The 111897-nt window shown below is 35.8% G+C and overlaps 2 protein-coding genes across 2 annotated transcripts; both read right to left on the minus strand.

The window, feature by feature from the left end:
- Nucleotides 1-7810: 7810 nt before the first annotated feature.
- On the minus strand, nucleotides 7811-56172 carry LOC131851482 (calcium-transporting ATPase type 2C member 1). Its single transcript, XM_059201987.1, has 19 exons — nucleotides 55996-56172; nucleotides 44901-45014; nucleotides 31876-32041; nucleotides 28225-28381; nucleotides 25351-25609; nucleotides 24586-24823; nucleotides 22590-22721; nucleotides 21854-22020; nucleotides 20831-20976; nucleotides 20007-20212; nucleotides 18810-18989; nucleotides 13484-13581; nucleotides 13146-13233; nucleotides 12320-12449; nucleotides 11591-11760; nucleotides 10563-10726; nucleotides 9626-9759; nucleotides 8921-9024; nucleotides 7811-8620 (listed from the first exon to the last, which is right to left on the minus strand). Exons 1-19 carry the CDS (start codon nucleotides 56095-56097, stop codon nucleotides 8484-8486), a joined length of 2892 nt encoding a protein of 963 aa, XP_059057970.1. The 5' UTR covers nucleotides 56098-56172; the 3' UTR covers nucleotides 7811-8483.
- A 2119-nt stretch (nucleotides 56173-58291) lies between these two features.
- LOC131851490 (NADH dehydrogenase [ubiquinone] flavoprotein 2, mitochondrial) lies at nucleotides 58292-62722 on the minus strand. The gene is made up of 7 exons (XM_059201996.1): nucleotides 62571-62722; nucleotides 62321-62446; nucleotides 61288-61478; nucleotides 60478-60625; nucleotides 59606-59665; nucleotides 59178-59254; nucleotides 58292-58458 (listed from the first exon to the last, which is right to left on the minus strand). Exons 1-7 carry the CDS (start codon nucleotides 62604-62606, stop codon nucleotides 58359-58361), a joined length of 738 nt encoding a protein of 245 aa, XP_059057979.1. The 5' UTR covers nucleotides 62607-62722; the 3' UTR covers nucleotides 58292-58358.
- Between the last annotated feature and the right edge of the window lie 49175 nt (nucleotides 62723-111897).

Consider the following 111897-nt stretch of genomic DNA (forward strand, 5'->3'; position numbering starts at 1 on the left):
ATATTAAAAAAAAAACGATTCAAAATCCGATGCGTAGTTTTAAAGATTTAAGCATACATAGGGACGTACAGACAGCGATATCTACTTTATTTTATACTATGTAATAATGATGATAGTATAAAACAAAAAAAAAGATAGAGAATGCCAACAAATTCAAAGATTTGTAGTGGGTCCGTGCGAAGTAGGGACGGGTCGTAAGTAATGGGTAAAAACAAAGGCGTTGGTGATTGTGCATTTAAATAATTAAAAAATTAAATTCGGTCTATTTATTTGAACAGTGTTTCTAATACAATAATAATGTACGTTACAATTTTTGACAATACAGAGTTGAAAGGTCGACATTTTTTTCACAATCTGAGCATGTCATTTATTTATGGTTAAATTATTACAAATTTATTTGATGAGACATTTTTGTGTTGAATAATAACATAATACCTGAAATATTGTGATAGTATTTATGCATATAAGTACTGTGATAATATTTCGGATATTATATAAGTATATATAATTTGAATAACAAAAAAAAACAAATATATACCGCAATAAAGTACATAAACCGTTTGCGTATTTAAGTGATATTAAAATCTATAATAAATACTACAAACAATATTACAGTAAAACTTAGTAAAAAAAATATGTATATATATATCCCTTTCTAATCTTATAGGATAGAAAAGGATAACTTTAGATTTTACTTCGATAAATACTCAGATTGTATAATTTTAAGATGATCAAATACGACACTTGTATTAATGTAACTTTTTTATACGTTTGCAAATATTTTTTGTGCAGATATTGTACTTTTTTTGGTCATGAGCAAACAAACTAATATGTATCCACTTTAGTACTCTGTCACTGTAACATTATTGACAACACAAAACATTTTACCCAATTATCAATAAATAATTACTGTGACAAGGTATTAAAGCTGTTGCAATCTGTTATTCGTACATTTATGTCTATTACAGGACTAAAGTAAATTATCTACTTATTAATCAACTCTTTAAGGTTCAGAATTGCTTCACATGTGTGCGTCAGCTAGAATTTGTATTTTATTACTAACATGGTGTTGTGGCTGTTAAGCAGAGCTGTGTAGAGTACGAAGAATCTCGTACAAGTACGATATTTTGGATCTTTGGTATTACGAACTATGAATACATCATCCTCACAATTTTGTACGAACTTTTTCTATCGGTCCTAGTTAGGATCAGTACTGAGCTTGTATTTTGGGTCCTATTATTATATTACAAGATTTTCATTAGACTCTAACTAGACATGGAAAATATTGAGAAACTATGTAGAATACAAAATATTGGATTGGTGTGAAATTGTATGCAATAATACTAAAACACAACATCATTTCCCTGATATATACCATCTTATATGTAAACAACGACAAGTGAATACAATTTCACCACAAACCAACTTTATAAAACACTACAAATACTTGATTTTATTTAATTTTACATATACATCCAATTCAATAAATTTCTACTATTTAAATTAACATATAGTTTAGTATTAGATGTGATACTTATATATCTATAGAGAATCACCTCCTACTCTCTACGTGTAACATCAAGACATGTTGTAAAAGATGATACATCTAGCTAATTTGAGTCAGTTAAATAAAGCACGATAGACAAAGTTGTGTATTTTTTTCAACAGAAATGGATAACAGACTCTTAGCACATCTTTTAGTATATCCGTTAGTACGTCAAGAAGTATAGTTTTAGAAAAATCACACTACTCAAAATAATAATAATATCTGAGAACTATTCACACAACGCCATCTAGTCCCCAGCTAAGCAGAGCTTGTGGTATAAGTACTATAGACAACTTATTAATTACATACTTTTTTTTGTAAATACAGACATAATATACAAAAATAACTCCCATATAGATACAAACAATCATTCTCATAAATACAAATATTTGTACCGAGCAAGGAATCGACAACCCGACCATACAAAGTCTAAGTAACGTCCCTTGTTTGTATATGAAATTAAATAAGAGAAATGAAGCCCTGGTATTGCATATTTACAAAACAACATTAACTAGATGTGTCCTCTTTTTAAACATAACAGCTAGAAATATAATATATTCAATGCCAAGTATATGATTATAATTTGGACTTAATTAATATCAAATTCATTCAAGATATGATTCAGAATCACATATATGGGTAACACTACTTATTAACACTCTTTTTTTTTAATACTGCGTATTTTTAACATACGTAGATGACCCAATAAGAAACAATAGTTGCATAGAGCATAAAGCATAAATATTATTAACGATACTGGTTTTAAACAACCTACAAAGTCAAACAATTACATAGAGAATACAGATTAAATTAGTGCTTATATAATCTGTGACAGCGTGGACGCCATTTTGAAAGCATAACACTGGCCGCCATTTCAAGCTCATAACGTGATAGTATATTATTTAAAAACACAGTGAAAACAGTTTATAGCGAATAAATAACCTACAATCATCTTGCATTATTTGAAGCACCAATCTTAGACCAAACTCCGAAGTTACGAGGTATTTTATACTTCTTTATGGCCGATTTTTTCTCTCACAATCCCTTATATTTTTATATATGTATAAAGAGTTAGTCGTAAAGGGTACATGGTATATAATAGTATCATTAATACTGTAGGCTTTTGTTACAGTATTAACGAAACTTATCTCAAAGAAGCAAAGTGAAAAATCTATATTATTATTACAAAGTAAACTTTCCGAGGTTATGGGTGTTAGTGGGTAATCTCTGGATCTACTGAGCCGATTTTGATAATTTTTTAAGCCTATTTAAACGAGGAATGTTATATAATATCATGCTACGACCTACAGGAACCGAGCTGCGATGAAAAATCTTACTAAAACGGGGAAAATAGTGCAAACGAATTAGCGCGAATCTCCACTTTGTTTCTTGATTAAAGTTATTCAGTTTAATAAGTATTCTAACTGCTTTATAACTAACAATTTATACATAAATTATAATTATACAATTTATATTTGAATACATTTTTTATTTAAAGCATATTTATAAGTGTAAATTATAATAGTTTTTTTTTTAATATACGAAATCAAAGTAGATGAATTTTAAAGAGGTTAAAAACTTGGTGTCCTGTATTTTTAATGTTTAATTTGCCAATAACTTAATCATCTTTTATCACAGCCGTCACTCTACCAATTGAAGTTTTGGGCTAACCAATAAAAAAAATATCTATAGGTACTAAAAAATACCAGGACAGAAGAGCCACGTAAAAGGTTTTGAAAATACAAAATTAGAACTTGTCAAAGTAGTTAATAATTTCATTAAAGACAATACCATAAAGTACAAGGAGATCAGAACCATGCAGGAGGTTTGTGCCAAAGAACATATGTAAATAACTGTATCAAATATTATTGAATCAAAAATAAAGTACCAGAAAATCAGAACCAGACAGGAAGTTATATCGTACGATGTTTCCAACACACTTGGTTTTAAATAAACTCAAGTATAACACTGTTGCTTTCTCGCAGTTTTATTTTTTTAAATCAGCGTGCACTGACCATAGCCGCACTGCGGTAAGTTCGAAATTTGATTTTAAATAATAGCTAATATTACGGTTATGGAATATAACTTCATTACTAGCGTTTATAACGCACGCGTTTTATTAGCTTATATATCGAAAATTGTTGAAATTAGACCCACATTACGAGCAAGTGTTGAAAAATTTATTTTCGACTTTACTCAGCTTTCTTTAGCCTATATCTATGTTCACCCATACTTAACATTTGTCATTAAAACTTATTAACAATTCCCTCCTTTTTACGTGAAACTTACACGAACATAGATTTCACGTGACTTTTTCATTGTATGTAAAGTTAATTATATCTAAGTTATTACCAACTTTTAGAAGAAATACAAACCTATTCGACGACCTCGGTGGTATAGCGGTCTAGCACACCGCTTTACATCCGATGGTCGCGGGTTCGATTCTTCGCACGGCACAAACATTATGTTTATTGTATCGGTCTGGGTATTTTTATGTATAATATGTATTTACCTAGCAGTTATCTAGTATCCATAGCACAAGCTTCAGTTAGCTTAATTTGGGTCAAACAGCGCTGTGTGAATTGTCCAATTTAAATTGATATCTATTACCAACCCGAGGCATTAGACATTGCTACCACCGTGTGGTGAGAAGTACGGTTGCTGATGTACTTATTTCTCGAGATACCGTAATAAATCCACTACTATGGTTACTACATGCACCGATGCATAGTGCTAGTCTATATTTATAATCGATAGTCAATTATTTAGAGAAAATCGCATTATCGCTCTTTTAAAATTCATCCTAGATTTTTTAAAGTATAAAAACATAACGATTTTTGTGACCTATTTATAAAATTAAACTGTATGGTCCTTTTCTTTCTAGCTGTTTTCGATTGAAAGACAGTATTTACACAACAATATATTCCAAGTATGATTTTTTTTATTTATTTTTATATTTTCAAAATAGGATTGAATAATTGGATTCAATTCAGTTAAATGTTCGAAGAGAGCTACAAACCTCCCGACTTACTGATGGTTTAGTTTCACAACCAGATATAACAGTTTCGCTATACTATTAGTTGCCAAGGATTTTCTAAGAAGCGAGTTCTCTGTTAACTAAGAATTCATAATAAATTGAATAAAAATTACTTCTATTTTATTATACTTATACTATAATATATAAGAATATAATAAAAACGACTAAAGGAAATATTTCTTTCTCTACTCTCTAGCTATAAAGGATTTATTACAACAGGAAATCTTTTCAGTTACAAAAGAGAAACGCCTTGGTTTATTTTTTGTGTCTAAATACAATATAATATTGGATTCTAGTCTAAAATATTTCATGGCATTTTAAACCGTAAGCCTTACAAAATATAGTTGTTAAAATGATGTAATTCAGTTTTCTTCATGTGATAAAAACAAACAAAAAAAAATACACATTCATATGTAATTTCCAGACTAGTTAACATATAGTGATATTTACATTTTTTTATTATAATAAATACTGGTTCCAAATTATTATTAAAATACAAATTACATAGAAATAAATACACATATTTCATATAAGTAAACAATATTCCATATAATTTCATATTTAAATAAAATTACTTCATTTTACATTAGCCATTTATACAGCTTGTCTTACTGGCACATACAAAATTATAAGAATAGAAAAAAAACACTGATGTTCTAAATTTAAAATGAATTTTCTATATTTTTTTATAGTTTATTCGCAACGCTATTCTTACAATTATATTTTGCAATTTAATAGAAAATTTATATTAATTAGAGTAAATAAAATTCAATTTCCTATAACAAACCATTCCAAACACAAATAGACAAAGACAGACATACTAATTGTTCAGATCGTATTAATCCAACATATAATTAACATTTATCTCAACATGCAAAAAACACCATGCAAGTGGAAATTCCATTACTTAAAAATGCATATACGTGTATAGAAATAGATAAAAAATTAAATGCGTCACTAGATCTGCTTAGAAAACAGTGGTGCACTATTTGCGCTATTATTTTGCTAAATATTTGATCAATATTATTAATTGTACTCACTAGTAAACGGCATAGTTACCGTGAAAATATATATTATACATATATATATATATATGTAGAATATATAATTATAAACAACCATTATAACATTATATACTAGCGACCCGCCGTGGCTTCGCACGGATGCAATATCGCGGCATCACATTCCTAATCTTTGAATTTTTCGACTTTTCTGTACCCTAATATGTATAAATACATACATACATATGAACCTACCTCATACATCACTATCTATTACTGAAATCTTTATTAAAATCCGTGAGTAGATTAAAAGAAATAAGTGAACAAACAGCGGAAGCGACTTCATTTTATACTATGTAAAGATGTATATATATGTATATATCATCTCTCAACTCGCTCATCACAACTTTACAGCAGTCACCGCAGGTCCATCGACTACTTACGAAATAATTACATTTTAGTAATTATTACACGGCCAAATTAAAAATGTACTCGGACTACTTATGAAATAATTATATTTGTAACTATTACACGGCTATATAGAGAAAGGTATAGTAATGTATGTAAAGCCGATTCTATTTAACAGCGATTTGATATTTCATCACATTAATGATAATTTTGGTGATACAATGATGATCATTAAATATTTGTATGATAAAAATGGAATTGTGTTAATTTTATGACTGCCGCCTACACTTACTTCAATATCTATAATAAATAAAACTAATATAAAACATTTTACTATAACAATAAATAATTACTAATAATAACACAGGACAATTCACAGGTTAGTCCTAAACTAAACAGACTTTAAATGCAATTTATTTTAAAACAACTCGTGTTTGTATCGAGAATCGTACCCGCGACTATCGGTAGAAAGCAGCGTGCTAAACACTAAGGTAGTTACATTATTCCTCTTTCAAAAATTAAATATGAATGTCGTATAATAACGATTCATAGTTCTTTAATTCATTGTGACAATTTATCGATACTTATCGATTTTGACATGAATGAAAATATCGATGTTTCGATAAATAATATTCAGCACCAAAATTAATTTTGTGACTATTACAACCAAAAACATTGCTAAAAAAAAATCTAAAATATCGCACTATATATAAATAATTTGCTACCACAAAAATTCGAACACAATCTGAAAGAAGAAGATACGTAATTTTTTTTTTTTTATATTTCATTATCATCATCATCACTAATTTCCATCTGATGATTACAATTATATACTTAGAAAGTAAATTTAATGGACGCCAGACGACAATCAGAAAATTAACACATCATTAGTGCGATTAAATACATTAAATATGATTAATTATTTTACATTTATTCACATGTATTGCATACATATATTACTGACTACAAGAGGATCATATTCGATTTTTTTTTTAAATCTTCAATCACTCTGCGACTTAGTCATAACAATTTTTCTATTTCTCACAGTGCACTCTATATTTATACAACACGAATAACCGTAGCAGTATTAGGGGCTTATGTAAAGCCATGCTGCCATGGGGTCTTTATTTAAATTAAGTTGTTTTTTTATGTAATTCGAATTAGATACAAGGTGATGTGCCACCTAATGGTAATAACTCTTTATTGCGCACAGACAATAAATAAAGAACTGTAGCGTTCAAAACAACATAAATTCATTTAAACTTTAATGCATAAGTATATTATTACATGTGCATATGGTGAACTTAACACCAAAAGGCGTTCTCTGTCAGTCAACCATAAGGCAAACAGAAATTAGTAAGCGGCGCATTAATAAGGTATCATTGCTGCAATCTCTTACAGTTTCTTACAGCCTGGTAAGTGATAACCGTCTCTCTGGATGCTGCTACGGTTATTAGTGGTGGAAACATTTTCACAGATCACTATAATAGATTGTCCCTACATTAAAAGGTACATCATCATGCACTATATTCACTCGGGGTAAGAGATGCATTTCTAATAATACAATGATAAATATCTACGCAAACGAGGTACAGTCCACTGACTTTAGCTTGGACTTCTTGGAGTGAGATTTCTTTATGATAGATGTACAAATCTCAAAGATATTAGATAGAAAATAGAAATTATTGAGAATCAGTATATTCCTATTTACTCACGAGTTACTGCATACAACGTTATGTTATTACATGTGCAACAACAATACAGTAGTACAGAATTAATATGTTATAAAGTATTTTTCACATTAATTTTATTAAATATTTTTGTACATTTTTAACTTTGACAAAATATAAGCGGAATGAACTAAATCATCCGCACCCCCTTAAGAGGATGCAGGTTGGAGCCTCGGGGCGAACCCCTTTGCCTCAGCATCAACTCCGGGGAAAAGCCCCCAAAATGACAGCTGTCAAAATACTCTACTCCCCGCCTCGTCTGCATAGTCCTTAAACTAATGTCATGACATACTTCAAACTACATATACGAACTAGACCCGAAAAATTCACAACTAAACATAAATTCACTAAACCACTGCAAATCACTATTCCACTTAATAATATCATGTAAATCATAAGAAAAATAAATAAATACCCATTAAAAAAATAAACGCAAAAATACTGCGGCATTCGTAACGGAAACAAACATTACAAACGAATAGGAATATCGATTCTGCCATCGTATATTGAGAACGGTCCCTGCGATTGGTCCACACGACGGCAGTTGTCACAGAAATCACACGCCTCTGTCACACGATCATCGTTCGCGCGTTCCGTTACGTCACGCTTGTGACGTGACGATTCCGAAACGCAACACAGTCGTACCGGGGCACGGGGAGCGCTCTTACTGTGACAGGGGCCGCTGTCACCGTGACAGTCATCGCTGTCACAGTTACAGGAGCTCCGCGACTCGCTTAATGCTCCTTCTTCTCGGTCTCGTGTCATACGAAATCCATCGCGTCGTGGGCCTTCGTCGAGAACTTGCCGAACGAGCGCTTTTTTAGCGTCCGCTCGATCACTTTCTTAACTTCGCTCACAATGAATACACTAGATGTGAGGCAGACTAGGAATATGAGATCTGGAAGAGATGATGTATAAGATGTATAAGTTAGATGCTGAAAGAAAGAAAGAAATATCTCAAGAAAAGGTTTCGGAACACCCCGTATATATATCCCTGCTAGGAGTCTATTCCTCCTAGACAATTGCAGGTTGGGGCCTCGGGAAACCACCTTGCACCGGCATCTTCTCCGGGGAAAAGTAACACCCTGGGTTACCCTTAAAAGTTGCTTGCTTTTTAGGCATGGGCAATGACCCCGACTAGCCGATAGGAGTATCAGTCATGCCAGATTGTTGCGTTCATGATTAAAATATAACATACCATGTCCAGTTAGGGCTTCGGTCTGGAACACCCGTTGCAATGGTGGGAAATATACCACTAGCATCTGACCGATCAGACTCAGCGTCACAGCCACCAAGAACATTCTACATAAAAAGAAATATAAATAATAATTCGTTATATAGTTATCTAGATACATCAATATAATAATTGCAATTAATTATAGCTAGTAACACAAACTCTATATTGTCTACTAAGCACTGTCATGTTTAAACTGTGTCACTCCACCTTACATTTTCCTATTATCATTTAGTATATAATAATATTTTTAGGTACATTTATCAGTTCATTATCATATACACCTCCTCAACGGACAATATTATATATTTATTCGCCACAGAGACTACTAATTTTTCAGCATGGATATTTGTTATCACATTATTATTGACAGTTGCTAGGTTTGTAAATTCGTTCGTAAGTTCGCTGATAGGTTCAATTTAACCCTTGTACAGAATTATCGAAGTTTATTTCAGAGAGAGAAAAATAGCCACATAAATGCTATATTTATGTTGTATATGAGTATAAATAGACCACATACTTTTAATAATTTAATATCTTCAAAATATGGAACTATTATAAGTATATTACGAAAGAAACCCTATGTGACTGGTAACACTTATTATCTCTAAACTATATAACGTCATCTAGTATCTAGTCACTTTATTATTTTAAGAATTTAATACTTACTTGTTAGAAAACAGTCCCACTTGGAATACTGATTTGGTCTGCGAGCGGCAAGAGAGGGCATTGAACATGTCGAACAGGACGAAACAAGTGAACGTCATAGTCGTGTCACGAGGTGTTATCTTATTATCGGACATCTGAAACAAACGACATATGCTTTTTTATGGCTGTTGTGGTGACAGGATCGGTGGTGAGAGTAAACATACAGTAGGGTTGGAAGTTGTGTATTTAATTGTTACATCTTCAATACTCTAAGGTACTAGTTATTAAGACTATATATATTAAACGCTACATGATTTACGTGACGTTATATAAAGTGATTTATCTAACGCACAATGAATATATTATCATACGTGCTGAAATTCAATTACTATATCACACTGTAAGTCCAGATATTGGCAACCTGAAATGAAAGAAGAATTACATAAAAATAATCAATTTTATGCAATTATGCTTAATCTTTGTACATTCTTCAAGGCTGAGGGTCGTGACCAGAGAATGCAGAAGGAATGTTTCGAATACCGAATGAATCCAATACTCTCTTTCCTGTGCCAATTGGACCGCCGAATGGAATCAGTCCATCGTGCAGGTGCCCTACTTCTGCCCCTTCTTCCGTCCACATGGCATTCCATTATGAATTTATGTAATTGTAATAGTAAACAAACTGACGGTAACTGATGGTAAGTGGTCATCGTCGCCTCAATACATGATACGTACTGCAGACATCACGTTATCACGTGACGCCTGAGGCGTTGCTATTTTGAAGGTCATGCCTCTTATAACTTCACTACCTTACCTTACCTTTCAACAAAAACACATCTAAAACAAGCTGCTTGGTGGCTGAAATATGTGATACTCAATTACCTACGCCGATGATTATTTTTAGTCTACCAAGGCTTATACCATTCTTTATCTAATGCTCAAACAACGATGACCATACCTCTCTGTTGAAGACCCAGAGGGTGCCAGCGATGATGATGGCAGCGGAGAGGAGTACGTTGAGGAGAAGAGAGCGCGAGATGATGCGCCGCGTGGTGTCCCGCGGCCTGCGAGCCACCACCTCGTGGTCCACCGGCTCCACGCCCAGCGACTGCGCCGGGGGACCTGGGGGACCCGAAAATTCACTTTACACCATTTATAATAACACTGGATTTTATAAGTATATACTTAAGAAAATATATTATATATAAGTATTTGTTGTACTTGGCTTTTGTCGCAAAAGTCGACGACAAACCGAAAGCAGCTGATGGAACAAGTCATCACAGCTAACAGATAAATAAAAACCTCTTTACCATGGTTAAAAAAAAAGCTAAATAACCAATACTCTGTGAATATCATTTCAACCTTGTTTCTAATAATTGTAACTATTGGTAGAAGAGTTAAGAGTTAGCAATGTGGACTAATAATCCTATTGCTAGCAATGTACCATGTCAGATTGACCTCCACGTGATTCTGCCTGGTAACATGATAAATTACTGGCGAATCCACTTACGCGAACATCCTTTATGTTAACGGTTACTGACGGGGTACCCCGCCAGTAACCGTTCATCATTCCACTATCATCCATAAAAAAAACTATTTTGAACGCCTAAGGCAACAAGTTGCGCGGAGCAACACTGCTTGTATCAACTCTCGCGCTCGCATCGTCGTATTTGTCAAAAGTTGAGCTGATGGGTAAGAGAAATAAAATAATCTTTCATTGTCACAAATAACATCATTGATTCTTCATTTATCTTTATGCATTCACTCTTCAGAATCAAATTTGTGTCTCTGTTATTGAGGATCCAGGAGTGACCCAAGGGCCTTACGCTACGCTAAATTAATGTCACTAAATAATATAATGCAAAAATTACTTTCAAGTTTGATTATGAAAAAACTTGTATCTCTGTTATTGAGGACCCAGGAGAGATCCCCCTTGGATATACGCTACGCTAAATTAATGTCACAAAACAATACAATGTTACAAACCGTCCATAATAATGTTGATCCACAGTATCTGCATAGCGTTGAGAGGATTCGGTATACCCATGAGTGTTGCCAGCGCTATGAGAGACAACGCCGCGATGGACGTCGACAGTTGGAAGCGCACGAAGTTCCGGATGTTGTAGAATATACATTTACCCTCCTCAATCGCGGCTCTGTACATAAATAATACACATATAGCAATAATGTACCTGGACAATTGACACGTCTTTTAATACCAAGCTGCTTAGCTGATAGATATACTTAGATGACTTTAGTAAATACATAGAAAACACCAAGACTAATGTATAATCAATCAAACAATAGTATAAATATATCTAACAATTATACAAAAGTTATATATCTTACTATATAAAATTCTCGTGTCATAGTTTTCGTTCCCATACTCCTCCGAAACGGCTTGACCGATTCTCATGAAATTTTGTGAGCGTATTGAGTAGGTCTGAGAATCGGCTAACATCTATTTTTCATCCCCCTAAATGTTAGGGGTAGTCCACCCCTAATTTTTTTTTATTTTAAGGCCAAACAACGTTTGTCGGGATAGCTAGTATCATATATAGTTTATTTGAATAAAGATGATTTAGAAATCATATATATTCTATTCTAATATAATATAAATCAAATGTACCTAATTGAATGGCAGTATATGTTATTTTCATGGGAATATACTGGTTATATTAATTACATATTATTATTAATAATAATAATACTTACATAATAGTGGCGAAGTCATCATCAACGAGAATCATATCAGCTGCCTCCTTGCATACGTCAGTACCATTGCGACCCATCGCAATTCCGATATCGGCTCGCTTCAGTGCCACACCGTCATTCACACCGTCACCTGTGACGTCATATTTCATTACAAACCTTAACTAATATCCTATAAAATCACATAAATAATCTATATATTAATACTAAACCAAAACATTGTAGGCCTTTTTACGAAAATTGCGAGAACGGATTACTGCCACGTATTTTACACACACACAGATATATACGCATTTGTATATCGTTAGTCTGTGATCAAATTGGGAATAGATTAATATTGTTTGTATTTAATATTATTTGTCTAATCTCACTGAATGTTAAATTAATTATGGACCAATTGCAACCACTAGTCGATCACTATTCTAAACTAATAACACCTTATATAATTTAATTAATTAATGAAGTCCCTATCTTTATATAAACCTGCCTAACAAGCGGCTTTTAATCCGATATTAATCCAATCAGATACCTGAAAGTTGTTTCTTCCGCAGCAGATGCCGAGGCAAAAGGCTGTCCTAAGCTTCACCCCCTAGGGGGGTGCGGATGTCCTGTGTTATGTCATGTCCATACAAAGGGGTCATCCATAAATTACGATTAAATATCAAAACACGATGTTTAAGAAATTATGAAAGGGTCATAAAGTTATGAAATCCGAGTGGTGTAATACACACAGGTCCGCACCCCCTTAGGGGGGCTTTATATAATAAAATGAATAAAAGCTCTCGTAAAATAAAACATACACTTTGTTAAAAATGCCAATTACACTGACCTGTCATTCCTACAATATTGCCGAGCCGCTGTAATGATTTCACAATCGAAAGCTTATGTTTCGGGGTCACCCTGTAGAATACACTCACCTGCAAACAAATACGTCACCATTATTGGTCGTAGAAAGCTATCTAGTCCCACGTTACGTAAATTGAAATATATTTCACTAAAACAAAGACTAACTGCCCCTTTTTTATAAAACATACAGCTATTTAAAATATTTAGCTATAGACAAAAAATGGCGGATTTCAAATAGCTTATGTAATTCGAAAAGAAAGAAATGTAATTACTACAATGATCTTTGAATGCGGAGATGTGCTAAATTATGAATAAACTCACTGTATCTATAATCCTGTCGAGTTCCTCATCCGTCATAGAATCCAACTGTTCCCCACTGAGTGACTGAGAGTGCTTTACATCCAGGCCAACCATTTGAGCTGTAAACAAAAGCGAGCTTAGTTGTAGTTTTTAAACATATTAAAATATACAAACAAAAGCTTCAGGATCAAAATTCAAATTCAATTTGTAAGTCATAGTCTTTGACCCCGTTTCGTAGGACAAAATCTGTGTTGTGCAGTGTGTACTGTAAAGTGTGTATTATAGAGTCTTGAACACACCGTACTGTAGAGTGTGACGCACATGTGACGAGTGTGAGTGTGAGTGTGCAGTGAGTACGCACCGACTGCGAGCGCGGTGGGGCGCGCGTCCCCGGTGACCATCTTGACGACGACGGCGGCGCGGCGCAGCGTGGCGAGTGTGAGTGTGAGTGTGAGTGTGCAGTGAGTACGCACCGACTGCGAGCGCGGTGGGGCGCGCGTCGCCGGTGACCATCTTGACGACGACGGCGGCGCGGCGCAGCGTGGCGAGTGTGAGTGTGAGTGTGAGTGTGCAGTGAGTACGCACCGACTGCGAGCGCGGTGGGGCGCGCGTCCCCGGTGACCATCTTGACGACGACGGCGGCGCGGCGCAGCGTGGCGAGTGTGAGTGTGCAGTGAGTACGCACCGACTGCGAGCGCGGTGGGGCGCGCGTCCCCGGTGACCATCTTGACGACGACGGCGGCGCGGCGCAGCGTGGCGAGTGTGAGTGTGAGTGTGAGTGTGCAGTGAGTACGCACCGACTGCGAGCGCGGTGGGGCGCGCGTCCCCGGTGACCATCTTGACGACGACGGCGGCGCGGCGCAGCGTGGCGAGTGTGAGTGTGAGTGTGAGTGTGCAGTGAGTACGCACCGACTGCGAGCGCGGTGGGGCGCGCGTCCCCGGTGACCATCTTGACGACGACGGCGGCGCGGCGCAGCGTGGCGAGTGTGAGTGTGAGTGTGAGTGTGCAGTGAGTACGCACCGACTGCGAGCGCGGTGGGGCGCGCGTCGCCGGTGACCATCTTGACGACGACGGCGGCGCGGCGCAGCGTGGCGAGTGTGAGTGTGAGTGTGAGTGTGCAGTGAGTACGCACCGACTGCGAGCGCGGTGGGGCGCGCGTCGCCGGTGACCATCTTGACGACGACGGCGGCGCGGCGCAGCGTGGCGAGTGTGAGTGTGAGTGTGAGTGTGCAGTGAGTACGCACCGACTGCGAGCGCGGTGGGGCGCGCGTCGCCGGTGACCATCTTGACGACGACGGCGGCGCGGCGCAGCGTGGCGAGTGTGAGTGTGAGTGTGAGTGTGCAGTGAGTACGCACCGACTGCGAGCGCGGTGGGGCGCGCGTCGCCGGTGACCATCTTGACGACGACGGCGGCGCGGCGCAGCGTGGCGAGTGTGAGTGTGAGTGTGCAGTGAGTACGCACCGACTGCGAGCGCGGTGGGGCGCGCGTCCCCGGTGACCATCTTGACGACGACGGCGGCGCGGCGCAGCGTGGCGAGTGTGAGTGTGAGTGTGAGTGTGCAGTGAGTACGCACCGACTGCGAGCGCGGTGGGCCGCGCGTCCCCGGTGACCATCTTGACGACGACGGCGGCGCGGCGCAGCGTGGCGAGTGTGAGTGTGAGTGTGAGTGTGCAGTGAGTACGCACCGACTGCGAGCGCGGTGGGCCGCGCGTCCCCGGTGACCATCTTGACGACGACGGCGGCGCGGCGCAGCGTGGCGAGTGTGAGTGTGAGTGTGAGTGTGCAGTGAGTACGCACCGACTGCGAGCGCGGTGGGCCGCGCGTCCCCGGTGACCATCTTGACGACGACGGCGGCGCGGCGCAGCGTGGCGAGTGTGAGTGTGAGTGTGAGTGTGCAGTGAGTACGCACCGACTGCGAGCGCGGTGGGCCGCGCGTCCCCGGTGACCATCTTGACGACGACGGCGGCGCGGCGCAGCGTGGCGAGTGTGAGTGTGAGTGTGAGTGTGCAGTGAGTACGCACCGACTGCGAGCGCGGTGGGCCGCGCGTCCCCGGTGACCATCTTGACGACGACGGCGGCGCGGCGCAGCGTGGCGAGTGTGAGTGTGAGTGTGAGTGTGCAGTGAGTACGCACCGACTGCGAGCGCGGTGGGCCGCGCGTCCCCGGTGACCATCTTGACGACGACGGCGGCGCGGCGCAGCGTGGCGAGTGTGAGTGTGAGTGTGAGTGTGCAGTGAGTACGCACCGACTGCGAGCGCGGTGGGGCGCGCGTCCCCGGTGACCATCTTGACGACGACGGCGGCGCGGCGCAGCGTGGCGAGTGTGAGTGTGAGTGTGAGTGTGCAGTGAGTACGCACCGACTGCGAGCGCGGTGGGCCGCGCGTCCCCGGTGACCATCTTGACGACGACGGCGGCGCGGCGCAGCGTGGCGAGTGTGAGTGTGAGTGTGAGTGTGCAGTGAGTACGCACCGACTGCGAGCGCGGTGGGGCGCGCGTCCCCGGTGACCATCTTGACGACGACGGCGGCGCGGCGCAGCGTGGCGAGTGTGAGTGTGAGTGTGAGTGTGCAGTGAGTACGCACCGACTGCGAGCGCGGTGGGGCGCGCGTCCCCGGTGACCATCTTGACGACGACGGCGGCGCGGCGCAGCGTGGCGAGTGTGAGTGTGAGTGTGAGTGTGCAGTGAGTACGCACCGACTGCGAGCGCGGTGGGGCGCGCGTCCCCGGTGACCATCTTGACGACGACGGCGGCGCGGCGCAGCGTGGCGAGTGTGAGTGTGAGTGTGCAGTGAGTACGCACCGACTGCGAGCGCGGTGGGGCGCGCGTCCCCGGTGACCATCTTGACGACGACGGCGGCGCGGCGCAGCGTGGCGAGTGTGAGTGTGAGTGTGAGTGTGCAGTGAGTACGCACCGACTGCGAGCGCGGTGGGGCGCGCGTCGCCGGTGACCATCTTGACGACGACGGCGGCGCGGCGCAGCGTGGCGAGTGTGAGTGTGAGTGTGCAGTGAGTACGCACCGACTGCGAGCGCGGTGGGGCGCGCGTCCCCGGTGACCATCTTGACGACGACGGCGGCGCGGCGCAGCGTGGCGAGTGTGAGTGTGCAGTGAGTACGCACCGACTGCGAGCGCGGTGGGGCGCGCGTCCCCGGTGACCATCTTGACGACGACGGCGGCGCGGCGCAGCGTGGCGAGTGTGAGTGTGAGTGTGAGTGTGCAGTGAGTACGCACCGACTGCGAGCGCGGTGGGGCGCGCGTCCCCGGTGACCATCTTGACGACGACGGCGGCGCGGCGCAGCGTGGCGAGTGTGAGTGTGAGTGTGAGTGTGCAGTGAGTACGCACCGACTGCGAGCGCGGTGGGGCGCGCGTCCCCGGTGACCATCTTGACGACGACGGCGGCGCGGCGCAGCGTGGCGAGTGTGAGTGTGAGTGTGAGTGTGCAGTGAGTACGCACCGACTGCGAGCGCGGTGGGGCGCGCGTCGCCGGTGACCATCTTGACGACGACGGCGGCGCGGCGCAGCGTGGCGAGTGTGAGTGTGAGTGTGAGTGTGCAGTGAGTACGCACCGACTGCGAGCGCGGTGGGGCGCGCGTCGCCGGTGACCATCTTGACGACGACGGCGGCGCGGCGCAGCGTGGCGAGTGTGAGTGTGAGTGTGAGTGTGCAGTGAGTACGCACCGACTGCGAGCGCGGTGGGGCGCGCGTCGCCGGTGACCATCTTGACGACGACGGCGGCGCGGCGCAGCGTGGCGAGTGTGAGTGTGAGTGTGAGTGTGCAGTGAGTACGCACCGACTGCGAGCGCGGTGGGGCGCGCGTCGCCGGTGACCATCTTGACGACGACGGCGGCGCGGCGCAGCGTGGCGAGTGTGAGTGTGAGTGTGCAGTGAGTACGCACCGACTGCGAGCGCGGTGGGGCGCGCGTCCCCGGTGACCATCTTGACGACGACGGCGGCGCGGCGCAGCGTGGCGAGTGTGAGTGTGAGTGTGAGTGTGCAGTGAGTACGCACCGACTGCGAGCGCGGTGGGCCGCGCGTCCCCGGTGACCATCTTGACGACGACGGCGGCGCGGCGCAGCGTGGCGAGTGTGAGTGTGAGTGTGAGTGTGCAGTGAGTACGCACCGACTGCGAGCGCGGTGGGCCGCGCGTCCCCGGTGACCATCTTGACGACGACGGCGGCGCGGCGCAGCGTGGCGAGTGTGAGTGTGAGTGTGAGTGTGCAGTGAGTACGCACCGACTGCGAGCGCGGTGGGCCGCGCGTCCCCGGTGACCATCTTGACGACGACGGCGGCGCGGCGCAGCGTGGCGAGTGTGAGTGTGAGTGTGAGTGTGCAGTGAGTACGCACCGACTGCGAGCGCGGTGGGCCGCGCGTCCCCGGTGACCATCTTGACGACGACGGCGGCGCGGCGCAGCGTGGCGAGTGTGAGTGTGAGTGTGAGTGTGCAGTGAGTACGCACCGACTGCGAGCGCGGTGGGCCGCGCGTCCCCGGTGACCATCTTGACGACGACGGCGGCGCGGCGCAGCGTGGCGAGTGTGAGTGTGAGTGTGAGTGTGCAGTGAGTACGCACCGACTGCGAGCGCGGTGGGCCGCGCGTCCCCGGTGACCATCTTGACGACGACGGCGGCGCGGCGCAGCGTGGCGAGTGTGAGTGTGAGTGTGAGTGTGCAGTGAGTACGCACCGACTGCGAGCGCGGTGGGGCGCGCGTCCCCGGTGACCATCTTGACGACGACGGCGGCGCGGCGCAGCGTGGCGAGTGTGAGTGTGAGTGTGAGTGTGCAGTGAGTACGCACCGACTGCGAGCGCGGTGGGCCGCGCGTCCCCGGTGACCATCTTGACGACGACGGCGGCGCGGCGCAGCGTGGCGAGTGTGAGTGTGAGTGTGAGTGTGCAGTGAGTACGCACCGACTGCGAGCGCGGTGGGGCGCGCGTCCCCGGTGACCATCTTGACGACGACGGCGGCGCGGCGCAGCGTGGCGAGTGTGAGTGTGAGTGTGAGTGTGCAGTGAGTACGCACCGACTGCGAGCGCGGTGGGGCGCGCGTCCCCGGTGACCATCTTGACGACGACGGCGGCGCGGCGCAGCGTGGCGAGTGTGAGTGTGAGTGTGAGTGTGCAGTGAGTACGCACCGACTGCGAGCGCGGTGGGGCGCGCGTCCCCGGTGACCATCTTGACGACGACGGCGGCGCGGCGCAGCGTGGCGAGTGTGAGTGTGAGTGTGCAGTGAGTACGCACCGACTGCGAGCGCGGTGGGGCGCGCGTCCCCGGTGACCATCTTGACGACGACGGCGGCGCGGCGCAGCGTGGCGAGTGTGAGTGTGAGTGTGAGTGTGCAGTGAGTACGCACCGACTGCGAGCGCGGTGGGGCGCGCGTCCCCGGTGACCATCTTGACGACGACGGCGGCGCGGCGCAGCGTGGCGACGGCGGCGCGCACGGTGGGCCGCGGGGGGTCGCACACGCCGCACACGCCGGTGTACGTCAGCACCTCCAGGCTCTCCCCGCGGCACATCGCGATCGTGCGCAGACCTGACGGTCATAGTCGAATGTACTGTCTCACTATATCACAGTTCGCAACTAACACAGTCTTAAACTAAATCATACATAAATGTACCATCTCACTATGACATAATCGTAAACTAAACTAGCTACTCGCCCCGGCTTCGCCCGGGTATTAAATATATAAACCTTACTGTGAATTACTCTATCTGTTAAAAAAATCGCTTGATCCCGATGACACAGTCCTAAACTAAATCATACATAAATGCACCATCACACTAAGCCACATTCCTAAACCAAATCATACACAAATGTACCATCACACTATGACACAGTCCTAAACTGAGTCATACACAAATGTACCATCACACTATGACACAGTCCTAAACTAAGTCATACACAAATGTACCATCACACTATGACACAGTCCTAAACTAAGTCATACACAAATGTACCATCACACTATGACACAATCCTAAACTAAGTCATACACAAATGTACCATCACACTATGACACAATCCTAAACTGAGTCATACACAAATGCACCATCTCACTATGACAGTCCTAAACTAAATCATACACAAATGCACCATCTCACTATGACACAATCGTAAACTAAATCATACACAAATGCACCATCTCGTTATGACAGTCCTAAACTAAATCATACACAAATGCACCATCTTACTATAACACAGTCCTATACTAAATCATACATAAATGCACCATCTCACTATGACACAATCGTAAACTAAATCATACACAAATGCACCATCTCATTATAGCCAACAGACGGTGGCGGCGCCTTAATTTTATAATATGTAAAGATGTTTGATACTACATTTGTGCCGTCAAACATATACAGCTATGTATCGGTTGGAGGGTGAAATGAGAAATTTAGTACGCCGACATAACAAATTCGTCATAATGAATGGCAATACATAACTAGTAACAAAGACATCATGACTTGATAGTCATGTTTTGTATTTGCAATTTGAATAAGGAGGCCCACCAATCCAATTACATATATAAAAAAGTAAACTTACCCATTCTCCCAATGTTGTAAGCTTCACTAAGGAAGTCGTTCTGCTTGTCCTTGCTCATGGGCGCGTAGTTGCCGGCGCTATCGATGTATCTTGTGCACAGAGGCAGCACTTTCTCTATGGCACCCTTCACAAATACTTCCTCCTTCGGCTTGCCATCGGTGGAGAATTTCGGTGCACATTTAACTACCATCATTTTCGTTTCCGAACTATGGAGGAGAATTGATAACATTAATTTTAAAAATCACAGTCTCGTTTCTGCTTTTAAAAATAATTTAAAACATTCCATTTTTTTGTAAATACATATATTATACAATGAAAATTATAGTCACGAATACAAATGTTTTTATCATGCAAGAATCGAAGCCACATCGGAAGTAAGTCTCTACACTAAACGACCAGATAACTAGGCCATCAAATGAAAATTTTTAGTAACTGGACTATTTGAGTTGGTTTTTGATGGCGGGGCACTAGTGAAGAATGATAATATGAACATGAAGTAATGTCAGTTAGCCAGTATCGTGGTAAATTGCTTTTGGCAAGTTGGTTTACAGAGGTACCATCGTGGTAAATTGTTACATGGAGGTCAAACTGACATCATCCTTTACGGGAGGCCGAGTGGCCGGCCTGCATGTGGACTGGTAACCCAATTTCCACCTCCACATTACTAACAATCCATACCCCGACCATTGAAGTTGTCTAGTTTCTAATTTGTCACGATGGTCTAACTGACCCATTCATCATCCTCTACCAGCAGGCCGGGTGGTCCGCAAGCGCAAACAGTTAGCGCATTTGTTATTCCATTATCATTCATAAAAAAACTATACCTGAACGGTATCTCATGCAGTCTGGTGTACTGGTCCCGCACGTCCTCCATTCCATTTTTCATGGCGCATGCTACTAGCGCGCCCTCCGTGGGCTGTCCATACAAGGTGTCATTGCGGATGACCGCGTTGTTACACAACACTGCCACCTGGCGGCGGAAAGACGGCACGTGAGAAGACGTTACATAATAATAAATTACGATACATCAATGTAACACTTTTATTTAATAATGGCTAGTAAGACAAATTAAATATTGTCTACTAAGCACTGTCGTGTCTAAACTGTATCACCCCACCTTACATTTTCCTATTGTTATTTAGTATATAAGATCAAGATTAATATGTACAATTTATCAGTCTATTAGCATCTATAATATACATCGTCACAAGCGACAACACAGTATAATTACCCCGCAACAATGGTTGTAACACGAGGTGAAATTTCAGCCCAAGTCGAAGGCCTTCGACTTGACCTGAAACTCCGTTTATAACACACTTATATCGTAATATACTTTGACATTTTCGCCTTAAAACAATAGTTTTTTTTTCTTTAAGAATACCAATTTTTTCTTGTACTGGAAACAAAAAATATAGTATATAATAAGTATCTTTATTACCAATTAAATTTATTTATTATTTATTTTTGTGGTACATTTATACCTGTCTCAGAGAACCATGTATATTGTACCGTCAGCAAAATATCCATTGTAAATGCCGACTAACCTACCTATGTAGTAGGCATAGGAAGTGTTCGAGTAGAATGTATATATAGAGGAATACAAAATTTACATAATTAATTATTTATTAAAAAAATATATTTTAAAAGTCAACTCGTGACCACAGCTAGTGCTATATGAAACGTCGAGATAGGTAAATACCTTTATTTACCATAAAATTATTCGTTAAAACCCTTTTAACTATAATAACAATGTGTACTAAATGCGAAAGTTAAAAAATAACAATTGTACCACTTTTTAGACTTAACAAACACGTTAACGTGCAAATAGAAATATAGTATATACATACCTCTAACATGCTGTGCACACCCATCCTGGCCACGTCGAGGTCCCGTCCCTTATAAGCACGCAACTGTACGTCTCCACACGCGTTGTAACCGGTTCCCGTAACTTCCGCGATATGTCCGCCAGATGTGGATATTGTCGTCACTGTCATCTCATTTTTCGTCAGAGTTCCTATAAAAATTATGTAATTAATTATAATGTAGGTGCGGGGAGTCGAATTTATATTTAAATTTATAGTGTACATTTTTATTGATACTTCAACATGTTGTCAATCGTCCATACAAATCTTCGTATTCCTAATATTTTTCTTTTTTTCTATTTACGTTTATGGACGTGTGTGTACACGCTCCTTGAGGGTTAGAATTTGGGAGCTTCAATGATAGACTCGACGGACAGAATAGAAGTGTGTTTTTATTGTAAAAATATTCGGGCAAAATGGTGTATAAGCATTTTACACGTGCCGCTTTTAAGCGCAGCTGCAGGTAACGACGGCTTGAAAGTCGCGCAGCTGCGTTACACGTGCCGTGCGATAAGGATTCTAGGAAGTGGATGGTGGCACGTGTAGAAACTGTGTTGCTACATAACCCCCCCTCAAGCGAAGCGTACATTGGGCTTGCTTGTTCGATCAAATCTTGTGACATGTGGGCTGCGTGGTAGAGTCGGAGTAGCGGTAGCGGCACGTGTAGAAACTGTGTTGCTACATACGTATATATATAAAAAAAACTATAACAGATACTGACCGGTTTTATCGCTGCATATAACATTAACGCAGCCCAGGGTCTCCACCGTGGGCAATTTCTTGACAATTGCGTTCCGTTTGGCCATGCGCATCACACCCAGAGCTAAGGTCACTGTCACCACTATAGGTAGACCTGGAATAGGAATTAGGCGTCACTATTTATGTTTTTACTACCTGACCCTGAATTAAAATTGCTATTAAAAATACGGGTTAATGGTAGAAGGAAGAAAATTTTGAGTTGTATATATTTTATTATTTTTTTTATATAAACCTCCATCACTGTACAGTTTGATGCAGTCGTGACTCCCAAACTAGTTAGTTTGGGAGTCAGGACTAGTTAGTTTAAAACTAGTTTAGAATCATTTAGTTTGAGCTGTATATCAGGAGTAAGTTCCTTCCCAAAACAAGGATAACAGTTTTAATTTTAATAAATTTTATGTATTTTTTAATGCCACATTATTGAAAAGTGTAAAAAAATGTTAAAGGTAGACAACTCTTATCACTTAGAGGTATGAAAAATTGATAGTAGCCCATTCTCATACCTACTGAATATGCATATATAATTATATAAAACTGGGTCAAGCCATTTCGGAGGAGTATGGTAACTAACTTTGTGACACCAGAGTTTTATACATAACTAGCTGTCCCGGCAAACGTTGTTTTGCCATATAAATTAATAACGCTATAAAAAATAGGAGTTGATGATAGAAGGGTGAAAATTTAGGATTGTAATTTTGTATGTTGTATCATAAAAAAATAGAAACTAAAACTTTTTTTTTTTCTAAAAAAAAAATTTAGGGGTGGACTACCCCTAACATTTAGGGGAATTAAAAATAGGTGTTGGCCCATTCTCAGACCTACTCAATATGCTCACAAAATTTCATGAGAATCGGTCAAGCCGTTTCAGAGGAGTATGGGAACGAAAACTGTGACACGAGAATTTTATATATAAGACTAGCCGTCCCGGCAAAATTTGTTTTGCCTTAAAATAAAAAAAAATTAGGGGTGGAATACCCCTAACATTTAGGGGGATGAAAAATAGATGTTGGCCGATTCTCAGACCTACTCAATACGCTCACAAAATTTCATAAGAATCGGTCAAGCCGTTTCGGAGGAGTATGGGAACGAAAGGTGTGACACGAGAATTTTATATATAAGATATAAGACACTCTCTCCGTCTGTGTGTCCTCTTATCGGTTGTTATTTCAGATGGAGAAGTCATGGTCAGTATAACTATATTTTTTATGGATACTAAAAATATATTTAGTAATAAAAAATCAATAACAGGAATAGTGAAACTAATGTTATAACAATATCTTCATTGTTATTGTTATGAGACAGCGGGCCATGTCTAATGGAAACAAATGGAGCTATTTAGTAGCATCTCTGAAGTCATACCTAAAATTGTGTATGGAATGAAAACAACTTATACAACTATCGTTATTGTAGATTTATTTGTTGATTTCGTACAAGAAATAGTTTAAAAACTTGTATTTACGTGTTGTAAATATCTAGTTCTTGAACTCAAATCGACTTAAAAAATCATTTATTCCCATAGGACATTTTAGCCACTTACAAATGCAAAATTGTTAGTATTATTTTTATTTCCTTAGACCAGTTTAGTACATACATTCAATTGAGAAGAACTGACAAGAAACTCAACTGAATTTCTTTTATTTTAAAATCTAGTTCATTTACACTGTGTACTTATATAGATGTTTATGTCTCACATTAAATAAAAATCCCATGTAAGAATCCCGCATGAACAACTATTGCCATGCCAACTATAACTAACGGAATATAAAGAAGTTTCGTGCCCTTATGAGTTTAGTTAGAAGAGACAAAATGGCAGGGCGTAATATGTATGAAGGTCATTTCTTTATTTCTTTTTATTGAGAAGCAACTGGTCATCAGAATCTGTTCCAAGCTCTCGGCCTTAATATAGCCACAATAAACGTGAATGTTTGAGAACCACTGGCATAAATAAAATCACTCACCTTCCGGTATTGCTGCAACCGCAAGACTGACACCAATCGTGAACATATCCTGCAGAGCCTTCCCTTGCAACCAGCCGGTGACCATGATGAAGCCGATGATGCAGAACGAGTACATAGACAGCTGGGCCCCGAGGGTGTCCATCGACTTCTGGAGTGGAGTCTTGGGGGCCTCTTCGGCTTGCATCATGCGGAATATGTCCCCAAATTCAGACCTCTCGCCAGTGCTCACTACTATACCCTGTAAAAAAATTATTTGTAATGATAGTACAGCCTGTTATGACATTATGTTATATAATTTCAACAAATTTACTACCACCCCACACCCCGTTGCACACCGATGCACAAGTGGGGGTAATTCAAAGTGAGGGGCAACACTCCCTTTTTACTACTGGCCAACATTTATACAGGTAAAATTTCGTGTTTTCATATTAAAATACAGATATGAAGTAAAAATTTACAAGACCCTTCCAAGGGTACTAAAGAGGTCCTAGAAGTAATTATTTTTTACATGAACTATGTGACTCTTCTAACTCTTTGTCACATAATATTACAGTTTCTAAGTAAGACGAAATTGGTCGCTCTAACAACGATATAGGCCTGCCCCTTCTACACCATCTACCGACCACCAACGCCACTAGAGTCGCGTAGATTGATAAAGTAACCTCTGTCCTCGCGACTCTGGCAATGGCACTCGTAGGTACTCCGGGTGGTTTTTTTACTGGGTTAGATCCCACACTCGACATACGTCTGACGGGGAAAACTCACCTTAGCATTCCCGCATCGAACCAAGGTACCCATAAACGCGATGTTATCCTTATTGACTCTGCCTGCTGTGGCTTTGGTTGGCATTACATTCTTAACCGCCGGCTCCGTCTCTCCCGTGAATGAAGATTCATCAATAGCAAGGTCGGTAGCATCGAAGAGTCGAAGGTCAGCAGGCACACGATCACCAACGTTCAGGTGCACTATGTCGCCGGGTACGAGACTTCTTGCCAGGAAATGTTCTAAATTGCCTTCTCGGAAACTGAAAAGATTTAAATTTACACATTCACAATGTATGTAAAGGGAGGGGACGCCCTAAGAAAAGATGGATAGATTGTGTGAAAGATGATATGAATAAAAGAAGAGTATGTTTAGATATGACGACCGATAGAGAGCAGTGGAAGAGAATGACATACTGCGCCGACCACAAATAATGGGATAAAGGCAAGGCAATGATGACATTCAATAAAATCGTGAAGGATGTATGTTTGTACATTAAATGTTAGAAAAAAAATACATTTATTTATTCCTTTGCATTCCATAATGTCATAACAAAGATTGACATAATTTATTATAAGAGCTCTATGGACCTTGATAGGCCCTGATAGGCCTGATATAGTGGCTTTAACAGACATTTAGGCCTGTTAAATATTTTATTTTGGTATTTTGTATAATATTTTTCTGATCTACGTGTAAAAACCGTATCGATTTTATTCCATTTTTTTATTTTTCCATTACACTAACTAAATGTCAGGTAGACATTCAGTTAGCCCATCCACACGGTACACCTGGAAATTATGCCTAATTTCTAACGATGGGCCTGACTTTATGTTCAACCTATCTTCCCCTGGAGCTCCGTCAGCGAACTCCGTTAAAGCATCATTCCACATTCTATGTCGGTCTGTACTGTTTGTACCTGGATAGGACCGCGATAGATATATATTTTTTAAGGATGAATGTGGAATGAAAATTACCCAGACCAATACAAAATCATACTCGTGAAAATGACAGATAAATAATAGATTGCTTACAGTGCGGAAGTTACTAATTTACGTGCTCAATAATATAGTATAACTAGTAATATTATTTTCATTACTAGGTACAAAATAGCATATTAAACGGTCGGAACGCACAATTGCCGTGTCACGTGTTACACTGTAATTTAGTTTACGAGATACACTGCACACACACACACACACAAGACTAATTATTCCGCTCCTATTGGTCGTAGCATGATGCTATATAGCCTTTCTCGTTAAATGAACTATCATCTCAGTTGTATAGAGATTACTCCGAACATCCAAACTCACAACTTTACTACCTTATAATATTAGTATCGATATATTTATATCAATTTTATTTTTAACTAGCTGTACACGCGACTTCGTCTGCGTGGAATGAAACTTTATTTTGCTAAAATAAAAGTAGCCTAAGTTACTCCTTATTACATCAGGTACCTGCCGATAAAAGTCCCGTCAAAATCGGTCCAACCATATCAGCGATTAGCCGGAACAAACAGACAGACAGACACAAAAATTATAAAAACTGTTATTTCAATATTACAAACAGACACTCCAATTTTATTCATATGTATAGATATTTCAATATAATTTTGTCAACAGTATAAATACAAAATGGTCGTTTTAATAACTGTTGCATTACATATATAGGTCCATTATTTCTTATTATTGAGAAGAAATTGGTCAGTCGAATCTGTTCCTGGCTCGCGGGCTATAGGGCTACACATAAACACAACACACGCCAATAGTGATAAAAATAAACGACTTAAAATTACAAATAGTGATAATTACTAAGAAGCCAGCTGTATCTATCTCAAGGTGTTACTGTAATTTATCGTTAAAATATTCAGTTTTACAAGTAAACCATCGACCTCTGCTTGTTCCTAATCCCATTCACTTGGGATCGGCATTTGGTTTTCTCATACACACATTCCTGTTCGCAGTCTAGTGCTGTACAAACATTTCATCAGTACGATAGATTGTATCGCCCTGGGAGTTTTCTATGTATATTATATATGTTTACAAAAAATATATATTTACGTATTTATATCAGTTGTCGTAACCATAGCACAAGCTTTCCTTAGCTTATAACCGGATGACCCTATGTGAATTGTCCAGGGTTAAAAACAGTTTTTTTTAATTAATGAAATAGCTAATGAGCTGTCTGCCCACCAGTTGGTAAGAAGCAACCATCGCCAATACAAATGAACCGCATCATGACAATAGTTGATACCCCGGAACCCATTGCCACTCGTTTTATTCTCTTTTTATTTTATTTTGTTTTCTCTGTTCATTTTATTTATTTTTTATGTAATCAACAATTGATCTGGTATATTTTTATGAAAACAAACTACAATACCTTAATTCGTCTGATATGTCAAATCTACTGTACTCACTGATCTTTAATAGTTAATAATTATTTGGCAATTCTTGTGAACTCCCGCGATACAGGTTCGCCTAGTGCGGGGTCAAATTTATAATCAACTTTATAATATTTGTCCTTTTGAAAATGAATAAATGGATGACTAAGCCGAAATGCATCCGTATGCTGTTATTGGACTAAAAAATCGTGTGTGAGTACCTCTCCTATTTCAGCCCCCAAGTAGCTTGCTTTGTAAGTTGTATATTGGTTTTAAGGTGCTGATCAGGCAGTGAAATTACAGGATAATGCCCATGGCGCCTTAATCCTCTTGAATGGCGGTTTAGGAGTGGTATCACGGCTGTATAAGCAACTGTTAGCACATGCCATCAGTTATCATTATCAGCTTGTTTGGCATTCAATATTAAAAAATATATAAAACAATTTATGGTATCAAAACCAAGTTTCAATGTAATAAACATTATGAGTTCGACATACCAGTTGCACGACGGCGGCACCAGTTTGTTAAGCTCCTCAAGCGACTTCTCAGAGCGGTACTCTTGTACGAAAGCTACCGTCACCACTATGATGATGGCGACCGTTATTGAAATGGCGTCATCAAATTGCCGCATACAAATACTGACGACGGCAGATCCTGTGAACAAACCAAATATACATATTAATCATCATCATCATCTCCTTCTTCCTTATCCCCTTATACATATTAATATGGAAACTAAAACTTTTTACCCCTTCTTACGAAAATTGCGAACAGAGGAGTACGAAATTTCGCACACTTACATAACTTAGTGGGAGAGTAAGAGAAAATAAGTACAGAATGCTAATGTTTTTTTTTACCCAGCCTGTTTTTACCATCCAAGCAAGACGGACTTGCAACAGAAAGCAAAAGACGACGGATATTCTAAATGTTAAGTTTGAACGAAATTTTAATATCTATGAAACCATCAATAACTATTGTCGACAGGGTACAATAGTTTTAGTTATCAAATATGCGAAACTGACAAGAAGACACTTCCGTATCTATAACTTTGGAGTGATTCTCAGATCCTTAGGATGGGTATGTTTCCTACCATGTAGCCCTCTTTTTACAATATCTCCCCCTACTGATCTCTTAACGACTACTCGTAGTATACGCCATGACATTCCCTCTACTCTCTAGTTAAAGAATTACTATGATAAAAATGTTGTTTATTCTAAAAAGAAATATATTATTAATAATAATATTTCTATTTTTTTTTGACAATTCACATAGCACCGTCCCAAGTTAAGCTATATAAAGCTTGTGTTACCGTTACTAGATAACTGATACAAAAACATACATTTTTTTTCCTAAATATATACATATTATACATAGAAAACACCCAGACCGATACAAACAATCATACTCATGAATACAAATGTTTGTGCCGTGCGAGGAGTCGAACCCGCCGCCATGGGACGTAAAGCGGTGTGCTAGACCGCTGGACCACCGAGGTCGTCTCTTCATTAGATAAATAAATTCATTATTAACCAATTACATAGGCATACAGAAAAAAGATGTACAAATAAAAAAATAAAATAGAGGTGACTTTAGGAGACGCAAAGGTTAGGCTACTAACACAGCCTGAAGTTACAGATAAATCTGCAGCGCTGATATTCTGTTGGCTCATTTACCTTACAACTAAAATTATCTTATACATAAAATTCTCGTGTCACTATATTAGTTACCATACTCCTCCGAAACGGCTTGATCGATTTTTATGTAACTTTATACGCATATTCAGTAGGTCTGAGAACCGGCTATTCGTATATCTATTTTTCGTATCCCCTGAGTGACCAAACATTTTTTTTAATTTTTGGTTTTTTTTTTAATTAAACAATACATACAATCCCAATTTTGCATCCTTCTACCATCAATCCCTATTGTTTTTTTAATAGCGATTTTTATTTATATTGCAAAACAACGTTTGCAGGGTCAGCTAGTATATGTATGTATAGGTATTAAACTACGAGCTCTTTAATATGTAATTAATAGATGAAAGCTAATTTCCCTAGAGGATAGTAACTGCATTCCGCCACATGTGACTATACGTAGTATATTGAAGACCGCTTGGTTTCCACTTCTTTGAAGTCGGACGACTAGTCTATCCACGTGCCAACTACAGCCATGAACTTGTAGTAAATTACAATATTTTTTTGGCCAACGCTAACATAAACAGGGTGATAAAAATAATTGCAATTAATAAACATTCCGTGCTCACTCGTGTAGCAAATTCGCTTCACAGACGAAACAAGACGAATCGCAATGTACTAGGAAATCCAATAAAAGACTCCTATGAAGATGGATTTAGACTGAAAGCACAAAGAATGCTGATAAAAATGTAATATATAAAATTATCTTGTGCAATAAACATTCTCCGAAACTCCTTTTCTTTTAAATTTTTGTGTGTATTTTCAGTAGGTAGGACAAAAATAGGATGTAAACTATTTTTCGTACTAAAGTTATAAGGGTAAACGGCAATTTTCTTTTTATAACAGACTCTTTCACGCAATAACTACAGAATTTATTTTAATGAATTTTACAATAGTACAGCATACTAGCTGTGCCCGCGATTGAAATTTACAGCCTGTGTAATTCAGATGTATAAGCTTATACATGAATTATGATGAAAATTTACAGTAATCTAGCTAGATTACTGTAACGTTTCATCAAAATCCGTTCAGTAATTTTTGCGTGAAAGAGTAACAAATCATAAACTTTCGCGTTTTATATTTTTATTTCATTATAATAATATAGGATACATCCTAATAACACATAGGCTATAAATATAACGCGTGTGAGACGCCGTTATAGTAAAGAATATACAAGAAGAGAGCGTATCGCCCGTCCAGTCTAAATCCGCCATAATAATAAACTCGACCAACCGTGACGTTGCTAGCAAAAAACATGGCAACCAGTTTTGTAAGTGCATCCCATGGTTATTCAGTGACAATGACCCGCACTTAACATACATTGTAAACGGAACTAGTATCATTATAGAAAACGTTGCAAACACTTCACTTCTAAAGTTCAATGTCGGTTATTGAATTTCAAACTCAACTTCATTCATCATCTGCCTTATCCCATTTATTTGGGGTCGGCGTAATATGTTTTTATCTTCCATTCATCCCTGTTCGCAGTCATATTGTTTACTCCCTTTCTTACCATATCATCTTTCACAAAGTCCATCCATATATTTTTCAGCCTTCATCTGCCCTTATAACCATCCACATTCATATGAGTAATTGAGTTTCTTGCGAATCCTCATCGGATCTGTATACCGAACTGGACGGTAGTGAAAAAATTAAAATTATAATGTAAAAAATTTGACGTTCATAAGCGGCTAAAATGTCCTACATGAATAAATGATTTTTTAATTTGAATTTGAATTTATGTAACACCTTCCCTGATATTATCAAACCCAAGTTCATTCATTGATTATTAATTTGCCGAGAAAGGCCCTAACTTGGTAGCCAGTTCTCAATAATGACCTACAGAAATCGGAAAAAAAACGACTCGACACAGGACCGATGTGGCTGGCGAAGGACTACGAGAGCCGACCCCAAATGGAATGGGGAAAGGCTAGGCAGTGAGAGAAAGTTATCAATTTTTCATGTATTTATTGTGTAGGACTAATTGAAACTCACAAGTTATAATAACACACAAAAGATGACGTAAGAAAACGTTAAAACACTTGATACTGGACGATGAATTTATGAATATTATTGAGAGAAAAGTAGATGGAAAGAGGAGGAAGGGAAGACCAAGGCACAGTTACATCAAGCAAATGAAAGACAAAATTGGGGTCGTATCATATCAACATTTAAAGAGGATGACGGAAGATCGTGGTAAGTGGAATGAACTCCACCGACATGAACGCGGCTCGTCAATTATGAATGAATGATTCCATTTCTGTCAAAAAAATTAAATCTTTGATGTCGAATGTGATGTCTATGGTCATTCCCATGTATATAGGCAACGGCTACCGATTACCATCAAGTCACAATTACATTTTATAAAAAATATATAGGACACGATTACCATTTACCACCAGGTAGGCGCCGCCAATTTGTTCACCATTTAAACTACATTAAAACGTATGAACTTACCAAGAAGTAGCAGTATGAGAGGGTTCTGAAACTGTTCTATGTATTTCTTCCACAGCGGATCCTGCTCCTTGACCTGGAACTCGTTGGGGCCCACGAAGTTCATGCGATCGTTGGCCTCGCGCCATGATAACCCACGACGGATGTCGACGTTCAGACGCTCAGCCACCTGGCAAAAAAAGGGCAGGATTTTTGAAAATTAAAAAAAAATTAATACACATTTAGCTGACTGGACAAGAGTGAGTGAGAGAGAATATAAAAAGTCAGATATCGATACCACTGTCTCACCTTCTGCCATTAACATCTTGTATTTATTTTATTTAATTCGGATTACATCCATACTGTGTTAGTAAACAACGTATAAAACTATGTTAGTAACTTATACAAAGATATTTACACTTAATTCTATCTATGTATTTAGCATTTATATTTCTAACTAACCCGCGGAATCGTCCGCATCGTACATAGGCGATAACATTTTTTTTTATTAAACTAAATAAAATTCTTAAATTAAAAGTAGCCAAGTTTGTCCTTATAAGATTAACTATCTGCGAATGAAAGTCCCGTCAAAATCCCGTTTTCAGAAAGCTGTACTGTTTTTCATTATTATTATGATATCAGCAACAACAAATAGACTTTTTTTTAAATACTTATTTTAGTACCGTATATATGTACATTATATTCCAGTGCTTCGTTCTCGATATATATATTTACCATGTAGTTTCTTCAAATCACTAGGCAACATAACGCAATTTTAGAGCTAGATTCTAAAGCCTAAAAAAAAAAAAGAAAATTAAACGTTTCACTGTCAACACTTGTCATACTCTATAGACAATAGATTGATACTTGTCATTTAACATTCTTTACTTTGCGTGGCAACTATTGCGTCATAATTTTTAATTGTTCTTTAATTCTCAGTATTTTTTAATTGAAAACATATAACATTGAGTGTTTTTAGCATGCCGAAACGGAAAAATGAAGACAAAATACAGAAATACAAAAATAAAATACGACGTCTTGAAGAGAAACGTAATAAAGCTCGACGACGCAAATCATCATATTGCGTCTCGGATTCAGAAGAATCTATCCAATATAAACAGACAGGTAAGTTTTATATAGTAAATAATTACAGATATGCAATATCCCAATATACATTACAAAGGTTACGGGTACAAAAACTTGAACATGCAAGTTGCGTCATCCCTAGAAAATATCGTTGAGATATTACAAAGGTCGTCAGTACTAAAAACATGCAAGTTGTGTCATGCCTAGGGAATGTCCGTGAGACATTACAAAGGCTATTTGCACTAAAACTTGAATATAGAAGTTGCGTTAAGCAAGGCGATTATACTTAGTATAGTTACTATGAAAGGTGTCTGTTCTAAAACTGGAACATACATGCTGTATAAACCCTAGGGAGCATCCGAGAGATGTTACGAAGGGTATCACAATAAAAACTTGAACATGCAAGTCAAATTAAGCCTGGGAAGCATCCGTGAGATGTTGCGAAGGCAATGTTTACTAAAAACATAATATACAAGTTTTATTAAAACTGGTAAATTTAAAAAAGGGCTTTTCTAAATGTATTCACGCCTTTCAGATCAATCTGAGGAAAACAATTATACAGAATCTTTAATAGATGCTGTATCTATATGTTCACAAGGGACTAATCTGCCCTCAGATATAGAAAATATGGACCCAAACGTTATACAACAACAACTTCACAGAGATACTCAGATAAACCAACCGGGGGGTCCACTGAACAGTGCACAGGTGAACCAACTTTAAATAGTGATATATTGCAAGCTCTTGGTGATGCAATGGAGGAAAAGCCTCTATTCGGTGAATATATCAATAATTAGTTAGCAAAACGATGGAATAAAATAGCGAAAAATGGGTTAGATAAAGAAGTAAAAGAGTCATTACTGAAGCAGTATTTAATACCTGATAATTGCAAAACTTTGCAAGCTCCTAAGCTCAATCCAGAAATCATGGCCACAATTTCTGATACTGGAAAAAGACGAGATAAGAAAATAGAGGCTGATCAACAACAGTTAGGTCAGGGGATATCAGCTTTGAACAAGGCACTATCCTTGACAATTACCGACACAGGTGATAGTCTAAATGTAATAAAAATATTAAGTGGTGCCTCAAAAATATTAACAGACTTACATTGTCACCTGACATTTAGTAGGAAGAAAATAATCTCAACTTCCTTGGACAAAAAGTTTTTAGAAATTATAAAAGATATAGATAGAGATGAATATCTCTATGGAGAGAATTTATCAGAAAAAATAAACGCCTTGAAAACCCCAAAAAACTGGACAAACAATTAAAAAATCTGACAATATCAAGCCCTCAAACAGAAGAACATTAAATCCTAGCACTTCGGGAAATTTCCGGGGCCTGCCTCGATATGCAGCACCAAAACCCTTCAATCGAGGTGGGCCAAAACGCCTGATGCAACGAAACCTTCCATACAAACAGCAGCATTATACAACAAGGAAATCCAAACAAGAAATGAAACCTCCTGCTCGGAAGTAATGGTATGTCATGGTGGCAGATTATCACATTTTATCCAATGTTGGGAAAAAATCACTGATGATACTACAATCATCCAATACATAAGAGGTTATTCTATACCTTTCACCACTTTACCATTTCAAAACATTATTCCAAGTTCATTTCAGTATAATTTTGATATAGAGAAGCAGGATATGAAAATTGCTATTACTAAATTACTTAAATTAGGGGCCATTTCTGTTTGTGAGCCCCATCCAGGTCAATTCATTTCCTCTATTTTTTCTAATTCCTAAACCAAATGGCAGTAAAAGATTTATTTTAAATTTAAAACAGTTAAATAAGTTTGTAGCTACAGCACACTTTAAAATGGAAGATCATAGGACTGCGGCATCCTTGATAAATAAAAATAATTTTTTAGCAAAAATTGACCTTAAAGAATCATATTTGCTTATATCCATAAACCCAGAAGATCGAAAATTCCTTCGCTTTAAATATGATAGATTATATGAATTTAATTCACTACCATATGGCCTCTCCTCCGCTCCCTACATTTTTACAAAAGTCATGAGAGTAGTAGTCACATACTTAAGGAAAAAGGGATATAAGAATATAATCTATCTGGACAATTTACTGTGCCTAGGCACTACTTACCAGTCATGGTTAGAAAATGTTAAACAGACTATTTTTACTCTGGAATGCTTAGGATTTGTTATAAACTATGAAAAAAGTTTTTTAGTACCTTCCAAATTTTGCAATTTTTTGGGTTTTATTTATGATACAAGTAGTATGACAATGCAATTACCTTTAGAAAAAACATATCAACTTCAAAAGGTGACAAATAAATTCCTTAACATGTGTAAATGTACAATACGGGAATTTGCCCAACTTATAGGGTTGTTAGTGTCAGCCTGCCCAGCTGTACAGTATGGCTGGTTATACACCAAATATTTAGAACGTCATAAATACCTAGCTTTACTAAAAAATTTTAATAATTATGATTGTATTATGGATTTACACCGAGATACAAGGTTAGATCTTGAACGGTGGGCAAAAAATATATTGCTAGTATCAAAATCAATATTAGTCCGTAATTATGATATTGAAATTTATACTGATGCATCTAGAACGGGCTGGGGCGCGGTCTGTAATAACAGTAAAATTAATGGTGCATGGAAGAAAAATGAATATAAATTATCTAGAACTGCTAGCTATTTTTCTGGCATTGAAAACTTTTGTTAAAAACAAACAAGAAATTCAGGTTCTGTTAAGAGTAGATAATAAAACGGCTATTTCTTACATTAATCGTATGGGTGGTATTCAGTACCCACACCTTAATGACTTGGTTAGAAATATTTGGAAATGGTACGAAGAAAGGAAAATATGGCTCTTCGCCTCTTATATAAAATCTTCAGATAATGTAGAAGCAGATATAGAATCTCGAAAAACAAATACAGATATCGAGTGGGAATTAAATTCACGCGTTTTTAAAGAAATAATAAATAAATTTGGTACACCACAGGTGGACCTTTTTGCGTCTAGGGTCAACACTAAATGTCCCTTATATTTATCCTGGAAGCCAGATCCAGATGCATTAAATGTAGATGCATTTACTGTAAATTGGTCAAAGTATTATTTTTATGCCTTTCCACCATTTAGTCTAATTTTAAAATATCTAATGAAAATAAGATATGAAAAAGCCTCAGGAATCATAGTCGTGCCCTACTAGCCATCCCAACCATGGTTCCCCGTTATGCAGGAAATGTTGGTTTCTGATTTATTATATTTTGGGCCAGATAAAGATCTGTTATTGTCGCCTTACAGGAGCTGCCATCCTCTTCACCAGCAACTTATCCTGGTGGGCGGAATCTTATCAGGCAATCTATGATAAGACAAGCTATCCCCACTATCGCTTTAGATACTATGATAGCTTCACTATCAAAACACACACTAAAACAATATGATGTAACCTACAAAATATGGTGGGCTTTCTGTCAAGAAAACCAAATTAACCCTTTGTGTGCCTCAGTACCAAAAATAATACAGTTTTTAACAATTCAGTTTCAGAAAGGCTCTTCTTATGGAACCCTTAATTCTCATAAATCTGCTCTCTCTCTAATAATTGGTTCGCGTATAGGGAGGGATGAGCGTATTAAAAGGTTTTTACAAAACAAATCCTCCAAAACCGAAATACTCTTTTACTTGGGACCCATCTATTGTATTAAATACACTAAGAAAATGGCATCCTTGCATTTCATTACCGTTGGAAATTTTGACGAAAAAATTGGTTACATTACTAGCCTTATGTACAGCACAACGTGTACAAACACTTTCTTTAATAAAGATTAAAAATATATCTTATGTAGAGTCAGGTTTACATATAAATATCAAAGATATAACTAAAACATCTGCGCCAGATCGTTCACAACCGGTATTGGTCTTACCATTCTATACCGAACCTGAGATTTGCCCATCACTTACTTTACAGTTTTACATTAATTGCACCAAAGATATAAGAGGTGATGTTGAAGAACTATTTATAACCATTAAGTCGTTGGATAAAAAATGCGTTGACAAATTCTGGCATTAATACAGATATTTTTACGGGCCACTCTACTCGTCATGCTTCAACATCCATGGCCAAGATGAAGGGTGTGTCTATAGAGGCTATTAGAAATACCGCGGGTTGGACAGAGTCTTCGCAGACATTTGCAAAATTTTATAATAGACCCATTATGCAAAATACTAATATTTTTGCAAATACTGTTTTATCCGCAATGTGAGTGCTAACTATAGTACTTATACAATTTTTAATATAAAAATAAGTGTGTATTAAGGGATAATAATGTGATAATAATTGTAACTTGTTATAATTAAGAACTGTGTAATGAAGAATTTCTTATATGACTGATTAATATGATTAATAATTATGTTTAAAGACTTGATAATGTTAATGTTGAAAATGAGAATTATCCATAATTTAAATTTTTGTAGTAAAAGACTGATTTATACCAAAAATAGAAAGATGTTTTATTACAGCTTATACTATCCAGTTGTAATATTAAGGAAAAAATTAATCACAAACTCACTGAGACTCTAAATATCTACATGGTAAATATATATATCGAGAACGAAGCACTGGAATATAATAAATGATCAAACGAACTTACCTGTGATGTTCGATCATTATTATATGAAGTGCTTCGTTCGAAGATATATACCCACCCAGAGAACATATATAGTAGTAATACACCTGGTTTACTTAATCCCACCCTTTGAGTTTGTGATATAGTCTCTAAAGGAATGACAAGTATCAATCTATTGTCTATAGAGTATGACAAGTGTTGACAGTGAAACGTTTAATTTTCTTTTTTTTTTTTAGGCTTTAGAATCTAGCTCTAAAATTGCGTTATGTTGCCTAGTGATTTGAAGAAACTACATGGTAAATATATATATCTTCGAACGAAGCACTTCATATAATAATGATCGAACATCACAGGTAAGTTCGTTTGATCATTTATTATATACGTATTTAGTGAAAAACAGACACTTCAATTTTATTTATTTCTATAGATTATTCCCGTTTGAAGATGAGATATTGTGGTACTAAATTAAATGAGACAGGTATCAACCTGTATAAATACATCTGTCTCACCGAACTCCGACGAATGACATGAGGCATTTGATATTCTACATAAAAACCTATTAATTAATCGTTTTTTTATGTAACTGAAACGGTAAAAGCTGACAGCTTCTCCATTGTAAGCGATTAGCCATTGGTCCAGAGGACTATAATGTCACACAGCTTATTTTTTTTTTATTGGGTCATTTGGATATCTACTGTGCTCGCCCTTTTTCAGAGTTTGCTACTTTGACCCGTCAGGGACAAGAATTGAAGTATATTCTTAGGAGCGATGGTTTCTATCTCCTCAGGATAGAGTGTAAACTTTCCAAAGGAGATATTACGTTTCTCATCTTATTAAGCAAGCTGTTTGACGGCTGAAATAAATTAGCTATAACATCAGATGGCACTTTTTTTCGGACTTCTCTAATGCTGTGAGCCGCAGCTGGCCTTTACGGCTTCAACAGACGATAGGGGGCGAGTGCAGATGGCACTCCAAACCCGCGGAAGGACGTACGGAGCGGCTGAAGGCCAACTCTCGTCGACGGATGCGACTTTAGTCTGAGGGCTCCGTTAGGGATTCGAACCTCAGCTCAGGCCGTCGTAATTTCGATCCTTGTTTGAATTGGACGGGGATAGATCGGATGAGGCATGTCAGCTTGTTTGTCATTCTATACGCGAAAAAAGAGCATATATTATTCTGTATACTCTTCAAGACAAGCGAAGTCTGTCCGAATTCCTAGTTTAACATCGTTAAATGAAAACTACCATTCTCTACTACCATATTTTACATTAGTTGAATAATAAAGTAACATATTCAATAACGATAAAAGCAATCGCAATAATAGCACTGTCATAACTGTAAGTGCCACGCGATTACATATTACAATATTAATAAACTTATTATTCTACGTCCTCACTAATATGAACGCGAAAGTAACTGTATCTGTCTGTCTGTCTCGCTGCTAAGAATTTCTCTAGAGACTACAGCTTGGAATTTTTCAAGAATATATTAACAGGTTCGGCAATGTACACGTAATTGGGCACCGAAAACCCAGGGGTTGGGGTTCAGTGCCCATAGACTCCCGTATCCGTTTCCCACCAGATAAACCTTATGCTTGTTTCTGTGGCATAAAAAATGTAGTTCCACCGTCCATAATGCTCTCAATCAAGCTATAAATTCAGCTAAACTATATAGGAAACGGAATTGCATTTATATTACAAATGAGATCTAACAATAACAAGGGATATCGCCGTTCAGTGCGGCCCTTTCGTAGTGAAATCCCACAGCACTGAATACGAAATGAAGATCCTATCCTTTAATACCGATGTAGATTTTAGAATAAATGGGCAGGATATTAATAGTAACAACTGAATTTTGTGTATACACATGCATATATCATACTAGCTGTTACTTGGGCCTTCCTTCATCCATTATTTCATTTCTATCAGATTATTTTTTGGTATAAAAAATAGTCTTGCCATAAAATATAGCCCGTATGTCTAAAATAAAATATATATACTTATATATTGCTAGCTATTACCCGCGACTTCTTTCATCCTCTATTACATCACTAACAAAATATACTTTGATATAGAAAAATAGGTTTAGACAAAGCCTATCTTTCATATAAAAAAAATCTCATTACATTTCATTCAGAACCGTTCAGTCATTTACTCGTAAAAAGGTTACAAATAAAAAGCCATACAGACAGATAGACACACTTTCGACATTTACAATATTAGTAAGGATTATGCAAGTGCATTCCTCACTCTACTATAGGTATACCTATAGTAGAGTGAGGAATGCACTAATCAACGCATTTGAAATAAATACACAGCATATCAAGTTAGTTTAACTGAAAAGTATATACATACCCATAACATTCACAAACATTCCAATAGACTATTTATGCAATGACCGTACCTATGTGCTCGAAGCGTTTCTAAACTCATCGAAGGAATTCGATAATAATATTATAATAACAAATCTATAGAATGGCATTTTTCTATTAAAAAAATATAAAAAAAATATATTTTTATTTATTTCTCCTCACAAACATTGTACACATTGGGAACAGATACATGTAGTATTGTAGATAATACATTGCATAGATTTATAATTACAATCAATTGTTGTGAGAAACTGGTGTCTGAAATATGTTACAACCTGTAATACCAGGAAAAATAGATAAAACCATGTTCAGGAAACTAAAAAACAAACTTCAATCTCATTATAATAATAATATCTCAGGATAACTCACACGGCTCCATCTAGTCCAAAACTATAAGCTTGGTTATGGTAAGGTACTAGACAAGTGATATCAATACATAAAAAATACCCAGAGCAATGCAAATAATACTCATGAATACAAAACATTTATACCATGCGAGGAATCCAATCCGCGACCAAGGGAAATAAAACGGTGTGCTAAACTGATATGCCACCGAGGTCGTCAAATTATAAATTATTGAAGACGCCTATGTAAGACCGGTGTATGCAACCTCTTTGTTACATTATGTTTATTATTAAAAAAAACTCTTGTAAATCTATCTTCATCAAACATTGTTTCTTTCACATATCATGTTGTTGATGATGTTTAATATTGTTTTGTATCCCGTAAATTAATAAAAAATATGTGTAAATAAATAATAAGTAGCAACCCTAGAAATTATGTCCGGGGCTATATAATTTAAAAAAAAAAATTAAGAATAAAAACATTTTTAATTTGGCATTTCTTCTATGTTATATCCTTATTACATAGTAATCAATTGCTTTTCGCAATCTAACAATACAATCGAGAACCCTTGGTAACTGCGTCATATATTGCCTTGGAAGCAACAAAAGTGTCTAATTAAAGGAAACTTCCATTATTGCTATAACACGATTTCCAAACGATTCTGTAATAATAATAATAACTTTGGATAACAAGTAATCACGCAGTACCAACAACTTCTAAGTTAAGACCTTTAAAAACACAAGACGGGCAGACGTTTTAGACAAGCAGATCTGTGAAATGGCTATTAAACATTTGACAGAAATACTTCATTTTGTAAATACATAATAATATATATAGAAAACAACCAGATCGTGCGTGGAATCCGCGACCATCGGAAGTAAAGCTAAACCGCTAGACCATTGAGGCCGTCTACCCAATTACCCAACATGAAGACCATAAAATGGCAAGACACGCTGTTTTACAAATATCCAAACATACTGCTATACTAGCCAGTCTGACCATCGATTTCTAAACCTCTATCTAGTCATTTGTACACATTAAACATCATTCATGTAGAGCAGTGTTTCCCAACGTGGGGCCCACGCCCCATAGGCAGAGGATGGGGGGTAATTTGATTTTTAAGGGGGCAATTCGAACACGAGTTTAATTATTCCTTTCGCTCTGGGCTCTGGGCTTTCAGCCTGAGCCAAGGTTCGAATCCCTAGCGGTGCCCTCAAATTAGTCGTATCCATCAAGCGGAAGTTGGTCTTCAGCCGCTCTATAAGTCCTTCCGCGAGTTTGGAGTGCCATGTACACTCGCCCCCTATCGTCTGCTGAAGCTGTAAAGGCCAGCTGGACCTACTTTAATGCTCCAACAGCATTAAAGTAGGTCGAAAAAAAGAAATCGCATATCTCCGATGGAAGATCATATCTTTCTAACCTCATAAAATGTCTACTTATTGTAAAATATCTACGTGTGCGTAGGTCACACTGACAGATCAATACCAAGCAATTAAGTATTACTGTCTCAAGTGTTTTCATTGCCGAAGTCTCGCAACGTCGACATCTGTCAATTCTCAAACAATAATTCTCAATATTTCTGAATAATATAATAATCTTAGGACAACTCACATAGCGCCATTTAGTCCCAAGATAAACATAGCCTGTTTTATAAGTATATGGCTACATTGTATTATTTCTGTCAACACTTGAGACCCTTCCATTAGTACCTCACCACATAACATAGATTTAAGTTTAGTGTAAAGAGACCACATCACGACTCCGCGTCGCATGTACGCCATGTAGCATGCTACCAAGTAAACTTACTAACGTACAATAAACAGCACAATTATATCACCGGTATACTCACTACCAGCATATTACAAAAAACAAATCAATTATGTAGCGACACCTCATCACATTATCTATCAATTTATTTATATGTATATAAATAAAAGTGGAGTGTCTGTTTGTAATATTAAAAGAACCGTTTTTACTACATGCATATGAATATAAATACTGTACATACACCAAAATAACATTTTTTACAATTTTTCTCTGTCTGTCTGTCTTGTTGTTGTTTCTGTTTGTTTGTTCCGGCTAATCTCTGAAATGGATGGACCGATTTTGATTGAACTATTTTGGCAGGTAGCTGATGTAATAAGGAGTAACTTAGGCTACTTTTATTTTAGAAAAATAAAGTTAAATTCCACGCGATCGAAGTCGCGGGTACAGCTAGTGTACTATATAACGCAGTGGTGAGGTGATAACCACCGCGCTACAGGTACTAGACAACTAAGTATTTTCTTTGTATATTATATTTACAAAAAATATATATCTATGTACATCTATGAGTTGTCTAGTACCCAAAAAAAAAAAAAAAGCAAAAAAGCTTACTATAAAATTGAAGAATTCGTTAACGATAATAATGTTTTTATAGAAAAACTTTAAATATATAGCACTGACAATATTATCTGATTACATTAATAATGAGTGCGTAGCGACTTCTATGTTGATTATCGCATGCCTCTTACTTGTTATACTGTAATTATTTATATAAAAAAAACATCTATTAAAAAGAGCAACACACAAGTTTCTTGCTCATTCTTCTTGTGATGAATCTGCATTCCGAATGAGTGGTAGAATCAAAATATGACTATTCAAAAGTGCTTGTAATGAGTTTATTTGAATAAAGATTATTTCTATTTCTATTTCTATTTCCATAAGCTTTGTTTAACTTAGAACTAGATGGCGCTGTGTAAATGCTCCAGGGATATAGTTATTATTAGTAAGCAGTTTATCTGTACTAATATTATAAACTGGTAAAACTTGTGTGTCTAGAGTTAGGAAGAGTTCTTTTAGAGAGTTCTTTTAGTGCTGGATAGAATATTTAGAGAGGAACCCTATATGCTATATAACATCACGCCACGACCAATAGAAGTGGAGCTATAATGAAAAATGTTGCAAAAACTGGAAAATGTGACGGAGACGAAGTTGCGAGGGTTATTTATTTTGACAGTACATATATTTTGTATATCAGTATTAGCCACTATTATTTTGCTAACGTGAGATTACCTATACCTTACCTTTCCTCATAAAAATAACATTTAAAGCCCTATCTCTCTCGGCTTTACCATGCGTTACAAAAAAGATAGACATATAATAAAGAAAACTAAGATACTCATAGTTACAATAAACCGACAGTCTACAGAAATCGATACGATATATAGTCTAGACTATTCTAGACTTTGCAAAACGGCGACTTAACTTGTCATTGAACTTACTAAAACACATATCATTGGGTACACTGACCTGCTGAATCTTAATGAGCGTAATGAACGCTAGTGATAAAAAAAATTACAAGTCGTATACACTATGCTGTATAATTAGTCGTATATATGTACATTATAATATGAATAGCAAACAAGCCTATATACATATACAACATGAGCACCAAGGATATCATAAAATAGGAATAGAAACAATACTTATTTAAATTAATTTAATGTAAACACTTCTGAATAGTCATTTTCGACGGCATCTTGCGGTTTAGTGCATATCTTTACTTCCGATGGTCGCGGGTTCGATTCATCACACGGTGCAAACATTTGTATTCTTAAGTATGGAATATGGAAGTTTGTCTCAGTCTGGTTCGTTTCAATGTATATATGCATTTATAAAAAAAATCGTCTATGTATTTATATCAGTTAACTAGTACCCATAACACAAGATCTGCTTTATTTGGGAGTAGGGGGCCCTGTATATGTCCAGGTACATATTAATACGTGAAGTTAAAATTTTATACCGTTTTAGGAAAATTGCGAGGATGGAGTATGAAATTTCGCACACTTATATATCATTTATATAGAGAAGGAGTGCATAATGTTAATATTTAAAATTAGACAAAAAATACATTAAATTAATAAAAAAAACATCCCACTATTTTATTTTATTATTATATTTGACGTACACGAAGCGATGGTTTTTACCTCCTCAGGAAAGAGTGTAAACTTTCCAAAGGAGATATTTCGTTTATGGATGTGTTGTGGCGTTATACAGGCACATATACTCTTTTGATTATTTTTAAAGCCTGTGGTCAAATTGAGAATAGATTAATATTATTTGTCTATATAGTCTATATATATAATATTATAGTGACGTGGTCGTGTAGAATGAGCAGTCATGCTCACTAAAATGTCCAGACATGTGGCGGCGTGGTGGGCCGGGTCATTGGGCTCCCTAATATATGGTCGAGCGCAGTGATGGCTGGCTCATCCGCCATACTCGTAAACGAGTGCTGCTTGTAGGGACTGGTCTGCTCTTGATTTAATCTTATTGTTTTTTTATATTTGAGCCTAAATAAATTAGTGCTGGTTGGTAGTTTGTATTCACACGTTTCGACTTGTAAAATATGAACTTGCAAGGATTGTTTAAATGAGCAACACACCAGTTTCTTGCTTATTCTTCTTCTGATGAGACAGCATTCCGAATAACCGGTAGATTTAAAAAAATGTTGACTATTCAAAAGTGCTTAAATTAAGTTTATTTGAATAAATTATTTTCTATTCTATTCTATAGCCTTACTGAATGTTAAATTAATTATGATTAAATTTGGACCACCGTGCAACCATTATATAATAATGATTATTATTATAATAAGTGCCTACCTCCTCCCAGGAGAGGATGGAGCTCTCGACGGCGCTGATCCACATGTCGCCGGCGCCTGCGCTCACGCCGGTCACCCCACGTCGACTCCCTCCACCCTCTTCCGGACTTGAATGCTGAAACAACAATAAACATTTATAATCTCTCTACATTCTTTACATATAATAAAATCGTAAAGTCGTAACGAGGCAAAAAAAAAACTCTTGTTTGTTAATGTTTGCCATAAAATTTGCTGGAGCAATTACAATGAAATTTATATGTTGTTACTTGTTTCACCCGCGTTAAATTTCAATAAAATATTTAGCATTCGTTATTCTGATACATAAGCTATACCTACTACTGTAAAGTTTCATCAAAATCCATTCAGTAGTTTTTGCGTGAAAGAGTAACGAACATTTATATTTTCAAACTTTCTCATTTGTAATATTAATAATATATATCAACATAGTAGGTTCCACAAGCTTGAATTTTATAGGCTATGTGTTATTCCGATATATAAGTATGACATGACTCCATAGTCGTGTCTCATTGTGATGGTAAACACCAGTAGTGAAAAATAACTAAAGATATATTCAGTACAGATAAACGTAGTTATTTCTATACAGTGGCATATGATCATATCATTCTCATCCATTGATACCAGGGCAGCATAAACGAATAAGAACGAAAGCTAGTCCCTTATCTAATCGAAGAAAATTCTATAGAATTTAAGTACGGTGGTTTTTAGAGAGTACTATTTGGATATCGACCAGATAGAGTACACTCGTAATTTGTGGCTCCCTCATTATAGACAACCACTTGCCCTCCGCTAAAAATAATAAAATAAAGAACCTACATTTAAAACTCGCTATCCCCAACATATTTACTGAGCGATGACATTACAAATCTCTTCAAAAGACACATTTTATCAGATTTCTGTTTCCGTAATCTCACTATCTCTTAAATTATTTACAGAATGACTAGTTTAATGTCACGTCACATTACACGTACACTGATATATCAAGAGTACATTTTAAGTAATCTAAACTTACTACATAAGGACTAGGAGTAACCTGACATTGAGGGTGTCGCAGTTGGAGTCTAGACACGATGCGATTTTTAAGGCGTTTGTATCCACAAACATGCTGCCCACCTTCATGAAGGAGGACTACTGGCCGAAGTGGATAGTGTATCGGCGCTACCGTGCCAGTTTGCTGTTGTTAGTGCAGTGTTACAGAAACGACGTATATTTTTTTTGGGCTATAATGGAATGCTGCACCGCTGCACGGTTTACGCTGGCGGTGCACCAGTGGAGGATAAAAAGAGCATGAAGTCGGGTGAGTTAACCCATCATGGCAAATGGGAATTTACCACAATGGTTTCCACTGGGAACCGCGTGGAGGTCAACCTGACATGATATTGCTAGCAATATCATTAGTCCACATTACTAACAATCTATCATACTTTCCCAACAAGCGGCTGGATTTGATAAACCGTTATCTAATCCAGCCATTACAGGTATGTTACCAACATATGAACACACGTATAGAAGAATTACATCTTATATATAAAATTCTCGTGTCACAGTTTTCGTTACCATACTCCTCCGAAACGGCTGGACCGATTCTCATAAAATTTTGTGAGCGTATTGAGTAGGTCTGAGAATCGGCCAACATCTATTTTTCATCCCCCTAAATGTTAGGGGTAGTCCACCCCTAAATTTTTTTTTTATTTTTTATTAAAATTTTTGATCTCTTTACAAAAATACATACAATCCTAAATTTTCCCCCTTCTGTCATCAACCCCTATTTTTTTATAGCGTTATTAATTTAAATGGCAAAACAAAGTTTGCCGGGACAGCTAGTATACATATATTAAGTGTTATAATATGGTGTTTTACAATAGCACAATGAACCGTATAGAGCTATAAATAGTTACTTTATTTGTTTGTTGACGTTGCAATTCTGCACAACAGACTGGAGTTATTTATTTGAAGATAATAATGCAATATTTTAATATTATCAGGGGTACATTATTCCTAGTTTACATACTTTAACTGTCCAATTAAAAATTAATTATACGTACAAGTAACTTATTATAATGTATTGACCTCTCGATTCGACTTATATTTCTAAGTCGAATCGGGAGTATATAAGTTTGTATTTTATACAAATATATAACTTATATTCATATTTATACAAAAACCATAACGAATTAACACCTAAACCATATTTCCACAGAAATCATTCTGTTGATGGATATAAACTGTACTAAAACCAATATATTTATTTTCCCGGCAAACGTTATTTTGATTATTATCACTATTAAAAAAGAAGAATGGTAAAAGGGTAAAGAGTGTTGTTATGTTTATGTATTCTTTATTAAACAAAAAATAAAAAACAAGGGTCATAAAATAAAGAAAATTTATTTGGGGAGGAGAAATTTTTCCCTTATCATTTATAAAAAATAGGTAACAACCTATTCTCAGACCTACTGTATATATACATATAAAAATTCAGCTAAATCGGTTTAGTAGTTTAGGATTCCATCGCTGTCAAACAACGGGACACGAATTTTTTATATATTAAGAGGACATAGATAACAAATATATTTAGATAATAAAGTACTCTATGACACAACGGTTTAAAGTTCCGTACTTTTTGATATTATCACGAACATACAGACAGACGCGATACTCTTTTATTTTCATGTAATGATATGGTACTGGTATGTATAGATAATAATCACAAATTGATGTAGAGGAAAGTGACCAAATATGGAATACCACTTTGATTTTTGGGCATAATTTCCACAAATCTTATATATAAAATATGTTTTGCGGTAATTATTAACAGTCATATATTTGTACCCATATATGCTATTCCATATATGGGTACCTGTATTGCTATTTAGTTTTTGAGAGTTTTTCTTACCCCAAAGTAATCAATATAACCTAACATTGTCACAAATTAAGTACAAATATATGTTCTTTTTGAGTTCATCACGAATGCACAAACAGACGCGAAACCCTATTTTCCCATAGGTATGTATAGATAACAATCATTATTATTTATTGGCAGAAGATAATTATACATTTGCATGCATACACACTAGTGTAAATAATTGTGGGTAATAAACATCGTCGTATAGAATTACTATATACAAACACTTTCACTAGTAAGTTACCTACTTATAATTATTTAATTTATCACTTGCCTATATATTAAAACCTTGAAACTTATTAGATTAACATAGCTGAATAAGTTTCAGCGTTTCAATACCGCAATAATTATATTAAAATATTATATACGAATAATATATGCACAGCGCCATCTAGTCCCAAACTAAGCAGAGCTTGTGTAATGGGTACAGCAGCTGATATAAATACTTAAATACATTTTTTTAATAATATAACAACACGTTACCTATACAAACAATAATACTCATGAAAACAAATATTTATAACGTGCAAGGAATGGAACTCGCGACCATTTGAAAACTGTGTGCTAAACTGCGAGACCACCGAGGCCATCCCAAATTCGACAATACTCATAAATAAAGAATTATCACACCATATCATTTATACCTTAAAATTAAACACTAAACTAGATATATAGTGATACATTGTGTATCACTATATATCTATAGATCACTACTATTTCTATATCTTATTTAATTTCAAATCTACGCGGCAATCAGACCAGTAACTACACTTATACTGAAATACATTTAAATGCACACTTACATTTCAATGTATGCCTGTGAAATATCACTGCCTACTATACTTCATTTCAAAAATACTGTCAACTGTGGTGTAAATAAACACTTTAAAATGCCTATATCACGATACTATATAAAATAGAGCCCATGATACTCTGTAAAACGATTTTTAAAACCAGTCTACTTCTCAGTCTAGTGCTCGATGTATACTTCATACTTTACAAACAATCAATACTTTCCCGTTAATAATATCAGTTTAATTAATATACCGATAATTTATCACGATTATATTATTATTAACGAGTCTGCTTATAGTCTGAAAGACTGATAAATGGGAAACAAATTATAATAATGACAATTTAAACGTACTTGGTTTGTAAACGGAGCGAACACCAGCAGGCCAGCCGTAGAAATGATCGTAGTTCGGCGAATTAACTATGTACTCACTTTAAATTACACATTATTGACTTTATGGTATATGACAAGCTGTTACGTTCTCAGTCTTTCATTGTCGATGCTGATCAAACATTAAAAAACCAATCTACAAGCGTGTCTGGATCCAATTGGCAGGCACGCGTTAACAACGCATAAAACAAAATATATTTTCTTTAATTTTTCGAAGTAAAGTTGTTGGGCACAGCTGGGTTTTACTTTGTCGAACGTTATGGGAGAAAGTGGCGAAGGCTCTTCAAATCCGAAGGACTTATAGAGCGGCTGAAGACAAATTTCTAGTTGGCGATACGACTTTACTCTGAGGGCACATGTAGGGATTCGAACCTCGGCCAATCAGCAGGCACACGTCACTTAAAATATATTTTGTATAATTTTTCGACTTTTACTTTGTCGGACGTTATGGGAGAGAGCGGAGAAGGCTGTTTAAACCTGAAGGACCTACAGAGCCTGAAGACGACTTCCTGGTTGACGATACGACTTTAGTCTACGAGTTCGAAACTCGTCCAAGTTGCAGGCACACGTCACTTGAAATATATTTTGTTTTTCGAAGTAATTTTGTAGGCCAGAGCTGGCTTTTACTTCGCTAAAAGTTATGGGAGAGAGTGGCGAAGGCTCTTTAAACCCGTAGGACTTATAGAGCGGCTGAAGACCAATTCCTGATTGACGTCTTTAGTCTAAGGGCACTTTAGGCCGTCGTAATTACGATCCCCGTTTGAATGTTACGGAGGATTGATCGGAAGGGTGAATATACTCTGTATGAATTGTGCACATGCTTTTTAGCATTACATATAAGCGTGTAAATTGCATTAAGTTTGAAGGTCTTACTGATAAGCAGGTCGTCAGCTCTTCATATAGCAACGTTTTTTTAATGTTCTAACATTTTTAAGGTTCGTGCACATAAAGCATTGCTGTGCTATCATAAGATCCTGAATTTTTATTTTTAGAGTCAAACGCGCTTATTATGCATTGATCCTTCTAACTTTCAAGTGTTACACATTGAAAATCAGATTCAAGAATTATTTATTCATGTAGGACATTTTAGGCGATTATTAACATAAAACGTATTATATATGTATTAACATTTTTTTTCCATTTCAGTACAGAGATTTAATTGAGATAAAGTGGCAAGAAACTCGACTATTTTTTTTATTTAAGCCAGTTTATTTAAAATGTATGCTTATAGAGATGCTTATGTCTAACAATTAATGAAAATCCCGTGCATTAACAACTATTACAATACATGTTTGTCATTTAAGTAATCGTTTAGTGAGTTGCTTTGCTCAATTAATATGATTTAACAGATAAATATTCCTCATACAATATACAGTACAGTTCTAACATTTATTAACCCATTTTGTTCAAGCTATTTTTGATATATAATCATTCGTTATATCAGGGCACGAAAAATCCGACTTATATAATACTACCTACTCGCCTACTATTACACATATAAACCTTCCTCTTGAATCACCCTATATATTAAAAAACCGCAGATTAAAGATTTAAGCATACATAGGGACGGACAGACAGCGACAGCGACTTTATTTTATACTATGTAATGATTAGTCAATAACTAAATAATTATCAAAACCTGTTCACGTAGAACAAAGTACTAATGGCAACACACACACATAAGAAAGTAATAGAATAGAATATTCTTGAAATAAACTTAAATTTAAGTACTTTTGAATAATCATACTTATTTATTAACCTATCGCTCATTCGAAAGCTAAAGCGAAAAGCATAAGAACGAAAAAAAACTTACGTGTTCCTCTTTTAAATAATTGTCGTAACTGCGAATACAAACTACCAACTAGCACTAATTAATTCGATTAAAAATTATCAAATTTAGAATCTCCATTTTTGAAGTCAGTGGAAAAAAGATAAAATACTACGATGGTTAAAATATTTCAGATTTTATGAATAAGATATGGATAGTAGATGATAGAAGCTTATAAAAACTCCCTTGTCACATATCAATAAAATCAATAGGTACATACCTACCGGCATACTAAACAATACGATATACAGAGATATTATCACAAGGATACCATTGACATTTGACAAGAAACACGTCACGTCTGAGAGTTTGACGTGTTACAAACGGAGTGTGCTATTGGTGAGTACGATATATGTATTTGATAATAATGGTTGATGATTTAACTATTCTATTTAATGACAAAAAATCAATAGTAACTAGCTAATTACCTACCCATAGAGCTTAAATACAAACCCCAAAGAATAGAATACAAAATCATTTATTCAAATAGAACTTAACACTTTTGAATAATCATTGTTATCATTCTTTTAATCTACCGCTCATTCGGAAAGCTGTCATCACAAGAAGAACGAGCAAGAAACTTGCGTGTTGCTCTTTTAAATAATCATTGTAACTTTACGTTTCTATTTAGAAACGTGCGAATATAAACCACCAACTAGCAGTAATTTATTAGAGTCAGATATTAAGTACTCAATAGGATTTAAATAGTTGTAGTGATTAGAGCAGACCAGTCCCTACAAGCAGCACTCACGAGTATGACGTAAGAGCCAGCCATCACTGCATCATTTGTTGCCCACGGAATTGATGCCGGGGCAAAGCGAGGTTGAGGGCTTGCCCCAAAACCTCACTGTATTATCTGCAGGCGGCTGCACCATTCCATTATAATATATTAATAAAAGAACCTATATTCTCTGCGGTGAAGAGGATAGTGTTCAGTTAGTAATGTGGACATGTCAGGTTGACCTCCACGCGGTTCGCCCTGGAAATCAGCATGATAAATTTGTTACGATTGCCTCACATCATGTTCATCTTATCATCCTCCACTGGTGTCCTCCAGCTACACCGTTAGCGCAGACGGATGATAATGGAATGGTGCACCTACATGCACTTACGGTACGCTGGTCGAGCACCAGTGAAAGATGATAGGATGAGCATGGATTTACCAGAAATTGACCACGATGATTTCCAGGGGGGACCGCGTAGACTCCGACATGATATGGTTATGAGGCCGACTATCGTCATTCGTAACAATCCGCCCCCTCTTATCAGTCAATGCAGTGTTCTCCACGACGTCGACAATTAACAATGCCTCTACCTACCCCGTCTGGGATTAGAGTCTAGAAGATATATGTGAGAGTTAACGTCATAGTACTAAGTAAGTAAACTTCGAATATATTCTACGGCCGTAAAGGAATATCTTTCAAGTGCACTTCGTCATAACATTAATTATTCTATGACTCTCACGGCACTTAAGACTTTATGATACTGTTTCAAAGTGCCATAAATTTAAGTACGTATATCTAACGTAAAATCTGTTGTAAATTTTTTATTAGATATTTGACTGCAATTTGTTGTTTCTGTCCTTACTTTTAGAATCAGATGATCGGACGCGTGTTATGTTGGATATTGGAGAATTAGCCATTTTGGACGACATAAGAGTAGAGTATTCCATGTCTACTATGTTCCATGTATTTTAGTAATGTAGACTTATAATCCCATAGCTAGCAATGCACCCTGTCCGGTTGATCTCCACGCGGCGTGATAAATTCCTCATGAATTTGTCATGATGTGCTAACTGACCTGACCTCAAGCGCATCTTATCTTCCTCCACTGGTGCCCCGCCAGCGTATACCGTTAGTGCAGGCGGGTGGGTGCATAATTATATTATCATCGATCTCACTAATATTACAAACGCGAAAGTTTGTGAGTATGGATGGATCGATGGATGGATGTTTTTTACTCTTTCACGCAAAAACTACTGAACGGATTTTGATTAAAATTTACAGTAATATAGCTTATACATCAAAATAACACATAAACTAGAAATGCGGGTGAAAACGAGAACTATCTCTACGTGAGTAATGTTCATTTATTGTAATTTTTCGCATAAATGCATGAAAAAAAATGCATATATACATATCAAAATAATAAAAACAATATTGCTTCTACAGTCACGTATTACTTGTTAAATGCACGTAAATTTTTTAAGTCTATTTTTAAACGACTCACGACAATGCTTCTAATTTTATGTACGCTAAAACTATTGTACCACCCGCCAGAAACTAAAATATCATCCTAATAATATGGATGAATGACGGTCCTCCACCGTACTTTTTTCCAGAAACTTTCTGTCACGCACAACCACATAGTGGAATCACCTTCCAGCAATGGTATTTCCGAACCGATACGATATTGAAGCCTTCAAGAAAAGAGCTTATTCCTTTTTAAAAGGCATACAACGCACTTGCTATTCCCCTGGTTTACTGCCGCTGACCATCAGGTGAGCCGCAAGCTCGTTTGTCCCCTAAGCTATAAAAAAAGATATCGACGTCTCACTGATTATTAACAAAACACTTTCAATTATTGCATTAATTCTGTTACACACGTAACAGTTGCATGTTAGTGGTGACCATATGATGATTTTAATTATCCGTTTCAATGATTTCGCACGATCAAAACCGAAGTAAGAAAATCGATCCAATATTTCTAATTAATATTGCAAAAGCGTGTTGCTTTATCTAAGTTTCAAGTTTTTGACTGTCAGTATGTTCTTGCCAATCTCTGAAACAATTGAGCCGATTTTGACGGGACTTTCACATGCAGATAGCTAATGTTCTAAACCGTAAATTAGGTTACTTTTGTTTTAGAAATTTTATTTATTTTAATAAAAAAAATTAAATATACACGCGGAGTCGCTGGTAACAGCTAGTTCTATAATATATATAAATATTCAAATCCGTCTAAAGTCTAAACAGTGTTAAAATACATTATTATACAATATATTCGTTTGGAAAACAAAATATTGCTATGTGAGAAATAAAACAGTCAGTTTCACACATGGCATTTTTATATCTGTAGCATGGTAAATTTACTATACATCTGTACAAGTTTGCAAACTGTTAAACATCTTATTGAGAACTAGCTGTACACGCGATTTCGTCCGCGTGGAATTTAAATGTATTTATCTAAAATAAAAGTAGCCTATGTTACTTCTACATCAGCTACCATCTAAAATAAAAGTAGCCTATGTTACTCCTACATCAGCTACCTGCCGAAAAAAGTCCCGTCAAAATCGGTACAGCCATTTCAGAGATTAGCTGGAATAAACAGTCAGACAGACAAAAATCGTAGGAAATGTTCTTTTTAAATGTTATTTACCATCTTTATATTCATATGCATGTACTAAAAAAACGGTTATTTCAATATTACAAATAGACACTCCAATTTTATTGTATAGATTTCCTCTAAATATATTTACTTAGAGGAAAACATACCTAATGTTAATTTGTTAACTCACATATTTATATTTAAACAAATAATTCTAATTATTATGTTTGATGTTTTTTGTAGAATCTTTGTGCAATTGTTAGGTGTTACTTTTTGCGTACACAGACTTGTGTACACATACTATGTTTTTTTTGGAAGTTGGCTATCTGCAAATAGTTTTGGGTACTATGGGTACTAGCAGGTGATTTGTTGGTAGTAGGAGTGGGAGGATCTCTATCCTTTGACACAATATCCATATTTCAGCTAGCTAGAAATCTTTCATCCAGCTCCAGGAAATTTGTTCTTTTTAGTCTTTTTGCTGGGTTATTGATTAAAGGCTTCCAAATGAACTAGCATTCGCATTGTATAGAGTATTGTATAGTATTACATATTCTATATGTAATAATTTTATATTGTGGCAGTACATAAAAATACCAAGATGGTATTTTCACGTCTCTGTAATAATTATATATTAACTCATAAAACAAATTAATGCTAAACATTGTACAAAAAAACTTGTAATATAAAATTTCTCTTTTTGTGTAATGTATAATTGAGTTGGAATGTTTTTAAATTAAACTAAAACATATTATCTCTACACTATATACTCATTCATTTGGCTTAATTTTAGGCTCTTTTGATGTGTCAAATCTACTCAAATCTAAATTTGCTGATCTATGATACATTGGGTAATTCTACTGGACTGGTGGACTCCCACAACACAGGTTCGCCTAGTGTGAAGGTCCAATGTTTAATCAACATATTTAATATAAATAAATAAAATATTTGGAATATTTAAATTAAGAAACAGGTTTTATGCCTTCTGTACCAAAGACAATGGCTGTATGGGTATGAGTCCTTTTGCCTTTCCCAGAAATGTAAAAAAATAGAACTGAAAAAAAATACTTGTACACTATGTGTTACAAGTACTCGAGGCTGAGTTTGGTTGCTATTGTTTTTCTCAGTACAGTGTGTAATTTCAAAGGAAATGTTTCATTTGTATAGAATGTGATCATTATTCAGATTAACTTAATTTCAAGCAATTCAATGCTCAATTTATATGATTCATTACTCTTTATAGGCAAAAACTTACTTGTAAGTTTCATAGAATAAGTTCAAGTACATTATCATATTGATGAGTAAGTTACATTCACCAATTATTTTTTTCTTAAAACAAATGTTAATTTGTGTCAGTTAATTCAATAAAAACAAAAATAAAGATAGAAATTTTAATTTGTTTGAATAATAGTTTTAGCGAAAGTTCCTATGTAGAATACGAAATAAGTCAACATAATTAGAAAATAGGCGTAAGTAAAAGTACATCTCGTTATTGGGAGAAAGTGAAGTGAATACGCTAAGTGCACGCGTAAAAATGTGAGAGGACGGTAAGCCGGCGACTAATCAGATTGGTAATTAAAAACACCGTGCCGACTATAGGACTATACTTGTGATGTTTCAATAAAAACTTGACTGATACAGATCTGGGTCGGCATTACTCGGCATATACAGCAAATACTTAATTATTCTAGATGCATAACGTCGATACTACAATTGTAGTCTTCAAACTCCCTCCTAGACCTTAACATTCAAAAGTTAACAGCTGCTATGACTAATTTATACGAGTAAATCAATAACATCTTAATGGTACACAAACAAAATCAATAGTCTAGACAACTCACCACACTCGCCGTGTCTTGGCTGTCTAAGGAATATTTATCCGTATCTTTAGCTTGATGGTCGCTGGAGAAATTCTCATATTTGCGCGTGGGACTACTTTTCATTGTTCAAACGAAGAGTTTGGGTTTAAGCCTCAAAAGACATTTTATTTCACCAAAGAGACAACACGAAACACCAAAGAATTGGATATCACTGACTGATTGAACTGACTGAAGGACTGATTAACTTGTAGTGATGACTGCATGACAAGTAACAATAACTGACAGATATACTGTCTTGTACTGACAGCTTAATTGACTTTTTTAATATGGTTACGGCTTTGACTATTAATAATTAATAAGAATAAGGGTTTTGATTTTAATTTTTGGTGCAATTTCAAGGAAATATTACAGATTGCACCTTAAAAGTTAATTATAAGAAAGCAAAATATAGTTGATACAGATTTTACTTTGAAGTTACAGTTATTGACCGCGGTGGTCTAGCGGTTTAGTACACCGCTTTACTTCCGATGGTTATAGGCTCGATTCCTCGCACGATACATGCATTTGCATTCATGTGGATGATTGTTTGTATTGGTCTGACTGTTTTCTATGTATTTAGAAAGAAAAATGTATATATTTAAGTATAATATTTCTATGAATTGTCTAGTATATTATTACGACCTAATTAAAAAATATAGTAGTCAAAGAGTCGTCTTTTGGTACGTTGATGTTAGAGAATTTAGTTTATCCTCGTAGTTTTTCATTAGCAAACAGTTAATCAGAATATAGAAGTTTTTGGTGTTTACCAGATTCAAACTCACATCCTCATATCTCTTGAGTCGTTATAGTAAATAAATAACTAAACTACAATGCTCTCAAAGTTTATAGAATGTATATAATTCAATCTGTACATATTACGCATGGTCGATCGATAATTTTCACCGAATCCAATTTCTATAATAAGTAAGTTATGTTGATAGAGAGGCACATTTATAAGAACATTGCTTTCACACTTACTTTAATTTCTGTTTCTGAATCCCACATGCGTATTTTTGTATAATCTTTGGCTCCATGTTGATTTTTTAAACGACGGAACATCAAAAGTTATATATCACTGTAGTTATCACAGTAAAGTACTTAGAATCACTAATCACACTTAAACAGACTATATAATGGTTTCATTGTATGATCCACAGGTTATTTGACATCACAGTCCCCACAGGAATAAATTCTTTTTATATATATAAAACCAAAATTATGAAGATTATTTTAAAATATTATTAAATTCAACTATATGTCATTTGGATACTAATTAAATGTATATAACAATGCACTTTTATATTTATTAATTAATTGCCTAATATTAAACCGTTTATGACCATTGATAAATTCATTTCACGATATATTTTATTTATCTACTGGCTCTACAGTTTTACTGACGCGTACCTATCGTAATACTACACGGAAATACCTACTGCATACGTCTTATCAATATTGTGATAATAACTACAATGTTTCCCCATAGGCTTATCATTTAACCTGTAACATGACTTTATACAATATATAATTAATTAAATAAAAAACGTAGCCTATACGTAACGTAACGTAGCCATAGTAAGCCGGGCCAGGTGTAGAATACACAAAAGTTATTTTTAAATTTCTCTTATGTAAGTGGTTTAGTTTTATACTAAACCAAACAAATAAAGGAAATATTGTATAAATCTTACTAAGGATATAAACGCGAGTTTGTGAGTATAGATGGATGTTTGTCACTCTCTCAGGCAAGAACTACTGATCTGGTATAATCTAACTAGTTGCTATTCATATCGCTGTAAAGTACAAATATATTGGCTTTTATTCTTGTTTTGTAGTTTTATTATATTTAGCATTTATATCTAAATTTCAAGATTTTCTATCAGGTTATCGATTCTTTTAGAAGCCTACATTTTTATGGATCGAAATCATGATATGATATGATGAATTCGTTATTTGTATGAGGTTTTTTAATTAAATTATTTTTTAGTATTAATTGCCACCTTAATTATCAGTCACCTTCTTAAATTTCTATTAAGATATTACATTTTCATGGATCGAAATACTGATAGAAAATCTTGAAATTTTGTGTATGTAGTAGTGATCATCACAAAAATGCTTTCCTTCTCTAGTTTTACATAGTGCCTAATTTATGATGCTGTGAGATACATACAGACAACTCAGTCATAATATTTATACTGATTATTTATCAGCTTCTGCTCAAAACTAACACAAGTAAAGATATATTATTATAAATGACAGTAGATTGTAAAAGAAATAAAAATAATTATCTAACATGATTTATTTAAATATTTCCTATTATAATAAAATTAACAAAACAAAGATTTCGCTTATGACTTGAGGCCGTCCTGTAATCCGAAGCCGGGACCTGTAGGTTCTTCAGTGAGGGATGTCAACCCGCCAAGTGGTTCTGCCGCAAAACGACCGCTCCTGAAATTAATTGAAATATCAATACAAACATTTGACAAAATATAGCAATTTTTTTATAATATCTTCTGACTTGCATTACATTTATACTATTTCCACACATATATAACAAATTGCAACCCTCTTGCTATTGTCACTAGAATAAAAATCGAAGATGTTTTAATAAAACCAGCGATGTTGGCAACATTGTGGGTATTTAACCAAGTAATTTAAAAAGTATAGTAAACAAAGATATGATTCATATAAAGGCCTAGTAAAAAATAGAAAAAAATAAAGAATGAAAATATTATGAACCACAGCAAGCTGGATTGAATGCTTAATATTTAACACGAATGCTTTTCACTTTTTTTGTATTTTCAATATCCTGTTCATAACTACACATTACAATTTCTTTTTAATTTAGCAGTTATTGGGGTAGACTTTCTAAAAATGTACATGAAAGTCCTACGCGGTACCTTCGCAAATTATTTTGTAAGCTGTGTTTTGTTGTAGAATGAAATTTAGGGAGTGATATTACAGGGACCGTACGCCCTGTTGTACCGTGCAAAAAATCGAACCCGCGACCATCGCAAGTAAGGTGGTGTGGTAAACCGTTAGACCATCGACGCCGCCAATATCCCTCTAGCCGCAATGTAGCTTGGCTGTAGGGGTATTGGCGGACCGTCATACCGTTGTTTAGCATTCTAATTACATAAAAAGAGTTCCTACTTATCTGAACATACCTGGGTCCAGCCTTAGGTTTCTCATCTTTCTTTAGTTTTTCGACAATTTCCTTTGCATCGTCTACTGTCAGGTCCTCCTGTTAAGATATGAATTATACAATTAATTTTCTATATATGTTAGATCTTAAGATATATACAAAATAGGCCTAAATGTTACGATTTTAAAGTTGTGCGGAATAAAATTATGATTATTATTTAAAAGAGCAATAGCTTCCTACACAATCCTCACTATGAATACAATTCAGATTCAAAATATCTTTCTTCACGTAGGTCTATTGATATCATACAGACTCTTATGATATGTTCAATCTACTGTCAGTTTGGAATTTCGATATGAGAAGAACTGACAAGAATATCAGCTCATATTCTTTTCAAATAAATTATGCAATTTTTATATATGGAATCCATTATAAGTATCGCATACTCACATAGTAATCATCATTAACCTGGACCATTGGTGCATTCACACATGCTCCTAAGCACTCTACCTGAAATACAACAATGTTAATATTGTATTATTGCATATAACACATGTTTGTAGAGTCAAGTGGCATAAGAATAACAATGTAAGTATTATAAAATGTTAGGATGGACCAATTCTGCTGTGGCCTCACAGTTGAATCTTTATTCTAAATATTATAATAAATTAATAAGAATATCTCAGGACAAAATTACTCAACAACATCTAGTCACTTGTTAATTTTTTTTTAAAGGATGCTGATGAATAAAATAGAATAGAATGTAGTGATGCATCCAGCCTGCGCTTACGGTTTACGCTGGCAGAATCCACTACACCCAATTTATTAAAGTTGACTCTATTTAAAGTCACATTTTGACTCCTTGCATGGTACTAACATTTGATTCAAGAGTATGATTGTTTGTATTGGGCTGGGTCTTTTCTATGTATATTATGCATTTATTTACAAAAAAAATATATACCAATGTCTAGTACCCATAACACAAGTTTTACTTAGCAAGTGACTCTGGATCCCCTGAGATTGTTAATAATGTGGACTTAACATGTGGACATGATTTCCTAACAATCCCTTAACATTGTAAATTGCTTGCATTTTGGTCCTCATTGCAAGCAATTTACTCTGTTAGGTTGACCTCCTGGAAGAACCTACCTGGAAACCATCATGATAAATTCTATATGAATTTGTCAGGATGGGCTTACTGACCTGACCTAATTAGCATCTTATCATCCTCCACTGGTGCCCTGTCAGCATATAACGTTAGCGCAGACGGGTGCACCACTCCATTATCATCCATTCCAAACAATCATAAATAAAATTCATACCTCTGAAATGGAGAACTTTCCACATGGACTGTTACCACCAACATCACAGTTGGTGGCTGCTTTGATCGCTTCTAGGATGGCATCAGAACCTCGCAGCCAGCATGGTGTTGTTGTACACACTTGCATGTGATATTTTCCAATTGGTCGTCTAGAAAAAATTAGCAATTGATATTAAATATTATTCTCATTAGAACAAATAATAATCAAATATTCATAACCCTGGACAATTAACAGAACTCCATCAAATCCCACGACAGTTAGCAGAGGTTGTGTTACAGGTACAAGACACAGTTGTCTAGGACCTATAACACAAGCTCTGCTTACTAGACGGAGGTGTGTTGCATCAGTATATAAATACTTAGATTTTGTTAATACATACATAGAAAATACCTAGATGGATACACACAACCATAGTCATAAATACAAATGTTTGCACCATGCAAAGAGTGAAACCCATGATCAATGGAAGTAAAATGTGTGCTAAACCACTAGGCTATCTATATAACTATCTGTGTATATTTACTACATCTGCAGATGCACTTAGAATGGTGAAGCTGAAGGCCTTCATTGCTTGAATACATGAACAGCAAAATTGATGGAATTTGATAGGCATCAAGAAGAGGGAACTACAATATGAGTAAGTAGTTGTGAAATGTACAAATATTAAATTTATTAATTTCACAACTACTTATTGTGGGTATTATTCCGAGCATACACCAAACTCCATTACCATCAAGTAAAATAAAAATGTGGACTGTGAATTACTCATTACAATCCTTAAGTTCATATTACAAAAGAGCCATAGCTTACCTAATGAACATTGTGTAAAAAGTGGCAACCTCATACACCCTCATGCGTGGTAGGTTTAAGACTTCAGCAACTTTGTGCATCGCCGAGATGGGTAACCAGCCTCCATTCTGACGCTGTGCCAGGTCCAATAAGGGTATCATTGCTCCTCTCTTGTGACCCTCTGGGTAAATTGCTAGGAGGGCATCAATGCGCTGGAAATTTGTAATTATTTTTTATATTACAATGGTGGCTAACTAGCTATTATGGATTATGTTTATCATTAAGTATCATGTGTTAATATGAATACTTATATTGTTATTGATACAAATTAACTATATTTAAGTACCCTATATATAATTAACTTATTTAATAAAAAGTGATAGTGTGTACATACCTAAAAAAAACAATGACACACACTTATTGTTATACAACATTAATATAGGGCTCCTCTGATGGTAAATGGTTACCATAGTCCTATGGATACCTGAGACACCAGAGGTGTCACAAACATATTGTCGACCCTTAAGAAATCTAATATACACTTCTTGAAAATCACCATGCTGTAGTCTCATGAGAAAATTTCAGCAGGTAGTTCATTCCACAATCACTTAGATTGTATGAGGAAGCTCCTCTGAAACCTCACTGTCCGAGACAACTTAGGCTCTAGTGTGTGGGAATGAATTTGCTTTCAATTAATATTATGTAAAAATAACAAATTAATTCATATACACCTCCAGTATGAAGTATTTATTTACTCTATTGAGTGTACATCATAAAGTATCACAATGCATTTTGTAATAGCTGACACCACCTCTAAGAGAATTGAACCAAATTTTAATCTATTTGACAATCTGTATAATGTCAAAGAAGGAATATTTACACAATTTCTCACAATAATTGTTATAATTGACTTGCATATGACAACCTGAATTGTTTGCAAATAAAGCAAAAATTGTTTGCGCATAATTATTTTTAATATTACAATTTGTTATCTTCTAAAAAATAATTCTAAATTTGGAAGATAGCATCAAAACAAATGAAATCTACAACTTGCCTTCTGATTCGCCGGCGTAAATTCAAAAGGGATATTAGGGTTATCCTCTGGTGTATCTCTATGCACGAATAAACTATCATGTTGCAGGGTGGAGGACGTCTGCAGAGCCCTAGCCGAAGTACGCCACTGTAATTAAACATTTTGTACCATGTTACAAAAGCAAGAACTATCTGTCAAATCGACATTATATAACTCAATAATTAATTAATCTTTCATTTCAGGTTGCTTTAAAGGGAATATATTAACGTACCGCGCCTAAAACTCCAAACCTTAGGCTCGATAACATGGTTAAATACAAAACTTTCAAAGAAAAACTAAAATGTATTGCGAAACACTGTTCGCGAATAAGGAATACACGTTTCGTTCTACGTAATTAAGTATTAGGTTGTCTTCGTTTTGACAGTTTGGGTAGATTGAAGCGGTCTTTGGAGTGACCAGCTCTAAAATTTAAATTACTGCTCATACTTTAGTAAAAATGTGCCAAATTTTGTATAAATTACTTTAAAAACGCGTGAAGAATTTCCAAAATTATTCAGTATAGTCTGAAGTATATAAAAAAATATTAATATTTCATGTGTTCATTTAGATAAAATTCTTACTGTAATTTAAATTTGTTTAAAATAAGTAACGTACTTAAAGCGAATATAATGATCTATTCTAAATGTATACCTCTTAATGTCATGACATACTACATGTATAAAGCAAAAAATAAGAAGGGAATCTTAGTAGTGTACATTTGGACATTAGTTTAATTGTAACAGACAATTATATAGGTGGACTTGCTTTTAAGTAAAATCATATTTCAAATCAAATCATATACTCATTCAATAGTCTTCTCTAATAATGCTTGCCAAGTTACAAAATATCTGCAAAATTTCCCGAGTTATTAATAAAGGGCTATTTTTTAAAAATAAATAATGATTGCCACTCGTTACTTATGTACGTTTCGTTTTTTCCAATTTTTATTGTATATATAAAGAAATAGAAAAGCATTTATTACACCGTTAATCTTCCTAAAAAAAAATAAACAATATTGTATAAAACTAATTGCTTTATTGATTAAATTTCTTGGTCAGGTTTCTATTAATTAGATTTACTTTTGTATGTCATATTAGGTACAGCATTTTTACATACATATACATATATTTGACTTGCTACTTCAAAGACAATATTCTCGAAGGGCTATGTGTGAATACTTTTATGAATATACCCCTCAAGTCAGTGTTCTTATTTAGCTATGAAAAGTAATAATTGTTGAATAACATAATTTTTATCTAACTTTAAAGTCTGCGCCTGTCCTTCGTAATAGCAAAATCGCTGTTGAGAATTTTGCATCATCTATAAAAATGGGATTTTGGAAACCTAAGCTATGAGTTTAATTTATATCAGAAGATGATGAGCCATCTATCACTTAAAAGAAATATAAGGGGATGAAATAGTGGAAGTTTTTGCAGACGTAGTTTCGGATAACAACTAGTCTTGGCGTATGTGCCGTAATTAACCGGTCCAGTTAATTTTCCATGGATCTATTTATTTACGCTACCACAATCTTGGGTCCGCGGCATTAACCGAATGGAGCTCCTTTTATTTTAAATATTTTAACGGTATTGTTTCTCAAATAAGTTACGCACATTTTTTTGTGAATTAAATAACAAATGTACCTAATATTCTTCCTGGTAGCAACTACCATCAGTCGAGCCGAGAACGATTTTTTTGTATGAATGAAATGGTAGAGTACCTGACTCTACCATTTTAATTCAATTCTATTTGTCGCGTGTGGTATTAAAGTTGTCTAGTTTTATGATTACTTAGTACCATTTCGTTTGGAATTAGAATACTTTACACGATTTACTTTGGTATATTTTTCCATTTCCGTAGCAAAGGCTAACATAAAGCCTATAAAAGCATTGTCTGCTTGCGCCATGTGCCTATATTTCCGTGTGAAAAAAGTAAAATAAAAACAAAATAAATGAATAGACAAAGCACGATCGGCAAAACAACGACGTGGTTGCCATGGCAACTGCCGCACTCCAGCCTGCACCGAAACATTTAACTGTGGCTAGAAAACTAGGTCTGATTTAAATTGTACAAAATACAAACAATGATTTATCTGAGCCTTAATTTGATTCTACTTTATATAGATATACATAATTGATTAAAAAAATATTGTTTATTAATACCGATATGTGTAAATTTGCGGTTTCATGCTGCCTTACCGTAAAAATAATAACAAAAAAATGTATTTCAGTATTTCTATCAGTAGTGTAGCATCCATAACAAGCGCTTCTAAGCTTGGGTCTAGATGGTAATGTGTAAAATTATACTGGAGTTGATATCATTTTATTAATATAAACTGATTTAAAAAAAAAGGAAATTTAGTTTAGTTTCTTGCCAGTTCTTCTCAATTGAATCTGCATACTGACCTGGACGTTAGGCAAACATTATTAATACAAAAAACTTGTCGTTCATAACGGCTATATTACGAATAAATAATTTTTGATTTGATTTAACATTGCAATTGTTTGACTGAAGGTAGCATGTTTTATCCCCGGACAAAGATACATATAGAAAAAACAAGGCCTGATTCACAGACTTTTCGTCAGCCAGTCCAAACTCTTCGATTTATAATAGAAATGTGTTTTTTAGTGCTGTTGTGTTTAAGACATATACGAGGTATAAGAAAAGATTTTTGATAATTCAATAGATAAGGAGAACTTCATATTGAACTCTAAAACATTTAAAATTCAATATGAAGTAAACATTTCGACTTTATACTGCTTAGGAGCACTATTAAAATAAGTATAGTATATCATGAGTATTCGTACGACTACTACAAAATCATGAAAATATTTTTTTTTTCGGACTACTCTAATGCTGGTGGCCGCAGCTGGCCTTTACAGCTTCACCGGACGTTAGGAGGCGAATGCAGATGGCACTCCAAACCCGCGGAAGGACTTATGGAGCGGCTGAAGGCCAATTCCTGCCTGACGGATACGACTCTAGTCTGAGGGCACCACTAGGGGTTCAAACCTCGGCTCAGGCCGTCGTAATTTCGATCCCCGTTTGAATTGGACGGGGAACCGATCGGAGGGGGTAAATATTTGTTAATCCAAAATTAACGCGAGCAGTGCGGCGAGATACAGCTCGTATAAAGGAATCTACAAGCCATTTATCGCTATATAATTACGTCATATTCAAACCAGGGTTTTTATATAATACACTGGTTAACATGGACCTATTTGTTATTTTAATCATTTCTAATACAGGTAAAAGAAGTTTTCACACATTTTTCCAAGTTTGACGACCTCGGTGGTGTAGCTGTTTGGCACGCTGCGCAGCCTTACTTCCAATAGTCGCTGGTTCGCTTTCGCACATTGCAAACATTTTTATTCATGAGTATAATGGTTTGAATTGGTCGGGTGTATTCCGTGTATATTATGTATGTATTTAAAAAATGAAATATTTCTATCAGTTTTCTAGTACCCACAACACAAGCTTTGCTTATATTAGGGCTGCATGGTGCTGTGTGATTTGTCCAAGCTAATTATTATTATTAGTTGTAGTCTGACAGCTGACAAAAATCTAAATATATATAACTCAAAGGTGCTGACATAGTGATCTACCAACGCACAGCCCAAACCACTAGACGGATCGGGCTGAAATTTGGCATGCAGGTAGATGTTACGACGTAGGCATCCGCTAAGAAAGGATTTTGATTAATTCTACCCCCAAGGGGATGAAAGTTATTATGAAGCTTTGTCAGTTTTAAACCGATCGGGCTGAGACTATGCATGCATAAAGCTACTATGACATAGGCATCCTCTAAGAAAGGATTTTGATAAATTCCACCTCTAAGGGGATAAATTAACGCGAGTGGAGCCGCGGGCAAAAGCTAGTTCAAATATAAACGCAAAATGGCCTTTATCAAATCAAAATTGTTAGGAATGAAACTCCAGAACCTCAATTAAGTAAAGAAATACTTGTAAACATGTAAACATTTGATTCTGGCCAACATTTGACAAAATCTATTACTAATAAAAGAATCAGCTTCAATCTTATAATAACTATAAACACTGTTTTTCAGCGGGGTTTTATTAAAAAATAGGATAAAGCTCCTAACTGTTGATACTCAAGCACACAAATCACCCTACAATTCAACGATCTGTCAACCATTTCGCGCTCTTTATGCCTACCCACAGACGGTGTACGCGTACACAGATAAAAAATATCGGACCAAAGACAAGCATTCGTCACGGTATACGGCGTCCATTTGCTCCGAAATTAGATAACGGTTCATTCGGTGGCACCATTGATAAAGAATTAAATTTTTAACAGAAGATAGCCGACACCTACTGCTCCGATGCGGAAATTGAGTTTTTAGAAAGCATATTGCCGTGCAGTAATTGTCGATGGCCGATAAGCCAGTGTATTATTGGAATTTTAGAGGTCCCTTATTGGAACTAGTCGGGTAGTTGAAAATGTACAGCGACTGTCATATACTTGCGAATTGTGTAAATGCTGAATCAATCGTCATGAAATTTAGAAGCAAATATTTAAGATGGAGGACATGGGATGTTTATTTTTAATTATTCCGAGTATAAGTACGAGGGCTGTGTAATATTATTCTTGATGTAATGTAGATTTCGATGAATTTTATCAATCAGTTTTATCAATATATTTCACACTGTATCTCCTACGGGGTAGGTAGAGATATTTACTAAATTTGATTAGTCTTTTAAATGAAGAGGGTTTATATTATATTATTATTGGTATCTTATAAATTTTATCTGTATTGTTAGTCAGCCATGTCAGTTTATTTATGGAGTTGTACTTTCAATTACTTGGTCATAAAAAAGTGATCGGTTCTATCCGAAACAGTGACTTATTCTTATTTTAAATGAATAGTGTTTATATTATATTATTATTGGTATCTTATAAATTTTATCTGCATTGTTAGTCGGCCGTGTCAGTTTATTTACGGAATTATAGTTTCAATTCCTTGGTCATAAAAAAAGTGATCGGTTCTATCCGAAACACTGAACCACTGTGTTACAAGGCCTGTGTTTCTACATAAGTCTCGAAATGCATTCCTTTCAGTATACCTACGAATGTCTGATGATATTTAGGGTCGATTTGACCTTTAACTTTTTATGGGTTCTAGAAATAACGTCAAGTATTCGACCTACAGACGTTCTAAGAAACAGTATAGTTAACGCAAGGGCATATATCACTTCACTTGTCTGCCAATTAATATATATTACTAAATATATACATTATTAACATTTCCGATAATTTATTTATAAAAAAATGTATTACCATCTATTTTTTTATTAGCTACCCGCTCTACTTCGTACGGAAGGTTCGTACATATAAACCTTCCTCTTGAATGACTCTATCTATTACTAAAAACTGCATTAAAATCCGTTGCGCAGTTTAAAGGATCTTTCAATGAACTTCATTTTGTACTATGTAAAGGTTCTAAAGGAAATTGTGATAAAACTTTCTTAGCTTTATCACTTCAAATTAACTTGAAAATAATGTGAATGGCTAAAAATATTCTCTAAATAGTAGTGTGTTATCAAAGAGAATTATTTGTTAAATAGCTTGAAGAGAATCCAAAATGCTAAATTATTTATGCACTATAGTTGGCGGGTAAACACAAAATCGTCGTTGTTAAATTGTGAAGTTTAGACAAAAGAAGCAAGCAAACCGGTACTTTGTTCATACTTATTATTTTTTTAGCATTACTGTGTACATTTAATAATATAATACTTATATATTTTTATCATTTTATAACCTACTCTGATAAAGTAAACAGTGACTCCCACGGCTATACCATTGACGACCTCGGTGGTCTAGTAGTTTAGCACACCGCTTTACGTCCGATGGTCGCGGGTTCGATTCCTCGCACGGCACAAACATTTGTATTCATGAGTATGATTGTTTGTGTCGGTCTGGGTGTTTTCTATGTATAATATGTATATATTTACGAAAAAAAATATATCTATGTATTTGTATCAGTTGTCTAGTACCTATAACACAAGCTTTAGCTAGCTTAACTTGGGTCTAGATGGCGCTGTGTGAATTGTCTTGAGATTATTATTCTTATCATTATTAATAGCAAACTATAGCTCAGAGCTGATTTTCAGTGGTGCTACCACACATGAGACAGCGAAAGAGAATAATTTTTGATATAATAATAACCCTGGACAATTACCATTCACGACACAGCGACATTCAGTCTCAAGCGAAACAGGACGACTAGACACCTGATATAAATACTTAAATAACTACATGTTTTTTTTTTGTAAATACTGACATAATATATTATACATAGAATACACCGATATTGATCATAAATACAAATACCAAATTCAAAATATTTTATTCATGTAGATCGCAGTTCGGAGTGCTTTCTAGCCAAGAAGAATTAACAAGAAACTCAGCTCTTATTATTTTCAAATGAACTTGTACTTGTTAACAAAAGTTAGATTCATTTTTAAAATTAGAATTAGGTAGAATTGAGTGACCACCAGCTTATGCTAATGCAAAAAGAATTAGTATAGTCAGTGGCCGTAACCCGAACAGACCAATCCCCACAAGCTTCATACTCATAAATACAAATGTTTGCATTGTGTGAGAAATCGAACCTGTGACAATCAGAAGCCAAAAGTGAACGTTAAGTATTTAAGTAAGTAGTTACAATTACTGAAATTGATTAATTTACGGATGCATAAAGGTGTGCATTTTAAATGTAACAGTATTTTATTATATGCCTTCATTTTTTTATGAATATTTTTGCTTTTGCACCGCCAACAATTATTCTCAGCACTACCTATGGTTGACTGGTATAAAATACTGCACAGTGTTAAGTCCGCCAAAACTTTTTGTACTGTGTGCATTATAGATATCTATATAAATAAAAAAAAGGTGTAAGTTGAGTATTTCAATTAGAAATACATCGGTTTCCGAGAGGATGACATAGTAAAAAACTAAACATGAGCTGGATTTTGGTCCATAAATATGTACCTACCAGATTCTTTCATGTTCTCATTCAATAGAAGCGTTCACACGCGATAAGCACATTTGTACAAATGGATAGACGTACATACATACAAGTAATCGTTATAGTAAGTAGCCACAAATTATAGGTCTCACGTGGGTAATTGATTTTTATTACCTGTTACAGTGATTGAGAAAGGAGCTTACTGTAAAGAGGTTTGTAGACGATCAGACGACGTGAATCGAAGCGATATTTTATCGTATCGTTATTTTAGCACTAGTTTGTTCAACTATCAGTCTAAAAATCTTAAAGCAAAATTATTTAACCCTAACCTTTTCGCCACTTGTGTACGTCATAATTTTGTATCACTATCCTTAAAGTTCAGGTTGTTTAACTACTTCAGTTTGGAAAAATTGGCAAGAAATTTAACTGGTACAACTTTTTACATTATTGTCGTTTTAATGCTATTTTTTTTCTCTAATTTAATTTAATTGATATATTCAAATTGTCTTCGTTTTAAATATGTCTTACTAAAATTATACACGCGAATTTGTGAGTATGAATGAATTATGGTTGGATGGATGTTTGTTGATGATTGAAACTTAACAGCAATATAGGCGATATTGCTGTTAAGTTTCATCAAAATTAATTCAGTAGTTTTTGCGAGAAAGAGTGACAAACATTTATCCACACTCACATACTTTCGCGTTTATAATATTAGTAAGATACATCAAGGAGTTCGCTACAGTAATAAACATCAACTCAGCAAATTATCTCAAAGCAAAGGAAATGTGAGAATAATTTGTGAAACCTTCACGCAAACTGCGGTTTCATGATCAATTTGCCATGAAAAGTTCAAACTTTGTTTTCAGACTTCCACAATCTCACTTGGAGAAAGTTCTTCCGTTTCATTCACGGTTGTATCAGAGTCCTTAATGGTAGTGGTAGTGTTGTTATTCACCAACAGATGGCGTTACAGGTTACGAACTTTTAAGTATTGAAAAATCGCTTGTAGGCAATTGTGAATAAAAATTTCATGGTTTTATAAGATTTCTTTTTAATTTATTGACTGTTCGAAATATCATTAATTCTATCTATATATTTGTAATAATTATATATATTGTAATAAATATATATTTGTAGTAATTTGTAATATTAATTTTTATTTATAAATTTTGGTAAGTGTTTAATATGTTTATATTATCTAGTAAACAGTGCAATTATTTTTAGGGTGTGCTACTCATGTGTGATAAATAAAAATCATGTAACATCTACAGTAGTAGTACTAAAATTTCACTCTTAGTTCCTCGTCATATTTAGTCGCAATTACCAAATTATAACTACATAAAACTCTAGTAAGGACATACGACTTTTCTAGTAACTAAAATGTCAAATAAAATGATGCTCCATTTGTTGGAAAGAGGAAACTGTCACGTATAAACAGGAACATCTCTCGAGTATCATAAACTAGGTTTCACACTCATACATTCCCATTCCAGAGAAGTAAGGCAGGTAGCTCGTAACAATATTATTTCACTGGTATATCTCACAAATTAAAACAGCTTATAAAATAAGGTTCAGGGGCTAGATATTGGTAAAGTATATGTACCCACTCAGTCCCCTGGAATGCCAACGCAAGAGTGTCATCACGGGTGTCATATGACAATGTGATGTCCGTACATAGGCTGTCCGCGTATATAGGCAACGGTTTTACATCAGATAAGCCACCAACTTACCATACCATTTTGTAAAAAAAAAACAACATTTCACAGTTTTACTCATTTTTGTAGTAAAAACTAGTAGTAACTTGCGACTTTGTTCGCTTGAAACATATTTTTTCTTCATTTAAAATAAACTAAAATAAAAGTAATCTTAATGACTCCTTATAAGATTAACTCTCTAAGTGAAAGACCTGTCAAGATTGGTCCAGCCTTTTCAAAGATTAGCAGCGACAAACAGACAGACAGACAATTTATTTAAGTACCGTATATCATATGAATATAGTAAAAAACTGTGAATTTGAAATTACAAACAGACAATTCATTTTTATTTATTTGTATAGATAAAAATCTGTTATAGTCGTCGTATTTTCCTATAGTATATTACCTATACTTAGAGTTAGCACCAATATTGACAATGTAACCAAAAATAAAAAAAATCAATTTCCCCAAATCGCATATACAGCAGCATCTATTTCTGTACTACATAATTACGCACGTATTGCGCCCGATATCTTTTTGCGTCCACCAAGACTCGAACCTTGGACAATGGGTGCGAGACCGCGATCGCTTCGCTAACGGCGCTACAAATCAGATTGCCATTACACGGTGATTTTTGTTACTGGAATTCTTTGACGCAAAAAAATCGATTTGACCGCTCCACAGTGACGACGATGCGAATTGGCCCGTTTCGACTAAAAATATAAATTTCTAACTGTGAAATTTATAGCCTATGTGTTATTCTAATGTTTTCCAATTAGGTAACTAACATATAAATAAAATAATAATATTGTTTCTATGGTCACCAGTCACCATACTCAATATGGCAATCTGCCACGGTAACAGCATCCCCTTCGGCCAGTAGCCTTCCTTCATGAAGGTGCTAACAGTATACGCTGGCGGGGCATCAGCGAGGATTATAGGATGGGCCTAAATATATGGGAAAATACAATAACTATTTAACAATTTCTGTGTACCATCTGTCAGCAACGCGCACGTGACACCCCTGGTTATTCAGCGCTACGGTATACTTAGGGCCATAGGCTACGGTAACCGTTTATCGTCAAATGAGCTATATGTTTGTTTATCAACATCGTAGTATAAAAAAAAAAAATTACAAATAAATTATTATAATTTGCCGACCTCGGTGGTCTAGCGGTCTAGCATACCGCTTTACGTCCATAACACAAGCTTTAGCTAGCTTAATTTGGGTCTAGATGGCGCTGTGCGAATTGTCCTGAGATTATTATTTTTACTTAAAACAAATTCTCATCTCCCCTCTTAAGGAGAGGAGATGGCAACTTACCCCCGGCAGAAGCACAGTCAGCCGGTGTTCAGGGCCCCAGGGAGAGAAACCGGCGTACAATGCGGACAGAATCTAAGAGCACAGCTTTCGGCATCTTTCCCGGGAGTGAGCCGCCTCGGAAACCCAACCGTCTGAGATGTTGTTCCAGACTGGTTGGGATAAGACCGTTCACTGACGTAACGATTGGAATGATTTCGGTGGACATCGCCCCCCACATTTCTGTCTTACTATTATTAGAGATTATTATTATTATTATCCATATGGCCATGCTCACTAATATTCGCCTTTACTGTAGGTCTAGAATGATTTCGAGATGAGAAGAACTGACAAGAAACTCAGCTCGTATTGTTTTCAAATATGGTTGTACATGTTTACAATAATATTACGTATATTTATTTTTAAATTCAAATTTTGGAGAATATTGACGACCAGCTTATGCTGTTGCAACTTTGGCAAAAGCAAATAGTCTAATCAGTATTCGTTACTCGAACAGACCAGTCCCTAGAAACAGCACGCGTTCACGAGTATGACGGATGAGCCAGCCACCATTGTAATCAACTATATTGTACATCAAACGTCCATTACTCAGCATCCGCACTGGAGCAAGGCGCCACGCGAACACGACAAGTGTTAAATTGGAGTCGCGGCGAAAGAAAAAAAACGACACTGGGAGAGATGGTCGGAACAAAAAAACCACAATTGTGCCGTTGCCTAGACGGGACTCTAGATTTGACACTTTCTAACTAGCTGTCGCACTTTGGTGGCTACTAGAGCTCTGCCAGATAAAGATTAGTAGTAATATAAATTCACGACTGTCATTTTACATGGGGTAGTCAGAGGTATTGTCAACTGTTATATCTGATATCCTGGTGAACACATCAGTGAATAGATCTACTATATTATAGTGTAGTATTCGAGTTATGAAGCTAGACAGAATTGAAAGAAAAACATATTTATTAATTGATTTTTAGTTCTGTACAATAGAGGCAAAAAACGGATTAAATAATAAATATATAATATATACACAAAAAACATGCATATATATATATATATATAAATAAAATAAACAATTTTTACATACACAAGAGTATAGGTACTGAAATGCATAGTGGCAAAGCTGGGTGGAGCTCAGCTTTAAGGCATATTCTTTGCGAACACAAAAAAAACTAGAGGGATATATAACTACTTTCCCGTAAAAATTGTAAGTCTATTTAACCTGTACATAGATTTTTTATTATATAGTTTCTGAAAGGTGATTAATAAGCTACGCATTGCTATTCTAGCTTGAAAAGAAAAAATATTACAGGACTCGGTGTTACCATTATGAACAATGTCTTACACCCAATCTGATATATCTATTTGTACAATAACTTGTAGCTATATAATTGAAGTCTCAGTTTAGGAAGATTTTAATCTTCACAAATCTTCATTCATCATATTTATCTTCTGGACTATTATTATTATTATATATTCATAATATTACTACATATGTATGTAGGTTTGTCGGTCTGATTGTTAATTTTCATAACAAAACTGCGGAGCAGATCTAAATGATATTTGACATGAAGATATACTGTATCAGGAGAACGGACATAGGTTATCTCTTATTAAAAAAACCCGAAGTATAGCTGTTCTTTACAATAGCGTCCGTTTTCGATTGCTTGATTCTGCACTATTTATTTTGCAAAGAATTAAAATACATGTGCTTGCTTCTATTTCTTTATTGGAACTGACTTTAAACGGATTGAACATTTTATAATATAAACAACGAGGTGTCGAGACTATTCAATCAATCAAGTCAAGTCAATTCTAACCAATAACCTGAGCTTATTTAATTTTTTAATTATTTATTTTTTAAGAATTTCATTATAAAACAAATAAAAATATACAAAATTAGTATAGTATGCCATCAGCAACGGATAGAATTAAAACTTTCGACTATTATTATAATATTGCATCATTAATGGGCCGTATGCTTGTTTGCCAACATCGTAATATAAAAAAAATGCAAGCATGCAATTATAACATAAGCAAATATAGAAGGTCGTAGTATAAAAAAAACATTATAACACAAGCAAATATAGAAGATATGATCATCGGACAGATGTTCGCCGCATACGCACAATCTAAAAAACATAAACATACGAACCTAACGTACTCACCTCGGTGTAATTGTTTCAAAGCAACAAAAACTCAAACCGACCCGCCGCATGAATGGGACCGCCCGAACAACTGGGAAAACGATAAAAACGACGCTCCATATTCGAGAAATGATTAAAAAAGAAAGATGGAAAATAAAAGAAAAGGAACAAGAGAAGAGTTCGCGGCACGTACCGTCGCCGGTTTAAAAAGAAAACTATTCTACCGGAGCGTGAATGAAAAACGCTCCCGCAACGCCACCGTAACCGTAATCTTGTGATTATTATTTTTATTTTCGTGTGTTTCGTTCCTTTTTTTATTATTATTTAGTCTTATTATTTTGTACGGTTTTTATCTGCATGAGCGGCCGTATGTAGGTCAGGAGCAGTACGGGCGATTTTTTTGATTTTTCGCCGCAAGGTCGTTGGGTTTTTTCGGTTTTCGTTTTGTATGTTATGTTCTTGTGGATCCAGCTGATGTAATTATGTTAGGGTATTGAACCTGACTAGTTTGCAAAAGAAAACTACATGTACACTTTCCTTGACATTATTTTTTTACGTTCGGCTTTTAAAACTGGACAGTAAGAGAAATATCAATTTTTGAAGGGGTATCATGCAATTGAAACCAATTTTATTGATATTCTTAGAACATTTTGTGCTACTAATTTAGATTAATATGGGTATAAAAAAAACATTTGTTTTGTCATACTTCCCATGTTTGTTGGTGTTTTCTGTCTTTTCCATTGTGCCTGTAGAGTCCCAACATTCATTATATTGAAGGTACAATATTTTATTAGACGATTAGAAATCGTAGTATAACAAGATAATTACAACGGCATGCTATATATTAATAAAACATATTGGAAAATGTCACATTTTTTATGAACTCAACATGGCAAAATAAGACTGCACACCTGATTGAAACTATTCACCGATGTCTATATATTCTGGATGAATGGTAGTCCATCACAGTGTGTTTTTCTAGAAATTTTTTGCCACGCACAATTACATTGTTAAATCATCTTCCAGCATTGATATTCTGGAATGACAAGATATTGAAACCTTGCCTTCAAGAAAAGGGCTTACTCCTTCTTAAAAGGCAGGCAACGCGCTTGCAATTCCCCCCGTGTTACAGGTGCTCATGGGCGGCTGTAATCACTTACCCTCAGATGAGCCACAAGCACATTTGTCCCCTATGCTATAAAAAACATGAACCGATATTCCGCCATCATGTCACTTCCCTGGTACGATTATGCATTGCTATTCTGAAGGACTAAACTGTGTAGTCAATATCCTGTAATTTCACATCCATAATGTTCGAATATACTTTTTGAAATTTAATGTAATATTATTTTATCTGACACGAAACACTACCGAAATATTAAAATAAATAAAACGTGGAAAGATCCCGTGATTTTTCCTAATTGTACATGTCTTCGAATCTCTTCAATTGAACAGCTTGTGGCTAATTTACTATCATCGTGCAGCTACACCGTTGTTGCCTAGTTACGATGGATCAAGATGAATAACAAGCCTGTCATTAGAGACCGAATAGCTTTCTTGTGTGTATATCTATTGTAAATATTACATCTTTTTTTTTTATTACACAGGGGATACACGAGCATACGGCTCACCTGATGGTAAGTGATTACCGCCGCCCATGAGCACCCGCAACACCAGAATTGCAAGTACGTTGGCCTTTTAAAAAGGAATAAGCTCTTTTTTTGACGGTTTCAATATCGCATCGTTTCGGAAATACCATTGATGGAAGGTGATTCCACAATGTGGTAGTGCGTGGTAAAAAGTTTCTAGAAAAGCGCAATGTGGAGGACCGTCATTCATCCAGATGATCAGGATGGTATTATAGTTTCTGGCGGGTGGTACGATTGTGAAACTCAGCCTTCCGCGGGTTTGGAGTGCCATCTGCACTCGCCCCATAACGTCCGGTGAAGCTGTAAAGGCCAGCTACGGCCAACAGCATTAGAGTAGTCCGAAAAAAAAAAACGTATCATATACCTACATACATATTTTTTTAATGTCAGGACAATTCATCTAAACCCAAGTTAAGCTAGCTAAAGCTTGTGTTACGGGTATGAGAGTGTTATGTGTGTGTACTAGATACCTTATACAAGATACATACATAGAACATTTTTTTCGTAAATACATACATCTTATACATAGAAAACACCCAGACCGATATAAACAATCATACTCATGAATACAAATGTTTGTGCCGTACGAGGAATCGAACCCGCGACCATCGGACGTAAAGCGGTGTGTTAAACCGCTAGACCACCGAGGTCGTTAAATATATATGTATGTATGTTTATTTGTGTGTATGATTATTGATATAATATACATAAATATAAATGTGTAAATGTATATTTATGTATCATATCAATCAATGTTGTCAATAAATGTTTTTCTTACTTTTTGTTGAGAGCGTGGACTGTATGTTACTGATGTGATAAAAACACCTTTACTGGACCAAACTAATTATATTTAAATTATACAATAACAATAGCAACGTATAGCGTCTGTTAGACAATATTGTGGGAACCAGTTAGTTAAAAAGGAATACAATGGTGCCACCCTCTAGCACTTATTCCATGGTATTACCATAGATATAAACATAAAATGATTATTTGTTGCTAGCAACACTTTTCTATCTTTTTAAATCAATGCAGTGCTTTTAATTTATCTTCATGTTGAAGGTCTATAGACTACCAACCTCATTACGTTCACAGCAGCCATATAACACAAATACTTTTACTGAAAAGTATATTGTCAAAACGTTAAATTTATTCCCTTATTAATTATTGATTTGGGAAGTTGTTATATGTAATTATTATTTGTTATTTTTATTCTGTTTAACATTAATATTACATACCTCGTCGTATATTAAATCATTCATTATTCTCATTCATTCTATTACCAAAACGCCAACCAAACCACAGGTGAAAGAACAAAATTCGTTTCTTTATGATCACAGAATAAAGTACAAGACTACCTTCTTATTCTGTCTTTATAATATTAAGAATAGATATGGACGAGTATTTATTTTAAACTAGCTGTCCTGCGACTTCGTCCGCGTGGTATTTAACTTTATTTTTCAAAATAAAAGTAGCCTGAGTTACTCCTTATTACATCAGCTACCTGCCAAAAATTATATATACATTTTATCTACAAGTATTACCAATTTGTACATCGTATAAAAGTTATATGTTACTATAGAATAGTGTTGTTTAATATGATCATTTCTCAAAGAGAACCAAGCTGTTCGGTGATACTTTACTTAATTTTTTTTTTTAAATATGCAACTGTAACGATCGTATAAACTAGACATATGTAGGCGGTAGATAAAAAAAATTGTTATGACTATTCAAAAGTGCTTAAATCAAGTCTATTTGAATAAATTATTTTCTATTATGTGGCCTACATTATTCGTACCAATATCATTTTTGAACTACTTTTTAGGTACCCGTGTGAAGCCGGGGTGGACCGCTAGTTATTTATTATTTATTGGTTGACCCGCGCAACTTCCTCTGTATCACACTTACTTAACCAACTCACATAATATCTTTTTGAATTATAGCCTATGTGATATGTTGATGTAAAAGCTATATTACTGTAAAAACTGAATATTATCTTATTTTAAAAAAGGCTTAAAGAATTATTGATCGCGGTTTCTCATTACACTGTAAAAGATTTTTACCAGACATACTGTTGGAACTAAGCAGAAACTACAGCTGAATTAGTTTCAGAATTTTTAATTTAATTTAGTCCTAACAAACTGACAGACGTACGGACGCTTTTGGCTATTGTAAAATATAGAATGAGTCATTTACGAAATTGCTATACTCTTTAAACAGTGTCCTTGTGTTTATGGTATACTAGCTGTTCCCGCGACTTCGTCCGCGTGGAGTTTAACTTTATTTTTCTAAAATAAAAATTGTCTAAGTTACTCTTTATTACATCAGTTACATGCCAAAAAAAGTCCTATCAAAATCGGTCTAGCCATTTCAGAGTTCAGCCGGAACAAACAGACAGACGGACAAAAATTATAAAAAATGTTATTTTGGTGTATGTACCATATTTATATGCATGTGCATGTAATAAAAAACGGTTATTTCAATATTACAAACAGACATTCCAATTTTATTTATATGTATAGATGAATATGAAATAATAAATAAATGAATAAATAATGATAATATCAGTTCTTAATATAGTTAACATGTATATTACTAATATTAATAATCATTCACATACATAACAAGGCGCTAGGCCTTAAGGTCCCAAGCAAAGTAGAGCCTGCGTTATGGGTACTAGACAACTGTGGATATACTTAAATGTTATCATAAATGTCTACATAATTTACATGGAAAAGACCTAGAATAATACAATCGATCGTAATCATGGATACAAATGTTTGTACCGTGTAAGGAATCGAACCCGCGACCATCGGATGTAACTCGGAGTGCTTAAACCACTAGATCACCGAACCATCAATATTGTAAAATGTAAACATATATAACGTCATGTATTGCATAAATGACAATTTCTGTAGTAGTGTTTTACTAAGCCTTGCTTCCGATAGTCGTGGATTCGATTCCTAATAATAATAAATATATATTATGTATATAGATTTTAAGCTACTTAGCAACAGTTCTGAATAAATTCGTCCGAGTTGCCTCAACATCCTAATACATACAATTTCCTTCGCGTTTAGTCATCATTCCCGGTAAAAAGTAAAAATAACTCTGACCATAGTCTGCATCTCAGTCTCAAGGCCAAATCCTGACTACTGCTGACAAAGACACATATACGATATCAACATAGTCATGATAGAGACGGAAAACCTTGATGTCTTCGTCCTTTGAAAAGGGAAAGTGGTAGTTAAAGCACTGGTGAGAGTGAGATGAAAAAATGTCCGAAGGGCAGACAGGGATGGGTAACGAAATCATGTGCGAGTGTAAACGAGATAGCAAATACGGGAACCGGTTAATTTTGAAGGGCTTGCGACCGTGGTCCATGCTGAAGCTGCGTTATGGACATTGTATAAACATTTATGTATTGGTTTGTATTTGAAATCTTTAAACAACAAACAAATAATTTTATTTAGTGCCAGTCCAATTACTGTCTTATTAAGTACTAATAAGGATTATAATTAGGCTCAAAGTATGCTTAGTTATTTTTTAAAACAAAAACATTTTTTTTCGGTTTTTTATTTTTACACATATAATCACTATTATTTTTACGACTCTATGCACAGTATTTGTGTGGGATTTAAAAATTTGTGCCATTGAAAAAATAAATCAATTGTTTTTTTTTTCGAAGGTCAAATATATTCGAAATTTTATACACTACCTTTAAAATATTTTTTTTTATTAAATTAATTATTTTACAATAAAATATAAACAATAAAAAAGAGAAAAAACGACCTAATTAATTTAATTTAATAGTTAGAATAAAGTAAAATACAATTAAAAGTAACTTATATACAAGTGACTTTAAGTACTGAAACTTCCAAATTTTATTGCTCAATTTATTCATAAGGAAATATTCTAAAAACCCGTCTATTGAAATTACTATTTGGGTGATTTGTGTTGGACCTTGGTAAACTGTTGATGTTTTTATTATATATACTAGCTGTCCTGACAAACGTTGTTTTGCCTTAAAATAAAAATAAAAATTAGGGGTGGACTACCCCTAACATTTAGTGGGATGAAAAATAAATGTTGGCCGATTCTCAGACCTACTCAATACGCTCACAAAATTTCATGAGAATCAGTCAAGCCGTTTCGGAGGAGTATGGGAACGAAAACTGTGACACGAGAATTTTATATATATGATATATATATACTGAAAGAACTTGAGAAGTACCAAGGATATCGTATCATCATCTACTGGTAAGTACACTCTGTGGTATCACAGATGCGTTACCATCCTGAATATATAGGATGTTATATCTGCTAAAATAAACGCAACATTTACAACGTCTTGCTTAATTAAAAAGAAACAAAGAAACTAATGTGTTTACTTGTGTAATTTTTTACTTTTCTCTTTCAAGCAATTTCCTGACTTTCAAAAGCACGCTAGACCTTTCGCCCATAATATTTTATTTCTTTTCCTCGTAGTAAGGAAGCAAAGCAAACTGTGGCCTGATTCTGTACCTTCAAAATAATTTTGTAATCCATATCAAATAGACAAAACAAATACTCATACGTCATACTCGTGAACGGGTGCTACTTATGTGGACTGGTCTGTTCGGGTTACGAACACTAATCAGACTATTTGCTTATGATAAAATTGCAATAGCATATGCTGGTAGTTACCCTATTCTCCCAAAATTGAATTTAAAAATGAATCTGATATTGTAAACATGTACAACATTTATTTGAAAATAATACGAGCTGAGTTTCTTGTCAGTTCTTCTCATCTCGAAATAATTCTGAACTGACGGTAGATTTGACATATCATAAGAGTCTGTAATAGACCTACATGAAAAATGATATTTTCAATTTAAAAAAATAACCTACAGCACTTAAAAGTACTTCTCTATTAAAGAACACAAACATTTATTGTTTATTTAAGACTGAGTTGATATTAAATCGCTCAGTAAACTTTGTTCCCTGCTTCCCCATCAGGCGGATTCGCGGGTACAGGTCAACTCGACTCAAGGTCAGTAGAAGGCGGACAGAGTTACTGTGGAGACTTCTACGTCATTGTAATATTAATTAATATATTTTTTGCACGCAGTTTTTTCTACTACAGTCACTTGATTGCCCAACGAAAGATCGCGACACACAGCACTCATGATATCCATACACTTATTGCCTGATGGTACTCATCTTTGTTTGAGGTTATTTATCACTGGATTCCATAGAGTTTTTTTATACAACGATGGAGCCAACAAGCATACGGCCCATCTGACGGTAAATGGTTACCGTAGCCTATGGATGCCTGAAGGGTGTTACGTGCGCGTACCGGCCTTAATACACGCTTCTTGAAAAACCCCATGCTCTCTCATAGTCTCGTGAGAAAACCTCGGTAGGTGGCACGGTACAAACATTTGTATTCACAAGTATGATCGTTTGTGGGTCTGGGTGTTTTCTATGTACATTATGGATGTAGTTACAAAAAAATAACCTATCTATGTATTCGCATCAGTTGTCTAGTAACCATAACAGATGCTCTGTTTTGCTTGGGATTTTAATATTTAAATAATTTCTACAACAACGATTTTTCTGGCATGAGCATCAGGGCCTTAGCCTAGGAAATTATGCTTTCTAGTGATGAAAATGTGCTTCTTATTAATGAAATTTTATTATTTCTTTATGAGACTCTATATAGCATCAGAAGCTCTGTTCCCGAGTCAACATTTACCAATAAGTATTTGTGTCCACACGCACACACATGTGCTCATCTCGCGCACCTACACCTGTGTGTGTGTGTCGTACACGCTGCACAAGAATGCAACGCGTTGTTGACACAGCCAACTTCGATATTCCTTTATTTATTGCTATAAAAACCCTTTGACAACACTTTAACTTAAAATCCACCCTTCTCCAATGCAATACAGTCTCTTTGCGTGTAACGGTCGATAATCTTACGACGTTCTTTTGTTTTATTGTATATATGACGATGCAATTAAATTTAGATTGTAAGAGTATAGTTTTAAAGATGGTAATAGTATTAGAGGTGATGTGTTGTTTATGTCTAATTGAGTTTACTTGGTAAGAGGTATATTTAAATAAGGATTTATGCGTTGCGTCTGCCGTTTTGGCGAGATTGGCGGATAAAGGGTGGTGCGGGATTAAAAATGCGATATTCGCAGATTGTGGGTTTCGGGATTGGGAACGACAATGGGTTGGACAGTGTGAGGTATGACCATTTGCAGGTTTGTGTTGGCGGCCGATATATTCAGGGCATGTCTTTTGAAAAAGCTCTAAATCTCTTTAATTGGATGCTGATGCAAGTTGTTTCGCTGAAGGGGATATTTCAATCGTGTTGAAAAAACATATGCTAAGTAAAACTTTAATGGGGTAATTAATTTAACTTGCACATATAATCTGCTCTCTTATTAAGTAGTTACTTATACCACGGATAAGATATTATTACATAATTATATTTAAAGAAATTGGAATAATCAGTGGACAATTTAATCATTTAATATTGATATGTTAGTTTATTTTTTACATCTGTTCGCCTGTCATATAGCTACCTACAATATTTATAATATTTTTTAACAATAATGATAGCTCAAGTTAATTCACACAGCGCCATCTAGTCCAAAGCAAAGCTGAGCTTGTGTTATGGGTACTAGACACCCGATATAAAGACATAAATATTTCTTTGTGTAAATATAAACATATTGTACATAGAAAACACCCTGACCAATTTAAACAATCATACTCATAAATACAAATGTCATTACCGTATTAGGAATCGATCCTGCGACCATCGGAGGTAAGGCGGTATGCCAAATCGCTAGTGGTAAATAAGGCGGTATTTCTTTTACCAAAAAAAAAATAATCCAAAACACTGTCTTATTAAGAACGCACTCCTTATTTAAAGTAGCTTTTAAATGAATACCCACTACATTTAATTACTTACTTCTATTAATCGAACTTAGGACTTCCAACTACAACCGGTACCCACTTGTGCTACTATTAAACCAACGGGACGATACCACTTTTAAACAAGTAATAATACCCGTCTACATACCAGTCAGTCTGTATGCGTTGATCCTGTTTTAATTAATGACAATCAAACCAGACAGGTGGCGTAGTATTCGATTTTTATCCTTTTTTAAACTACAAAGAACGGTAAGTATTGAAAATACTTATTTTGTCTATGATATAGAAATGTAAGTTATTTATAGTATCTTACTTACAGTTTGGAATTTTGGACTAAGGACTTATTGAGACTTATTAAGATAGAATTAAGACGTTTCTTAAGAGTTGGCAATTTTTCTATTCAGTCTACTCTAATGCTGTCGGCGCAGCTGGCCTTTACAGCTTCACCGGACGTTAGGAGGCGAGTGCAGATGGCACGGAATCTCACGGAAGGACTTATGGAGCGGCTGAAGGCCAACTCCCGCCTGACGGATGCAACTCCAATCTAAACCACTAGGGATTCAAAACTCGGCTCAGGCTATCGTAATTTCGATCCTCGTTTGAATTGGACGGGGAATCGATCGGAGGGGAGGGGGGGCGGCAACGCGTGACATATCTGGTATTTCAGGTATTCATACGCTACGGTAATCGTTTACTATCAGATGAGCCGTATGCTACCAGATGCCGTTGGTACCAGATCGCTGGAAAGCGTTTGCTGCGAGCAGCGCATGACCGATCTTCTTGTCTTGGAAATTTTTGGGGGAGGCCTTTGTTCAGCAGTGGACGTCTTACGGACTGAAATAATGATGATGAAGCTCTTTTACTGAAGATTTCAATATCGTATCGGTATTTAGAAATTAAGAACAGAACAGTTCTTCATGCAGTCTTTCTCTAGTTGTACAATATTTTATCATTTATACTACACTTAAGTACTCAAAGCTAGTTTATAGAGCAGTAGATTACTTTATTAATTTATCTGCCCACCCTGTGAAGGATCTGACGTGAAGATTACTTTAAATTAAAACCTCATTCTTAACGAAGAGTTGTAAAAAGTCGTAATCATGCTTACATATTTCAGCCGCTTACAGTTTGCTTTGTAAACTGTTTCAATTGTAAGGTGCAGATTAGACAGTGAAATTACAGGGTAAGAGGCGTGACACCTTAGTCCTTAGGAATGGTAATACATCTATCACGGGCGTCACATGATAACGTGATGATAGTGTTCAAGTAGGAGTCAGTATTAGTTAACATCAAGTGAAGTGTTATGTTTACTACTATAATTACATAAAAAAAGACATTTCGAACTACCATATAAACAAAAAAGTATTATTAGTAAGACTTTAAATTACTTGTTGGCTTGTTCTTAGGGCTTCTAGGTTCTAGTTGCTTTACCTACGTACTTTGAGAGGTGCAAAAGAAGGTACTGCATCTATTTACCTCTTTGAGAATATCAGACCTAATTCTCAATAAGTAAACAATATATGGACATCATTATTCAAAACGAAATCGAAAGTTTGGAAATATCTAGCGAGAATCGTAAAAAAAACACTTTCATTAAATCTTTCCCACCCGGTCGGACTCGAACCTGTTCCGAGATAGCATCATCACAAAAAACATTATATTAATTTGGGATCCCCACAAAAAACGAAGATAGCCGCACCACTAAAAAAAGGCTAATGGCCATGGAAAAAAGAAAAAGGATTGATTAAGAAAAAAATATAAAAAAAAACACTACGGTCCAAGGAAAGGGTTTTAACTATACAGGTTGTAGATATTTAGTTTGGGGATTATTATGAAAAATTACGTATTTTTTAACAATAATATAGTTTGAAGTAAATGACAAATAAAAAAAATACTGCTTAATATTCATAATTATACATAGTATTTACGTTATCCAAAACAAAAATCTCTTTACAAAATCATTTCTAAAGCAATTTTTATATGCAAAATAGGTCGATAAAAAAAACATTATATGTAGGTTACATATAATGTTTTTTTTTATATTTTGGTAGTTATATTCTTTTATCTGACAATTTAAAAATTATGACACTATATATTAGTATTGTTCAATGTTTTTATAGTATTCCTTTAATTTTATTTTCCACACTAATTTGATCGTGACTGTTTTATAGAGGAAAAATATGTAATATTATAATAATATTTATTTATTTCTGAACGACGTTGGATACATTACAAGTTAATAAAAATGAGTAACAAATTTTTAACAGGTTTTAACACTTATAATTTTATGGTAAATAAAGGTTTACCTGTCTAAACGTTTCGGCTAGGTTGCACCAAGAATTTATCACGATGATTTCCAGAGGTAACCGCGTGGAGGTCAACCTGACATGGTACTTTGATAACAATAAGATCATCAGTCCACATTATTAATAATCCCCTTTCCCCTCACTAGGTTGCACTAGCCGTGGTCGTGAGCAAACTGCACTAATGAGTAACCAATTTCTATCTATTTCCAGTTTTATATGTTACTAGCTGTAATCGCAACTTCGTTCGCGTGGAATTTAACAAAAAAGTAAATTAGAGAAGTTTTCTATAACAAAAGTAGCCTAAGTTACTCATTACATCAGCTACCTGCCGAAAAAGTCCCGTCAGAATCAGTCCAGCTCTTTCAGAGATTAGCCGGAACAAACAGACAGACAGACCAGAATTGTAAAAAAAATATTTCAGTGCTGTACCGTATTTACATTCATATGCATGTAGTTAAAAACGGTTATTCCAATATTACAAACAGACACTGCAATTTTATTTATATGTATAGATATTTATTCTAAAATTTTGAAGAATATAAATCTCATATATAAGCACTAAATAATGTAATTACACAAAAAACTAGTGGTTCTACAAAGTCGAAGCACTTTATGTAAGTTGGTGGAATGCCGACCGCAATATCGAAAGTTGCGGCAATCTATTAATAGTAAACTTGTACCGTTGTCGGTGTTTTTGTCTTTTTATTCTTTTGTCACGAGATTATCGTTAACTGCGCCGCGTTAACGATACGTTACAGTTCGTACATTTACTCTTACAATGTTTACACTTCAAGTGTAATGATTTTGTTGAAAAACCTTAAAATTCATAGAGCTGACAATATTATCTGATTGGTTTGAAAAATTTGACTTGACAACAGGCATTTAATTATTAAATTAATTAATTGATAATTTTCTGAGCGTTTTGGTAATTCTTTTATGCACCATTTTTTTGTATACAATAATGGGTTAGCAATATTAATCTTTGCAGTATAAAACAAAGTTGCTGTCGCTGTCTGACCGTCACTATGTATGCTTTATCTTTAAAACTACGCAACGAATTTTGTAGCGGTTTTGTTAATAGATACAGTGATTCAAGACGAAGGTTTATATATATATAATACAAGTACATCTGCTAGAAGCCAGGGCGAGTAGCTAGTTATAAATAAAGCTAAGTAATGTATCAAAATTGGTATTTTATCACCCTGTATACAATTGCCATATTATCTTCTGTGTCAACGTAAGAGAGGTTAAACATTCTTCGTCTATCGTATCGAGTTATGTTTATTTTTAATGAGTATTACAACAAATAATTCGGAAGTGATATAACAATATACAAGTGTTATTAAATCACAAAGGTATGAGAATTTTACAATACAAAGATAAATATCTATCGACGACTTAAGTGGTCTAGCGGTTTATTTATTTATTTCAGGACTCACATTATATAATCAACCGAATAACCAACTTACATATAAGTTTAATATTAAGATAATTCTTGAGGTATCTATTATTGGTTTTACTAACTATATAAAACTATGTACATATTGTGTATAAATTGTAAATAAACTGTTGATTACCTAAAATAAATAAATAAAAAAATAAAAATCTTATAGACAACATATACATGAATTAATATTTAAGAACTTTAATAAGATTTTGTACTTAATCAAAATGTGTCACCTTGTATCTGATTTAAATTAATGTTACTTATGTGTTTTAATAGTGACTGTACAATGTATTATATATGTAAGCAATTTGTCTATATTTAAAAACTTATATATATATTGATATTGTCTGTGTGGTCACGGCACTGACGACGGCAATCTGCCACGGTAGCGCCGGTACACCACACCCTTCGGCCAGTAGTTCTCCTTCATGAAGGTGGGCAGCATGTTGGTGGGGACCCGGGCCTCAAACGCCTTGAAACACACATATTGACTCGACGCTAGCTGCTTCACCCGCAATTTCAGGTTACTCGTGATTCGTATATAATCGACAATGTCCTGCTCAGCATACCGCCTTAATTCTGATAGTTAAATAATGAACAGTGCATCTCTTATCCAGGGTTATTTATATTTATTTGTTTCGCCCAATTAACATAATAGAATGCAAGTCCTAAGCCATCTTTTAAAATTGGCGACACGGTTCTAGGAGCTATATTGGCGAAATAGAATATTTTACTTTCAGACAGAATACCTTCGAATTCTTTCCCTTACTGCTTTGATTGGCATTTTCGTAGGAACACTGCGTGGACGGCCACATCTTTTTCTGTCGCAAACTGTGGAGGTTTTGTTATACCTATCAATAGCCCGGTACATAAACATTCACAAATACCAAGCGGATGAAGAGTTTTAAAAATTGTGGTTGGCAGTTTATCACCCCACTCCATTTTGATAACACAAAAATATTTGACAACCGATTGGCGCGAAAATGAGAAAACATAACGAACATTCCGGCTGTATGGGCTTAGACTCTTTGCCTTTCCTATAAAGATACATATAACATAAAAAATAAACATTCATGAAAGAAAGACAGATTCCAAATTCAAATGTTTGTATATTTTTAATTGTATTTTAAGAAATAAAGTACAACACTTAAATTAACTCTCACCTAATTCGAGAATAAAAAATGAATTTTATACTTATACATAAAATACTAGCTGACCCGGCAAAACATTGTTTTGCAATATAAATTAAAATAAAATCGCCATTAAAAAAATAGGCTTGGTGTCAGAGGGTTAACAATTTTGGGTTGTAGGTATGTATTACAGACCTACTGAAATTACACTCAAAATATCATAAGAATTAGTCCAATCGTTTCGGAGGAGTTTTGTTATAAACACCGTGACGCGAGCATTTATATATTAGATATAAATCAGATCAAAACTAAATATAAATATTTATTCATATAGGACTTTTCGGCCTATGCATATCATAATTTTTTATCACATCTCGTGTCTAATTCAGTTCGTTAGTTACTTAAATTGAGAAGAACTGGCAAGAAACTCAACTGGTAAGGGGAAAGGACATTGTTAGTAATATGGACTGTTGATCTTCTTGCTAGCAATCTACCATGTCAGGTTGACCTCCACGCGGTTTCCCCTGGAAACCATCGTGATAAATTCTTGTTGAATTTGTCACGATGGGCTAACTGACCTGACCTCATCTTATCATCCTCCACTGGTGCCCCGCCAGCGTAAACCGTTACGCAGACGGATGCATCATTCCATTATCATGCCTAAAAAAAAACTCAACTGGTACATTTTTGTACGTATGAATAAATTTGATTGTGCATAGTGATTTTAAGAGAAAAAAGTTAACCCACCAAATACCGGTCAATAAAATTAAGATAAAAATCTTTTATGAAGTTCCCACAGTCACCCCGCGGACACCGGGTGGATGGTGTCGTAGGAATAGTGTCCGACACCTTGTATTAAGGACACTACACACTCTATAAAAATATTATAATAATTTGTTAGCTTTGCCCACAGTTTCACCCGCCTGTGTGTTTATCTGGTGTATAAGCTTAGTTTTTGCGTGAAAAAGTAAGAAACATCCATCCAACCTCACAAATTTTCGCGTTTATAATATTAATAATAAGATTTAACGGCCTCAGTGGTTTAGCGGATTAGTACACCGCTTTATTTTCTGATCGTCGCGGATTTGATTCCTCGCAAGGTACAAACATTGGTATTCATGTGGTAATATATATGATAGTATGTAAGTATGTATTTATAAAAAAACATGTTTTAAGTATATATATATCAGCTGTCTAATAACCATTACACAACCTCAGCTCAGCCTTGGCCTAAATGGCGCTGTGTGGATTATGACTATTATTCCATCCCCAGAGACTAAGATATGAATATTATATAACTATAATATAATAATAATACGTTATGATGACCTACTAATTTCACATCCCTAATTACTCATTTCTTCTCAATGAAGAGTGGAATTTATGAAAAGTAAAAAAAGCTGTGTAATAGGTATCGATAACACAAGCTCTACCTTGGGTCTAACGTTCTGTGAATTATTTATTGGTTATTAATATACAAATAGTAAATAAATTTTATAAACAGTTTTAAAGTAAGAGGAAACGTGTATGTGAGCCTTAATTATTTTAATCAGCTATCGTAAGGGTTGAGCCGAAGAATACCGGAGATAACCGAACGACGCCGATCGCCCGCGGCCTGAACAGGTGCTTAGCATAGCGGCCGGACGCTGCAACTGAGTGATCTTAATACTTGATTATGGGTTATAGATTACTAGATTCAAACCGTGACTTCGTCTTCCTGAGCAAAATTATATTGAATGACTGCTAAAATAGACTATATACTATTTATATGTAAATACTAGTTGACCTTACCATTATATTCTGAGCTTATCATTATATTTCACTCAATTTATATAATATCTTTTTAATTATAGCCTATGTGTTATTCTGGTATAAAAGCTATATTACTGTAAAGTTTCATCAAAATCCGTTCAGTAGTTTTTACGTGAAAGTGTAACAAACATCCATTTATGCTCACAAAATTTTGCGTTTATAATATTAGGAAGATAAAAACAATAAGTAACTCTGGATAATTAACACAGCGCCATCTAGCACCACAGTAAAGCTTTTGTTATGGGTACTAGACAACTAATATAGATACTTAGATACTTTTTTTCTTATTGCAAATACATACATAATAATAAATAGAAAACAGCCAAACTGATACAAACAATCATACTCATGATTACGAATGTTTGTGGCGTACGAGGATTCGAACCCGTGACCATCGGAAGTAAGGCTGTGTGCTAAGCCGCTAGATCACCCAGACCGTCAAACATACATCTATACATATAAATAAAATTGAAGTATCTGTTTGTAATAGTGAAATAACAGTTTTTTACTACATGCATATAAATATAAATATGGAACATACACCAAAAATCCACTTTTTAAAATTTTTGTCAAAAGGTGGGCAGCATGTTGGTGGGGACCCTTTCTACAAACGCTTTGAAGTTCGCGCTGTGACTCGATTCCAGCTGTGTCACGTTCAGGTTTAGTCTTAGTCCGGATGTAGTCGACAATGTCCTTGGTGTTTATGCATAAGTATGCTACAACCACGAAAGGTCTAGAACCCCGAAGACAATGGAACTGAATTCTTACCCACAATTCGGATCTTTTGGAAAGGGGAGTGTTAGTAATGTGGACTTATAACCCCATTGCTAACAATGTACCAAATCTGGTTGACCTCCACGCGGTTCCCCCTGGAAACCATCGGGATGAATTACTGGTGAATTTGTCATGATAGGCTAACTAACCTGACTCCATGCTTTTCTTATCATCCTCCACTGGTACCCCGTTACGCAGGAGGGTGTACCATTTCATTATTATCAATTAAAAATAATTATCTCCATTCTTAATTTTATTGCAGTTCTGAATAATGTTTTAAATTCAGATTCAAATTAAAAAATTATTTATTCATGTAGGATATTTTAGCCGCTTATGAATGTAAAATTTTTTGTATCATATATTTTTCGTTTACGCAGCGTGGGAAGGCCTCCAGAGGTGGACCGACGATTTGGTCAAGATCACTGGAAGACTATGGATGCGAGCAGCGCAGTACCGATCGTCGTGGAGATCTTTGAGGGAGGCCTATGACCAGCAGTGGAAATCTTCCGGGCTGAGATGCATATGTATACTACAACCACAGGCAGGTGTATACCCCGAAGACAATAGAACCGATATGTTACTCACAATGCGGAGATCTATTAACTCCATTCTTAATTTTGTGGCAGTTCTGAATGATGTATAATTTTCAGGTAATTACGATTATGGTCAATTAAATCATACGTATATCAATAGTCATGGGGCTAAACGACAAAAAGACAATGACAGAGTGACGTTACGGACGAGCGACTGCGCCCGCGCATTCGACGTGCTACACTTCGACAATTACCAAAGCCGGTAATTGGGCAAGATCAATCAACAGGGCGGGGATAGAGCATTACGAGTAATAATAATAATCTGAGGACAATTCACACAGCGCCATCTAGACCCAAGTTATAGCTAGCTTAACTTGGGTCTAGATAGCGCTGTGTGAATTGTCCTGAGATTATTATTTTTACTTAAAACAAATTCTCATCTCCCCTCTTAAGGAGAGGAGATGGCAACTTACCCCCGGCAGAAGCACAGTCAGCCGGGGTTCTGGGCCCCAGGGAGAGAAACCGGCGTACAATGCGGACAGAATCTAAGAGCACAGCTTTCGGCATCTTTCCCGGGAGTGAGCCGCCTCGGAATCCCAACCGTCTGAGATGTTGTTCCAGACTGGTTGGGATAAGACCGTTCACTGACGTAACGATTGGAATGATTTCGGTGGACATCACCCCCTACATTTCGGCTTGTGTAATATTTAATATTAATATTTAGATTTGATTTTATTGATTGATAAGCTAAATTTTATACCTGTTCAAACATGTTATACATAATTAGAGTGTATCAAACAAAGACGCGGCAGAAGTTAGTCATGTGATAAATTCAAATAGAGCATCTACTACTTATAGTTAAGGCTGTATTTGAATTTATCATATGTCTGCGACGGCGTCGGTGGTCCAGCGGTTTAGCACACCGCACCGCCTTACTTTCGATGGTCGCGGGTTCAATTCCTCGCACGGCACAAACATTGGTATATGAGTATGATTGTTGGTATCGGTCTGGGTGTTTTCTATGTATAGTATGTATGTATTTACAAAAAAAATATATGTATTGGTATCAGTTATCTAGTACCCATAAAACAAGCTTTATCTAGATTAACTTGGGTCTAGATAGCGCTGTGTGAATTGTCTTGAGAAAAAAATAATAATTTAAAAAATAATGTATTGACCACAAAAGAAATTAAATATAACTATACAAACTCACGTAGGAGAGCCTAGTTATTTAATTTAGAATAAATATGATCTAGAACGAGACTAGGGTTGTGCCTAAAAATTTAAAATAGCAGATGGGAGGGCTCAATGAAAAAAAAATATACATTTGATGGAGTATAGTTTATCTTACAACTGGGAAAACAGACTGAAAAAATATCGTGCGCCAAGGAAAATATTCGTAAATGAAAAACAGCAACCCGCCCTATGCCGCGTAGGGTTGTCGACTCTCATTCTTGTACACTTCTGTTTGTTTTTTATGAACAATAAACTTATTTACATCAATTATATTAATGCATCAAATGGCGAAAACCTAATGTTACTAATATTAAAAATGAGAAAGTTTGTGAGTCTGGATGGATATTTGTTACTCTTTCACGCAAAAACTATGATGGGATTTTGATGTAACTTTACAGTGGTGACTTGGGGGTAAGGATGTTTCCTGTTGCATATAATCTCAAGAGTGTTCCGTACGCGTTTCGAATCTGAAAAAAAAGGTATCTATAGGAAAAACAGGAAGTTTTGATAAATATTAGTCTAAGAAAACCAAGTCTAAACACACGTTGCAATTTCCGATGACTAAGATGTTATGCCTTCTATATCATGTTACACTAGCTTTTACCCGCGGTTTCGCTTGCGTTAATTTATCCCCTTAGGGGTGGAATTTATCAAAATCCTTTCTTAGGGGATGCCTACGACATAGTAGCTTTATGCATGCAAAGTCTCAGCACGATCGGTTTAAAATTGACAAAGTTTCATATTAACTTTCATCCCCTATTTTATCCCTTTGGTGGCAGAATTAATCAAAATCCTTTCTTAGTGGATGCCTACGTCATAACGTTTACCTGCATGCCAAATTTCAGCCCGATCTGTCCAGTGGTTTGGGCTGTGCGTTGATAGATCACTATGTCAGTCACCTTTGAGTTACATATATTTAGATTACGATAACTTGTTTATGATTTGTAATTTGTTTGCATCAAAAATTGTGAAAGTTTACGTAAGTGTAAATACTTTGTTTTACAGAGCAATGTATACTTTAATTTGTCTAGAGACCTAATAATAGATAAATAAAAGTTTTATATAGATATATTAATAAAAATCAAAGTACATGTTGTAACTGCGTGACAACCCTGCGTTAGTTAGCCTGTTCAAACGTTATAAAGCGGAGGCGACACTGCGCGCTAAACGGGAGTTAACAGTTTGTACCGTACCTCCTGGAAAGACTAGGAACATAAAGGACACACCTTATTTATCGTCTAGAGTTGCATTGTCTTCTCGTTCTTGACTTAAGTGGACTGGCTCGACTTATGTACTTCGACTAAACGTCTTCTTTTGACACCCTTTATCTTAATCTTATACATTGTTACTATACGAGTATACGGCTAGACTGATTTACAGAGCATATACATCATTTGAAAAATTCACTTATGATTTGGTCGTGATTTTGAGAAATTTTTGTACTAAGGTGGAAATAAAACAAACTACTCAATTCTCCATTTACTCTCTATTCATTCAGTAATGTAGTTATATTTCTTATAAAAACGCTGTATAAATACTTTTTTTATTAAAGTTTCAACAATCAGATATATCTTTTCGCAGACTCGCCTATTGGTTTAATAATAAATGAAATAAAAACATGAAAATGAACGAAACGCAAATATTTCGAGGCGTTCAAATTTTTATTCTATTTTCCAAATGTAACGCGTCCCCCGGACACAATGGGGGGTTAGGGGGGCAGACTGAAGTGGGGCGGCGTTGCGCACACGCTTTTGTTATTCTTCGCTTACTGTGCCTAATATTTTTGGAGGGCCTAAAATAACACGCGAGGAGGGAGGTACCCGCTTGTTTTCACATCGTGACGAAGTGCTCGCTTCATTTGTGGATGCTATTATCTTTGTAATCCCGCACCTAGACATGTAATTTTTCCAACAGAAATTGAAATATCCTTTCAACTTTATTAACGCATCTTTTCAAATATAAATTAAGAAATTATTACTGGCAGCTTTGAGATGGCTGTATATTTTTATCATTTGATCTGAATGTCTAAATGTGTATTGCTAAAAATAATTAGAGATTTTGTTCTATTTTTGAAAATCATATCAAGAATACGTCATGTAGAACCACAGAGCACTTAAAGCTATATTATATAAGAGTTAGTACTGTCTTATGAAAATCTAACTAAAACTGAATCTATCTAACAACTTGAAATGGTTATAAAAAGAGATGCTTGCATAGTTACATACAGAAATTATTCATTTGTAATTGAGGAATGCTTGCAGAAGAAAACTTTTTGAATGAATATATGCAAACAGTTGCCTGCAAATATGCCGTGCTTAAAGAAATATATTCTGACTTATTTCGTTTATTATTTGTTTTGTTATTGTTTGTTGTATTTTTAGTGATGCTAGTCTACTTTTGGTTTGACACTGCGTCCACTATATTAAGGATGCCTTTTTGTATGAAATTTGTTGTACAGATTTTTTAAAGACTTCGTTAGTATAAACTGTGCTGTTTATTTAAATATTAAATAAACAGTTCCTGTACGTTACTGTTTTCTTAGAATATAGGTGACCATAGATTATATTTATCGATTTAGTTTTTATTCTCAAACAACTAATTCATAAAACATAGTGATTACATGCTCAGTTATCTACATGTAAGCATAAAAAACCTATCTGTTGACTATTTCCTAAACTTACTGACATCGGTGACTGAAACGAACTGTTATATTTTACGCTTTTACCGAAATGATGTTACGATAAAAGAAACAAAACACAAATATATAACAGTTTTCATTTGAAATCGATTTAAATACTAATGACTAGGAAATCTAGACTTTCCAATTGCGACACTAGTATGCATCGAATTAGTTTGAATCGATTTTTGCATTCGATCGACCACGCGCCGATCGATTAATGCGCGTGCCGTGTCACGCACGCTCCGCCTTACGATCTCGATGACCACTCGATTAGTTATCGATTCACATTTTTCTAAAGTTTCTTTTTCGGGGCGCCCGTTTTTTGGCTCGCGTCTCGGTTGTCTCGGAGCAATCTCTTTGGTAATTTGTTTTTTTTTTTGTAGTCTCCTATTGTTGTTCCAATGTTGCCATAATACCAATATTACCACTACAACTGGATTTCACCCTCCTTTGGAGGTCAATATTAGTTCCTGGTGTCTGGGAGATTGTTTGTGGCCCTGGAAAACAAAGAACGTAATGATTACAAATAAAATATTCAATTCAATAACACCTTGCATAAATTATTGTTTCATTTACCATTCTGTTAAAACATAGATTATATAATTTCGTAATTCAAAAAGAAATTCAAAAGAATGAGTGTATTATATTAACATAATTTTCTTATATACTATATATTAATTAATAATAAGCATGCCCCTCAAACAAAATTATAATACAGTCGTTGTTTTAATTAGTTTTTTACAAATAAGTTTCATTAAAGCATCGTCGATTTTCTGTTGTTTTAGTAGTTTTATTAAAAGTTTTTTTTTTGGTAGTTTTCGGAGAACCAGCCATTGGATATACTAAAACTTTGTTGGCAACACTGTGTCGATCTCGGTGGATGAAATGCGACTTGTTTTTGGATATCGTACCGTTCATTCTTGATTCCGTTTTGTTGAATTAAAATCTATCGGCGACCGTTAACCAACTTTTTGTACTATAAGTGGTGCTTCTTCTTTTCTTTCATTCTATGATAACAGCTATCATAGAATGACTGTGTATTTAGCAGAGTATAAACATCATATGTTATATTTTGTCTTCAATAATGCATTTTCAGATTATTTATCTTACGTCTGAATATTATAATCGCGAAAGTTTGTGAGTACGGATGGATGGATGGATGTTTGTTACTCTTTCACGCAATAACTACTGAACGGATTTTGATGAAACTTTACAGTAATATAGCTTATACATCAGAATAACACACAGGTTGTAATTTAAAAAGATATTATTTAAATTAGGTGATATATAATGATAAATGTCAAATAAGTGTGATGGAGACAAAGTTGTGCGGTCAGCTAGTTAGTTCATATATTTATTTATTTCCATACTTAAAATTATAATTACAGTTTTTAATAAGTATAATAAGTAAATTATTATTACGTAGTATAAAACAAAGTTGCTGTCGCTGTATGTCCCTCCCTATGTATGCTTAATTCTTTAAAACTACGCAACGATTTTAAAGCGTTTTTTTTATAGATAGAGTGATTCAATAGGAAGGTATATATATATACATATTTTTCATGTACACCCGTGCGAAGCCGGGGTGAGTAGCTAGTAAATTATATATTAAAAACGTTGTATTCTACTGGTTTAATATCTCGCCTTATAGACATAAAAGACCATGAATCAATGTTCCAATTTGGACGACAATAAAATTGACTCTCCGATGATGGAAACACCGATAACAAACCAAATTAACTCTTGCTACGTTATATTCAAATATCTATTGAAATAATGGCATCCATTGCATTCATCAAGGTGCCTCCGACAATACATCTGTTACAGTACAGACAGACAGTACTGGGACTGGAAGGTATATTATTGATCTATAATTACGTGAATTTATACTTTATTATGATTGTTTGTATTGTTATAGGTGTTTTCTATGTATAATATGTATGTATTTAAGTATTTCTATCAACTGCTTGTATAAACACAAGCTCTGCTTAGCTTGGACTTGACGACGCTATGTAAATTTTCGAGGATCATTATATATACATATAAATAAAATTGGAGTGTCTATTTGTAATATTGAAATAACCGTTTTTTACTACATGCATACGAATATAAATACTGTACGTACACCAAAATAACATTTATTACAATTTTTGTCTGTCTGTCTGTCTGTTTGTTCCGGCTAATCTCTGAAATGGCTGGACCGATTTTGACGGGTAGCTGATGTAATAAGAGTAACTTAGGTTACTTTTATTTTAGAAAAATAAAGTTAAGTATCACGCGGACGAAGTCACGGGAACAGCTAGTTTTATATAAAAACTCTAACTGAATATATAACATGTATACACTCAAATAGTCATTAGAAATTATACGATATGTCTTTTTTATTGGCAAACAGTTACAAATATAAACCAATTGATCTAACGTTGATTTATCTAGATGCTACTACAAAAGTGATTCGATCACGCGATATCGCGTAAATCGCCCGGGGCGGAGCACCTGTCTGCTTCGGGCACGCGATTTGCGATCCGTGACTAGCATCCAAAAATTAAGCGTCAAGCTTTCATGTATATTTATTTTTATATTACATGAATGGGAAACGAACTGACGGCCCACCTGATTACAAGCGAATCAGCCGTCTACACGAATGGCACCACGGACATGTTTTATGGATGACAATGGAATGGTGCACCCTCCTGCGCTAACGGTAGTCTTTGGCTGGGAAGTTGAGGATGATAAGCTGAGCATGAAGTTAGGTCAGTTAGCCTATCGACAAATTCATCAAGAATTTATCACGATGTTTCCAGAAGATACCGCGTGGAGGTCATCCTAACATGGTACATTGCTAGCAATAAGATCATCAATCGTGTCATGTATTGTTATTCCAGAGACCTAAGGTGTCATGCCTCTACTTATTGACATACTTATATCTTCTGCACCTTCCTTGGGAGGCTGTAGGTATACGTCCCTTGTCAACGCAGAGCTATATTTGTGGGTTTACTGTACTCTTTTTGTGTTAGCTTTTTCATTTCTTTTAATTTCTACATTTGATCACGTTTGACCGCTATCTCACTTGATGTTAAGCGACACAAACACATATAGAAGATGTCTTTGACAATAGAACCTTAATAAAGTTTAAACTTATAATTTAAATTAATTATGGTATAATTTCGACTATTGATCAACCACATAAAACATAGTAACATAGAACCATGCAAATTATTATTAACAAATCATTCTTAACTTTAGAATGCAATATACTTGAACATATATATTTTGTAAGGGTTTTTCCTTAGGTGGCTTTATTTTATGTGCAGTTTATGACAGTAGGTGCCTACCACAGGTCATTAATCGACATTTACAATATTTACAATGACGTACGTGATACAGCCTCCATTCACCTTACATTGTAATATTATCTATTTCTTTAATATATATGTTTTATTTATGAAATCGTAAAAATTATGTCAAGCTTTGTAGCTCGGGGGAGAAAAGGATTGTAATGTGTACTATTGACCTCATGACTAGCAATGTACTATATCAGGTTGTCAGATCTCCATGCGGTTCCCCTGGAAACTACCATGATAAATTCCTGATGAATATTAGGCAGTGAAAGGACAGGATAAGAGGCATCAAGGCAGTATATACCGTTAGGCCACGTGGTTTCACTAATACATTAACATCTATACAAAAAAATGGTAGGTAGAAGAATTACTCTAAAGAACAAAAAAAAATTGATTAATTCTATGATTTATTAATTAAAAGCCTATAATCGAGTCAAATTTATTCTTTAATGAGTTAAATGACTGAAATCTCTTTAATTGTATCACTGCACACCAAATTACAGTTCCAGCGTTTCAGGTTTTTGCTGCACCTTTCGAACGGAAACAAAAAGCAATCTAGACATTTTACTTGGAGAAATCTAGATTTTTTTTATCGCCTATTTTTAAATAACCAGGTATGAACTTGCGACCTCACGTGCTGTGGTCTGTGATTGAAGGCACTTAACATTTAAGACGGTATGACAACGGGTGCATGAACGCAGCTTCCGTCTGAGTTGCCGTGACTGCATAAAGTCTGTGATACACCAAATCATTTAATATTATATAAGATAAAAATAGTATTTATTAATAAATAGATTATCATTATAATCGCAATATAATTTAGTAGAATATATTTTTTGGTTATGTTATACTCAGTTGGACGACAGTAAAAAATAATAATAATTTCTTGTAATATGTAATATTATCTTCTCTATGTTTTGTTAACAATTTTTGACTTTGGTATTATTAATTTAAAAAAAAGTTACGTTATGTTTCACTGTTTCCCACATCTAAATAATTAATGAATATACAAATTAATTCAATATACAGTCAGAATAAGTCCAATTCATTTGTCAGCACTATTATTTGTTCTAATATTGTTGGCCTTTACAGCTTCACCGAACGATAAAAATGTCAATTTAATATCTTTCCTTAAAGACAAAAGAGAGTAACAAAATGTTTTTTTTTAATTGGTATTATTTTAGACACATTAACAATCGCAACGTATATCTGAGTATATCATAGCTTAGGTAGGTGTAGTAGTGACTTTATAAAAAGCTACCGGTACATAGCTATTAATCGCATCATATATCTAAGTATATTATAGCTTTGGGTTGTGTAATAGAGGCTTTATAAGAAAGCTACCGGTATACCTGAAAGCATTTCATATTAAACATCACTAGATTCGTGAGCGACGCATCGAACACTCGCTACTTTAACATTCCGAATATTTAATCGATTCTTAACATCTCGAGATGTTACGTCCACTCGATTGAGAGCTCAAATTAGCGCCACAGAGGCGCAGATAAAAAATAATGACGTCTGACATTTTGATATGTTACTGGTTACTGCCCATCGCCGTGGGATTGTCTATGGATCGTAGATACCGTATAATAATAATAATAATCTCAAGACAATTCACAAGCTATATAAGTATTTTGGGTACTAGATAACTGATACAATTACATAGATATTTTTTTCGTACATACATAAATATTATATATAGAAAACAGCCAGACTGATACAAACAATGAATGCAGCAACTCATGGATACAAATGTTTGTGCCCTGCGAGGAATCGAACCCGCGACCATCGGAAGTTAGGCGGTGTCCTAAACCGCTAGATCATCGAGGCATTCAAACTGTATAAAAACCTTACTTGCCAGTACTACAGTTACTTTATACAAAGCTGCTTTCTGCTTTAATTCTGCTATTAATCAGCTTACTTTATAAGCTCAACTAACAATTTTATAACGATAAAAGAAGGTTATTTTTTTCCATAATAAGTGCTGGTTAGTAGTTTGTATTCACACATTTTAACTTAACAATATAAAGATACAACAATTATTTAAAATAGCAACACGCAAATTTCTTGCTCGTTCTTCTTATGACGAGACATCTTTCCGAATGAGCGGTAGATTAAAAAAAAATAAGTCTGTTCAAAAGAGCTTAAATTTATGTTTATTCGAATAAAGGAATTTCTGTTCTATTCTATACGGTTAAACAATCTATGTACACGTGAAACTTCATTAAGAAACGTTCAGCCGATTAGTCTTCAAAATGTAAGAACCAGATATTTTCGCATTTATAATATTAATAAAATGGATTCTATGCCTACAGGCGCAGATGAAAAGAAAGGTGTCTGACATTTTGATATGTTGCTGCTTACTGCCCATCGCCGTGGGATAATCTGTGGATTATAGATCGTATAGACCATTAAAAAAAAGGTAGAGTTTCTAAAAAATCATCTGCTTGGGTACTCAAGTCTATCTATTCTAGTCATCAAGTAGTTTGCTTTATGAGCTGTGGTTTGGTTGAAGGGTGAGGTTTGGTTGAGGCAGTGAAATTACAGGGTAAGCATGACATTTCAGTACTCCGAAATGGTTACGTATCATCACGGCATTACGTGATAACGTGATGTATATGACGGCCTCGGTGGTCTAGATGATATATATGATATGAAGGGTGAGGTATGGCAGTGAAATTACATAGATAGATAGACAGACAGACAGATAGTGATATTTTATGTGCATCTTCAGCACACACAATAAAATCATTCTTCAGGTATGAGGTACAATACATTCATCCCATGATATCGTGATGTCCGTAGTGTTGTTTCATATATAAGCAACGAGTACTACTTGCCATCAGGTGGGTTATCAGCTCTAATTACATAAAAAAACATGTATAAACCACTTAATAAGCAGACAAACGTTCCATTTGAAAATATTAAATAATCTGAATGAAAATATTTCTTTAGGACTTTAATGTAATTATATTTTATTTTATAAGTAATTTTTGCTTCTATGTTATTTTAAGCGGTTATTTTAAAAGGACTCCTAGCTAGTGCGTTTTTATATTGAACTAGATAAACTAGATATTACTCGCGACATTGTCTGTTTTTTTAATATATTCAATAGTATCATACCTACACGGTTGTAGCCCACTCATTAATAAACAAAATATCTTCTTTGGAAAGTAGGTACACATTCTATGCTGAGGTGATGAAAATTATTGCTCCAAAAAATATCCTTCAATTTTTGCCCCTGAAGGGTCTAGGCAGCGTACATCTGAAAGCCATCCCTCTTCAGAATGAGTACGGCGCATCCATTTCAACGCCTTGTCTTGCACTGAAAACATAGTAAGTGCAATAAATTCCAGTATATATTACTATAAATATAGTAAAGGTAAGTTTTAAAAATAAACTTAATTTATACAACAATCAGTAGTATGTAAATGTTATTTAAATAAATGTAATAACTTTTTTTGTTTAAATAACATTTGAAGAAAATTCTTCATTCATACACTGTGTAATAAATAACATATGAATGAAGAAAGAAAGGAAGATATGAATCAAGAATAGTTTTGTTCTTAGTAACGCGGGCCTATTGACAATAATTTCTTTACACTGTTAACCTTCCAGTGACAGTGTTCGAAATTCAAATTCAGCGCAAAAACGTTCACTATAGTCCGTGACGATTTTCGGCGCAATCACCTCGCGCGTGCTACTGTGCAGTAATGAGCGCGCGTGCGACATCAAAACGTATAATCGCCACAGTTACATATAGGGCTGCCAATTTACATTTTAGATGGCAGTATCTCTCTCGTTATGTATCTCACATGGTGATAGAATCTGCATTCCTTGTTTTTCTCCACCTTTACCTTGATTGAGAGATATGATAGAGTGCGGTCTCTGAAGACGATGGGTCTGCAGAGACCTCGCACTCCGTCATATCTCTAAATAGCGATTACATCCCCCTCTAAATATTCCTTCCTTGGAAATGGTGGTATATTGCACTTTATCTTATACTAGCGGGTGGCTCCGGTTTCGCGCGGGTTTACATTTATTATATATATAAACCTTCCTCTTAAATCACTCTATCTATTGCTAAAAACTGCAAAAAAATCCGTTGCGTAGGTTAACACATCAAAGCAATCAGACAGCGCATAATGTAGAAATGTGATATCACTCATGCGTTGCCATTTAAACGGAGTAAGATGTCATGCGTCTTATCCTGTTATTTCACTGTCTAATCAGCTTACAGAGCTAGCTGCTCAGTGGTTCAAATAGGCTAGAATGTAAACTGATGCAGACGAATTCTTGTAGTGTACCTCTGGTAAAAGCTTTTAAGTTTCATAAATAACGTTACAGTACGTATATTGTTACAGACTACTGGCTGCTATGTAATAGAAGAATAAACATTACAATAAAAGATGAAACATATTATAAAATACATAAAATGAAAAAAATCATTCCTCCCTTTTTATACGATTCCCATTCATCTTTTTAACACATTAAACTTATTTTTTAAATTTAATTTATTTAAATTCTGCGGCTATTGGTTTTTCTTATAAATTAACAACCCTGCAGTAAAATCACTACAAAGTAAGCCCACTTTATTCCTACTCGTGAACAAACGCTTGTATTGAAACTTGAAATCATTTACCATAATGAAGGGCATTTCATATAATCACGCCTCTCTCAAATACGGTTTGGTGAGCAACTTGTAGTTTGGTAAACTTTTGACAACATCCGGCAATTAATAAGTAAGGAGTTCTCAAATAAATTCATTTGAATAAATAGTCAATACATATAACGAACTCAGAATCATTTAAATGGGCTGTTACATAATCTTACACACATTCTCCTATCAGAATTGCCTATTCAAAATAGCGAAGATCTTATCAGAATTCCTGATTCTAACTTATTGATTATCTTATCGGGATTCCTAATTCAAAATTAATAATAATCTTATCGAGATTCTTAATTCAACATTAATGATTACCTTATCAGGATTCCTAATTCAAAATTAGTGATGATCTTATCAGAATTCCTATTTCAAAGTTAGTGATGATCTTATCGGGATTCTAAATTCAAAATTAGTGATTTTATCTTATTAGAATTCCTAATTCAGATTAGTGATGATATATGAACAAGTCTTCTTTCTAGTGAAAACTTTGTATTTCAGACGTTATGTCTAGTGGCATTATTTACAAAATTCTAATAAGAAAATTGGCAACCCTGACTTAGATTCGTGTAAATGGTAATTAAGGTCAGTAGACACCTGCAGCGGTCGGGTTACGGTCTGGAATACCCCCTGTGACGTTTGACGATAAGAGACATCTCGTTCGCGGTGTTCGAAATTCAAATGTCATTTGATTCAATTGCCATGTTTAATTATTTTTTGCCGCGTTCATCGTTTAAAGAGCGGGAAAGTTCGAGCGAATCTCGCGCTCTTTTTTTATTGACGGATTTGGACTATTGGGAGTTATTTTAGTGGATTATAATAATAATAAAATAAAATAATAAAAAACTCTTTATTGTTTACATATAAAATAATAAGAAAATACAGTAAATAGTAAAATAATTACAAAAGGCTGTCTTATCGCTAAATGCAATCTCTTACTGACAACCTAGAAGAGAGGACTTATGTACATAGAATAGGGTAGGTGGTACACATAAGACACTATTTATTATACTACTAGATATACATACTTACATTAGGGATAAATATATAAAACTACATATATACTACATATTGGAAGAAATGAGAAAAAACAAATAAAAACATGTACTATGGATGATAATGGAATGATGGAACCTCCTGCGCTAATGGTTTACGCTGGCGGGTCACCAGTGGAGAATGATAGGGTGAGCAGGAGGTCAGGTCAGTTAGCCCACATAAATTCACCAGGAATTTATAAGGTTTCCAGGGGTAACCGCGTGGACATCGACCTGACATGGTACATTGCTAGCAATAAGATCATCAATTCACATTACTAACAATCCCATTTCCCCCGGCTATTGGGAGTTGCTTTAGATCTGTAGCACTGCTACATGCATAGATCTATTATGCTTATATATAAATTTTATATAAACTTTTTGCCTCGCACAACCACATTATGGAATCCGAACCGATACGATATTGAAACCTTCAAGAAAAGAGCTTATTCCTTTTTAAAAGGCCGACAACGTACTTGCAATTCCCCTGGTGTTGCGGGTGCTCATGGGCGGCGGTAATCACTTACCATCAGGTGAGCCGCATGCTCCTTTGTCCCCTGTGTTATAAAAAAAAATGCTATCCATTTTTCAAAGTTCGCTACCTAGACCAAAAATTTCAAGAATTGAAAGATATTCTTAGGGACGATGGTTTTTATCTCCTCAGGATAGAGTGCAAACTTTTCAAACGACATAATTCGATATGCATGAGTGGACTACAACCACATCAGATGTATAGGGCATTTCCTTAGTTCTCAGTATCTTTGTTAATTTTTTTATATACCTAATTTGAAAAGCAAGCAAGCTGACGCCCACGTGCTGGTAAGTGGCAGCCGTCTCCTATACACATACATGAACAGGACTACAGATATCTCTATCACTCATACTTACAACTCATTGCTATTTCAGAGGACCAGGACATGTCTGTTATCCTGTAAATTTAATGTCTTATGTCCTGAAGCTTGGTGGCTGAAATTAGTGAGACATATGAAATTCAGTCGTTATGTGGTATGTAATAGTAATGAAACTGTATTACAGGTGTATTCGAAATGGTTATCACAAATGTTACTTTCTTCACAATATCAGTAGTTATATTTCTGACTACCTCATCTCAAATATTAGTCGTAAGCATATTTATATATGTACGTACCAACATATAATATTAATACTCCTGGACGATTCATACAACGTCACCTAGCTCCAAAGTAAGCAGAGCTTGTATAATGATGTACTAGATAACTGATATATTCATCGATATAGTTTTTTGTAAATACATGCATAATATACATAAAAAACACCCAGACCGATACAAACAATCACACTTATGAATATGAGATATGATATGCGTGTTCGATTCCTAGAGAAACGGGTTCGATTCCGCAACCATCGGAAGTAAGACAATGATTATGATTATTGAATTAATGATCACTAAACCGCTAAACCACCGAGATTGTATATCTATTGATTGAACTAAAATAGTCTTGGATGCCTAATTTTTAACATTTGAATGTCCCAGTCGATAGAATTGGGGTAAATCTAGAAACCACACGACACCGTTGCTTGCCGTTGTGCGGAATTAAACCGAAACTGGTTTAATCCAGTTTTAACCTGTTCGATGCTCTGCGATATTTTTGACACTTACTTTTTTTACATTAAAAGTAATCGTATTACCTACATAATAAATAATTATATTTTCCTCATGCGTCAACAGGGTTTTTATAACAACACTAGTCAATTCGAATCTTTTCCAAATGGAATTTTTATGGCAATGCTTCGAGCAATCTATACTGACATTATCAATGCAACATCTGTCTCTCTGTTTGTCCCCTTTTCACAACTAAACGGCTGAACGGATCTTGCTGAAATTTATAATTAAGCTAGATTATATCACGAGGACAGATATGCACTATTTTTTTTATCTAAAAAAGACAGACAATGGCATTAGAGTGTACGACGAATCTGCAAAGGTTTTCTCGCGAGACCACAGCATGGGCATTTTCCAGAAGGGCATAAGTTTTTTAAGAGTCTGCAACGCACACGTGACACACCTGATATCTCAGGCGGCCTATAGACTATGGTAACCGTTTACCATCAGATGGGTCGTATGCTTGACTAATACCATCGTAGTATAAAAAAAACATCTTGGTCTTCCGGAACCGCAACACGTGACAGATACCATGATGATGAGATATCTGTACTGCTGTTTATGTATATAGACGACAGTTGCCGCTACCAAGTCTGTCAGTTTGTTTGCAACTGCAGTATCAAAAAAATGAATGATTTTCCGACAATGTACAGAAAGAAACCAAAGTCCATCCAGTAGCAATGAACGGGTTAACCCGTACAAAGTCAACAGTCGAGTATTTGCGGTGAGACGGTACCATTAGACCATAATTATCCCATTTGTTACCAACCACAACGTGACCAGTGTTAGAAAATTTTACATTATAATATTTCGACTCGATATTTATGTGTATCAATCATAAAATGTATTTTCTATTATTCATTTTTTCCAGCCCATCGCTTGCAATTATACAAGACGCAGATCCGGCCGTATATGGAATACTGTTCTCATCTCTGGTGGAGCACCACAATACTAGCTACTCCACTTACTTACTCCACCGCATTCAGAACCGAGCAGCCAGAATCATTGGTAATCAACGTCTATGTGACAGACTCGACCCATTGGCACTGCGGCGAGATATTGCATCTCTGTACACTTTCTAACGCATATATCAAGGGGAGTGTTCTGAGGAATTGTTCGGATTAATACCAGCTACTGAGTTTCACCACCGTACCAGAAACTAAAGTACCATCCTGATCATCTGGATGAATGGCGGTCCTCCACAGTGCGGTTTTCTAGAAACTTTTTGCCACTCACAACCACATGTAGAATCACCGTCCAGCAATGGTATTCCGGAACTGATACGATATTGAAACCTTCAAGAAAAGAGCTTATTCCTTCTTAAAAGGCCCGCAACACACTTGCAATTTCCATGGTGCCCATGGGCGGCGGTAATAACTAACTATTAGGTGATCCGTAAGTTTGTTTGTCTTCTATTAGTTTTGTTCATAATTTTTTTCTGTAAAAAGACAGTTTATTCTTGCTAATCTCTGAAATGGCTGGGCCAATTTTGGCTGGACTTTCTCTCACAGATAGCTAATTTACTTTTTATATTTATTATAATGAAAAACATAAAAATTATTCGCGTACAAATTACGCGATTAACAGCTTCCGCTTTCAATAATAAAAATAAAGCAAACATTTGAACAAAGTCTATTTTTAACTCTCACACGAAATTAAAATTCGCCGGAATAAATTCATTCAATTTATGTCATAAAAGTAATCGAACGGCCGATTATTTGATATAGTTGTTAAACTGATTCGCTAAACTGTATATGCCGGCGGGGTACTAGTGAAGAATGATAGGATGATCATGAAGTCAGATCAGTTACCAATAAGAGCTGCAATGAAAAATATTGCAAAAGGTGCGGAAATGAAATGCAGATATAGTTGCGCGGATCAACTAATAAATTAATATAAATATAGGCTTTCCGTAACAAAAATAAAGCAAACATTTAAACAAAATCTATTTTTAACTCCCACGCGAAATGTAATTAAAATTCACCGGAATAATTTCATTCAATTTATGCCATAAACGTAATCGAACATCCGATTGTTTGATATAGTTGTTAAACTGATTCTGTAGTATGGCGTTTGCTTTTATTTTTATCAAGACTGCCAGCCCCCGTATCGCGACCATCTATAACAGTACCGCTGTAATTATTATCTTCTCTTTGATGGAATAGATTCGGCAAATACAGATGCCCACTCTCATTTGTGTACGGTCAGCATCACAAACAGGAAAGCTTTGTTTTTTCGGATTATTCTTATCTTGTTGGCCGCAGTTGGCCTTTATAACCTCACCGGACGATAGGGGATGAGTGCAGATGGCACTCCAAACCCGCGGAAGGACTTATGGAGCGGCTGAAGGCCAACTCCAGCCTGACGGATATGACTTTAGTCTGAGGGCACCGCTAGGGTTCGAACCTCAGCTTAGGCCGTCGTAATATCGATAAAAAATGCAAGAGAAGCAGTTAAGAATGCAAGCTGTTTGTCGGCTGAAATAAGTAAGACTGAGGTACCCATGCAGAGGACTTTTTACAACCTACTTTTCAATATCATCCATGTTAGAATAAGTCTATTTATTTATTTATTTTATTGGGGAGTTTGGGCTATTGTCAGGTGACCTGTAACACTGCGACCTGCGAGATCTATTGTGCTCGCCCTTACTCGACATTACCTAGACCCATGAGGTACAGGAATTTAAGGATATTCTTAGGAGCGATGGTTTTTATCTCTTCAGGATATACTATATATAGATTATACTGTACGTAGTGTATACTTTCCAAAGGAGATAATTCGTTTATACATGAGAGGGCTACAACCACGCAGGATGGGTAGTGTCGTTTCCTCGTCTGCTTGGCAAAATCTGCAGATTGATGTTAAGCTGAGAAGTTGAAGCTAAGGCCTAATTTCGCCATGTGCTTATTCAGCTTACAGTGTCCAGTGAGGACCCATTAAACGACGACCTCGGTGGTCTAGCGGTCCAGTCTACCGCTTTACGACCGATGGTCGCGGGTTCGATTCCTCGCACGGCACAAACATTTGTATTCATGAGTATGATTGTTTGTATCGGTCTGGGTATTTTCTATGTATAATATGTATGTATTTACGAAAAAAAAAAAATCTATGTATTTGAATCAGTTGTCTAGGACCCATAACACAAGCTTTAGCTAGCTTAACTTGGGTCTAGATGGCGCTGTGTGAATTGTTCTGAGATTATTATTATTATTATTTCCACCGTTTCACAATATAAATATCGGTTGTTATATAGTGATACAAGGACGGGCTTATATCACCAAGTCACATGTTCACACAATTGAATTTTTACACATTGTTTACTGGGCTGTTTAAAAATTTCCTAACTATTGAACACGTATCCAATATAGTGGATTTCTGTAGTTCAATGTAGCTAAATTTCCTTAATTGCAGTTGATGTAATGACGAATGCAATGTTTTTGGGATCACTCCAGTGGATGATAAAATAATAGGGATAATTACAACGGAAGTTTGGTGCCACATGTCTTTAATTTCTTCTGACAGAGGTAAGTATTTTTGTATTTTCTCGTTGTGTTTTTGTTTCAGGTTTTCAGTATTTGGGATGGATATATCTAAGAGGTAAGTTGTTTTTAGATTCTTATATATAAGTGTTATATCAGGTCTATTAGAAATTATTGATTTGTCGGTGATAATATCACGGTTCCAGTACAGCTTAGTGTCTTCATTTTCAAGAACTGCGGTAGGTGTATATTTATAATATGGTGTTTTGGTTGTTATAAGTTTGTTTTTGAGTGCAAGTTCCTGATGAATTAATTTTGCAACGTTGTCATGCCTCTGTACGTACTCTTTATTAGCCAATACGGGACAACCTCCTGTTATATGATTTATTGTTTCTGACCAATTATTACATAATCTACATTTATCACTCTGAGCAGTATTATCTTTAATTATATATTTTGCATAGTTACGTGTGTTTATTATCTGATCTTGTATAGCGATCATGAAACCTTCTGTCTCTGGGTATATATTTCCTCGTGTGAGCCATGTATTCGATGCATCCTTATCAATATGGGGTTGATCTAGCTGACAGGGATATTTTCCATGGAGTTGTTTCCTTTTCCAGTTTTCTATTTTCTGTTCTGGTGTTATGATTTTATCTAAGGGTTTAAACTGATCGTTATTTAGTTGTAGTGCAGTTCCAGATGTCGACATAGATATGATTGCCTTATGCAACTTACTGGTGTTGGAATGTTGTTGGAAGTATGTACGTAGATTTTCAACTTGGGAGTAATGTAAATTTTTGATGTCTATAATCCCTCGGCCACCCATTTTTCGGTTTAATGTAAAACGTTCGACCGAAGAGTGTATATGATGTTGGTTATGTTTACGTGATACAGATCTTGTAACTGTGTTAATAGCATCAAGATCCGTATCTGTCCAATTAATTATACCAAATGAATAGGTAAGTACTGGTATTGCATAAGTATTTATGGCCTTTGTTTTATTTCTGGCTGAGAGAAGAGTTCTAAATATTTCGCAGAGACGTTGCTTATATTTCAATATTAAATCAGATTTTACTTGTGTGTGATCTATAGTAGTATGTTGTACATAGCCCAGATATTTATACGTCTCTTTATAATTCATACTGTCTATTATTTCCTGTAGTGACTGTACATAATGTGGTTGTGTCTGTTTATAGTGTCCTTTAACAATTGAATTTATTTTGCATTTTTCAGTACCAAACCTCATTTTAATATCCGTACTAAATAATTCTGTTAATTTGAGAAGATAATCTAATTGTTGTCTATTGGTTGCATATAGTTTTATGTCATCCATATATAATAAATGCGTGATTTTAGTTTTTATTTCCCGGCTTATAGTATATCCATATCCTGTGTTATTTAATATCCTAGATAAGGGATTTATTGCGAGGCAAAACCAGAGTGGGCTCAACGAGTCACCCTGAAAAATACCTCGAGCTATTTTAATTGGAGTAGATTTAATAGTTGAATTTTTTGTAGCTATTTGCAAAATGGTGTTCCATGTGGTCATTGTATATTTCAAAAAGTTTATTATTTGGTCATCAATTTTGTATAATTTTAATATGTATATAAGCCAGGAATGTGGGACACTATCATAGGCCTTCTGGTAATCAATATAAGCGTAGTGTAGATTTCTATGTTTTTGTTTTACTTGAAAATGGATTTCGGTGTCAATTATCAGTTGTTCTTTACAGCCTCTTGAACCTTTACAGGAACCCTTCTGTTCCTCGTGTATAATATTGTTGTGTGTTATATGCCGTCCTATTTTATGTGCGATAATAGATGTTAACAATTTATAGATCGTAGCTAAACATGTAATTGGTCTGTATTTCGACGGATTTAAATGATCTGTATCTTTCGGTTTAAGATATGTTATACCTTGCGTGAGAAACAATGGTGTATTTTCCGGTTCTTTAATTAATCTATCGAATATATTAGCAAGAGTTTGGTGTGTAGATGGTAAGTATTTTAACCAATAATTATGTACTTTATCTGGGCCTGGTGCTTTCCAGTTTAAGGTTCTGTCAATAGCAAGTTTAACATCTTCCAGATTAATCGTAACATTAGGCATTGGTTCCAAGCCTCCTACTTCATTTTCTTCTATAGACATCCAGGGTGTATGTTCATTATGTTGTACAGGGTTTGACCAGATATTTTCCCAGAAACCTTGTATTTTGGCAATTTCAGGTCCTTGTGTAACAAATTGGTCTTTATTTAAATGTCTGTAAAATAGTTTTTGATTAGTTTCAAATAAATTGTTTTGTTGTTTTCGTAAATTACTCTTTTGATATCTGCGTAAACGTTTTGCCATTGCCTGCAGCTTTTGTTTCTTTTCGTCAAGATCATCCACTATACTATCTCTATTTCTTCCCAGACGATTAATTTTCTTTTGCTTTTTGACAGTCAGATTTCCTCGAAGGTATTGTGTAAGTTGTCCTATCTCTTTTCTAAGTCTATTGATTTTATATTCCAATCTTCTTTGCCATGGTGGTTTTTTGTGCTTCTTGGTTTCTGTTATTGATTCTGAATTTTCCGTATTTATTTTGTTTCGAGTATTGTGTATTAAGGAAGTAGTAAAAGCCGCACTATATATTATCAGTTGTAATTCTTCAAGTGTGTTAACAAGGTTTTCTTCTAAAAAATTTTTTATTATGTAATTTAATGTTTTAACTGTTTGGATCATATTAGGGTTGGTTTGTAGCCTTGGT

The sequence above is a fragment of the Achroia grisella genome, unplaced genomic scaffold (genome assembly GCF_030625045.1).
Source record: "Achroia grisella isolate CSIRO2021 unplaced genomic scaffold, CSIRO_AGI_Agris_v1 utg784, whole genome shotgun sequence".
In the NCBI taxonomy this organism is placed as follows: domain Eukaryota; kingdom Metazoa; phylum Arthropoda; class Insecta; order Lepidoptera; family Pyralidae; genus Achroia; species Achroia grisella.

Bases quoted from the DNA above. Each gene is read 5' to 3' on its own strand.
- LOC131851490 (XM_059201996.1), bottom strand. From the start codon at position 62,606: ATGTTATCGAGCCTAAGGTTTGGAGTTTTAGGCGCG. The intron at 62,447-62,570 runs GTACGTTAATAT...GTTTAATTACAG, and splicing joins GGTTTGGAGTTTTAGGCGCG to TGGCGTACTTCGGCTAGGGC. The intron at 61,479-62,320 runs GCAAGTTGTAGA...ACAAATTTCCAG, and splicing joins TTACGCCGGCGAATCAGAAG to CGCATTGATGCCCTCCTAGC.
- LOC131851482 (XM_059201987.1), bottom strand. From the start codon at position 56,097: ATGAAAAGTAGTCCCACGCGCAAATATGAGAATTTCTCCAGCGACCAT. The intron at 45,015-55,995 runs GTGAGTTGTCTA...TTGTTGTTTCAG, and splicing joins GCCAAGACACGGCGAGTGTG to CATTCAAGTCCGGAAGAGGG. The intron at 22,722-24,585 runs GTGAGTGATTTT...TTCCTATTCCAG, and splicing joins GGTTGCAGCAATACCGGAAG to GTCTACCTATAGTGGTGACA.